Source organism: Chelon labrosus (assembly GCF_963514085.1).
Source record: "Chelon labrosus genome assembly, chromosome: 21".
In the NCBI taxonomy this organism is placed as follows: Eukaryota; Metazoa; Chordata; class Actinopteri; order Mugiliformes; family Mugilidae; genus Chelon; species Chelon labrosus.
The window spans coordinates 18,670,610-18,814,788 of record NC_140354.1 but is presented as its reverse complement, the minus strand read 5'-3'; the positions used below and the strand labels follow the sequence as shown (position 1 = coordinate 18,814,788).

The following is a 144,179-nucleotide window of genomic DNA, read 5'->3' as shown; positions in this document are numbered from 1 at the left end:
GTTAACTGGTTAATACCGTGGATGCATCAAGGCCCAAGTGCATCTGGACCAGAACCTCTGCATGGAGAGACTGATTGCGAGTGAGAACAATGAAATGCCGACAAAGGAGATCCAATCAGGCAACTTAAGACATGAAATGACGAATAAGAGACGCAGAACTACCACAAAAAAGACTCAACATGGCAGCGACGTGAAGAGAAGTTTCTTATAGCGCAAAAGTGCTCAGATTCTTACAGCGGTTCTGGTCCAGACGCTTAATGCATCCATGGTATTAACCAGTTAACTGACCACGCTTCTTCCTTTTTTTAATCTTCTAATCTATTATAAAACAATATTAGTAAAAAACAAAACTTGCACCATCTTTTTGCATCTCTTCATATCCATGACACTGACAAGTTAACTAAGTGAGCTCAGTTTTATTCCATTTTAGCGTTAAATAACACCGATATACAATCAGAAGTTTCTAACTCTTCATAAAATACACGTTTGACCACGACACAAAATTATTTCCACAAATGAACGACTGGATTAGGGAAACACGCGCATATGGTGACACGTCAAGGGTCTCCGGTCCCGGGCAGCTGCTTCATATTCTCCCCATGCTCGGCGTAGCGCTGACCCCTAACAGTCAGAGGGCCCCCGCTCCTCTCCGCTCCTCTCCTCTCCGGGGCCTGACTGATGGGCTGTGAAGGGAGCTGTGGGAAACCCCTGCTTGCCAAGTGGGTTTCGAGGCGAGATGGAAATGGTAGCCTCGGCCGCTCACACGTGTAATTTTGCACTTGTTCGGCTCCGGCTTTTGTTTTCGCTGTCACTCTGCCGTGAGATGTTCTGTTTGGTAGCGGCCGCGGGTCGGCCGGAGGCGCGGTCGGCCTCGTTTCCACGCGCTTTTGATGTGCCGCAACCCCCAGATGTGTGTTTTTACAGGCTTGGCAGGCTTGTGTGTGGCTTTAGGTGTGAGATGTACACCGATCAGCCACAACATTAAAACCACTGACAGGAGAATAACATTGACCATCTTGTGACAGTTCAATGTTCTGCTGGGAAACTTCTGGACCTGGCATTCATTCACAGATATGTAGCACCCACGTAGACCAGACCAGACACCCCCACCCCATAGCAATGACACTCCTTGATGGCAACAGCACAAGGTGTTGACCTGGCCTCCAAATTCACTAGATCCCAAACTGATCAAATGTCTGTGGGATGATCCACAGAGACCCCTCCCCTCAGAGGTCCCCCCACTAACAACATTCTGTTACTAGAGACCGTAGGACACCCTCAGAAGTCCATTCTCTGATGAGTCACAACAGTTTTGGAGGCGCAAGGGAGACCTACACAATATCAGGAAGTTGGTTTACGGCTTTCTGGTGAGGTGACAGTAAGGCGATGCTTTCTGGTTTCACTTACAACCCGACCCGTGATGATTTGAGGTACGGACCGGCCTCTGTCCATGTGGCTGCCCGGGACCCCTGACACTGTTTCTGCTGACGGTGCCACCCGCCTCCCCGTGGGGTTGCCAGGTTAGGTCCGGGGCCCGGGCCAGCTCGCCATCTGGGTCTCATTTCAGCTCCGGCCCTTGTGATGGGAGAGAAGAAATTTCTGCAAAGCATGAGGTCATAGATTTTCTTGTAATAGAAGCAGCTCTCCTCGTCTCCCTGCCGTTTCTCGGTGTCCATCGCCGCGTGCCAACGCCAGCGCGACGGAGTCAGCCATTTCTGTTCAGTCTGCAAGCTGAGACACATTTGTGGGTTTTGTGCTGCTTCTTATTTTTTCTTTAAAGTATGAATTTATACAGCAGTAACCAGAGGACACGGTTAGTTCTGGAGTTTTTTTTCTGTTGTTGCGTTGACTTCTGTTTTCATGGGTTTCATGTTTAAATGCATTACAGACTGCATAAAACAGTAATGAAAGCAGGCTGTATTTGCAAATTATGATTTTGTCTAACAATGGAACTTCAGTTCAGTCATTGAGAAATTTCTCCTTTTGCAGATAATAATAACATTAGGTCCCCCATGAAATCAAATTCAGAGATTTTAGCATGTCCTGCACTATAGTTGCCCTATGCTTCTGTATCAGGTCCATCTAAAGGATGCAAACATCCTCTGGACAGTATAATCTGCCTGTATCTCAGGAAATTCACTTATTTACAATCTTATCATTTCATCCTGTTTAATAATATTGGTCTTTTTTGAAAGTGCAGTGCATAAAAATCAGGTATTTTTCATACCCATCATGTCATTTGTAAGAGCTTGGTACCTTTAATATATTCATTTTTATTTATTTGTTTTTTACCTTATTCTACTTTTTATTTAACTTCAAAAAACGTGTAGTTTATCTTATATAATCTAACAATTACAAACAAAAGTTGTTTCCAAGTTATCCTTAACTGTATATTAAAGCCTTTCATGTCCTGAAATACAACCCAAAAATATTGATGACTCGTCCTGCACTTGGGGGGTGTGTACTAAGTTTGCATCCAATGAAATGCTTTCTCAACTTTTAATACCCCGCCCCTTTCTATACAAATCTCTCTTTCACCAGTAGCTCTTGCTCTCAGCTCAATGTGTGCGTGTGTGCGGAGCCTAATCAGGCCATCGTAGCTGACCAATAAGACAGGACTAGGCTTTTTGGGAGGCGTTCCTTAAGCTTGGTACACCAACTGTAAATAGTTTTTGTATCCTTAATATATTAAAATGTATTCATTTGTTTATTACCTTATTCTATTTTTTATCTAACTTGTATTTTTGCAATTTCTTGCCCTTTAATTCAACTAATTTCCTCCCTCTGGGATCAATTAAGTTATAATTTATCTTATATAATCTAACAATTACAAAAAAAAAATTGTTTTTCCTAGTTATCCTTGTTCTGAAATACAACCCAAAAATATTGATGACTCATCCTGCACTTCAATGTGTATGTGGGCGGAGCCTAACCAGGCCGTCGGAGCTGACCAATAAGAGAAGACTAGGATTTTTGGGAGGTGGGGCATACAACCCGTAGCTCTCCATAGCAAAAGGAAGAGCTAGAGCAAGTTTCGTGGTGGATTAAACGAAGAAGAAAAATTAAAACGAAAAAGTGTGGATTGTTTTTTGAAGTTCCAGTCAACGATTAAAGGATCAACAACCTGATCATTAGATGTGGTGTCCAAGTAGTTTAAATAAGACTAGAAGACTGAGCTACAAACTGTATTCACAGAGATGAAAAGAAAATACAAGTAGAACAAGAAGAAAAGCATGTGGGAAAAAAAAGGAGTAGGTAATAGAAAACAGGTGTGTTGCAGGTTAGCAAAAACATTCACAACATTCGTGGCATAACAGCCTAATGGAAAGTCAGACACCCTTGACCGAGATCCCACCAGGAGTCGACCACCGCTTAGACGGACTGACGACTCTCAGTCATCTAGAACATGTCAGCGAGCACAGCTCAGAGCCACTCGGGACCAAATTTCAAACGGTCTGAGGAGAAAGGCTGCAGTGACCCTGAAGCAAAGAAATTTCCATTTTCAATCAGCAAAATCAAATAAGAAGCAGACCCTCATGTGCTTTCCTTATGAAAAATGAAAAGACCATCTAACTTTATCAGCAGCCTCCTCTGGACTCAAAACAGACGAAATTCATCAACGGCAAACTGGTGGACGCACTTTATGGGAAGGATTTATCAGCTCTCTAAAAGAACTGAATTAATCTACCGTATGTAGTTGCTTACCCCCTTTTATGAAGCTCCCAAACTAAGTCATCCAAGATAAGTCATCAGCATTTAAAAAAATATTTTTTAGGTAATGACAAAGTCTAATAAAAAATTGATAAAGGGTTTTGTTTGGACCCCAAATTAGGGCATGCCCCCGAGTGCAAGATGAGTCATCAGCATTTGTAATGTAAAAACTGAATTAGCGAGTTTATGTTTCATAAAATGCCAACTAAAATCTGTAGGACTGAAATATTGTTACTTGTACATCTCTGGTTCTTTTGTCCAATCATTTTAAAAAAAAAAAAATGTCCCACAGACCTGGGTGATTTGTAATTTACGGCGGACAAACAGGCAAACAGTCACTGATTCACTTTTGAGAGATTGTTGTTATGCTGAATGGTTTCCATGGGAACACAAAACTAATAAATTAGTTCAGCTCTTATCATTAGTGATGTAAACTAAGACATCCAAGACGAGCCATCAACGTGTTCAAACCTTTTATCGTTTTAGGAAATTACAAAGAAAGCCACTGTTTTGACGCAGAATTAGGACACGCCCCCGAGTGCAAGATGAGTCATCAGCATTTTGTGGAGTAAAATCAGTAGAACTAAAAAAATAATAAATAATAAAGTAATTATTTGTACATCTCTGGTTCTTTTGACCAATAATTAAACAAAAAATAAAAATGTCTCACAGACTTGGGTTATAATTTTTATTTTATGGCTATTCAGGAAATTGAAATGGTTTCCACGACAACTTTAAATTATTCCAGTATTCCTCTTGTTTAGACAAAATAATAAATGCATTTTTACAGACTTTTTAACTCAAAAACTAAATATAATTTCATGTAAATCAGGTAATTTCACCAAAAATTCCCAAAAGAAGTGCAAAATATGTGAAAACGAATTGTGATATTGACTAAAAAGGTGATAATTTATACTTTATGCTTCATAAAGAGTAAAATTACACAGTTATGTGATGTTCCACATATTTTAAAATAAAAGCAGTCCTTTAAAAAAAAACTCCTTTAACTCCATCAATTCTACAGATGGAGAACAATACTTCTGATTTTTGCCCTTGCTCCGGTGCCTCCAGGGGTTCTCGCAGCATAAACCCATGTGACCGTGCTAAGAGGTTTCTCTGTATACAACCGGACCATAAAACAAAGAGATGTATTTGGGAGATCTCAAAAAAAAAAATCATCCACGCTTCGCTACAATCCAGTGTCCTCTGGGTAAAGACTGCATGTTTTGAGGGATTTTGTTTTGTTGAGCTCATAATTCAAGACAGACACGATGTTCTCAAGCCAGAGATGCTTCACTCGAGCTTTTAAGAGCACTCTGAAAAACTCCTGTCCCCGGCAAAGCTGCGGATGGCGGTTTGGAGAAGGAAATATGTTCACTTTGATTTAATGCATGTATCCCTCCAGGTTTATCTGAAACACATTGTTGTGTTTTACACTTGACTAAAAAGGTGGTGACTCCAGCCAATCAAACGGCTTGAGACACGAACGCGTCATGACACATTTTAGTGGCTGACGTTCATACAAACAGTAGCACTGAGGTTTTACCCGGCAGCTTTCACCGCACGGGCTGTGCAGTGTAGAATGAACTTTGTCTAACTTAAGCTTCTGATTAGACAGTGGATTTTGATTCTTTGCAAACTTCTCCAGCTTCACTGTTTACAAATCTGCAAACCACAAACGCACTTTAATTCAACATGGTCCTCCTCCCCAGATCATAAAATGTGAATATATCCCGATCAGCCGCGACCTTTAAACCACTGACAGGGGAAGTAAACAACATTGACCATCTTGTGACAATACAATGTTCTGCTGGGAAACTTTTCGACCTCAGAAATGCACCACCCACCTAGACCAGACCAGACCAGGCACCCCCACCCCATAGCAATGACACTCCTTGAAGGCAGGATGCAACCACAAAAACAGCTTAGGAACAACTGAAAAAAAAACAACAAAAAAAACAAAAACATGAAAAACAGCACAAGGTGTTGACCTGGCCTCCAAATTCACTAGATCCCAAACTGATCAAGTATCTGTGGGATGATCCACAGACGCCGCTCCCCTCAAAGGCCCCCCCCCAACTAACAACATCCTGTTACCAGACACCACAGGACACCCTCAGAAGACCCATGTCCATTCTCTGATGAGTCACCACAAGGGAGACCTACACAATATTAGGAAGGTGGTCATAATGTTATGCCTGATTGCTGTAATAGCTGGGTTTTGTTTTTGTAAGTAGGATTATCACTTCTCAATCATTCTGGTCCTGGATTATATCCAGATAAGACAAGCTCTAGATGTTAAACATGAATCAGTTTGCTGCGGGGCTGGCTGCGCTTTTAGATGTTTCTTGGCTTCATATCACATCACGTCCAGATCACCATTAACATGACGACACTCAACATTTTACGGTGCACTAAGTGAGCGGCTTGGGCAGCTCCAACTGTTTGTTTTCCCGCTTGTTTACTTGTGTTTGTTCGCCGTTGTCCACCGAGGCCAGGATGAAATGGATGCGCATGTTGGATGCTCAGCTCTCTGTGTCCACCGTCTGTCTGCACGGAGCCGCCCGGCGCTTCCAGGGTGGCATCAGGACCACCTAGTGCGTGGCGCATCGAGCCCCTCGCCCCTCACCCCTCGCCACTCGCCCCCCCTCCCGTCCACCAACCCCCTCCGCCCTTTGAGGCGCTGAAGCGGGGCAGGCTGGGAATGATTAATGGGCCAGCGGAGGGACACGCTCCGCAGCTCAGCTTCAGACCCCCGGCCAGCTCCCCTGCTGCGCTGCCACCCGACACAGCCAGCTCAGTGACAACGCCGCTTGTAGGCCCACACACTTCTTCAGTGTCACTTACCCGACTTACCACCCCCAGTGCCACGTCCCCCCGCCCCCCAAAAAAAGAAGCATTAAGGAACTCCGCAGTGGAGGCAAAGCTAAGCTCATTTGGCTGGTGCCATCCTTCCTGCTGCGCTGTCGACACAGGGGTCTTTTAACGGGAACACAAAGGGAACAACGGACAACTGGATCAGTTATAGATGAATTAAGTCTTCATCTTTATTAGATTAACAATTGTTTGGAGCATCACGTGTCCCATCCCTCCCCACCTCAGTAATATTACGTAAATTCAGTTAACTGTGCAGTTTTAATCCTCCATCTATTAACGTCTCTAGAATACTTTTAGTAGCAGAAGTAGTAGATGTAATAAGTCAGCTATGAAGAGGAAATGGAGTTGTTGGTTCCCGTTTCGTATTTATTCTTCCACATGATCCGAGTGTTGCTCAATAATGGATTTCTATATCCTCCCTCGCTTTGCCGCCATCCCTCACATACCCCAGTGACCAATTCTCCTCCTAGAGAGAGAGAATGAGGAACCACTTATTGGATTTGAGGTGGGGGGGGGCGATATACATCCAGCGGGATGAGAACTCACCGGCTACCAGAAGACAGCGTTCCCCAAATTGCTATAAATATCCCAGGGTTCCACATGTGCTCAAAGGTGGGGAAACCTGGTGATCTATCAAACTGCAAACCTCCCTCTGCTCGCGACTGAGGCCGATCTCTTGGTCAGACTGGGAGTAAGGGGGGAGTAGTGGGGGAGGATTAAGTCACCTTCCAGTCTGCTGTAAGTCTTCCAGTCTGAGCGGGCACGTCGGCCGTTCCCGTCCTCCTCTTTTCTTCGTCTTTTGTCCAGGTCACCCCGGCTAACGTGAGCGGCTTCCTTCCCGTCCCGATTGGCTGCGATCGGAGACGTTCCCCGGTTCACGGCACGTGCACATCTGCCCGCCTGTTGGTTTATTTACACAGACAATGAGGCTCAATATCTCACGATAGGGAGTCGGAGATAAGGCGGCGGCGGCGGCGTATCTGGTTCCCACTTAGGCGGGCAGCTTGGAAAAAGAATGACCTCAGAGCAGTAGAGGCGATGTTGGATTACACCGTGATGTGCAAAAGAAACCAAAAAAACACTAGGCCCTGTAATAGAAGGGCGGCCTGTCCAGGGTATACCCCGCTTCTCACAACCCTTTACAGGACAAGCAGTTACAGAAGTTGAATGAATGAATGAATGAGACCCACTAAATGGAGATTAACAGCAAATTATGCAAATTAAAAAGGTTGCATTGTGCACATTTCCTTGCACATTGATGGTGTATCCGTTCAAAGTGCAGCCAAACATATAATAGATGCTAGTAGTTGAACTGAGCATACCAGGTTGGGGCCTACAGTACTTCATCTAACAGCTCACTGCAGCTGCTCATGTTTGGATCATGTTTGGTAATCTGCTCCGTTAAGAACCGCTTTAAATCTTCCGTCGCCGGCCGGTAAGATCGTGCCGTCCCGGTCTCTTTGCACAGACGCTGCTGCCTCCCTTTTCTGGATGGCGAGCTCGAGCGGCGGGGTTTCAGCGCTGGCAAGGGCTAGCTGTTCCGTCTCTATGTTTGTCAGGTTGTTTCTCCCGATGGCAGACTCTGTGGGTGTGACGAGACCTCTACCAGGTCTGGAATTTGTTTTTGGGGTTATGGCGCGGTTCGGTTCCTCGGCCAAGACATCTATCCAGCAGTGTCTGCTGGATGTCAAGCTGTGTGGCGTAATCTTGCCACGTCTCCTTACCATTATTATCCCTGCATGAGGCTAGCAGCTCAAGGGTAATTAGCCTCAGCGACACATTGACATGGAGAGCTAGCCCCTTCCATACACTAGCAATATTATTATGTCCTGCTTGTTTAACTCTGAAACATTTGGTGTGGGTTTCCTTGGCTTTAAAGTTCATGCTGCATAGCGTGTAATGCAGGCAAACAGCAACTCTTGATTACGCACAGCATTGTTTCCCGTGAATCCCCCGTGCTTGTAAAATGAGTTGAATGCTCCTTTAAACGGCTCATCGATAAGGCTGACACCGTGTCTGTTGTAAACACTTAATTAATTAAAGTTTGGCTTAGCCGAGGCTGCTCGTGCTAGATTCCTCAGATTAATCTCGTAGCAGTGTTTGTTTTACACATTACTTAAGCAAGTAGTTTATGACTGAGTTCCTGCCCGGTGTTGGTCGTACTTCAGGAAGAAACCGAACCTTTTCCTCTTCAGCTCAGTACCAAGTCCTGGGAGCCGCCTAGCAACCAGAACAAACTTTGGATTCAAAATGAACACAGTAGTAACAAAACCTCAACAATTGCCTCTCAATGTTTCCATAAAAACAAGTTTTAACCATTAATTTCCTGACTTTTTCCTTCCTATCTGCAGAAAATGTGACAGCAGAGCACAAGCTGAGCTGCTGGTGCTCGGATTTCCTTCGTTAATTTATAATATGAATTAAACACCTGCTTTGGCTGGTTTGTGAGCTAAACTGAATTAAACAGCTGCACCGAAACTGATTTTTTAATGGCTGGCAAAGAGTTAAATGTGTTGATACGATCTGAAAACGCACAGGAGAGATATTTTTTTGAGATGGGAATGTGGCCAGTTATAAATAGGCCTTTGGAGAAAAGTGGGGAAAAGCACAATAAACATGCCACAAGGAGGATGGATTGTCACCTCAGCTTTCTGATTTAGAGCCTAGCGGCTTCCTGCCTCCCTTATTCCCTCTGCAGGGAAGAAAACGGTGGAGCAGCCGCGTGCCGGAGTGTTAAAATAACCTCCCGACTCTGTGGGGAGGATTTGGACCTCGGCCAAACACCGGAGTCCCGCAGCAACCTGGCCACGTTTAGACGCTTAGGACAGGTTTAGTCTGGAAAATGTCCCTTTTGACCACAAGCTCAATTAGGCTGCATTCATGCAATGTAAGGTTTACTGTAAATACAATCTGCCCACTGGAGAAAACTATTTGATTTGCAGTGAGGATAAGTGGGTGATTTTCAGACGTCTACCGAACGTATCAACGCTTAAACTGAAACTTCCAATTTTCCAAAATTACTCATAAGACACAACAAGCAAGAAATATACAGTGTTAAAGACAAAATGTAGAAAGAGTACAGAAATAATATTTTGCCATGATGACTGCGCTACACACAAATCCCATGCTTTGCCACAAATTTCGATTTCAGGACATGAACTCTACACTTACAAGGTTGAAAAATGCAAATAAATGTGGGTGCGTGAAACATTGTGCATCCTAAGAAGGCACTTTAAAAGAGTGTACTCCCACCCACCTGCAGTCCTTTGAGTAATTGTGCAGCTTAAAAATGCATATCAGATATTGAACTGTGGCCCCTGAACACCACATATTTATGATAAAGACAGTGTCGTTAGCAAGCAAATGCTAAAAGTAAAGGGTTAACATGAGAAATAAAACGTAAAAGTATTGGATATTTGCAATGGTCAACTAAAACAAATAGATGACATGTGTAATTAGTTGACTAAAATGGATTGTCAAAATAGTTAGCTAAGGGCCTGTCCACACGGAAATGCGTTTTGGTCTAAACGCAGATGTTTTGCATCATTTTGGCCGTCGTCCACACGAATATTGTAAACGCATTTCCCTAAAACGCACTTTTCTGAAACCGGGTCCCAGGGTGGAAAAATTCGCAAACGCACCTCTTGCGTTTTAGTGTGGACAGCGAAAATGGAGAAAACGAAGATGTCATCGCCACACCCCTCGAGCAGCCTTCCACCTCTTATATCCCGCGAGACGTCTCATAACAACATCAACAACAACGGCGGACTACATGCTCGTGTTCCTGCTGGAGAAGATATTGAGCCTATTAGGGTTACCAGGGCAAAATATCATTTCTCCTTGAGTTTGGTTTCTTCTAAAGCCGATTTGTAAACAGCGCTCAAGCTTTATGCGCATGCTCCGCCTCTTCCTCTCCGTTTTTGGTGAATTTCTGAAACTGAAACAGCGCCACCTATAGGCCTAGAATATGAAGTAGCGCTTTCAGTCGTGTTGAAACGGATCCGTGTGGACGCAGATATTCTTGAAACGATGCCAGGGAAAACGGAGAGGGAAAAGATCGTTTTCGTACGTGGGGACGGGGCCTAAATATAGTGATTCACAGGTGTGAATTCTTAGCTTAAAATGTGGGTAAATAGTCAAAATAGTTAGCTAAAAGTTAGCTAGAAAAGTGGAAATACTTATCTCATTGTCAAAATAGGTTAGCAAAATATATGGATAAAGAGTTTGAATTGTAAGTTTGAATGTTTTGTCAATTGTCAAAGTAGTTAGCTAAAATTAATGACTAATGGTCTAAATAGCTATCTTAAAATGTGAGCAAACTGTCTAAACAGTTAGCTAAATGGATAAAAAGTTGAAATCGTTATCTTACCATAAATTGCCAAAATGGTTGGTTAGCAAAAAATATGGATAAAAGGTTGAAATTGTTAGCTTAAATGCTTTTGGTCAGTTAGCAGTTAGCTAAAAAGAATGGATAACAGTTCTAAATAGTTATCTTGAAATTTGTAAGTCTCTAATAAGTTAGCAAAAAGTAATGGATAGTTAGCTTACAATAAATTGCCAAAATGTATGGGTTTAAAGTGCTAACCTGAATGTTTTGTCAGTTGTCAAAGTAGTTAGTTAAAATGAGATTAAATAGTTATCTTAAAATTTGTGTAAGCTGTCTAAACAGTTTAAAAATAAAAAGCTAAAAGTAACGGATAAAGTTTAAGTTGAAATACAGTAGTTAATCTGCAATAAACTGTCAAAATAGTTGGCAACACAGTTACAGAAAAATGAACTTAAAGCTATAGTTAGCTAAAAGTAATGGATAGAAAGTTTAAACAGTTAGCTTACAATTAACTTGTCAATACAGTTAGCTAAACATGATGCACTGAGCTTAAAGCTATAGTTAGCTAAAAGTAATGTATAAACTGTATGAACTGAGAGTTTCTTTGAAAAATAAAATTAAACCTTAGCTTTACAACATGTCTGTACACATATCGTAAGAGTTTCCTTTAGAAACAGAAAGGAGGCTCCAGAATTTGCTTATCGAGCTTAATGACAGAGGACCTTTCCGTCACCTCTCCCATAAACTTGAGGAAGGAAAGGAGCAGCACCACACCTACAATGTAGAAGCACAAGTGAAAATGTACAGGGCGACTAACAAAAACATACAGAAATATCGGAAACTAATAAGCTTTTATGGGATTATTACTCAAGAGAATATATCAACAGTCGACGCCCCGCAGTCCTAAAGAAACGGTGACAGGACGTGAGATTTATGCTTTAATTGGTCATTTTAAGTCCAATCTTGTTTCCTCCTGCAGTCGGCCAGGAAGCAAACCTCAGTGACTCCGCTCAAGATTTGTCTACATGCTAAATTTAAAAGCATGACCTCCCATGGTGGGAGGATCAGGTGAGAGAGAGGACCCGAGAACAGGTCTGGACATCGGAGGAAAACGCTCTCCGTTTTTTCCCCCTCCCCTGCGTCTTTGTCCGCGATGTTGCTGCTTTAATTAGCAAGTTTACAGTATCAAAAGGCGAGAACAAAAGTGGGACACGCAACAAAGATCCCAGGCGAGATTGGTGCAATTACACGGCGTACGTTCCAGCAAACTGAACCGGCGGTACGCCCCTCTCCCGCCTTTCCTGGATCGCTCCCAATCCTGCAACAAGAGGATAAATGGGGCTGAGATATGCTGGCCATCATGCATTATTATTCATAAGAGAGGGTGTGTTATCGTTGGCACCCACTAGCAGTGTCTGTTTAGAAAAGGGGAGTGAATAACTTTGGTTATTACTGATTGCACAATTACAAATGTGGCAGCTACATGATGTCAGGGCTTTTATTTTTTTGGGTCACGGGTCAGATTGGAAAGCATTCACATATTGCATAGAGAATGGAAACGTTTCACTGTGCTCGTACACATGCACGGCATTGAAGTGCGCTGTATAGAGTATATTACAGCCAGCATAAAGTTTCCAGAGAGAACTACTGTTCTTGTCGGAGTCACCTCCAACAGGTCGTTACTTGACCCTCACAAATTATTAGCAGCTAATCTTAAATTGCACTTGCTAATGGTGCATTGCGTGAGCTGATGTCACTTTGCATTACCTAATGACTTAGCCTGCACTACGAAGGGAGCCTGGAGTGATACTTTGCCCAGGCTGACTTTGGGTGGCTGTTTATGTTGAGGCAGTGCATTCCCTGTTCGCCAGGCAACCGGACGGTTTACGAGCAGTTACTCACACAAAAGCGCGGGGCGGGCTGATTGCTCAACTAATTGATCTCCACCAGAGATCACAGGGCTGCGCTCGTAAAGAAAGGGAACGCCTCCCATGACATCAGCGCAATGCTGCACGCCGAGACGGGGCCTGCAAACTCAAGGGGAGAGAGTCGTTCCCACACTGAGAGAGGAAAGTAAGTGTCAGGTGGAAAGGACATGTATGCACACTTTTTGCAGCCAGTAATCAGCAGGAGACTCTGCTACTGGACCCGACAGCCTTAAATAGTGCCCACATGGGATGGGAAACTTGTACACCGAATTAAGAGGAGAGGTAGCAGTGACTTCTTAAAGTTTCCAGCCGCAATCTGGATCATTCCCACGGAGAAAATTCCTTTGAGGTCAGATGTCAACCTTAAATACCTGCTGAAGTTCCCTCGGAGCTGAAGGACACAGTATTTATTGATGTGACCCAGCATAACAGCTTAAACCTAAGGTTGTTCAGAGGTTTCCCCCATTTTTTTAAATTAGTGACATCATCAGAGACTAGTCAGTGATGAACAGTCAACTTTAAAAAATCCGAAGTCGTGCAACCACTACTTAAGAACCCAGCCTTCTTGCAAAATTAAGAGTTTTTGCTTTATTTTTGTTTCCGTCTACATTAAAAAACAAGAATAAAATAAAATTTAAAATGATTTAAAGGAACTGCATCTTTACGCAACAACGACCTTCATCTGCAACTCATTTGTGGACGTTTCATGCCTTGCAGTAAATTCTATATGTATGCATGTTGTTTGTTTCCTCTTTAACTGTGAAGCTTTGGGCTAGCTTGGCTAAAAGATGAAACAAGTCAGCATCACGACACTGAGGGCTGTTTATGTTTTTCTTTTGTTGTTGGCACACAGTTGCCTGTTCTGGACCATAGACTGTATAAATATGGACGGCGTGTCTCCACTTCCTTGCATTGAGCCAAACTGACGCTATTTTCCTGGGGATAAGGGCAGCGCCATCTTGTGACTTTGGAGCCAGAGTCTGAGATTATACAGAGTACTTATTTAAAAAAATTGTTTTTACCACTCTCACGGTCTCACGGGACTTGGCATGTCAACTGGTGGTCGCCAACTAAAACGAAACAAACATTTTTATACAAAAAATTGTCATTTGAACATACATCAACGTTATATTAACTACCTAAAATGACAGAAAACATCCTTGAAAAACATTTATTTGATGTGTATTTTAGTGTTTTAGTTTGGCCCAAGTCCCACCCACTAACATGGAGAGGGCGGAGCTTATGACCTATACTGCAGCCAGCCACCAGAGGGAGCTCTACTTGCTTTGGCTTCACTTTTGAGTAATTGTTCCATAGTCCATCTTTATACAGTCTATGTTTTGGGCAAACACTGAAGAAATCTTGAGTAGGCTAGAGAAACGTCACAAAGCTCGGACGTCCGCTCCGTTTGCCGTTAAACCTAAGGTTGTTCAGAGGCTTCCCCCAAACACTGTAGCTGTATTTGCATAGACAATAATGTTCCACTAATAATCACAGTAGAAATGGCATCTCAGTCAGAACAGACTGGTCCAAGCAAGGAATTATCAATCAAACTGGGAGGGGTGGTGCAAACCTAGGAAAGTTTCCAGGAGGGACAGAAAGATGGAGTTAGCAAAGCAACCAGTTGTTCAAAGAAGCGTTTTAAAAAGATGAACAAAGGCGGAACCCATGTTGGCAGCAACGTTGAAAACGTGTCTCCCTCTTTGTCATCTTCTTTTCCTGAATGAATTCAGCATTGTCAACAAAGTTGGGGGGGAAATACTACGAGACTAATATTTCCATAGTGGGCAGTAACTGTGATTGATGTTTTGGGACAATGCAAACACATCTATATCTTATCAGATCATTTTAACCACATTCCATCTACATTACCTTTTGCATATGCATTTAAAAAGATATAAGATAACATAAAAAGGGTTTAAATGTAATATTATCTTAAATTAATTACCATTCCCCTTAGGTAATGCAGACATATAAGGACTGGAACTGATTTTTTTAAAGGTTACAGAACCATATCCCGGTTAAATGCTGCTTCAGTTTTCCCATCTCTTTCATGTTTCTTCTCTGGTGTACACATGCACGGCATTGAAGTGCGCTTCTAGCTCTACACATGGCCAGAGCAATGATAAGATCAGTTTATGACCGCACTAAGGCGAACACAGCGATGCAGCAGATTTTAACACAGACACGGGAACAAGCTGGGGCCTGGGCCAAGCAAAAGTGGCCTTTCATCGCGAGGAACAGCCCAATTCATTAGCTCAGCTTATACCTTTTCATGTCTAATCAGGTCTCAGGGCACAAAGTGCACTCTCGTGTGGTCCGACAGCTCCTCAGAGGTGAAAGGTGAGCTGAGTGATGGGTCATTACGTTCCTGGGTGCGCTGTTATGGTAGCAGAGCAGACGCAACTCCCCACGGGGAAGAGAGGTGTTACAGCCAAATTGGCCATGATGGCATCATTAGACTGATAGCATCTGTCCTCATACAGCCAGGCAGATGCAGCTGAACTGCTGTGTTAACCTCTGAGCTTCATCTGAAGTAGACAGAGATAATGGTTACTAGGGTTTTGGGGTTAACGCTTGCTGCATCTGGACAATGCTTCCCCCCCCAAAAAAAGCCACCATACTTCCTTGATAGCCAAACTAATGCGTGTGAAGGATATTGGCCGACACCTTCAATTAGCTTTCAGATTGTGAGCCCAAGTTTGGACTTCCACAACAAATCTGGCAGCCACACTTGGTGGTTCTCACGTTTGGTCCTCCAGCGGCAAAACACAGCTGACAGCACTGATATCCGATCGACCTGAGTGGGTAAGCTGCCTGGGTGGGCAATGTGGTGGAACTTGGGAGACAAAATAAATCTGATAGGCCGAGATTCTTTCAAAGAAACCAACATATCTTTAGTGTTTGTTTTGAGATTACTTTCGACCATCTGGTTATTTGCAGACACCACAGCTGGAGCCATGGAAGACAAACAGCTAACACTAGCTTTTGTATAATTTAGGACGAACCTTGAATGTGTGGGGGATGTGGAAAAATATATTTACATGGACAAATCCATAGGGATTGTTGTTGAGCAACTTTTGAAGCTCAATGTGGCCGTCACCACCTCTGCGGTGCCTGACTCCCGACAAATTCCCAGCTCAGTCAAATGTGGGCAAAGAGGTGGAGTGTGAGTGGAGCAGAAGTAGACGACTAACAAACTGTAAAGACACCCATTTGTCACTCAAATTGGCCATGTCCTTTATTATGCAAGACAGCCTCTAGTGGCCATTTGGGGAACTGTAGTTTGTGGCATTTCCGCTTTGGCTTACTTTTTTAAGCCCCAAAAGTTCTACTTGATGAAGACATATAATAATCTCTTAAAACTAGGGACGCTTTAATCACCCTGATCACGTGACAATAACAACATGGACGCCCCAGAAAAGGAGGAGGAGCTCAGTGGGTCACTGGAGAAAGCTAGCAAAGGTTCATCAAGTGTGTGGAAATATTTCACTAAAGATGAAGCTCATGTGACTGTGACATGTCAGCCCTGAAATACAACAAAAGTACTGCGGCAATGCATCTTAAAACATCCGCTAACGCTAGCAGAGGAACGGGCTAAATCCTGTGAAGGAAGTGAAGGAAGCTAAACATTTGCTCGTGAATTTCATTGTCAAGTTATTAGACCTTTAGCTGCAGTACACGGAGAAGGCTTTGGAGAAATACACCTATGGAGTACTATTAAATACTATTGATGGAGCTGAGTCGCTGCATGTTTTTATACAGGCTATACATATCTGCAGCTCACGGTATGTAGCACATGAGCTGTCTGTTCTCAGCATATGTATTCAGGTCAAGAATATAGATTTCATTGTTGCGAAACATTACTCTCTACTGAGTTTTTATTAGTGACTAGCCAGAAATCAGAGACTAGTCGTGCAACCCCTAATTAAGACCCAAACTTCTTGCGAAATTAAGTGTTTTTAAAGGAGCTGCATCTGCAAGTCGTTTGTGGACCTTTCATGCCTTGCAGTAAATTCTGTATACCGTAGATAAGTGCATGTTGTTTTTCCTCTTGTCCTCACAACAACTAACTTTAACTGCGCAGCTCTGGACAAGTTTGGCTAAAAGTCAGCATCACGCCACTGAGGGCTGTGCTTTTGGTTTATCTTGAGGAGGTGATAGAAGTGTCACAAGGCTCGGACATCCGTCCTGTTAGCACAAACCAAGGGCAGAAAAGTTCACTCGTTTTTCAAACATCCTCCTACCTCTAATATGTGCCTCATTAAAACCATGTCACATGTGCTAACCCCTCATGTTCCAGTTCAGTTGTTTGTCTCATTCGTGCCATCGCTAAACCTCATCCATGCTGTGCGAGATAGCAATCTCCCTGTCCGAGCTCCAGTTGTTCTTCTTTTATTGTTTACATTTTTATTTCCCCCAAAAAATCATCAAAAGCAGTCCGGAAACTAGTAAAAAAAAAGGATCCATCATCTGGAGACCTTGTTGCCAAAGTCCTTTGTTGTTGCGTTCGCCCTCATCAAAATCACAGCTGCTGCAGTGATGTGTGATCGAAATATTTTTACTGGGATACGTGCGTCTTGGTGGAAGTAGGCCTGGAGGCAGCTGAAGGTGACGGATCCCGGCGCCCTTGGTTTCTGTGTTTTCACATTACAGAGTCAAACATTCATAATTGTCAAAGGAAGTACAAGAATGCTGTGTGACAGAAAAGCTTCCTTTGGCTTCAATAAAGATTCGTCTCAGATCGCCATGACAGTCATGAAGTCACATTTATTACAAAGGTTTATTATTAACCTTTAAAGCAGAAATGATTTGTCTCAAGCTTTCCAGTATAGAAACTATATATTCCCATCATCTTTTTTATGCAACAGTGATGTTTTTACGATGTTGAAGAGTTACTGCATCCAGGCAGTAAAGCATAATCCATTGGTTGCGCCATTAGCGAGACAACATCATCAGTCAAAGCTCCATTCTGGTTGTCATTTTTGGTAAAACTTGTGTCTGGGTCAGGCTGCATCCTGCTGGGGATGGCTGCTGGCATCAAGGAATGTCATTGCTATGGGGTAGGGGTGCCTGGTCTGGTCTAGGTGGATGGTACACGTCTAAGTAACATCCACACTAATGAATGCCAGGTCCAAAAGTTTCCCAGCAGAACGTTGAATTGTCACAAGATGGTCAATGCTATTCACTTCTCTTGTCAGTGGTCATAATGTAGTGGTGTTGATCGGTCATATGTTCTGCAGCATGCTTGTGGTTGATAGACAGATGTCCGAAAGGAGTGAAGCATGTGACCTCCAGTTGATAATAGTATATTTGTATTGTATACTACAACGCAACACCAAATATTGGCTTGATGTGTCCGAGGCTTTAAACAGTTGTATGAAATTTTGTCATAATTTGCATTTTTATGGACGAAAAACCTGCAAAGGCACATTGACATTTGACCTCTGACCACCAAATTCAAAGCAATTCTTCCTTAAGTCCGAGTGAACATTTGCGAGAATTTTAGATATTTTACTCAAAATAAAAATAATAAGACATTCAATCTAAAAAAAAAATAAATAATCTCTTTCTAAGGCTGGTGCTGAGGGGAATCCATTACTTTCAGTAATTACAATGTAAAACCTAAAAAGATTGCCTTTTATTTTTTTATTAATATGGTTTTACATTTAAAATTTTACAGTACAGTTTTACAGCTGCTAGAGAACAAAAAAGGCTCGTAAAAATTGATGTAACTCTAGAGCTGTAGCTATAAAACAGTTCTACACATGTTTTAAAATTATGATAAAATGCCGGGGAACAGTAACGTATACGGAAATCCACTTGTGAGATTAATCCAACACTCAAAAAAAAGAAAAGAAGAAGCTTTTATGCTTTGCCATAACGGATGAAATAATGGGCGTCACTTTTAAAGGATACCACAGGGACAAATATGGGAAAAAATCTTACTTATTAATGTAAGTTTGGGGTTTGGAGGCTGTAAAGTTAAGCCAGTGTAGATTCCAGGGTGTATCCCAAAACAGTCAGTGTAGTTTTACAGCGAACGGTCTAAAATGAAAAAGTACAAATGCACTTCATGGATATTAATGACTTCTGAAACACCCACATATAGGTACGTACAGCACAGGTGTTATGCAAGCGTTGTATAAGCGGTGAAACCACTGGAATCAAGCACACACTTAAACAATCCCAGCACATACAGCTACTATCTAGTATGTGCGTCTCTTTGTGCTCACTAAATCAACTGTTGTCGTGAAAATATGGCTTTGTAATCTGCCGTCTCCTCAGATCACAGGCCGGGATGAGACGAGAACCCTGTTTGATTTGGCGCACATCATTTCTTTCTGGATTATACCCAGTGAGAGAGTAATTGGTCCTGGATAAACAACAATTGTGTCGCAATTTCGCCCTCCTCGGTCTCCAAGGAAGCGCCGCATTCTTTGCAATCCAGATCGCACACCACATATCCCCGCCTCAAGTCGCCCTCCAACAGCTTTACGTGTTGTATAGTTAAACATCTGACGCCTGTTGACAGGGCTCGGTGAATCCCCGCTGCCGCCGTGGCGCGGGGTTCTTCAAACCACCCGTAACCAACTTTCATCACAGATCATCACGCCACAGACGTTTGATTGTTCCTGAAGTGTTCTCTCCCCTGACGGCGGAGCGAGAAAGCCGCCTCCGCCGAGCCGTGGGATGCGTAATTTTCATCCAGCATGCACACCCGCCAAGAGCGCTTCCTTCGCTAAGCCTGATAGATGGCACTTGAACATAAATAGATTGGAATAGCATAGCTCTAAGTGGGTCCTTCAAACCAAATGAAAGCAGACCCAGAAAAGACACCTTGCCACTTTGGATGTCCAATCACAGCAAGCAGCTGTTTTGCATCAACCATTCCTTTAAAAAGTCAGAGCTCAGTCACTCTTATACCCATAGCCCTAATAAAATACCTTATTTACCTTACAGTGACTAAAAAATACTACCTAATGACAACCTGCTGCCACTCTATTGGCAAAATTTTACACCAATTTAGTTATGTATTTAGATGAAGACAAAATATGTCTTTAAAGAACATGGCCCACGCATGAAACTTCCACTTGGTTGAATAGTACTGTTTAGTTTTAGCTATAGGTGGGCACTAGGGTTTCCACAAAGCAAGATTAATCAAAGAAGACTATTGCCACAGGTGACCAAAGATGGCAGAACCAAGGAAACGCAGGACAGGAAGTAAGCGCAGAAAATTTCAGACAGGGCTGGGAAACTAATATTTCTTCACAGAAAACCCAGGGGAAGTGTGTCTGACTGATATGCAAAGAAGCTGTTGCTGTGTTGAAACAGTGTAATATACAACGTTATTATGAAAGTGAAAGTAAGACCTGCACCGGTGCAGAACAAGGCCAAACGAACGAACAAAAGTTAAGCAAATGTTAGTCTGCAAATTCAAACGAAACCTAAACCTACTAAAACGTCACTGTTGCCAGTTCTGAAAAAGGTGTGAAAAAAGTCCAATTACTTATATCCATAACAAGCTTGAAATAGACCATTTTTTCCCTTTAGAGCTGTCATCTCTTCTTGTAACAAAATAAATGGAAAGCTGTGATGTATGATGTATCATATACAGCACAAGTTACCTACATTTATTTGCCAATACACCTCATCTGAGTGGCCCAGCCCTTTATATATTTTTCCGTATGTGGCCCTCAGTGAAACGTCTTTTTAACTCTCCTGGGTTAAAGAATCCAACGTTTTCAACTTTACCAACAACAATTCATTCAATAGAAGATGAATGTGTGTCTTCAGCCTCGAGGCCGTCATCAATTCTGGTTTCGTTCATCTCATCACTGCAAATGTGTGAACAAAGAATGGCTTTATATCCATCAGTGATAAAAGATCACTGACCACGGGTCAGATTTTTACATAGCTTAAAACCTTCCATCAGTCTGTTCTGATTGTTCTGTTCTGGTTACATGAGCCACTCGTGTTCTCATTGGGCTTTTATTTTGCTTATTATAGTTAGTGTTAGGGCTAGGGCTAGGGTTAGGCTTGGGAACAAAGAAGTAACCTTACTCCTGAAGAGAAAGTTACTTATGCGCAGGCACAGGTTGTATCTTCTATAAGTTAGAGCAGTGTTGTTGAATTAGCTCCTTTTTCTCTAAATAAATAAAATACGGGGGTTTTAAAGTTAAAAGAATTTGGACGATATTGATCAAAATGATAAAAACAAATCCCAAATTATATTCAATATAGGGACCCTCGGGACGAGTCAACCACAACAGCAAACACAATGTAAATTTTCACCACTCCATTAGAGGGTTATTTTAAATCAGTCACGGTCAGGCATGGGGTTCCAACTATCGGTTGTGGTCAGGCATAGGGTTCCCTGCGTCGGTTAAGGTTAGGCGTAAGGTTCAAAGTGTCGGTTAGGGTTAGGCATAGGGTTCCAAATGGTTAGGGTTAGAGAAAATGGAAACAGGATAAGGAGGTCAAAATGTGCACAAAATAAAATAAATAAAAATTAAATAAAAATTAAATAAATAAAATAGGCTAGGGTTAGGGTTAGAGCTAGGGCTAGGGCTAGGGTTAGAATACAAATGTCCATGTTAGATTAGTGTGTATGACTTGCCTGAGATTCACCTGAGAATATATTTACTTGGTTATTTGTGTGACAGATATTTTTTCCAAAAGGCATTCGGAGCCTGCTGCGGACGACTCAGCTTATCGGTTCTCCAGCTATTGTCACTGCGGGACAACCACTGCTGGGACTGTGTGAGCAGAGTGTGGATGTGTGCATGAGATAGCACAGCGCTCATTAGAAGGGCCTGGAGACAGCTGCGGAGATAGCCCTCATTAATCTCATGACGCTTTCACGCACACAGAAGAAGAAGTTCATTCTTTATTGTTTGTCCCGTTTTATATCAATCACAAAAAAAGGACTGAAGTCATAATGCCTGCTTATTGTCTTTTACAACGTAATTGCGTGCTATGAATTGACGGCCGCCTGAATATTTAAGGAAGATGAAAGTACACCACCAGCATCGGCTTACGAAAACTAAAAGCATTCCATTTCCTATTCATGAAAAAAAAGCCCTGTTGCATTTTCCCTCACACTTCCCTTAAGTGGAGATAACATCTGGGATAAGAAAGCCGCAAAGAGTAAGAGGGAAAGGGAGGAGGGAGCATGTGTGTGTGTGTGTGTGGTAGAGGGAGTTAGTTCTTCAAAGCATGGTGTAGTTCGTGTTGGTTCAGCCTTGGGTAGGGAAGTGTGGAAGATAAGCCCGTGACAGCTGCCAAACACCTCTGTGTTGTACTCTGTGTGTGTGCGTCTGGGCCCCCCATTCAGAAGGAGTGTTTCTGAATCCCGGCCACCTGCCAGCTCCGGTCTTTTATGGCAGGTGTGAGTCAGTTTGTACGTGATTCAGCCCGCTGGTGAACACAGAGCATATGCGACAGTCTTATCGCCTGCATCTCCCTGTAATAACATTAAGACGGGTGCACTGATGGAGAGATTACCGAAATGTGAGGAACGGCGGCGGCTGCTCATGAACAGTACGTGCTTGATACAACTAAAGGAAAAGGAAAAAGGTGAAATTTCCCTGGCGAGGCTGCACATGCTACCGAGCAAGCAAGCTGGCTAAGTAGCTCGGCGATTAATATACAGAGGTTTATGCTACGTTCACACTAGCATTAAAGCTAGTGGATATAGACGCCTTAACCTATGCACATGGCCTACGGCGTTCGAGCCATTTATACTTTGAATTTCATCAACAGTGATGGAAACTTTCGCCTGAATTTCACCCAAGACGAGTCATGCAAATGTTTGTAGCTGCTAACCTCTTCTGTTAACCTTTCCTTTCACAATGTGTTCCATCTTTATTGATCCAAAACAATCTATTTGAAAATTCGGAGATGGAGAAGCAGCCGAAAATACCAAACCGTAAATACGTTATTACCAAGCGGACCGATCACAGCTCTTACGCTCTGCGTCGCCGCAGCATGTAGTTACATTTCTGGGGAGGTGCATGTCAGCTAGGGCCTGCGTAGGGATCTGCGTTGTTGCTGTAGCCTCTGTGCAAACTTAAGGCAGAATTATGAACCCCCTATAAGAGTGCTACAAGCTACAAGTGAGTGCTGCTTCACGCGTTGCCATGATAAATAAGCAATCAATGCCCGTTCCAAACCCCCGACCAATTGCTTGGGTGATAATGTCACTGGCATGGCTGACCTAATTGTAGATTCTGTGAATCTCTATTGTCATATGCTAGCATTGCAACAATTACTCAGCAGAGGCAATGCTAATGGCAGTAGCTTATTTGTTCATTGTCAGCGTAGATGTTCAATATTACAAAGTCTCTCTCCATTGTTGCTCTGCTAATGGAAGCTAGCTAACAATGCTATTATCCCAGCTTAGCTAGCTTGGTAGACGATGAGTCAACTGGAGTTGCCTTTTTAAACGCTTTTTGGATATACCATGACCTGGATGACTAAGAACCTTCACAGACACAATGTCTTGAGTTATATTTCACTTGTACTCCAGTCAAAACTCATTGTTATTTTAGAGTTTGTAATTTCCTGCTTAATCGTTTAAAACCACTTGGGAGGTATAACTTTCTGTACAATGAAACGTTTCCTTGAATTTTGAGTCATCAGCTTGCCTACTCAAACTGATGGAGGTGCATTTTCAGCAGCTTGTACTTGTTTTATCATAGCTGCCTTGATATCTTTGTTGTTCTAGCACACAAGAGCTAACTTGCTAAGAAAGTAACACAGTGACAATATCATTGTTTATTCTTTATTTAGTGCACCCTTGCATAAAGAGATATGAACTTTGGGATCATTACTAACGGGGCAGAGTAGTTCAGTGGTAACATTAAATCACAGAATACGAGTCTCTCAGATGTGTGGGAGAGCGGAAGAAAGTTTTCCTTCCTGACGTTTCCAGGGTTCAGAGGTTAAATTCACAAGCAGGTGGCCAAGCGATAGAGAGCCACGGACCAGGACTTTCCTTTTTAGAGGCTTCATTATTGCTCGAGCTAAACCAAAGCAGGCCAAGCCACGGCATCTGTTTCAATAATCTGTTGTCTTCATTTGACCAACTTGTACCAGGAAATTGAAACTTTGTGATGGTGTTTTTCAACTGAATGTATTTTCTCAGGATCTCATGCTGGTTTTGCACCACAGCTGTAAATTGGACGGTCTATAAATTTGTTGTACTGATTCCTTGGATGTCAGATAAGGAAACAGCGCTGTGTTATAGCTAGATGATACTGCGTTGGTTTTGTGACAATAAGGGTGGGAAGTTTCTCAAATGACAAGGGACTGCATAACCATACAGGTGACATGAAAATGCAAATATCAACTAAACTAAACAGTTTGTACGTGGTAGTCCCTCATATGATTGAATAAAAGTCAGTATACTGAGCAGCAAACATAGCTGAGCTGCAGACTGTCAAGGTAGGACTTCTTGCATGAGTGTTGAGCATTTCTCTCTCTCTTTTTCTGTCCAGCCTGCCACTGCAACCTACATGCCCGTCGCTGTCGTTTCAACATGGAGCTGTACAAACTGTCAGGCCGAAGGAGTGGTGGGGTTTGTCTCAACTGTCGTCACAACACAGCGGGACGCCACTGTCACTACTGCAAGGAGGGTTACTACAGGGATCTGACCAAGTCCATCTCTCACCGAAGGGCTTGCAAAGGTAACAGGATCTAACAAAGGTTGGGTGCTTTAACCTCCGTCATGACACCAAAAATTCCAGGTAGAAGTCCAACAAAACATACTGTATAAGCACACTTGGGGTATTGCTCAGGTATGACAGGAATTCATTGCAAAAGTTTAGAGAAGAGCACCCGACTGTCTTGGTGCAAGGGAACTGACCCGTGCAACTTGCAGCCTAGCTGAGCTCCTCCTTGTGAATCCCTGACAAGACAAACATAGCAAACATAACAGAGGTGCGAGCTGATCCGCTGAACAGAGCAGTGGAAACAACTCGCTAATCGTCGCTCGCTTCTATTCATGCCTGCGACGCACGTACACATGTGCATGCGCTGAAGAAACAACAACACATACACAGGTGCGAGCACCTACTTCAGGTTTGGAGACAAAGCTGCCGAGGATTACGGCAAAAGCTGAGCTCCTTCTGTCTCGCTGTACCTTGGGGAGTAAAGACAGACCCCATGGCAAACAAACTACTGTCACTCAGTTGCTCACTCTTAAAAAAAAAAATCTCACCGTTGTACATGCTCGTACACGAGGTATGTGCAGTAAAAGAGTCTTCCATGTCTTTGTTTTTATAATCAGTACAACAAAATTCCACTGATTTCTTATAAGAGGAGATGTTTGAGGAATATTTCTGGAGTGAAAAATGGCTGCCATTGTGCATTAACACTCCAATTTCACTTCCACTCCAATAACACATACTAAGACAAATAAATTACTTTGGGCAGATGCAGATCTTGTGGTGTAAAACCACATCCACAACTGAGCTGTCATTGGCGGGTGACAGGGTTTCGGGATGCCTATCCTCCGGTGCCCCTATCCACAGTACACCACTGACTTTTTAAACACAGGAAGAGCAACATGATATTTCCTACTGCATGCGGCAACAGCCAACCCCTCTTAATCCACTCTGACGTCTTCCACTCACATGAAACGAAGGCTAAGGCACGAAGGCCTACCAATGCGTTTCCAGAGGTGTTTTATATCAGAGGCAGTCGGAGATCTCTCTCAAACAGAGGATTGATTTATGGTTTGTTGCTGAACACGAGCTTGATAGATCATCTGCACTTAAAGCTTAAAACTTGACAGATGGTTCTTCGCAGCGCTGTTTCACCCTGCCAGCCTAAACATTTTCACAAGCTATATTTGGGCAGTAGCTCAGTTCCGGGGGATTGGGGCAAAGACCAGGTCAGTTTGACAGAGGTTCTCACTTCCCTAATGGTGTAGCAACATCCATACATCTCTCCAAAGCCTTTCCAAACAGCTGTTCCAGTATCCTGAATGCTTAAAGCACTGCTCATTGCTCTGGGATCAAACCCAAACAGCCTGATTGCTGCCTCTCTCCTCTGGTGACAAAAACATTGTGATGTGACATCAGTTAAAAACTGCTATATTTATTGTTCAAATCAGCCAACCATCCCACTTTGCTGTTGTTGGACAGGAAACACTGCACTGCGCCAACACAGCCAGGAGGAAGTCTGCTTTCATTCCCCATTCCTTAGCCCCCCCACCCCCACCACCCACCACCCGACATCTCAACAAAATGTCCTCTGAAGTATTTGCTTAATAGTTGGGGGTTTATTGAAAAAAATGGCTCTTCTGCTCTATACAGTGCCTATGTCTCCAGTGGCAATGTGGAATGCCTCATGCTTTATTTCCCAGATTAACAACTTCACCCCTCATCAAGCGCAGTGTAAACATGGCTCTTGGAGAACCTCGCCCCCCACTCCTAACTGTTTGCTTTTTTCTCCAATCCTCTCGTACGTTTGGCAGTGTAAGCCTTTAACTAGGCACTAGACGTCCACAGAGGTGAGGCTTGTACACTATACTCCCCAAACTCCTGAGCAACCATTCAGCTGAACAACCCCACCACCCACCACCCTCCACCCTATATACACCCGTGCTGCTGGTTGAAATGAATTAACGTTTCAAATTTGTGAAGCTGAGTTGAACTCAAGATCGCATTGGTTGGAAATATAGTCAGTCGACTTGCCGCAGGAGCCTCACCCTTTCATTAAACCTTTGCATGATGATATGAGCTTCTTAGCTTCATTAACTGTGAGCCTTGATTGCTTCTAGACACTGACAGATGCCTAGTGGTTCTGTTCTCACTACTTACTGCTGATGTTACTGCTTGAACTCCAGGAAATCTGTGCATAACTTCACCACGTCATTTTGAAATCGGCCTACATATAGCATTGCCGCTGAAACATTTCCATACATTGAGTATGCACTATGCTAAGCTAACCCAACTAGCTCCTCACTTTTAGAAATCCAACAGCTTAGCCACGATAATTGCATTTCTTGTCTGAAACTGCAAACCAAAGCATAAAGAATTACACGTAGCTAACATTGCGTGTGTCATTTTTGACTTTGCTACTAGCAGCATGCTAAGCTAACACAACTAACTGCTCACTTTTAGAAAGACAAGGTTTATCTACCTATAGCTGGCAGCGAATTAGCTTAGCTTTACAAAAAGACAAGGAACAGTGGGAAACAGCTAGCCTAGTACTGCTAAGCTAGCAAAACTAGCTGCTCACTCTTAGAAAGTCTGGCTTTCCAAGAGTGAGCTCTCTCTTCTGCTAATTTGGTTCAACATGTCAGTGAAAAAATTAGGCATGTTTGAGGAGTTTACTTTCTGTTGAGGTACTTTACACTGTTAACAATTTTAAGATAATAAAGCATCCATTACAGGACTTACTATTGTTAGCTATCGCTATTAAAAGCTGGCTAGCATACAAGAACAAGCTAGTATTATGTACACCGACTGATGTAGTTTAACCTATATTTTAACTAGGGAAATTTTGATCATTAAAGACTGCTCAGACTCTGAAATTTACAACAGTGTTATTCTTTAAAATTACAATCCTTATCAAGATATATGAAGCAAGACCCTGTTGACAAAGGATTTGTTCCAAGCCCCGATTTTAATTAGCGTCATTAGAAAAGTCAATGGGATTTTAAATGAGGCTTTATTACTCCTGGAACAGTTTCGCTCGTCTGACGGTGGTATCAATCTTCTAACAGATAGATTTGTATTATATGCGTTGAACTTTATTGTTCTGGTTGAAATATTGCCCGCAGTATAAACGTGTTCAAGCAGACAGTTCATATTATCTATATATACATACATGTAGTAAAAGAAAACTGTGGTGGTTGAAATGTTTAGACTGAAACCAAACATCTCTCCATGTTATTGTTAACTTTTTATTGTAAGCTGCGTCATGTGATGATTATTTTATTTTGTTTATTTTCCATTAAACAGCCCTCCATCATATTTATGCACAGAACATACCCGTGGCAATGAATCCCTAAAAATGTCACCATTAGGTTTTATTTCTACAGATATATCTGGCAGAAGCTTTTATAGTGACAAAAACAAAGTTCTTAAAGACAGATTTAATAAGCATCTCAGTATGTTCATAAAGCTCCATAAATTCCGCCTAAAAGCAACACCGCCGTCCACTGGACCACTTCAAGCAAATTTCGAATGACTCTGCTGGTACATATAACACATGCAGCACTAATAGGGACGCTGGGCTTCCACTTCAAACACAGGCTTTATGGTAAACGTTTGGCACACTCACACAGAACAAATTTCTCGCATTTAACGTACGATTCTCCTAACTAACAGCTAAAACAGACTTTGAACTGCGTTCCACTCATCCGTTAATAGAAAACATTATTCAGGCGGTATGTGCAAGGAAGTCTTTGCCAAACAGCCCTACATTGGAAACTCAATCTAAAGAGCACACAGCCTGCTCACAAAACCCATCCGTTACACACACATACATGTTGTGCTGTACGTACACGTTGCGGTAAAAGTTAAATCCTGTAATTAATCAAGTTATTTACTCTTCTGTAAGCCTTCCAGAGCAGACCTAATGAAGAATCTTATGGTCAGAATGGGTGGAGGGAAAGAGTGTAATTTGATTGAGGTTTTTTACTGGTGCAAGGCCCAGTTCCCCATCTGTGATGGTCTGGAAGGCAAACATGGCATGCTCTAAAGTGAATGATTTCAGACAAGTGTGAAGGTTTTTTATCCTATGGAATATGTAGAGTCGTCAGAGGACGGGCCACAGACACACTGCGGTCATTTCTAAGCCGACATTTGTTTATGATGGTTTTCATTTTTCTAACCATAAGTCGTTTTTTTTTTACACATGCACATGTCCTTTTCCTTCCTAGCTTGTGATTGCCATCCGGTTGGAGCAGCAGGGAAGACATGCAACCAGACAACAGGGCAATGCCCCTGCAAGGACGGAGTGACCGGGATCACCTGCAACCGCTGTGCTAAGGGTTACCAGCAGAGCCGCTCTCCCATTGCGCCCTGCATCAGTAAGGACTGCTTTCACCACCTTCCCACTCAATGGATAATCCACACAGATGTATTTTTTATTCCGTTGTGATGATTCCAATTGGATGAACTGATTTCATCCAGATTTGGCCATTTTAAAAGTTGAAGAGAGCAGCAAACATTAGGACAGGATCTGAGCAGGCTCCAGCAACCAGCCTGTGGAGCTGGCAGGGAAGCAAAAGTTACGGATGTAACCAATGTTCTCTGGCGGTCACAAAGAATAATATAAACTCCAGGAAGCATCCAAAAAGATTTTTGATGCTCCAAATAAATAAAAAGAACAGAATTCAGTGGAAGGTTTCCTCTGTAAAAAAAAGACTGTACTTCCTACAAATTCTGGGAAAAACAAAGCTAATTCTGTCTCAAGGTACCTCACGGACAAGACCTGAAAAGGACAGAACATATTTGTTATACGTGAATCCATGGCTCAGACTCATCTTGGGTTATTTTTAAACCCCTGTTCCAATACTTTGGATAGATATTTGGCCGTTTAAACCCGAGTCTGGATAAACAGACCATTACAGCTCGACTAACATGGCCTTGTTTGCCTTCGACGCTGTTAACGGCCAGTCCCACTATAAATCCCCAGAATGCGTCCAAGGGAATGATGGCTGATATGTTTATTGGCTGTATCTACCGCCGGCAGATTCCAGGCCCTCGGCAATAAACGCCTCGCAGAAGCAGAGATGGGTCACTGGTAGCTGCTTTAGCTGTAGCATCAGGTAGCTGGCGTGAACAGATAAGATGATAGCGAAGCCTGGGAGGACGTGTGCGCACCAACAATCGTCCACTATGGATACCAGGGCTGACATTTCCGATAAAGCCGCGTGTAAAAATTGAGGTCTCTGGACTAAGAATCAGGGCGATAATCTTTGGCCAGAAACCACACAGATAATTCAAACCTGCAAACCTGCTGGAACAAGATTTCTTTAATTTAGTTTGGAAGGTAATAAATGTGGTGTAATGTTTGGAATGCATTTGCTTTCTCGTATACATTTTGAGATAATGTCTTTTGGTTTTTAATGGTGTGATATTAAATTTTTTGTGATATCCAACTCCCTGCCAGCTCTGCACTTAACGAGACCAGCGTCCTTGGCTCGCTCTATCGACAACCTACAAATTAGTATTTTTCACAATGCCCAAGGGTGAAATTCTGCTTTTCGAAGAGGAAATTGAGACCGTATATTTCCTCATAGATGTTTCTTTTCATTCAGTGTTGAATAAATATTCCTCTCTTTGTCACAGAGATTCCAGTTGCATCTCCCACGGCAACTTACAGTAGCTACAACGAGCCGTCAGGTGAGTAACAAGGCAACACCAGACATCTCGGAAATTTTCTAAAGCTGACACAAAGGCGACGGGACTTGTTTGAGTTTTCTTGAACAGGTTTCATCCAAGTAGCTCCTTCACATTAACTTTGGTAGTGTCCTATTTTTTCACCATTAGTGATTTTCAGACAACGTGAGTTAAGGTTAGGGTTAAGGGGTTACCCTAACCCTAGGGTTAAGGGGTTACCCTAACCCTAGGGCCAGTGCTCCCTGTGGCCCCTAACCCTAGGGTTAAATGGTAACCTTAACCCTAAGCCATCAACAGCCAGGGAAGTCTCCAGTCTCAAAGTGTGAATGGGACTAAAACACTTTGGGGAAATAAGTTGCCTTTGTTTTAGCTCTTGTTTTTTGGTATACCATGATCCGGACAACGACAATCTTTCCTTTTTCTTCGGGTTGAAGTTTGAATTTCTTTGAGGCTGTTTTCTTGCCACTTTGCAATTTAGTAGTGTCACCCTTTAATTTTTATTTCTGTCCGTCATTGCGGGTGATTTTTTATGCTTTTATTAATCGTCGTGCAACCCGAACTAAACCAACTGTTCCGTCATGCGTGTAATTATAAGTGCACTTCGAGCACATGCATGTTTTTCCACCCTCCCCCTCCCCCTCCCCCGACTAAACACACGTCAGTGAGGTCAGACTGTCGCTGATGTAAACTCCAGATATTTTTGCCAGTGCTCCCTGTGGCCTCGTTGCCTGTATTCCCAGCCTGCCCGGCAGCCTCCCCAGGGTTTCGGCCCTAATCTGATTACATGCTTCATTTGCACCAGTTTGTATTTCAATCAAGGCTGCCTGTGCCGGCAGTGAAGCCCAGGCTGACGCTATTGTTCATGAGCTCTGACAAGAGTTTCCATGTCGGACCGCTGACATTAGATGAACGCCACACCATCATTTACCTGTATGTTTAATCTGCAGTCGTTTCTGTGTCTGTGCCAGGGTGACTTACATTAAACGTATTGACAAGAAACTATTTCCAAACCTTTTCCCTCAAATATTTAGCATATTAAATAGTTTTCACCACGGTCCAGGTTTGTTTGAATAGCCTGAGTCACCTCTAATCATCGATCAGCGTCTGACGAGAGTGGCGCCACTGACTTCATTGAGCTTTGCAGCGAGTCCCGCTTCCTGCTGTAGTGACTGCCGAGGCTGTGTGGAGTTTGGATTCCTGTCAGCAACTCCAAACAGACACCACCCTCCAAATTAGGAGCAGCGTGGTCCCCGGGGACCCCGCAGAAAGAACGTGGCAGCGCCGCAGAGACACACAAAGGGGGCGTTTGTCCTCACAGCGGGAGATTGGACCTTAATGAGAGCCGTGGGTTTGATGGCCCACTGCGCCGATTGCGCTAGGGGGCTAATGGGCAACGTCGGCTATCAAAGAGAGGTATGATGAAGGCCCCCAGGGGCCAGCAGTAGATAAAGAGCCCCCTCCCTTCCCCCCGCCCTCGCCACTTCATTTACATGGAAATCAGGCATGCTCGATATGGACTCGTCAAATTCATTTACTTTGGGATTTCCTCTTTTCTTGTTTTTTTTTGTTTTTTTTCCCGCCACCGCAGAAAGCAGCCAGGCATTCCACCAGAAATGCTTTCTCTACATACATGAATTCGATCCTCATCCCACATCCCAAACCGCTTTTTTTTTTTTTTTTTTGGAGAGGGAGGAGAGGGGCGTTTTTTTCTTTCTCCATCATTACCCAGGCAACCTCATTCACACAGAGCATAATGGGGAAGAAAGGGGAAGACTGGACAGAGGGCTGGAAGAAATAATGAAGTTTGTCCATATTCAGGCAAGCTGAAAGGTCCCCTCTCTCTCTCAACTGCCCCCTCCTTTCTCTTCAGACTGCCCAGCCCAGCTTTCCCACCCCCCCAAAGAAAAAAGCACAAGGCTTATTGCTCTGGGAGAGGCAGAGTGGGAGCGGGGAGGTGGGGGGGGTGGGTGGCTGGTGGGGGGCTACACTAGGTGATGGTCTGGTTCCAATTTGTGTCAGTCAGTGGAAAGTGGAAGGAACAAATGATTTCAATTTTCAGTTTGGCCTCCGGTTCCACCATCAGTTTCCTCATTACAAAAGGTACCTGGCAAAGTGACAGCGGGACACTCCGGCCATCGATAAAGTCCTTCGGCACACCAACCCTGGTTCACGTTCAGTGGCGTAAAAGGGATGCTGCTGAGACATTAATCATAACTATGAGCTTCTCTTCTCTTTGGTATGTCTTGGTGGCTAATTTCCCCCCCACCGTGACCTTCTTTTGTGCAGGGGTGACCTCGGTAGCGCCTTTGCAGCTCACACAATGCATGCCAGGACACTGACGAGGGAACGGGCTGGAATGGGAAACACGGGGAGGCGTATAGTAGGAGTGTGTTGACAGACACAGGAGGATCTGTGTAAGCTTTAATCTGTTTCACAGTGGCACTTTAAAGGCATCTTTTAAGACCCCGGGGGCAACAAACAGTGCAACATAAGGGAGCACATGTAAAGTCCATCCAGCTGGACCCCTGCCTGATGACACTGAAACATCTTCTTCTTGTTTTTGGGAGTCATTTTTACACTTACAAACTTTCTCTCTTCTCATTTTCAGATTGTGAATCTCACTGTAAAGCATCCAAGGGGAAAATGAAGATCACCATGAAGAAGTACTGCAAAAAAGACTACGGTGAGTGAGTCCAATACAGCGGTTATGTTTGCTGCCAGATGTCGGCCAGCAGTCACGAGGTCGAATGTCTCAATTAATCAGACCCCGGGCTCGGCCAGTCCACGCCCCCTATCAGATCTTCATTTTTCACTTGTGGCTCACTTAAACAGCCGCAGGTCGTGTCCACTAATACAGATAAATCCGAAACCATCTCTCTGATGTGGGTCAACATGCGCACTAAGCCGACATTTCCTACCCCTAAGAAAGCAAAACCAGGGTTTCCAAAATGTTCTCCTGAGTGGATCATTTTCCAAGTGTGGGCAGGGAAGATTGAGCTTTTCAAGATGTGGGAGTGTCAGCCAACATCCCGTCACTTCTAATTGCTCATCTAATATGCTGATGCAGCTGATCTGATCGCATCACACAGCGTTTTCACACCCACTTCTTTCTCTTCTCTTTTCAAGGTCTTAAAGCTAATTTAGAGAAATTATGAGTCATCAGAAAGTGTTTACGACTGATCAGATCACTAGCTTAATGCTGTTTGTGCAGTTGAACTACTGAATAGAACTATGGAAAGCTCCATTCCTTACCAGATATGTTTGTTAAAGAACGTGGTTGTTCCTGAATTCCTGAATGCCAAGTGTGGCTAAAACTTTCTAAACAGCATTAATGCTTGTATAAATGAAACAGAGTTAGAAGAGAACATTAATAACACTCTCATTTCTGTGCAAGAAATATGTAGCTGAAACCAGCAGCTGGTTGAATTAGCTTAACACGTTTTTTTTGGGAGTAGCCAGAGTGGCTCTGGTAACCAAAAGTGCAGCTCATCAGAAATTTTGAAACTCAGCAGCACATTATGCCTCACAGAAATTTTCATTGAGGGGTCATACGTAGGACCATAACCCGGTGAGAAGTGACTTGATTGAAAACAACAGCAGAGAATTGGAGCTATAGTGCACCACATGTCTGGCAAGGGTATATCTTGTAGGATAAATCTGTTGTCTGTGGTAACATTACCACATTTGTGCATAATTAGCAACGTGTTTTAAGTCAGTTAGCAAGGATTGATTTGCTAGAGCTGAAGAAGGACGCAGTCGTAGTGACGGAAACTAAGTAGGCAACACCAACTAGGCAGTGGAAAAATGATAGTTACTCATGTAACCAAGGTTCTCTGAAATACAACTTCAGAGAAAAGCGATAGTTACACATGTAACCAAGGTTCTCTGAAATACAACTTCAGAGAAAAGCGATAGTTACACATGTAACCAAGGTTCTCTGAAATAAAACTTCAGAGAGAAACGATAGTTACACATGTAACCAAGGTTCTCTGAAGTAAAACTTCAGAGAGAAATGATAGTTACACATGTAACCGAGGTTCTCTGAAATATAATGTCAGAGAAAAGCGATAGTTACACATGTAACTGAATTTCACTGAAATATAACTTCAGAGAGAAACGATAGTTACACATGTAACCAACATTCACTGAATTAAAACTTATTAGAAACTATTTTGATGAAAAAGAAAGAAAAAAAAATGCTTTGTTCAGAGGAAGTAGTCTGCAGGTTAAAAACTTTACACATACCTTATACATACAAATGAACAGTGTTTGTGTAATTGAGACTGAAGTGACAGACGGCAGCTTTCAAACTAGACATATACATGAGCAATGATTCTTTATGCAGGGGCAGGTATGTGGATTACCATAGGACTGGCTAGGTGTTACGCCCGTGATTCCAGTTTTTATGCTAGCATTAGCTAACTGACTGTTTTGGTAACTTTAAACTGGTGCGGCAATTGATACTAAACAGCCACCTAAAGGTCATGTTCAGGCTTAACCTGAGCTGAAAGAGCTATAATGTACAAATGCAAGTAGAATTTAGGCCTACATCTAGGGATCGTGAACTCTTAAAGATGCTTCACCTATGTATTTTACTTGCACAGCATAGACCTCTGACTTTCTGACCAGTCAGAAGAGAGTCACAACACAGATTTTTTGAATAATGTTGAAATTATGATAGATTTGAACCCCACCCCCCAAGAGCCTTGTTGTGGATGCTCTGCCCAGTACATGCAGCCTAAAGCAAAACTTTAATAGCGAATCCCAAACTGATAAGAGTAGCCAAAAAACACAGACATTATGTCGTCAGTGGATCCACAGAACACGAGAGGCAGAAGAAACACGTCTAATAAGGGAGATAAATGAAATGTTGAAACTTCGGTACCAACTCGGAACAAGAAAGAAATTTGAGGTTTTGATGATTAATGACGCGATTCCATTGTCCGCCAAACAAAGAGCACAATCACTGGAAAATACACGGGGGAAAAAAAATCTAATAAAAAATTATATGTTTATTTTTATTTACATTCATCCAAATGGTAAATGATCTCCTCATTTTGGATTTTCTACATTATTGATCAGCGCGACATAATCAGCGGATCCACATCTGTAAACCATAGACAATGAAATACATTTTTCTTTCTTTAAAGAGTTTTGATTCGGGTTTCACCGGGAACCTTTCAGCTTCGCTCATTCTGATCTGTTTCAGAGCTGATTAAGTTGTCTCTCATTTAAAAAGCTCATCGGTAAAACTTAAACTTTTCTGACAGAGAAGCAGCGCTGAGCACTTTAAACGGCATCCAGCTGAAAATGGGCCATATGTATTTTATTCCCACTTACAGTTTAGTAGACAATAATTCAGGCCATTTGTAGCATTTTGCTACGAAGCCAAACACAGCCGTTATTCATATTTCCATTGACTTAAATCTTAATCATCAGAGTTGAGACGAGGCCAGCCACTATAAATCAGTCAGGCTGATTTGAGAGAAGCGAGCGGTTCCTGTTGCTTTCCTCTGAAGTTCCCCTAAAACCTCTGGAAGCAGATGATCCTGCGCTGAGGCAGCATGGCAGACACCGTCGCTTAGCATGCCCGTGGTCTAATTCATTTCTCAGGCCTGTCGTCGGGCCTTTGTGGAGCGTCAGAGCCTCTGTTCTCTGGAGGGGCCACAACCCCCATGTGTGAGTGGTGATGCAGGCCCCCGGGGGTCACGGGAAGGGGCCCTCTGTTTAAACACAGTTGTGCGCTCTGCCGGCACGGCGCATTCCTCAGGGCGCAAACAGGTGGTAAATTAAGCAGACGGTGACGGATTGCCACCCCATGAGAAAAAGAAATATGTTTTGTTTATTCAATTTTTGTTTTTCATCACCGGCGTAGCTACGGAGACGGCGGACACAAAGGGATTATATCCTCGCCTGACACCCTCCTCTGCACACGTACCCTCCCTCTCCCTGTCGCGACGATGACAATGAATCAAAGCGCCGCGTGTTTGCCGACGCTCCGGGATGGTGCTCAAAGCCGGGGCCTCCCCGCCTCCGCGGCCACCTCTCTGCGCTCACCCAAGGGTAGCAGGTCCCCGATCATTCACTCGGATGATAACCGGAGGGGACGGGGGGCCTCTGCTCGGTAATTAAGCGAGCTCTAATTTCATTAGCCTTTGCCTGTTGGTGGCATGATGTGTCAAGTCGCAGCACACCCGAAGAAGATAAACCCAGCTGGAAGTTTGGCGGGTGAGGGAGGCTCGGTTGGCGTCCATTGTGCGAGGATCGTCTCACACTTCCTCTCACAGTCGGTCTCACCAAACAGTGTGCACCATTTTGTAATAGATTGCTTGACCTCGTGCTCCCGTTCTCTCTCCGGTGTCTATTTAGCTCAAACCAAGTGGCAGAAGGTGTGTGCGGTATTTGTGTGTGTTTAAATACGCCGCATAGACTGAAAACATACTTGAGGGAGAATGAAAGAGGGCCAGACACTGACAGAAAGGCCGAGCCGGGACGCCGTAACCGAGTACTCCGGCCTCGGGGAGCTCGGGGGAGGAGAGCGCCGTCTCCACCGGATTCTCACGCTGCGGAGTTGGACGGGGCTCTGGGAGCAGAACCCCGGACAGCTCATGAGGTCGGAAACACATCCCGATTCTCCTGGAACTTTTTCTGTGGCTGTGAAGACAAATAGTGGCCCCTCCTTCCTCCCCCTCCTCACGCACCCTTTATGTGTCTGGATGAAGGAGAGGGCTGCGATGAATGGCGGGGCTGTGAGAGCTCGCTCTACTCAGCCCAACAAACCTTCTTTCTTCTGAAATTGTGTGCAATTTGCTCACACCATGCATTGACACACATACTTAAACACCCCACTCCTCCAGTTCTCATTCTTGGCAGTGATAGGGGACGGCCGATGAACACCGAAAGTGATCACGTTAAGCCGCAAAGGCAAAGAAAAGGCTAACTAGTTTCAGAATAATTATAAAAAATACAGTTTTATTACAGAAGATAGGGCCAGAGTGTTTCCCATCATGTGATCCAGTCTTCTCCAGAACGAGCCGATTCTCACACCCCTGCATACACTTAACTGGTAATGGTGCATTCCTAGCTAAACCCACGGGATAAAGCACTTCACTTCAAGCACAGATTAGCTCAGAAGCCGTTGTGATGTTTGCTGCTCCTTGTTGCAATCACGGCAATGAGGTAATAGCCGCTCGGTTGGAGCACGGAGAATCCACGCAGGGGGGAGCTCCTCGCGAAGGAATCTTTACCCATTTCCTGGTATGAAAATATCTGTCCCAATAGTTACCAGGTCCAGCTCGATTTAGCCTCGAGGTCCTCGGCGTTCAGATGTTCAGACGTTCGGCTTCACACCTGACAGGACAATTGGAAGGAATTAGTTTCAGAAGTTGTATTGGTTGCAGATGTGGCGTATTTTTTTCCATAAAAGCTGATTCGTATATGCTCTTGGATGTCTTCCGTTGGAGACCATTGTGTTTGCACAGGGACACGGGAAGTGCTATGGAAACTGCTTCTGTAAAAGGGAGTATGCGAGGGAAAGGTCATAGGTGAAGACAGGGGCCAGTAACATGCAGCAGACGGTTTTATTGGATCTTTTATACAATGTTGTATGAATGTTTTTAAGAAGGTTGTCAGTGAAATCTCAACTTTTCCTTCTGATGGAGTTCCCATGGATCAACGATCCTTCATCCAACATGTTCATTTGACACTATTTGTTATAAAAAAGTAGACAATACATTTTTATACCATTGATCTGGTGGCTATTAGGATTCATGAAGAACAGTTTTGAAGCTCAGTGTCGTAGCCCAAGGAGTCGCCATCTTGGAAGAACCTGACTCCACTCCTGGATAATTCAAAAATGGTCAAAGTGGAAAAAAAAGGGTAGCAACTTCTGAAACCTTCTGCCACTCAAACCAGCCAAGCCATAAATTTGCCATAACTGTACGCCTTGGTACAAATGGGTGAGTCCAAAACTGTTTCTGTAAAAGGGAGTACGCTAGGAAAAAGGTCAGTGACATGAAGCGAACGGTTTTATTGGACCTTTTATACAATGTTTTTAAGAAGACAAAGGATGTCAGGCAATTCCCAACTTTTTCTTCTGAAGGGGTTCCCACGGATCAAGGATCCTTCGTCTAACATGTTCATTTGACACTATTTGTTATAAAAAAGTAGACAATACGTTTTTATACCAGTGATCTGCCGGCTTTTAAGATTCATGAAGAACAGTTTTGAAGCGCAGTGTCATGGCCCAAGGAGTCGTCATCTTGGAAGGGCCTGACTCCACCTAACTCCTGGATAATTCAAAAGTGGTCAATGAAGTTTTAGGCAAAAAGGGGTAGCAACTTCTGAAACCTTCTGCCACTCAAACCAGTCATGCCATAAATTTGCCATAACTGTACGCCTTGGTACAAATGGATGAGTCCAAAACTGTTTCTGTAAAAGGGAGTATGCTAGGAAAAAGGTCATAGGTGAAGACAGGGGCCAGTAATAGGCAGCAGATGGGTATATTGGATCTTTTCTACAATGGCGTATCAATGTTTTTAAGAAGGTTGTCAGGCAATCCCCAACTTTTTCTTCCGAAGGGGTTCCCACAGATTAAGGATCCTTCGTCCAAATTATCTGCCGGCTGTTAGCGTTGACTGTTTGGGATTCATGAAGAGTGGTTTTGTGATGGCCCTGGGTGTTGCCGTCTTGGCAGCACCTGACTCCACCTACGTCTGGGCATTTTAACATGGAGGCCTATGAGGATTGACTGGTGCCAGCCCCAAGTGGACATTTGAGGAGTCTTTGGCACTTCCGCTTTGGTTTTAGCTTTCTGCAGTGGAGTTTGCAGCTTTTTTAGGTGGAATTCTCTGCTCACAAGCTAATGTACGCATTTGCAACATATCGTGTTACAACTAGCAAGAAATCAGCATTATATGTTGTTAGTCGCTGCTTCCTGTACCTCATTTAACCTCTTCTGTTTCCTTTTCCCAGCTGTCCAAGTGCATGTGCTAAAGGGAGACAAGACGGGCGAGTGGTGGAAGTTCACCGTCAACATCATTTCCGTCTACAAGCAAGGCGAGCACCGCATCCGACGCGGGGACCAGCTGCTGTGGGTCCGCGCCAAGGACGTGGCCTGTAGATGCCCCAAGATCAAGCCCGGGAGGAAATACCTGCTCCTGGGCACCGACGACGACTCCCCCGGGCAGAGCGGCGTCGTCGCCGACAAGGGAAGCCTGCTCATCCCTTGGAAGGACCTGTGGGGCCGCCGGCTGAGGAAGTTCCAACAGCGTGACAAGAGGGGAAAGTGCTAAAAGTGGTTGGAGAGATAGAGAGATGGAGGAGGAGGAGGAGGAGTAAGAGGCGTAAACAGAATGACACCTCCACTGGGATGAAATCGAGGAAGAGGAAAAGGATGGATGAAAAAAAAAATAAACTGGAAGAATTAAAAATAGAGAGACACAGGTGATAAGTAGGGGGAATGGGGGGAGGGAAGGACTGAGTGCTGCTGCTCTAACCAGAGCGAAGAGATTAGTGTTCTTTTAGGAACTTTTGTGAAGGAGCTCATTCCAGATTTTTTCTGTTCGTCTTTCAAGGTGTTTTGTCGTATAATTGCAGAGTTTGCACCTAATGTTACAGATACGTCTCAGCCTGACTATTTTACCCACAATGCCGCTGTCTATTAAAGTCCCCCGTTGTGCATTTACCCTTTTGTGTCTTCAGAGGATCTATTCCCATTGTGCTGTGAAAATCATTGCCAAGTGAGGAGTTATGGCGTGGCCCGATAAGTCGCCGAAAACGTTGGAGAATCTTTTGCAACAGCTAAAAAAAATTCCCCCCGCTCATACGTGCACGTTACCTCAGTGAAAACAACTTATTGTTGTGGGAACAAAACGCCACGACGCTCCTCTCCTCATCCTGCACAATGCTCTCGTTACGTTCAAGCCTTTGCTTCGTGCTTCTAGATGTATCGACGCCACGTTGTGGTTGTGACCTCTGCAATATAAAGTAACCATACGTGCATACATAGACGTTATGTTTAGTAGATGATGCCGTAGACATAGAGTAGACTTGTCAACCATGCACTTATTTTTACTAGAAGTGTTAGAGCATATGAGATATGTTCATTTTTCTTTCTTTTTTTTTTTTTCTTTTTTTAGAGTGGCATCCAAAAACAAAAATAAATATCCCATATTGTACCATTTAAAGCAAAAAAAAAAAAGCTGTAAAGCTCACTGATGCCTGTATGGACTGATGTTTCTGACTTTAACAACAATGTTCAGAAAAGGTAGGTTGTTTTTTTTTGTCTAATAAAAGGACTAAATGTAAGTTCCCAGACATTTGCATTTGCAAGTGACCTATCAAGCGAAACCTCATACTGCATGCTCACTATTTACTGAAGCCGACTGGCTAATTGTGAATTATTATACAGTATTCAGTGTTGTGGTAAAATAACCTGTGGAGTGATAAATATCACAGATGTTTAATGTGCGTCCGGCGCACCGTGTCAAACGTTCGTCAACCTCAAAGCCACTTTCGGAGGACTGGAAGACTTGGTACTCGACAAGAAAAAAAATTAAAATAAAAAAAGGCATGACGGATTGTCTACGTGTTCTATAGCTGTATAATATTACTGTTTTTTGTTATTTTCTTTTGTTACTGTTGTTAAAATATTAACTAGATTTATCTCCATGTGAACTTAACCAGAGTTTTTAAATACTTAATAAATGGAAAGACAAATAAATGAATGTCAAGACGAATTTCTCACATTTACCTGAGTTATACATAAAAGTACATAAAATACACACCTAAATACAGGAGTACACGTCAGTACTCTGTGCATCATACTGTATTTTTCTGACGTGCTAATAAATTCTCTGCCAACTTGATTCTTTCGACACATTTCGACTGCAGAAAAGGTACCCGACTTTTGTTCTCCACAAGTATCGTATCTCAGTAATTATCTGCTCATGTTTATACACTCGGCTTGTAAATGTTGTTTAGCGGTGTCCACTACAAATGGTTGTGTAATGTCTTGTAATACTAATATATTATGTTTATCACAAATGAATATATTTAATGACACATGAAACAGTTCTGTGGTGTTTTACTGTTGATCTTTTGTTTTCTTTCTTTTTTTTTTTTTTTACTTTTGCATATTTGGATTGTAGACGGCTGTAATGACAAGTGTTGGTAAGTGTTTGGCTATTGAGCAGCCGGATAGAAGTGAAAATTAATTAATTTGAAATAAAGCTGTGTGAAAATGCAACGTGAGGACGATCCCAGCTCAAATCACATTTTTAAGTCATTATTTCCTCCTTTGTGATCAAAATGCTTTCTGCTTTTCATGTAGCACCAAAACGGGATGCAGATATTTGAACGCACCCACTCCAAAAATATTTAATATGAGCTCAGTTTTAATTGTTAGCTTCTTTACAGGTACATCAAATATTATGTTAGATCCACTCCTAATAATAACCTACAAAAAAGGCTGCAAAAACAGAAAGTTGTACAAGATTTTATTACACTTTGGATATATTCTATGGATGCCCATTAGTGCCAACGTATATATAAAAAAAAACTCCAAATTTTGCATTGAAAGACAAAGAGAAATTTTGTTTGTAACGCCTAATTTTTTAAACAGTGGCTCTTGTTCTCTTACATATACTGCTTTATGTGTAATTATTTACCACTGATTTATGTGGACCCGCTAAAAACAAAAATACTTTAAAACAAGTTCAGCTTTAATTGTTAGATGCATTGTTAGGTTTTCTGTTTTACAGAAAAACCTGCAAATCAAAAAGTTGTACAAGATTTTATTATCTTGGTAACAATTTAGATATCCTATGGAGGCACATTAATGCCAACATATAAAAAAAAATAAATGAAAAGAGAGTTTGTTTTTCTCCAAATTTCGCATTGAAATACAAAGAGAATTCTTGTTTGTAAACCCTAATTTTTTTAACAGTGGCTCTTATTCTCTTACATATACCGCCCTTTATGTGTAATTATTTTGTGCGCCTGATTTCTGTGCACATATTCAAAAAAAATATACGTTAATACAAGTTCAGTTTTAATTGTTAGCTACTCTATAGGTTACAGGTTTTCTGTTTTGCAGGAAGTTGTACAAGATTTTTACTGTCTTAGCAAAACATCAATAGACAGTAGTGCCAATATGTCAAAAAAAATATTTTTTTTCCTCAAAATTTTGCTCCTGAGAAAGAAATTATACTGCCTGTACACACCTGACTATTTTCTATACAACAGATTTCAGTGCACTGACTTAAAAAATCTGATTTAATACAACTTCAGCTTTAATTGTTGGCTACTTTACATGTACATAATGTATTATGTTAGATTCACTTAAAATAATGACCTACAGAAAATACTGCAGAATATAATAGACTTTATTATCTGGGTAAGACTTAAGATTGATATGGAAGAACAGTAGTGCCAATGTATAAAAAACAAATATATAGAGAAATATTTTTCTCAACATTTTGCAAAAACATATTGTAAAACCCTAAATTATTCTCTTCTTGCACAGATTTCAGTGCACCTAATCAAAAAAGAAAAAAAAAAGATTTAATAAACGTTCACATTTAATTATTAGCTACTTTACATGTACATGAAATACTATGTTAGATCCACCATGTAATATAATTTTGTACAAGGCTTTATTATCTTGGTAACACTTTAGATGTTAACAATTGTGTAAGAATAAATATGAACTTGTTCCACAAGAACAGGATGTGAAAAATGCCATATTTCTGTTTTTAAAATAATGATTAAAAACACTTGAGGGAAGCAATGTCAGGCAAGGTCCAGCAATCAGCACTGATATTAGAGAGGAAATTACGGATTGTTGAGGTTTTATATGAGAACATCAGCTCATAAACAGTTTTATTGAGGTTTATTGCATATAAACGGTGCGCAGTGTTATTTTTAAATTGTGTAAATTACATGGCAGCTTTCTTTTTGTTACTTTTTTTTTATTCTTCTGAAAAGCATGAATCATAAACGGCATCTGGGGAAACTTCTTTCAGATGGCGGGAAACATAAAGATATCAAATACTAAGAAACCTTAATTGTTTTAGACATATACTCTGATGTGCTGCACTTATTCAATATTTTCTGGGTGCTTTAAAAAAAATACCTTTATTCCAGGCCAAAAAACACATTTATTTTCCAGAGGTTAAATAAGTAAATATTCAGAGTGCACAGAAACAAGATGAGGAGGACAAGTGTTTTACAAGAGAAAACTGGAAAGCAGGAAAGAAAAGCAACACAAAGAAGCAAAATAAAATATTGCACAATAAAAAGAAAGTATTTTATTAATTGCATGTGTAAAAAGTTCAGAGGTGTTTTCTTTGCAGAAAAGCAACATGCAGGAGCGGTGTGCAGTATAACTCTTAAGTTTAACAGGGTAAAGGAACACTTTGGTTGTAAAGTACAACAATAAGTAAGGATTTTTAACTTTTATTGGACTATTATCCCGTTGGAATGCGACTCAAGTAAAGAACTTGAGACCTTTCTTTAAAAAAAAAAAAAGTGTGAACTCTCTAAAGGGAAGTTGTCGACGTGACATAAAAAATGTGACGCTAATTGCGAAGCATTAGCATCAAATGAATTAAAACATTCTCCTCTGCCAAGGAACTTCGGCAGAGTCCTGCGGCGCTGATCATCATTTGTGTTGGATCCCGCGCCTCCATAAACTTCACCGACAATAAGCGCTGGCTGTGAGATTGCTAGAACGCAGGCTTATTACTGAGAGGGTGATATCACCGACGTGTCTAATCCAAACCGCAGATGTTATTGTTGTAGCTGGGAGGTTTTGGAATCAGTGGAAACCCTTAAGTGATTCCTGTGGGAGTTTTACACGAAAAACACACAATTCTGAACCGGCTCCAAGCGAGAGTCCATCTGTCTTGGCTCATGGACGGGGTATTGATATACTGCTCTTGCAATGCCCAGTGCAAAACACTCCAAAGGGGCCAACCAATTATAACAGTCGGTGCTGAAAGTTTAAGCCTAGTTCTCCATTAATATGAGGCCACCAGGATCACGGGTGCAAAACCTCTTTAACTATTGGTAAGAGGAGACGAGAAAGCTAGGGACGAAGAGGCTTAAGGCGCCCTTTTCCTCGGGTGGATCACAAGAGCCTGCAGGACAATCTCACTATGAGCTCCTGCACAAGATCACTATGGGACTGTGATTTCTCTCATGATTTGGGTGGGATGGGAGAGTAGAAAAGAGATCTGGGCGTTTGCGAACTTCCCTCTCAGCATGCGCAAAGATGAAGCTGGAACAACAAACACACACACAATTTTGGCTTTAAGTGGACTTCATGTTAGGGTTGGGTTTCCAGCGACAACTTGGAACTTTCCACCCAGACAAGTCCCTCCGTGGCAAACCTGCCATCGTCCTCCTCGGAAAACAAAGCCAGGCAGGGTGGCCCGGATACTGCGACATGCTGGGGTCGCACCCGGCTTTGGTGGCAGGGTGCCTTTCAATTGTGCGTTGACAGCTGCCGGGAAATGGAAAGGTTGAGTGAAATGGCTTAAATATCCCATAACGTGTACTCTGTACTGTACATCTGCTGACGGCAACAGGATGGAAATTGTTAGGTTGAGCCAATTGTCTCTCAATAAGGATTGAAAGAGAGTATTCTTCACCTGAAAGGTAACCAGTTGGCATTATGAGTAGGGATGTCCTGATCATGATTTTTTTGCTCCCCGATCCAATACCGATCATTTAATATCAAATATCCCAATACTGATCTGATCTTAAATAAACAAAATATCCTCCCTTGTATTCTTCTAGATCGATCACATGTGCACCATCTGACTAGATTAAGTCCAATAAATATTTTGTCAAAGTTAATGTAGTGTGGAGAGGGTAGCTCATACCTTGGCTCCAGAAAACCTGTGTTCTCTGCTCCAGAAATGTTCTGGTCGCCCAACGCCAAAAACTCCCTAACCCTCTCTGGAAGATTTTTAACTTTGATGCCGTCTCCAGGAAACTTCTTAAGCCCAGCATTTAGTGTTTGGATGCAACCTTTGCCAAATGAGTGCATTTGGCGTATTGAGATTTTTTTGTGGCGAATCCAGTTGTTCGTATTGAATAACTATCTCTTACTAACACCTTGTGAAATATCCACGTTGCATAATTTACAAATTGCTCTCTAAGTGAAAGTTCTTCCACAAAACAACGTTTAGTGACATAATTCTACCAACCATCTTAAAACAAAGAGGAAGAAGAAATTTTGACGCTACAGGGACTTGGTTTTGGTTTATGGCAGAGCTAAAACAGATAACTACAAAAAAAATCTGGTTTGGTTGGCATTGCCTGGATTGGCCTTGATATCAATCAGGCCATCCCTAGTTAGGAGTCTTCCACATGTAGAGTTTCATATTAAAACTTTTCTAGGGACAGTTAAGTATTCTCCAAAACCCTAAAGGCCATGAGTCTGTAAGCATCTAGCTTTCGCGGGCTTTCCTGCACCGTTGGCACTAGTTGGACCCCTATCTGCGTGTTGGAACAACTGCAAAACAAGTTGGTAAAAGGAATCACTCATATGAACATTCAACTACACAAATACTACAAACAAACTGTGGACCATATAAGAGTTTAGGGGTTTCAGTAAGGCTAGTTGAAGAGTGCAGCAAAAAACTCACAGCTACACCAATGCTGTGGTTTCTATCAAGCTCGTTGTGGATTCCTACAAAAGTACTTAAACTAACCAAGTGCATGAACAAGGGTACTCCACATGCACCTGTTTAGCAGATAGTAATGGAGGTTCTTAGCCTTCCAGCATTTTAGTTTAATGAACACTCACAAGTGAGGCAATAGAAAAAACAAAAAGGCACATGAACAAGCAGGCAACTAAACAGACAAACTGACAGAGGACGAAGGGAAAGGCAGGACTATATATACACTGAGACTAATGAGGCACAGGTGAGATCGAGGGTGGAATCAATCGAACAATCAATGGAGGGAAAACACAGGAAGTCAAGCAAGAAACAAAACACCAGGGAGGAGATTTTCAAAACAGAGACAGGAAATGCGAAGAAAACCAAACAGGATAAAAAAAGTCAATGATACAATGCTTGATTTCTGTACCGTTAGACCCAAGTGGACTCCAATGGGTCCAATGTCCAGAAACACTGAAGAAAGGCAACTGGACTCGTAGAGTTTCTTAAAGACGTTTAATCCAAGTAGCTTCTTTAGTTTTAATGGACTTGTGGGGAGTTGGGGTCTTTTAGAACTGAAGAAGCTACTTGGATTTAACAGTTTTAGATAAAGCACAAAGGGTTTGTTCTGCAAATATTCTGCAGAGAGTCAACTATATGAGGTTAATTTTCTCTGTCTCAAACGAAAAAGAAAAAAACAACAACATGAATTTAGAAAATACGTGGTCATCCTTAAAGCTCCTAACAATCCGAATAAAATGACCACCATGGTGGTAGAGGTAGCACCGCGGGGCAGCCCTAATCCCTTTCACACACCATTCAACAGGAAAGGAAAAGAGAAAAGAGGGTATTTGTCGAATAACAATCTAATTAGCAAGTAATTACAATGTATTGACAGGGCGTTCATTAACTCCAGTGTAAATGTTTTAATGACTCCGATTGGTGTTTCATTACACGGCGCGGGGAGAATTATCGTGATCTACCCAAACGAGTTTGGGCAGCGAGCTGAGAGGCCTGTGATACTTAAGTGGATTAGTTGTCGGGGATGGAGAAGGAACACCAGAGAGGATCACAGAGGCTGATTTGCATCGTCCGGCAGCTACAAACATTTAGCGCCGTCATTTCTAATCTCTATTCACGGGGGTGAGCTCGCTAAACCTCTCGGGGGGGAAAGTCGCCGTCGCATTTCACATTTCGTTTCAGCCTGGGAGGCTCAATCATTTCAATCAAAGTCTGATTTTATGCATGAGATCTCGACGCGTCCACTCTGAGCGGGAAAACTATAAGCAATCACAGGCTTTTGTTTTGCACTTGGCCTCGCGCTCCTTCTCCTTAACTCTCTGTAAAAACCCGAGCTACGTCGCAGATGCTGTTTTGTTTTGCTCGTAGGCGCCCAGCGGAGCGGGGGACAATGTAACGCTGTGTTTTCTCTGCTGACTAGATGTGTTTTTCGAGGCTTCATTTACGTTTCTTCTCACCACGATGGGAAAGAGATCATGAAATTCACAAACATGGAGCGAAATCAGACTCATAATTATGCAAACAACGAGAAGATATCATTCATTTGTTCATCTTCTGTAGCCGATTGACCTGTGATGGGTCGCTGGGGGCTGGAGCCTATCCCAGCTGTCATGGGACAGGTCTCCAGTCTCCAGTCTATCACACCTACGGCCAATTTAGAATCACCAATGAACCTAAGGAGCATGTTTTTGGACGGTGGGAGGAAGCTGGAGTACCTGGAGAGAACCCACGCAGACACAGGGAGAACATACAAACTCCACACAGAAAGGCCCCAGTTGGCCGATGGATTCAAACCCAGAACCTTCTTGCTGTGAGGCATCACTGCTAACCACCACGCCACCAAGAAGATATCAAACAAACAATAAATACTGGGAAAATAAAACTGATTTAGAGGAATCCGACATTCGCTGACGGCCCACTCTTTTACTTCCCAGACCTCCATTCACAGTCAGACTCCAGCAGAATGAGGGACCGAGGCTCAGGGACACAAAAGCTGAAGGACCTTTGGAGATGGCAGGACTTAAAGAGGTGCTTGATATCAGGCCACTGTGTGACCAGCGCACACACATGTGCACACGCAAGCCGACGGGAAAAAAAACAAAAAACACATCATACATGTGCGCACACAAGCACAGACACCCTCCGCTTTTGACACTAACACCTTTTGAGTCCTCCCCAACCCCCCTCGCCCGTCCGTCTGCCCGTCCTTCCACTCGCTCATTCACCCTCTCCCAAACTGCCTCTCCATTTCTGTCCTTTCTTTTCAATGCACATGGTTCAAAAGCTGTATTTCTGGCTTACTAGATTGGAGCACAAAGGCTCTCCTTATGCATCCTGGAGAAGCCCCACTAGAGAGGCCTCCATCCCATCCCGGATAGGAGAATGCACACAGACAGAGTCAGTCCTTTTTTTCTTCTTTTTTCTCATTACCATTTCCATGCAGGATTAAGCCACTTGGCTTTTGGGTGGTGTATGCTATATTTTTCACCTCCCTCCACCCCCCTGCACCTCTCCTCTTGCATTCTCATGGTCCGAGTTAAATGATGGGTAAGACAGTCAGCTAATAAACCGACGCTTTTCAATGAGTGCACGCTGCCAGGTCCGGAGGATGAAAGAGAAGCGCCCCCGTCCTCCGAGTTTCAATGAGGACGCGATGATTTTAATGCACGTTTAAGGCAATTTCACTTTATTTTTTTCCAGTTTAAACCCAAATTCATGAAATTTGATTGTGAATTCTGCTTAAAGCGGCTATTTTTCTGCAGCAGCCTTTCAGTTAATTTACATTCATTCATTTTTATTTCATTTTATTCCTGCTAATTCCTTTTAAAACAGTTGTGCTGTAAGGAAACAGGAAGCGGCTGCAATCTTAAGAACTGCATCATTAAAGGTGATAAAAAAATATATATATATTAAAATTGGGGGTTATATTTAGGATTTATTGTTGGCACTCAAGTTAGTAATTAATAATCAGTTAGAGCTAGACTAATAAATCATCCAATGTGCTTGTACGTTATGCAAACATATCACTGTTAAAATTTAAGAAAATTAATAAACCGGTTAATTGGTTAAAAATTGGTTAAATATCCTGCTCAGTATGCATTATCGTCTAAAAGACAGCAAACGAACTATTTTAAAATAAGTTTTCTGGCTTATTTATTTATTTAAAGCCATCATCAAATCTCATCAGCAGCCTCAAAAATCCAGAAACCTGGGTCGATTCTTTTCTACTTAGTTCTGTTTATGAGAACATTTAAATTTTTTTTTTTTCTTTGACATAAGAAATCTGAACAAAATATTGAGAAAAGACAGAAATCTGTTTTCCCTCTTCATTGCTTGGCTCTATCCCCCATTTTCCCTTCGCTCTTCCAACCCTCCCTTCCTTCTCATGTGAATACATTAATATCTGAAAGTGTTGGCTTGGACCAAAAATACTCAAGGACCAAACAAAGTGCAGAGTGACTTTCGGGGTCTGGGATCTTCAAATAAACCCTGCCTGGGTGTCATGGGGACCAGGAAGTGGAATTAACTGCTATATTAGCTGACCTTCATCTTGTTGTTTGTCCCAACCTGCCTGGCTGGGCCCCGGTCTGGACCGTAACCACGGCCTCCGGGCCCAACAATGTGGGCATTTCCCTGAGCGAAAAAAAAATAAAAAAACACAGGCCTCGGGGGTTTACTGAGCAAACAAGATGAGCCCTGCCAAACACTTCTCGCTCCCACATTTCACAATCGCTTTCTATATCACCATTTCTCCTTCTTTGCTCTTGCACATCCATGGAGCTCTAAAAGGCTACGAGACAGTTCTGGGTCGAGTGTGAGACTGAAATGTAGGAAAACAGAGCGCTGACCTGTGTTCGGGTTTAGCGCCAGGAAAGCCCTTCATATTGACGAGGTAGACCTATAACTCTCAGGGTGTCACGATTTAGTCTCCAGAGTGGCCGTGAGGTAAATGTGAAACGTTTTCCCTTTATGGTACAGGGAAATTGAAGAACACAAGTAATGAAAATCCCTCTAAAGAATCAGTTTGGAAGATTTAGGAAAACCTCTGGAAACCTGTCGAATCCACGGCTTTGCCATTGACACAAGATGTTTCCAAACCTTCCGGACTCTCCAGTTTGCATTTGTTGTTTTTGTTGTGAACCAAACAGCTGGCGTTTCACTTATACTCACAGAACAACGAGTCCGAGTCCTGAATATCGACGACTAGTCTCTGATGACTTCACCAATAAAAACACAGTAGAAAGTAATGCTTTGCAGCAATGAAATCTATATTCTTGACCTGAATATGTATACCGAGAACAGACAGTGCTGCAGAAATGTATAGACTGTATAAAAACAGGCAGCAAGTGCAGCCAGATTTAAAAAAAAAAAATTAAAAAAAAACATACAGTATTTCTCTGAGGTCTTCTCCGTGTACTGCAGCTAAAGGTCTCATAACTTTGACAATGAAATTCATCAGCAAATAGTTGATGTGCAGCTTCATTGTTAAAGGGGAACTTTTTTACAACCTGGACCTTATTTCTGGCATAAAATACGATCGTTTACTCACCCATATAACTTTTGTGTAATTTGTATTCCTTCGGGAGATAATTAGATCGGTGTATATCCATATCCGGATGATGTCTTCTGACCTGGACGAACCATAATGCGTTATTTAGAGGTTGCATTTCGGTGCCCCAGTCACTCCCACTACATGGATATACGCTGATCTAATTATCTCCTGAAGGAATACAAATTACAGAAAAGTTATATGGGTGAGTAAACGACCTTGTTTTATGCCAGAAATAAGGTCCAGGTTGTAAAAAACAGTAGTTCCCCTTTAATTGACTGCTGTCGAGAGGATTTGGACCATTCCTGTGCTAAGCGGATGTCTTTTCACATGCACTGCAGTAGTACTTTTGTTGTATTTCAGGACTGACATGTCGCGATAGTAAGGGCTTCATCTTTAGTGAAGTATTTCCACACACTTGATGAACCGCTGCTAGTTTGCTGCAACAACCCAGTGGGCTCCTCACCTGTCGTCTCAGAGGCGTCCATGTTGTTATCGTCACGTGATCAGTGACTACTCGTGGAGTAGCAGTGAAGTCGACAAACTGGCTAGTCCGCTAGTCCGTACAACCTTCCTAGTAACTGACAGTGTTGCTGAGCCTATCATCGAGAAATAAAAGTTACAAATGTAACTTGGGTTCTATGAATTCATCGTTTCCAGAGGTCAGAAAGAAGGAAATCGATTTTTCCAAGAAGTTCCAAGGAAGGTTTCTGAATCTGAGGAAGCAGCGATCAATACCGAGGACAAACATGGATTAGCATTGGTGCAGCTTTTCCTCATGTGAAGGGAGAGAAGACACAAGTTCTGCACTGCAGCTTTAAATTAATATTTGATATTTAATTTATTTTGTCACTGATTTTGTTTTAGCGCACATACAACAGTTCTTCTTTGTTTTCTTTCTTGTAATTAGCGTGACATACACAAGAGCCCAAGAAAAGCAGCAGGGACGAACCAAGCTGTTGCGCCAAGCAAATGTATTATTATTTGATCACTGTTTATATTCGAGCTGTATCCAACTCTCCGCTGGAAAGCGCTTAAGTATGGGTCCCAACTTTTTCTTTTCACGGTAAATCATATCAAATGAAAATGTCTTCATACGCAGCGACTAGAAACTGTTGAATTTCTTCTCAACGGGCCGTGTGTCTCAGAGGTTTGAGTCTGCTTTAGCCATTAGTCAGAGCGTTGTTCCATACTACTGAACTTGACATAAAAGCAGCATAAAAGTAAAGAGGTCCTGTGCCGCCAGTAAATCAGGCTCCTCTCGCTCGCTCGGATTAATGCAGGAAGGCATCAAACGGTCAGGAAACAGAACTGTTGTATAAAAACTGGCCTTTTACTCCAAGGATTTTTCAGTATTTCCTGAGAGTACCAAAAAAAAAAAAAAAAAGGAAAAGGAAAGCACCGCATGAACTGGTCTCCGAGGAAGATAAATCAATTTCAACAGGAATAAAACAATATGAGTGGATAATAAAATCTAATATTTCTGAGGTTTGGGGGCTATAGAGCAAATTCCACATCACAGGTATTAAATGGTGGATGAAGAAAATACAAGAAATATCAGTGCTCGGGATCAAAAGAGAGAAGATATGATGCCTGATGGTGCTGTTTGGTGTGCGTGCGAATACCTGTTTCACAGAGGGTGGTTGGATTCAATCTTGTCTCGGCATCAAAGTGCAGCGGCCATCAAAAGCCCAGCATCAACACGGGGATCAAACACGTCTCAGTCACAGTAATCATCCACGGGGTCACAGGAAGAGGACCCCGGGTCAGACCGCCAGCCAGGAGGAAATCCATTTACAGATACCTGCCCATAAAACGATCACACACACATGCATCTCTTACACATTCACCTTCAGGATCGTAACCTTGGGATTCTTGGTGTATTATTTGCTTCTTATTATTTGAATATTAGAACTTTTTAGTCACCGGTGGGTATTATATTGCACTCCGGGGTCCACACCTCAAGGGGGAACCAGAGAAGAATCCTAAGAACACACTGGATAATCAGAACTATGTGTATATAGCCCTGTTCGCACAGTACTACTTTTACCTGGGTTCACCTCAAGTAAGTGGTAATATTTGCAAAGGCCTTGTGTGTTTTTATCGCCGCAATTTGCAAAGTAGCAGTAGTAGCGCAAATTACCAACCATATTTCTCTAAACACAGAATCAAACGAAATGTATTAAGAATTGTGAAGGTCGTTTTCAAGTTGTCAAAATGTTGCTTCATAGCATTAAGATCCGTTTACAGAAAAAAAGTTAGCACAAAAAGATGGATGACATGTACGGCAGGATTTTCTTTAAGTGTTGGAGGTTATTTAGTGGTGCATTAATGGTGCATTTACTCAAAAATAGCAGGTTGTAAAATCACTGTCAGTTCTGTGAGTTTAGCCAGCAGTTAGCTTAAATGCTACTGCCCAGCTAATTCATGTCAAGCTGCTTTCTAAATGAAACAAAAAAGAAAATAAGGAGTTACCTTAATTTTGGTTTTATTAAAGGGCGGGACCTGACTAGGCCAGAATGTGTATTTTTTTGTTTGTTTTTTTTTGTGGCAAGAAGTATCTAATCAAAAAAACTAGCTTGCTAGCTAGTTAGCAGACATGTTCACTCTCTACTCTCTTTTCTCGGTTAAAAATAACATAACTGCTGCGATGAGAGAATTGATAAGATTTTTTATTTTCATTGCGACACCAAACAAGTGTGGGGGAGGGGGACATGTAAGTGCACACGTGACAGACAGGGGGTGCTGTTTTAATACATTTTTTATTTGGAGGCGCCTCTCTGGGCACTCGAGGACACCGTACAACATATAAATAATAATAAAAACACTAAGAAGAAATAAGAAACAGATAAGAAGAGACAATGAAGATGCTTATTGCATTTGAATCATTTCTGCTGTTCAGCAGGTGTTTGAGATCAAAATGTCAAAACCTGTGTTCCTATTCATAAAAATAAATAAATAAATAGCATAAAGACTAAATTGTTATTCTGATTTCTTTCTAGGTTAATTGTTTTTTATTAAAATTTTCAAATTTGAATGAACATTTGAAATTTAATCGAAATCGTGCAATATCGAAATTTAAATATCAAACAGCTTTTCACATTGAGCCCTCATAGAAGTATGTGAAAATGCAAATCGGATAATTTTCAAAGTGGTAAATCGTCATATCATTTTTATTTTTTTATGATTTTAAAAGTGGTCCCTAAAAGGCTTCCATACCTTCTCTCTTTTGGGACCGTTTTCAGGATTGTCTCTTGAATGAAACAGTCAATTTTGATTGGTTTTGATCAGGTTAGGTTGATTTTTGTTAAAAAAAACGGAATCCTTAAAACTTTCATTTGTTATAGCCGTAAAGCACAGCCAGTTCTAGGGTTGCATTCTCATCCATCAAATATTAAAGTAGCTGGTTTCATTCAACCCAGTCTGGTGCACTTGTTTCTTTTGTTGCACAACATTAAATGAGCAATAAAGTGTCTCTCAAAGCAAGTCTTACAAAAACTCCTCTAGGCCTATTAAAAGGGAAGCACTGAGCTCCCCGATGACCAAACGCAGAGACCATCCAGCTCTCAGTGTTACTCGTCCTCTGCGACCAGAAAGGAAAACAGCTCAGAGCTCTTGAGTCACACTTTCTGCTCATCCAATCACGTTTCCTGAGTGATGTGTGCCGTCTGATTGCATCTGGACAATAGCTCACGTTTCCATGATGAAACCGGGCGTGGGGTTAACCTGTGTGGGAAATTGGAAAATACCAAAAAAAAGAAAAGAAAAGACTTTAAAGTACAACAGCACAGGGCAGTCGTGACTAATGCAAGGCTTGCACGTGCACGCACAAGATAACTAGCCGTGCCGGTAAATCAACAGGTCCCAGATTTGTTTTGCTTTGGGAAAACAAGCGCTCCGCGTTCAGACTAATTTGACAGCTAAGCCTTCTCCGTGTGGCTGGGCGAAGCGTTGATAAACCGAGTACTTCTAATGACACGAACCCATTAGCAGAGCCGTGTCAGCGCATCTCAACGCGCGTGCATCTCACGCAGGAGGAGGTGAGCATCTTTTCGCACCTTAACAAGCCGTGTCCAGACACATGCCTCCTGCAAATTACCCGACGCTTAATGAATTAATTCTCAATAAACGAAGGAAGCCTTTGAATATATCACTGAAACGACATAAGTGCAATCCAGATGCACCTCTGCTTGTAATCTAAAAAATACACAGATACTCATAAAAAGTTTATTTTACTCTTTTCCACAACTCCTAGAAGTAGATTTGAGTCACATCTCATTCTCTGACTCATTTCCACCTCTGTTTTTGCCATCAGGCGATCCTCACAAAGGCCACGCTGACCTCTCCTCTCACTTGGGCTCGCTTCTCCTCGTGTATGCCGAGCCTCCGCCACTTTTCCGCAGCCAAACCTTTCTCCGAGGAACGGCTCGGGGTCTAGCCTCGTCCGACACCGAGACGGCCCCCAAAAACAGCCGCCCTCTGGGGGTTTACCGAGGATGTGCGTGATCCGTCTCGGCCTTTGATGCAGACTAGAACTGGAGGATGTTACATGCGAGAAAAGGAAGAGGGTGGCGACGCCTTCCGGTTTGGACTGGCGTGAGGGCTGGTGACAGACGCGTTCCCCTTGAATTTCACATGGAGTTTTCTCACCACATCACCGCTCAAGACTGCAGCTTGTGTGTCAGGGCGAGATGGGAAACATACCCAGGCCGGCCTGTCACGATATCTTGTTTTGTAGAGCTTATTACTCATATTTTATTACGTCGGCACAGGTTCTTAGCCCTAGTAAATAAGATGTTCTATACTTTCCTCTCTTGATGCCATGTCCTGATACTCCTTATTGTAGTATTTGACGTGTTGTGGATGTTATATTAGCTTTGAGAAATGAGCTGACAGTTCTGTGAGTACTCGGTCAAAACAATGTCTCGTCCTCAACGTCTACATGAGCAATCCTTCCGCCAAGAGAGTGTGAGTGAGTGAGTGTTGGGGGGGGGGGGGGGGCAGGATTACCGGTGCGACAGCTGAAACACATTGAAAGATGGTAATCATTAACCGCTCTGAGTAAGACGTCAGATTGGAGAGGTCAAGGCAGCATCAATAATACGGCAAAAACCGCAGGCACCGGCGTCTGTACGTGACTTTTACTGGGGCAGGCAGATCATATGGAATAGATAGATGCGAGCCCCGAATCCCTTTTATTAGACAATTTCACCTTGCGTGCCGCGTCGGTGAGAGGTGGAGTGGAAACAGTCAGAGCTATGGATGTGTGTATGTGTCATACATGGTATCCGTGTGCGGGACGATTCCTGCGTCCTGCATGCGTGTGAAGCTTGACTGGGTTCCCCTCTCTTCTCTCCAGGGGAGGTGTTGTGAAAAAAAAAAAAAACTCAATGGACGTCTCTCTTTTCCCAGCATCTGGCTCTTAGAAGTGTCTGCGAACACATGGGCCCATTAGTTCCACCTCCGGGTGGACTCCTGCCCGATCCACACTGATGTGATCTCACAGGGGCCTGGGCCAGCCCTCCCTGGGGACCCATAACCACCCAGGCACCAGAACAAATAGCTCAGCTCTTACGCACACTTCTTTATGGCAGGTGATTCCTTGCCCCGTTTCCAGAGCATGCAGGGACTTCAAAGTCTCACTCTCAGACTATTGTTCTCACCCTTGGCTTCCTCATCTCTACGTGGTTAGATTCTTGGCTGTGACCAGTTAGGCATGTACAGGTGAGGTCAGTCGGTGTCTAGGTGTCCTTTGAAGCTACAGAAAGGGGAGCGTGAGTTTCCATCCAAAGTACTGGGCACCTTTAGTCCAAGGAGCTATTTTCAAAGAGCTAAAAGATTCCTTCAGACTGTTGGTGGTCCGTGTTTCCACCACTAACTAAAGACCCAGGGCGTTAAAAAACAGCATCTGTTTTTACAAGTAAACTTTATACAAGGCTAAACAACAAGGTGTTCCACTCCAGTCCAGTAGATGGCGGTAATCCAGAGCAATTCACAATGACGACACTGCAACAACAATAGGCACGGAGGAGATTCAAGACATATTGTCAATGGAACACTGGAAAAGGATGAGATCTCAAGAATACGCTACAATACCAATTAAAGGGGAACTACCGTTTTTTACAACCTGGACCTTAATTTCTGGCATAAAATACGATCGTTTTCTTACCCATATAACTTTGGTGTCATTTGGAGTCATTCAGATGATATTTACATCAGCGTATATCCATATAGTGGGAGTGAATGGGGCACCGGAACGCAGCCTCTAAATAACGCATTATCTGATGCTAAACTCATTCATTTCACCAATATTTTGTTATGATACACTAGTGCTATTTCCCGTTGGGTGAGTAAATGATCGTATTTTATGCCAGAATTAAGGTCCAGGTTGTAAAAAATGGTAGTTCCCCTTTAAGCTAAAAGCCAATCAAGGCTAAGGCTGCTTTTTGTAGGCAAAATGTAGATGACGATCCATGTATAGGACGTGGAATCACACAACTTCACCCATGTGTTGTTATCCTTCAGTACAATAGAGGAAAATATACTTGCTCATATTTTTATCTGTTTCTGATTCAATTTTATTTATATAATGTCAATAACAATACAAATTGTCTCAAGACGCTTTACAAAACCTGGCCTGAAACCCCCAGAGCAAGCCTGAAGGCGACGGTTTTAACAGGAAGAAACCTTGAGCAGAACCCAGCTCATAACTACACGCAGCAGTTAACATGCTATACAGTAGTGGCACAGAATTGCATGACTAGTAATAGTGAAGAAATTAGATATGAAATTAGAGGACAGGAGCTCAATGCCAGAGAAAAGAAAGTAGAGGACAGGAACTTGGTGCAAGAGGGAAGAGGACATGTGCTCAGTGCATCGTGGTTCAGTCCAGCCCTAACTACAAGCTTGATCAAAAAGTGTACTGGAGTGTACTGCTAGGTGTGTGGAACGAGGACTTGTGGCTCCCCAAATCAAATCAAATCAAAAAACTGGTTAGCATGACTAACTAGGTAAGCTCACATTTGAGCAAATAGACACATCCAACACTTCTGAACTCCAGCCTATTGTCTAAAGTCTTTTAATTTCTTGTTATATTGCAAGAACATGTGGGGATTTGCCCCAAAATTTGACAGGCTTGCCACATCAAATCAAATCAGCCGTGTAGATGTGTACACACATACAAGGAATTTGTGTGACCACAAATGGTCTGCCATGCAAGGCACCCTGGGAACAGTTAGGGGGGTTTAGGTACTTTCTCAAGACACCTCAGCCATGGACATAGAAGGGATGGAACGAGTGACCTCACATCTCAGTCCATAGCCCCCCCCCCCAACAGAAAACCTGTCAGAAGCAGGATTCGACCCCATGCCTCGAGGTAACCTGAGGGCAATCCTGACAATTTGCCAAGTGGTCTAAATCCTTGTAAAGGTTGCCAGGCTTTGGTTGGATAGTTGCTGTTCACGGGAGGCTGTCAGTTGTCCGTAGAAGCTAAAAAGGGTTCATTAGTTGAGAATATATTTTTCTCTCATATTTGATTTAGACTGACTTTTTATTTGACTTGAGCTCACAGCAAATACCGTGTGCCACATTTGTGTCGACTGCCCGTTCAGGCGCTGAAAGACGGCCCAGTAGGAGGCAGGGAGGAGGAAATAGATGGCCAAGGGAGAGACGTGTGAGGAGTGGAGGTTATCCACCAGCTGAGGAAACACGATGGCTGGCGGGTCGGAGCGTTTTGTGGTGAAAGTCAGTTCTGGGGCCAATGAAAATGTTTGTGCAGAAACGTTTAAAACATCCACACAGGAAATAAGAAGACTACTCTTCACACTGACAGGAAACATACATCCTCTTGCTCACACATTGCACAGACGAAGCAAAGGACAAATTCTTCCTGACACCATGGGTAGGACTGTACTGCCACCATAGGAATTAAATGTCACAACGGCAATGAGTTTGCTGTTGACGTTTTTATGCGTTGCAGTGCACTAAGTGAAATACCAGGTACATCTATGGCATTTTTTAGTCCTGCTGTGCGCCTCTGCAGCCTTTAGATAATAACTAGAATACGATTAGAGTCAAGGAGTGTTTGTACTCCATCATATCCACCATGGTTTAATGCTAATCGTCAGCATTTGCCTTAATTTTGTTGGTATTTGGTTAAAAACAAGGTCTGGACTGATGATGGCTCTAGATGAAAAGCCAACAGGTCACCAACAAGGGATTGCAAATCACGTTTGGAAGTAGAGAGCAAGCAATAATAACAGAACGTGAGATTAAATATTTTGATGGTTACACATCTCCACTTCCTTCCACTGTTCAAAATGACTCTAGCATCCGGTCAATCAACATGATGTCGCACCCTGCTTCTATTGTGTCAAATAACTAACTAAAATGACCTAAAATGAGACAAACCATCTTCGAAAAATATTTATGTGCCGTGTACTTTAGCGTAACGTTGACGGGGTGGAGCTTACGACCTATACTGCAACTAGCCACCAGGAGGAGCTCTACTTGAATTGGCTTCACTTTTGAGGAGCTGTCATGCCGTCCACTTTTTCTACAGTCTATGGTTTGACTCCTCTAGGAAGCAGCATCATAATTGAGTCCCTGGATGAACGTAGCGGATAGATACTGGACTCATCTGGAGTTTGGAGCTGATGCGGACACCCTGGATGACAACCAGGATGAGGCGGAGATGGCGTGAAAGGAGGGCTTTATCCAAAAAAGGTTGGAAAAAGGCAACTGGGCTTGTAGAGTTTTGGAAACTCTACAAGCACACCCAGGACAGATCGCCAGTCCATCAGTTTTGGAAACTCTACGAGTCCAGTTGCCTTTTTCAAACCTTTTGTGGATATACCGTGACCTGGATGACTGAGAACCTTCACAGACACAAGGAGGGCTTCACAAAAGATGGGAGAGAATCACAATGAACTGGCTGCAAGAGATCATTGGACGACAATGGTGGAACTGGCAAATGGACCACAGAAGAATCAATGCTTAATCTAATCAAGACTTTTAAAATTGCACCTTGAACTTGAGGAGCTCGTGGATACTTCAACTTCAAGGCTTTGAGATGTAGAGGGTCTCAGGAGGCTGGAGACTGTCCCAGGTGGCATTTGGCGAGAGGTGAAGCACACCCAGGACAGATGGCCAGTCCATCACAAGGCAAACACTCATTCATACTCACACAAACCTGTTGACCAATCAATATGCTTGTCGTTGGACTGTGGGAGGAAGCTGGAGCAGTCGGAGAAACCCACACAGCCACAGGGAGACGCAGAAACATGCAATAGATAAGCATAAACATTGTGATTTTTTTCCTTTCTTTTTCCAAGTTTTAAAGCCCCGGCCTGGACACCAAACAAGGGAAAATATGTCTCAGCGTAGATGCCACAACAGATTCAAGTCTGTTGAACCTTCACACATAATGGAGGTGAAACAAACAGAAACTGTGGACCTGGAGATGACATCACCCGACCAGGATCCGTTGCCAGACGCCCAGTGTAGGAAGATCTTTTTTTTTTTCTCCCCCCCAACACTTGGCAAGGGAAGCATCCCCTTTTATTGCTATTTACCTCTTTGCCAAGCTTTGTCGAAAGCACATAGTTTCACAAGATGAATGCGAGAGAGGGAAAAAAGACTGGCTTCCACAGACACCTAGCCCTCTAGCAGGTTTCGCATATTATCCGCGTGCTTCCAGTTGTCCCGAACCCAAGTCTTTTGGTGTTGATTCTTCCCACCTATAAAAGAATCCCGCACAGTGCCGTTATCTCATTAAGCAGGCCGATAGAGAGAGGCGCAGTGGCATCACAACACACAGCTCAGGCGGCCTGACCTGCAACCGAGCAGCACTCAGCCGCCCCGCACTTTTTCTAAATATGTACACGAGTGCACAGGAGAGCGTCGGTGAGGCCAGAGGAGGCCGCGCTGGCGTTCGCCGCTGCGCCCGCAGATCATAAATCCGCCGCCGGACAAGCAGGCCCGAGCCGGAACGCTTAGACGCCGCGGGCCAGGTGATTTATGGATGGATGTAACCTCTGGAGTTTAAAAATAACAAGAGCAAAAATCTCGCCTGGGATGGAATACCTCAGCACTGCGCCCGATACTGTTAAACCACTCTAAAGACATCTCATCCACTCACCAGGAAAGCGTGATGCAGAGAGTTATATATCATAAAACACCTTATATTTTTAATAGGATGCTGAAAACACCGCCGGTGTAAAGCAGGGAGCTTATGGCCAGTTTTAGCGGCTCAAAACCGAGGGTGTTTAATGAGAAGTCGTTAATGAAAATATTATTGGAACATACTGTTAACAGCCTCTTTCACCGCTCGGGCCACAGCCATTTCCTTCTGACTTCTTAATACACGCTGTTTAGGTTGAACATCGCTCAGTTCACGGCTAGAGCCTCCGCCAGCTCCCACCAGCACCAAGCCGGCACCTGCAGGACAGAGTGGAGTGCCAGTAACTCACACTGTGGCAGCTCTCTCAGCTCTCGGGCCTTTCTGGGTGAAGGCCTTCCTGCACACTTCCTCGCCGGGCCTCACATTTAATGGAGTGCAAAGTTCCCTTTAATATTTCTACAGGTGTCAGGGAAAGGGATACCGAAGCACGAGGGGTCTTGGCTTAATGGAAAACTTTGTAAAGTTTTCCAGAGAAGTCCCCTTTTAAGAGGGCAGAAGGTGTAAAATAGATGGTGCAGTAGCGAGGGTGAACTATTTGAAAAAGGTTTATGTAAAGAATTTGTGCTGTGTCATTAATTTTCAAGCTTTATCTGGGATTTATTTACACTCTTGGAACGGCTTGAATGTTAGTTATGCAATGTTGAGACGAAGACGGCCCTTTCATCATCCTACAGCAACAATTTGTCTTCATTTGTTGCCCGAAACCGCAGGCCCTTTGATAGCAAAGACCGCAAATTCAGCTCAATAACAAGGGCATGCAGAAAGATTGTGGCTCTCCTGCTAACGCTCATTTCTGCAGCTCCCACAAGAAGCTTTTCACTGTGGTAGGTGTTGTTGTGTTTAAAGGCACGGAGGAACAATCTAGCGCTGTTTCTCCAAACCGCACACAGCTGTCATCGTCCCCATTCGCGAGGCCCAGATGAGTAGGAAAACACTAATCATGTCATCACTGCTCCGCGTCGGAGCGAGAGCCCTATTTAGCAAGATAGCAGCTTGTAATTTCACTGTCCTCCGGGGGCTGTGGCATTGTGGCGGGCCCGGCTTGAGCCAAGAAAAGCAGTGGAGGAGCTGATTAACTTGGACTTACATCTTGCATTCTTTTGCGATGTCCTGCTGCACCGAGCTGCTGGTGCGCCATAAACGCGAGTCGCTAATGGCGGTGTTCATTAATGACAAGTTTATGTTCCCGAAATACCTCAAAGCCCTCTGCGCGCACACGGCGTAAACACAGAAACGGTAACATGGTGCCATATATACATTTTTATGTCCGCAGTTAGCTAGTGCAGCACATAACACAGCTAGCATGTTAAATACGGCCTTCACTGGACGCTGTCGTAACTTTTTTACACAAATACGTCTGCAGCTTTTCAAGTACACTGACGTTGGCTAAATGCTAATATTAATACGCCGACGTGATGTGAATGGCAATGCTTACATGTAGGAAGGTTTTGTGTTTGCCATGTTCACATCTTAGTTTAGCAGTAGCATGCTAACGTATGCTAATTAGCACTCAACACAAAGTACGTGAGCAACCACTGCAAATGTTCGGTCATAAAAAATCAAAACGGACCTGATGACCTGAAGGGAAAAGCATCCATCAATTTTCTTTAGGTTATCCAAGGTTGGGTCGCGTTGGCAACAGGCTAGCAAGAAACTCAAGACGTCCATCTCTCGTCCTCGCTAAAGGGGGAGGGGGGGTTCATGCCAGCTTTCAAACCGGGTTTTGTGAAGAATCTTGAGACAATTTGTATTGTTATTGACGCTAAATGAATAAAATAGAAAATTTAATCCCCCCAGCAGCACTTTCCAAATATATAATCCATCCAGCAAGCTACCCTGGAGTTACCATGCCCGGTAAGCCTCCAAAGGGAAGCGCCCAGGAGGCACGATGCCCAAACCACCTCAACTAGTTTTCTTTTTGTGCTAAAGAAAAAAATAGGGGATCGTAAAAGTGCAAACCCACTTCCAAGAAAAGCTGAGTTTGATGCAATCAACAAACAATTGGACTGTTATTGTACATGTTGTAATGTATGAACAATTGTAGGATGTCAGTAGGGCATAGTCTACGCCAACTTTCTGCAGCATAAGAAAATTGTGGGTGGGGATGTTTGTCTGCCTCTGCAAGGATCGGTGACATTTACTTGCTGAAGGTGGACAATGATACACACCTCCAACACCTCCTGCTCTCTGGGACATAGAACAGTAACCACCACCCCTCCCCTCCATCCTGCCTCCCAAGCATATCCTGGTACAAGCTGTTATCACGATCCGTGCATATATTTTTTCTTCAATGCAATTTGTATACACGTTAAAATATGAATTGCAACTTCTACTGTGTGTAACAGAAAACGCATACATGGTTTTGATGGACAGAATATTTAGAGAGTGGGAGTTTAAGCGTGTAATAATAACAAAACCGCCTCTGAGAACACGCTGCACGCACAAACGCAGTTATGGATCACGGTGTTTTAACATGCATGGATTTCACTGCGTAAACATCTCTGTGTTTTATCAGTGACAGCCGGTCAGTGTTCATCTCAGGGTGGAGTGAAGCCGACGAAGTGAAACGAGGAAGAGCTCGTATTTGCGGTTTCGCAAAAACCATAACCGTGACGCGCTACTACATCATGTGAAATTCTGTGTAAACAGAGGTGATCCGAGAGCATAGCTGGGTTTTCAACAGAAACCGTATCTGTTTTATATCCACATATCCAGCCACAACAACACGAAATACTTTGATGCAACAGATTACTGTCTGAAAACACAGATTTTGGAACATGAATGCCAGGTCCAAACGTTTCCCAGAAGAACACTGAATTGTCACAAGATGGTCAACGTTGTTTACGTCTCCTGTCAGTGGTCATAATGTTGTGCCTGATCAGTATATATATTGTTTTGACTTGTGGACCACCCTGATCTAAAGGTTCCTGGTGCCCAGGAAAGTTCCTGAGGCAGATAGATGTTTAATTTCCATCCTCCACCAAGGAGCCAGCAGTTTAGCAACAGCGTGAAGATTAGCCGCTTATCCAATTAGCCCAGTGCTAAGACCGGATAAGCCAATCAGATACCATCAAAAAAGGCCACGGCCACACTGAAGTGCCGCCAGGTCGCCACAGGTCAGCAGAGCCACAGAGAATCTTTTTTTGAGCATCAAAGCAGTATTTCAAACTGTATTTTAGAGGAAGGAAAGCAGATAGCTCAAGGCTGAGCTGTGGAGAGACCACACATCACGTCTTAAAGTCACTGTGTCTTCCGGTTGTCAAACAGAGAAAAGAGTCAAATTCACAGGTGAAGAGTCTCTTGAGAACAGTTTAGATTGAACTACAGCATTTAATAATAGTCACAGCTCAGCCAACGAAACCCAGAGACAGTCGCTTCCCTCACAACTCAATCGTTACGATAAACATGGGCGAGCCTCGCCGGTCAATATCACATCCTGCAATTCAGTTCAAACCACCGTGTCTTACTGACCAGCAGCACAAATTACAATAATTCCCTCATAATTACAGGACGAAGTTGTGCCAGGACCAAACGACATAATGATTCTGGGCCACCTCTGTGGTTTTTTCACTCACGGATTCTCCACTGTGCATCATCGAAGAAGAATCTTCTGCCAAACACTGCCCTCTGCAGGACTGAAGCGGCACATGTCAACAACTGGGAACAAATCCACTTTTGAATTGATGTTGCATAAAGGGAGAGTTCTTTTAGTCATGCTACCCACTCAGACATTAATGTCAAATAACTCTAAAGGCATTCTTTTGAAACACATTTCTGAGCCTTTCATGTTCGCTATAACTCACCCTGCACAGACGCCACCCTGGAGCTCGGCTGCTAAGCGCAACTGAAGACTCTTTGATTGGCGGAGCCACCGGTCGTTCATGTCCAAAAGAGAATTATGGCTATTTTTTTCCTCATTTGTCATTATGGAAAAAGCTCGGGGTACGCAGTCGTGAATGCGCCTCTGCTCGCGCAGCTGGGTGGTCCGCTGAGCTGAATGTGACCCCAATAAAGACCTTTGTGCCGAGCGGTTCTGTGCAGCGCCTGCTCTACCATGAACCCCACTTTTGTTGAAGTGTCATGGGCCATTGATTCACGGCACATTATGCAAAACACAAAGGAATAAATGAAGGCCCTGTCTGCTATTGAAATGAACTGAAAAGGTGACTTTTATGATTTCACGTTTGGATTATCGTGCATTTTAAAACCAATTGCTAAATCATTACTATACTGTTGATAGGTCTTCTGAAACACAATTGAAAACCAACATAATTCTGACCAATGAATGTATAGAGTTGCACTTTATGTTACGACCCGGCTCGAGTGCCGCAACATAAAGTGAAGACCCATGACGGAGCAACAAAAATAAGGGTTTATTTCATTAAAAATAAAACTAAAGCAGCAGGTGGGACAAGGTGAGCTTCTGCAGCTGAGGCCTCTTCAACAAGGCCATTTATTCAGTCTTCTCAGGTGTGGCTGGTTAAGGTGATTAAGCACAAGCCAGAGACACTTGCACAGCCACTACAAGGCCAGTGGAGGTGCAGAAGGGCATAACACTTCGGATGTATTTTGATTGAATGCAACGTAAATATACTTGAATGGCTCTTCATTGTAAAATAGAGCTTTCAACTTGATTTTCTTATATGCCCACATTAAATTCACACATTCACACAAACAACGGCACCATCAGCAGGTTGTCTAACATTCATTTAAAAGCGTGCCTAGGTGCCTAGATAGCAGGAAGTGTCAGGTCAGTCAGGTGGAGTCCTGCCAAGATGGCGGCGGCCATGGGGACGCCACACTTGAGCTTCAAAACTGCACTTCAGGCAAACTGTGGCTGACGTCATGGAGCGTTCATCCACCCACCTTGGACAGGTTTGTGGACAAAACGTATTAATCCAATAAAAGATTTATACATCTGTGTTTAGAGTAGGTCTACGCTAATTTTGCACATTGAAACAATGGCGCCATTAGCACGTAGGCTAACCTTAAAGCCTAGGTGCCTACATAGCAGGAAAAACACAAGAGTCCATCTAAATTTATGTATTTCAGCATTTCTGACACAAGTCCCAGTAAACCAAGACATTGCCTTACATAAAATAGCATCATGCTAAGCTACTAGCTTTCATGAAAGGCACAAACTGGCAAACCAAGCAGCTAAATTCGGCCACTTTTCCTACTACGATGACGTCTTGAGAATAATGTCTGTTGTATTAAAAAGGAAAGTCGTTTTTTGGGCACATATCGCTTGCTAATGGCACCATTGTTTCCATGTGTTAAATTAGTTTAATTAAAAGCAGGTACCGTCAATTACTTCCAGATGACGTCTCAAAATAGCTGCTCACAAGCCAGTGCTGGAAGTTTTCCCACAGCCTGACTTCACTTCAACCTGTTGGTTAAATTAGCTCAAGTGCCACATGTTGTAGTTCACAAAGGCTTGTTACCTCTAAAACTAAGTGCTGGGTGCTTGTTAGCTGTCGTTAAATGTTTAATAACATACATTTTTATTGACTTCAAGACCAAGTTTTGGTTGTGTTTCTCAGCGACTCTTGCTGTGATGCCAGTTTTGTTCTAAAAGGAGGTTCTCCAGAGACGTACTACCACAACAACATTATAAAGAGTTCACGTTTTATACTTCCAATAAATCTGCAGCCATCCCACATGTAAAATGTTAATCGATAACCAAAAGCCACGTCGCTGCCAATTTATTAGGCACTCTAAAACGAGCCAACAAATCACACAGCACATATCATCCGCATGCAGTGATTTCAAAGTAACAGAAACACCACTGCAGACCGTGTGCTACCTAGATGACCATGGAGTTAAATTAACATTTTTCTGACACAGTGTGATTGTTTCTGCGAGATGCACAGAAACACATAAATAAGAGAATAAATACTGGTATGTCCAGCTTCGTAAAAAGGTGTTAGAGGTATTTCACTGCCAGAATGTGAGTTATGTCATAAAACTAGACAGTCAAGACAATGAAAAAGTGCAATTGTTGGTCTAAATGTCTATCACCAGAGAAAAACACACAAAAAATTATCTCTATTAGATAGATGTAACCCTGGTTTCTATGAAGGAGGATACACCAAAGACAGTGAGATGCTGTAGAGTCTGGATTGTGGGAAAATGCTCCACAGAAGAATGAATGGGACAATTTCATTACCTGGCAGCGAGAACAGTGACGTTATGATCCAACAAGCAAATACTTACCTAAATATGAAGCTGCCCAACATTGTATTTATGATGCTTTGGGTCCCAGCCTGGTGGAATCACATTTTGAAAAGCCTAAAATGCCAAAACATCTCCATCTTTTATTTAGAGTAGTCTATGACTTTGTGTTTTTATTCTGGAACAGGCTCTAAATCCGGATCTCTTGCAATTACGAGGTCAAACGCAACATTGCCGCGCCGGTCGACTCAGCAGCTCACTGCCAGATTTATAGAACACTGTAGTTTGCATTTTTGCGATTGCAGGTGTTTTCCCAAAGTAGCAGCTGGTCGTGCGTGGATGTGATGAGTCAGCTGTAGAAATCCTCTCTCCTCCGACTGTGTGCTGTTGGATCTCAGCCGAACAGGGTAAACAATAGAGCCTGGCATTAGTAACAGGTCCTCATGAGCTGTGATCACTGTGACTTATTGTCAGTCATATGTATTCAGTGACACCTTCTTGTGTTAAACATTCAGTCTCATTTTTTGCTTTAAATGGAAGCTCACCACTAGAGGGAGCCACAATGCAATTAGTTTGAAGCTTCAGCCTCCATGCAGTTCAACTTTGTGAACTCTTCATATGAGGAATGTTAGGCTTATATATTTAAGTCCTTTCTCTTAGTTATACAACAGAGTATTATAAATACACCTAAGTGTTCTGCAGAGTTTCTCACAAGCACGATTCTTTACGATCCGTTCACGGCCCAGGAACTCCAGACTCAAGGTGAAACCTTTTGGGGTCAGATGTTGACAGCATCTGACAGCAGGTTGATCCTTCACTTTTTCCATCCAGAATTCTCAATTTAATGATATGAGTATACTTCATCTACACCGATCAGCCACAACATAAAACACCTAGACCAGACCAGGCACCCCCACCCCATAGCAATGACACTCCCTGATGGCAGTAGCCACCCCCAGAGGATGCAACTACAAAAAACTCAAAAATCATGAAGAACAGCAAAAGGTGTTGACCTGTCCTCCAAATTCACTAGATTATCTGTGGGATGATCCACAGAGGCCCCTCCCTTCAACCCATTGGACCCAAATGCCCCCCCCACTAACAACATCCTGTTGCCAGACACCACAGGACACCCTCAGAAGGCCCATGTCCATTCTTTGATGAGTCACAACTGTTTCAGAGGCACAAGGGAGACCTGCTCAATATTAGGAAGGTGGTCATAATGTTATGCCTGATCAGTGTATATGCATTTTATGCACATACAAACAGATTAACACTTGTCTTTTTCCAGGCAGCAATGATGGGACATTAATTTCTTCACTGCTGGAACGAGACAGAAGATGTTGCTTGTCCTCCACTGGGCTTCCAGCCACTGCCTGAAATATAAAGTATAAACAAAAAATAAGATTTAATCATCCTGGTTGACATCTAGCGAACATTTAGTGCTCGCTGTGAGCTGATATGCTTCGATTCACGCTCTGATATGTCTCGTTTCCTGCTGTAACCGACGACGGTTCAGATACAGTGAAAATAGGACTGGTGGTGGATGAAATAGGGCATGAATAGAAATAGCTCTGCGGCCCGGGCTCCGCCGTCTCTGGAGGGAGGGGTGCTGTGTCAGTCGCCTCGTGTGCCGCCGCTAAGCCGATGGCTGTCTATTCTCCGTCCAGGTGCATGTGTTTGTGTGTGTGTATTGGGGGGGCGGCGGAGGGGATCCTGCCCAGGACTCCTGCAAGCTCCTGGACTCCACCAGAAAGCGCACGGCCTCTGCCAAATGCATTAAGATTAAAGGCATCAACAAGGAATGCGTTATAGGCTCAGATGGGGCCTGCATAATCCAGGACCACGGTGGAAGCCAGAACTCGCCCACTCATCCCCTTCTGTTTTGCTTTTTTTGCTAAAAACCAAATCACATAAACGCTTAGATGAGTTCAGTTGTGACGGCTATTTTGCTAAACCTTGAAAAAAACAAACTAAAACTTGTGTGGGTCATTCAGTCGGCGCTGTAAAAATACACAAGGCAGTATCGATTTCCTCTCCGGGCTGGGGGATGGGGGGCGTTTCTGTGTCTTCTCTGCATCTGTGTGGGCATTTTTTTTTTGTGAGGACTCGGGCGTCGGTGAATAACGGCGGTCAGCACAGCGGCAACGAGCAGGTCATTACCAGCGAAAGAAGCTCGCAAATCAAACCAAGCGTCTTGCCTCCCGGTTGTATTTTACTGTACCGAGGCAGCCGTAACAGGACGGCGTGGCAGCCAGCTTGGATGTATTCTTTATAGTTTAACAGTTTATCAGCTTTTTATTAGCAACCTGTCTTCAGGTCTCCTGAACAACTTCCTGTGTCCTGAATTTGAGGCTTTCCTTTGCTAAACTTTTCGGTCTATACTGATTCTCACACCTCTACGGCAATCATAGGGGCGTTACCTTTTATCATAACACCAAATTTATACCTTATCTAAACACTGAAGTTGACGAAAGGCAATCAATTTATTTTTGGTATGTCAGTTTCAAACAGAGAGATTGGTTGAGATGTTGAGCAGGTACGACTCGTACGTCCCTTCTGGTAAGTTGGATAAACGTGAGGCCTACTTCGAGGAAGTTCACCTCATTCAAACAACAAATGATATCAACATGATATAAGGAAACCCGTTTAAAGGCTGTGTCTTAGAGTCAAGTGCTTCGGCTTTGCTTCGATACATGGACGCCTTCAAACTCAAGCGGTGTCGTCTTCTAGATTGGTGCACTTCAGTCAGAATCACAAACATTTTATCAGTCCCTGGGGGGACATTGGCTTCATTACGCCGATAAACCACAGTATAAGTATACAAAACCAGAATTATATACACCGATCAGCCACAACATTAAAACCACTGACAGGAGAAGTCAATAACATTGACCATCTTGTGACAATTCAATCTTCTGCTGAGAAACTTCTGGACCTGGCATTTGTGCGGATGTTACTTAGACATGTAGCACCCACCTAGACCAGACCAGGCACCCCCACTCCACAGCAGTGACACTCCTTGATGGCAGCAGTCATCCAACCACAAAAAAAACACTTTAGGAACAACTCAAAAAACATGAAGAACAACAAGGTGTTGACCTGGCCTCCAAACTCACTAGATCCCAAACTGATTGGAAGTATCTGGTCCCTCCCCCCAACCCGTAGGACCCAAAGGCCCCCCACTGACAACATTCTGTTACCAGACAGCACAGGACACCCCCAGTTCTGACACTACAGCAGAAGGTCCAGCTCCATCTCCACAACTTCACCAGCCTTACGTGTTGTCGCTCTCTCAGCTTAAAGTATCTCATGAGTTTTCGCCTCTTTGGAAAACTGAACCTCCTGATGGGATTGTTGCTTTCCATCACCACATCACCACTCCACACCACAACACGTACTTCATAGCACGGATAGGAAGGCAGACCAGATCCCTCACCAAGAAATGTTTAGTGCTCTGAAGTCTCTCCATTGGGACCTGATTATCCTCCAGCAAATGACCAGCCAGGTCACTGCACTAGCTAAAGAAACCGATTTTGCCCCCTGGTTGCATGTTATGGCTACCGAGGCAGCCGTAACGTGACATTATGACAGCGGTAGCGCATTGTTCTTTCAGCCGAGGGAGTGTGTTTGTTCCCAGAGCAGGCTGCAAACATGACTCAGACGACCAGATGGTCTCTGTTGCCTACTTCATCTTTGAGGATGACAGCTCCCTCTTTGCAGCATCGCAGAGGAAAATTACGTATCCACTCAAAGGCGAAACACCAACACTGATGTAATCTAATGAGTTTCTTCCTTCTTTTGTTTCTGTTACTTTGCATGAGGCGTGCCTCTTACCAATCTTACCACACAGGCCATGCACGGAGAAAAGAAACCTATACTGTAAATATCTTTGAGTCGGTGTAGAATATTTTAGGGAAGTAGATCATAATATGGAATTGGTGCAAGTTAAATGTTGGCACCAGTCCTGGTACAGGTCAATTGTCAAATCTTCTGCAATGGTTTTTCTTGAGTCTTTGTCTCACAAACAAACCCTAGGGGCTAACCCTAACCCTAAAAATTTGCAGTTTCGTTAGGAAAAATTGTTCCACCTTCTTTCAAACTGACATATATTATCATTATATTAGGTTAAGAAGATTTTCTGTTTACTAGCGTACTGGTGGGCTTTCTGCGTGGCTTTCCTTGTTTCCTGTTTTATTTTGAAATGTCAACTTCCCGTCTTTGTCATTGTCTCCTGTGATTGTGTCTCACCTGTGTCTTATTCCCTCATTAGTTCTCAGAGTAGAGTTCGCTTACCCTGGTGTTTCTTGATATTTCTTCCCAGATATTCTTTATGGTTTAACATAACGGTTTTTATTAGAAGCCTGTCCTAATATCTCCTAAATGACTTCCTGTGTCGGGAATAAATGAATGACCTGAATTGAACCTTCTGATGGGATTGTTACCTTCCAGACACCAAAACAGGTATCACATAGCGTCATCATCTCTAGCCTGGAAACCAGACCACCTTCTTTGCCCAGAAATCTTTTGTGGCTCAAAGTTGATCTGGAGTCTCTGGGAACTGATTATCCTCCAGCAAATAAAGTGAAGTAAGTTAGTTTTACAATAAAATGGTTTGCAGGGCTATTGCACTGTATGCAGTGGCATTTTCTTCCGGCCGGCTATGCCAAGCAAGATCATCACCACTCTGAAGTGAAGCAGCGTAGGAGACTCTGTGAGCAAAGACTTGGCTCAGCCTCACACATGCCAATGCATCACACTGCCTCCATCCCGTTTTACTAATAATAAATAGGAATCGTTTTTCCTTTTATTCATCCCTCATGTGAGAACTTTTCTAAGAATGTACCAAACTGTTGATTTGGCCACTCCTAATCTTCTTTCTATCTCCTTGACGGAGTTGTTTCGTTTCCACATCTGTCCATGAACCCAATCTCTCTGGAGCCCGTGAACATGAGGGACTTAAAAACGGTTGTAATTCCCGCACCTTTCCACCAACGTGGACACGAACACCCTCAAATCACAGCCTAGAGTCTGCACTTTAACCTCAGCAACGTCAGTGTGTAGCAGCAACAGGTGCTCCATAGCATCATCAGCTTCACTCTGAATGGAAGCAGAGCAGGAGACTCTTTTTCTTGGCAAAGCCTCGGCACTGTCTTAGTGTGTTGGTCAAAATGCTCGCTGCTGCAATAAATCTGAAGTTTTTAGTGCTATTAAATACGCCAGCCTTGTGTGATTAAGCATATCTAAGCAAAAGAGATAAGCTTCCCCGTGCTTCGCAGCCCAGTGATGAATCCTGAGCATCGTAACCCGAGATAAATCCCTTCCAAGGCTTAGCTAATTAATTCTCGCTGGGGGTTGCTGGGGTCACCTGTGCACAGGTTCACACTAAATATATCCTGTTATTGGCTTTTTTTCTGTTTAGAATTGGCCACTTTTTAATTTCTGAATAGATCTCAAGTAAATACTCTATTTAATGACACAGAGAGACTGATATCAGGAGGCCTGCTAGGAGTCTGCAAGAAGCTCTTTGCCGCTAATGCCCGAGTGGCTAATGTTACCTTGACAAAACATGATGCACAGATTCAGATTTGCTGTAAGTGACATACTGATTAAGGAGGATGCCACAGAAACAATGCACTGATGTGTAGCACATGAACTGGCAGTAAGTTGAGATCACCTTTCTCTTCTACCTAGAGTTGGTAAATGTTTCTCCGGACGTTTGCATTGTTTTGCAATTCAACCAAATCTGATTTTGGCCTCCAAACTTCTCAAATGGTTTCATGAATAAACATTTGCATCCACATACATACTGTACTGTACATAATAAAGTCATAGGGATGATTTTTCTGCATAATAGATATTGATATGTTTTGTACATCATGCTTATGGCTCTTCTTAGTCATATTAATGTATGATTTTGGAAGAAAAAAGCATTTATTTGTATTAAAGGCTTCGTATAGGGGGGTCCCATGTCGTGTCCCGCATGTTTGACCTCTGCAACTGGGTGCTGGACAGCAGCAACGCCTCAAAGACCATCCCGCCGAGCGCAGGGGTCCCACAAGGGTGTGTGCTCGGCCCGCTGCTCTTTACTCTGCTGACCCACGGCTGCGCTCCAACCTACAGCACCAACCACATCGTAAAGTTTGCGGACGACACAGCTGTGGCGGAGGGCCTACTACGGATGAAGCCAACTACGGAAAGGAGGTGAGCCTATACTGGTGCAGTGTTGTAAAGACGACAATGTGATCCTCAGTGTGGAGAAAACAAAAGAGATTGTTGTTGACTTCAGGAGAGGTCACGCCCAGCATCCCAGAAGGAACTGCTCCCGGACTATAACCCACTCTACCTCACCTGCCTTCTTAAAACAAAAAAAGACACAAGGACTCCAGCCTGACAGTATTCTGCACCTTGCTGCACTGTTGCAACTTACTGGGTAAACTCAAGCTGCAACCGTACTTTGCACTTTTGTACATGGGCTGATTTTATTTATCTGCTATATTTTTCTACATCCAGAATATATTTTGTATCTGTTTTTATCTTGTTTTATTCATTTATTCCTTCACATTTAGATTTTTCTATTTTATTCTTGTGTGTGTGTGTATGCCGTGAACGTATTGGGAAATTGACAATAAGGAAATCTTGAATCTTGTAGTTCAACCAAAATATCATATTGCCTCCAAACTTATACATCTTTGCAGCCAAAACAATATTCATGAGAAATACAATATTTTCTTTTACCAAGAGTTTGAAAAACTACAGATTCAAATAATGAATCATATTTATGCAGAAATGTAGAAAATTCTAACTGCACCTTCTACTTGATGCAATTAGTAGGTGCCTGGAGTTGGTAAATGTTTTTCCCAGATGTTTGAGTTGTTTGTAGTTCAGCCAGAAAAAGAACCACATATAAGTTTCATTTTTGTGCAGAATAGATATTTGATATTTTATGTACATCAGGTTTATGGCTCTTCTTAGTGTCTGTACTGTATGTGGGGTCCCGTGTCATGTTCCAGGTGCTTGCACTTGAAGCAAAATCAGATTTTCCGGTGACATAAAGGTTTCACTTCAATATTTTAAGTATTTCACCGGATGAACAACCAGGTCCAAGTTTAATTTAAATGGATTTTTATGTTTTAAGCACATTATGATTCCTCAGTAGTCATATATTTATTCAAATATTTCCATTTGTCATCGTGTGAGTCTGATTTGACCAGGATTCTCTGTGCACGGCTCTCTTATCTCCTCCATGCGCTGGGAAGGGGGAGTGTGTGTGTGGGAGGGGGCAGCCTCACAATCACGGGCATTTTCCAAGTTGTGTGTGCGATGGGAGGGGAGCGCTCAGTGCTGCAAGTGGACGCAGCGCAGCGGCTCCGCGTTGCGCCGGCCGTGACGAGACGCTGCCTGTGACAGCGGTGTCGGAGTGATAATGAACGCCTTCAGTAAGTGCTGGGATGGATGAGGAAGGTCTCGTGTCGGAGCGGGCTGGTTTAACAGTGTGCCGTTGTGTCTCCTGGCGGCTCCGCGATGGCGGTGGCACCTCCGCGCGCTTTCCCCTCTGCGATCCGGACGAGGGACACCGGCAGAGACGTGACACACCGGCGACGAGATTCCCACAACTAGCAGCCTCGGAATAGACCGGCGAGGGAGCGCAGAGACGCCGTCATGGAGAAGCAGAGCACAGTCAAGGAGGAGACGCCGACACCGAGGGAGGAGAAGCGCAAAGAAAAGAAGCCGAAATCTGGGAAGCTGTTCCGGAAGAAATCGCTGAGGTCCGTGGGGAGCTTCATGAACAGAATCATCAAAACTTTGGGCACTTTCGCCCACTTTGGAGACGCGGACGCGCAGGAGGCGGAGGACGACGACGGGGGCTTTCGCAATGGCGCACCTTGCACCCTCAGCGCCGGCTCGGGGGTAATCAAAGAGGATGCACAAGTGCCGTGGGCGAACAAAACCTCGAGCACGTCGTCTTCTCTGTGCGCCGGCAGAGAAAAACTACTTTGCCAGTACGGGGACAAAACCCCCGGCGTGCTGGGGCTGAAGAACCACGGCAACACCTGCTTCATGAACGCCGTGGTCCAGTGCCTGAGCAACACCGACCTGCTCGCCGAGTACCTGGGGCTGGAGCGGTACAAGATGGACCTGAGTCAGACCAGGGTGAACGGGGTGCTGAGAGGCGACGAGACGCGGCTCGCTAAAGGAGAAGTCACGCAGCAGCTGGCGTCGCTTGTAAGGGCACTGTGGACTCTGGAGTACACCCCGCAGCTCTCTGTGGACTTCAAGGTAAAAGTAAAGAAAAAGAAAAAGTCTGCAGGTGCATGTGGGTTCTGCAAGGAGGGTGCGTAATAGCAGAGTAGGCACAGATCATTATTATTATTAGCGTCTTGGTACCTTAAGTGCAGAGTGTTCTGTTTAGTCAAACCTTAATCACATGTTATCCAGACTCACTAAAGCCTGAGTGCCACGAGTCTTACATGGTTTCATATAAGAGTAAAACACCCATTTGCCTGTAACAAGCGGTTGCCCCGCGACTTCAGAGTTTCCCCTGCCGCTTCAGAGTTTCCCCTGCCGCTTGATAATGAGGCTGCTGCTCGGTGTTGTAGCAGCGTGAGGTCAAGAGGTCAGCAGATGCCTCACATCCAATCTGTGCCGGCCTTATTATTATTATTATTTTTTTGTATTTCCAACCAGAAGCCTCATATCACTCCATTGGCATCATTTTCATAAATCTTGGATCGGGGGGGTTGGGCGAAGGGGAGACCCTCAAGCTTTTACCCAGAGCTCTGCCCACGCCGAAGATAGAGCAGCAGGAATGCGACTGTGCTTTATCTGCCCTCAGCTTTTTTTTTTTTTTTTTTTGCCCGGGATTTCTCTGAGCCTCAGTTCAAGGCGAGAAGTAGATAATACGAAGCGGGGGACAATGGATCTATTCTTGGAGATTGCTAATTGTTGCTGTGTGAGAATGGCAGCTGGAAGTGTTTTTCGCTAATAATCAGAATAGAAAACGCCTCATGTCATGTTGCCATCTCAATCAGAATCTCTGGATTGCTCAGAGGGAATATTTTAATCCGATTCGGAAGGGTGGTGTAAACCTTCCATAGTCTACACAATAGAGAAATAGCACCACCACCACCACCACCACGTAAACATCAGGTGAACTGATGGGTTTCCAGGAGGGACAGAAAGGGAGTGTAGATCTGTTTCATACTTCTTTATCTACTGGAGGTCACATTGTTCACTCCTTTCAGACATCTGTCTACCTCCCAGACCTTGAAAGAACAAGGATATGACATAGACCGATCAGGCATAACATTATGACCACCTTCCTAATATTGTGTAGGTCTCCCTTGTTGCCTCCAGAACAGTTGTGACTCATGAGAGTCACAACTGAATGGACATGGGCCTTCTGAGGGTGTCCTGTGGTATCTGGCGACAGAATGTTGTTAGTGGGGGCCTTTGAGGGGAGGGGCCTCTGTGGATCATCCCACAGATACTTGATCAGTTTTGGATCTAGTGAATTTGGAGGCCAGGTCAACACCTTGAGCTGTTCTTCATGTTTTCTTTAGTTGTTCCTAAAGAATTTTTGTGGTTGCATCCTGCTGGGCACGGCTGCTGCCATCAAGGTGTGGGTGTCTGATCTGGTCTGGTCTGGTCTAGGTGGGTGCTACATGTCTAAGTAACATCCACACCAATGAATGCCAGGTCCAAAAGTCTCCCAGCAGAACATTGAATTGTCACAAGATGGTTAAAGTTATTTACTTCTCCTCTCAGTGGTTTTAATGTTGTGGCTGATCAGTTTATAAGTCAATAGATATACAGGTTAAAGCAGCATTTAAATTATGTGTATTAATTGTGCAAGAAATTTCCATTACAAAATGTGGAAACATCTTGATCATCTTCGACTGACTCGATCTTGAGTCATAAAGTTGGGTGATTGGATGATCCGCTTCGGGCTAAAGAACTAGTGTCGTGACTGATGTTTTAGAACAAGTAAACATGCAAATCTTCTTAAATGATTAGTTAGTGTCCACGCAAACAGTTCAGTTGGAATCTCTGATCAGAATGATCTGAACCAGTTGAAGAAATATTGTGCAAGTGTCAAAAAAAAAACAAGGATGCTAAGAGATTCAACCTCAGAGTCCTGTGTTCTCAGAGTGTACTCTGTCACTGCCGCATTGATAGTCATTGATGCGGCGAATCAATTCAAAAGCATTTCTTTAAATATTCTCCTTCGCCACCTCGTCTGTTGTGCTCCCTTAAACCCCCCACCCTCCCTCCTGTCAACCGGCATTCACGCTGCCGGTAAATCTTCAGTCCCACACTTTCATTTCCCTCTTATCTCACGGGACTCTCGATATCGCGCAGCACAACAATCAGAGAGAACGCCGCCGAAACATCTTGCAGAGATGAAAAGAGAAACACTCCCCTTTGTGTGTGTGTGTGTGTGTGTGTGTGTGTGATGAGACGCTCCTTGCGTAAAAAAGTGCACACACACACACACACAAAACACACAAAACACCGTGCCTCTCGGCTGTGGGTTTGTGACGATAGGAGGTCTAGAGTTCGTGCAGCCTAGGCCTTCTGAAATTGCCTGTTGAGTAATACCACAGCTGCCGGGAGGGAGGCATTACAAAATGATCAGATAGCTCTGAGGCTTGTGTCTGAGAGGCTAAATTAGCTCCCAGTTGCGGGAACTCCAGACAGCACAAACCACTTATAAACAATTTTCCAAAAGGCAACCGGTCTTTGTTTAAAGGGCTCTATTAATTCAATATTAATTCTATTAATTTAACTCTGGAAGTGTTTTGTCTGAAGGGCGTTGGAAGGGTTCCCGCTAGAGCAGCAAGATTAAAAGGACTACCTGTAATACCCCCATCTTCACATCACATGAATTTTGATAAGAAATGATAAAAGGGAAGACGTTGAAAGGGATCACTTTCTTGACAATTACCCTTTCAATACCTCTTTATAGTTTAAATCGCCCCCTCTGTAAATGCAGAACCATCCTCCTTTTGACAAAAAGTTCTTAAAAGAGCAGTGGACGCCTCACTGACAACAAAGTCCTGCAGAGTACCTGGCCACGTTCCAGTACCACCTGGCGTATAGGACAATGAAGGTGGACAGAGGGAGGCTAAGACGAAGCACCGCTGTGTTTCTTAGTGTCCCGGGCCTCACAGATGTGTCTCTAAGGTTGCAGGTTTAAGGGTTGAGTTACTTCAACCTGGGAGCGGCAGATGTTGGCGTTCGTTTGATCTGGACAGTCCTGGTGTGTTTTCTGACCCCCTCCGCCCCTCCCCTCGCGTCTCTGACCGAGTGCCGTGTTTGCACTGAGAGGCCTGGACAGGGACGAAGCCTGAAACTCAAACACAGTTGCTCAACAGCCAGTGTGTTGGTCTCCATAACACGAGAGGCCTGAGAAAGAAGGGAGGGAGGCCCGATGACTGGTTAGGAATGTCATCCTCCCCGCGCCGCGCACTCATAGGCCCCGTTTAGGATGAGCGCGCCGTGACGACAGTGGGCCTCGCTCACAGGTATGTGTCAATATTTGCCGTCTCCCTGTTGATTTTAGCAGGTTATCAGTGTTTCTAAGTTGCAGTGCGTCACGTGATTCACAAAAGATATCCAGTGGATGTGGATGAGGTTGGGTGTCTTGAGAGAAGGCAGAAATCCAATATTCAGCAACGCACATCAAAACAAATCCAAACAGCAGCGCATGCATTTTTAATTTTGAGATGATCCGTCCGTTTTAGCGGGTATCCGATAATGGGTAAACGTCAGGGCCAGTGACCATTACGCCACAGACGGCAATAAAAAAACCGAAAAAAACCAAAACGCATGGCCTTTTCTACAGCCTCAATTATATCACACAGACAATTGCCACCTTCAAAGGGCTGATGGTAATTACTGTTATTGCTTTTGCCGTAATGAGTAGCTGCAGCACAGTTTTGGGTTAGCGCAGGTCACGGTTCATAGTTAATATCAAAGCATTGCTTCACAACAACCCTGGATTTAAAACGCTGCAGTGCTAGATTGAATCATCGCAAACTGGTCTCGTTCAAATACATTTCTTAAGATGAGAGGTATGATGGCGTGATCGTATTAAATTTGCACTATGTCGGATAGAGTATATGTATGGAAATGCATCACGATCATCCGGAAAATGCACATTTCTAGCTATAAATGGATTATTCTATAAAGTCTTAAGACTTTCCAGAATCAGAGGTTTGCCATTCATACAGAGAGGCAGAAAGAAAAGTGAACAGGGACTATATGATGGCAAAAGTACGGTTTAAACAGATGTCTGGATGCCTACTTAGTTCATTTAATGAAAATGCTGCTCGATTGAGGTACAGGCGAACAGTTGCGTCGGCTAAAAACAGCAGCACTCTTTGCTAACTTTTCACGCAGTTGTGGTGATGGTAGTCGTGTCTGGAGGCATTATCGGGTTGTCTGTACACTCGTAGGTCTGTCCAGCCCATTCTTGTGAACGCAACATCTCGTAAATCAAAAAACAACAATGGCGATATGACGCAAAACGTACAGTTTAGGAATTTGTCTTGGTGTCTAGGTTTCACAGTTTTCTTCTGGTGTCTTCGTGTAATAATAAATTGAGTGAGTTTCTTCAAATTTGGTTCAAAGGTTCACTTGGACTGAAGGATGAACTTTCCCTTCTCGTGATGCAGTATGTCAGGAACACCTTGACGGAACTTCTTCCAATTTGGCACAAATGTCCACTTGGACCCAAGAGTGACGTGATTGAATTATGGCATTCTAAGGTCGCTGTGACTTCTTGTCCTTTCCATTCTCGTTGACGCCATATCTGAGGAACACCTTTAAGGAATTTGGTGTAAACGTCCATTTGGACTCGAGTGTGGTGTGATTTAGTGTTCTAAGGTCTCTGTTTCCTCTCTAATTACGTTTTTGGTAATATATCAATAATTCATTTGGCGTTTGATCCAAAATACCAAAGTCTGCATGACGTAACCAACTTGATTTACTGGCGAATTAGTGATTCTAGTTATATTTTCCGACCATCTCTCACTTATTGTATCCCGTGTGATGACAATACTCATCACTTTTTCCTGGAGATCCACAAGGTAGGGGAATCTTTACTTTCAAGATCAGAAGACAAGGTTGCACCAGCAGTTCTTTAGTGTTTTTGAATTTTTATTTTCCTTTACTCTTCTCTTGTTTGAAGATGCGCTCCTGACTCCACATCCAATTAGTCTTAGCTGAGGGTCATGCGGAACGGCTCGCCTTTCAATGTTTTAAAAGCAACATGACTTTATTTTTTTCTTTCTCTGGGTCCGATCTATCCTGCGTTCATACTATTTCACATCAGCAGACACATCTGCATCTTTTAAATTCTGCAAGGAAGCAACTTTTAGTGACATGCTTTAGTACCTCATAATTCATTCTCTTTTTCCATCCTTTTCAAGAATTGAACTAGCAGCACTTCACTCTCAAGCTTCTTCAGCAAATATCCCACCCCTTACACCCAAGGGTGTAATAACTATATGCTGCCCCTGCTTCTTCAGCCTGCTAGCTGCAGTTCATGAAGTTAATTCCTTGGGCACACTAGACCGTACGTTAGCTAAAGTATTCCTTACCCCACTTTTAGGTAAAATGTGTTTCATACTTCTATCATCATTATTGACACGAAACAGTTGGGAGAAGGTAGTGCTTTTATTAACGAGCCTGTTTTTAAAGTCTTAGACAGAGGCAGCATTTGCAAATCTAAAATGACTCTGCTTCAGTCAAGGCGTGGGGCTCTTGGAGACGAGGGAAGCGTGAAGAGTGTTAGTGCAAATTTGCAATTCTAGGATTCCTCTGATCAGCGTTCTGTGGAGAAGGCCCGGGTAAAGCTGCCCATTCAGGAGCTTCGGTCGTACCAAAAGCAGTAAACAAGCAGGGCTTGGGTTTTCCAGCTTTTATGAGGGAATTCTGCACACATGATACTTTAGATAGATATTTTAATTGGGCTCCAGGTACCAACTACGGCTTTCATTCTAACATATTAAAAATAATCAATTAAATGACCACTGCAGTAAAATAAAATAAGGGATTATATGTATCAGATTATTGAATTCATGGTTTTCAGAATATCGTGTCATAGTTTATGATGAAAACTCCCGGAATGCCGAAACTGTCATGAAATACACATACATTTTGTCTGTTTTTCCCTCTTGCAGACTATAGTGTCCAAGTATGGGTCGCAGTTTCGTGGTAACTCCCAACACGACGCACTGGAATTCCTCTTGTGGCTTCTGGATCGCGTCCACGAAGATGTCGTCCTGGCCTCCCACAATAACAACAACAAGCCCAAACCTCCTGGAAAGGTAAGAATTAAGCCGTCTTTCAGGTAGCAGTCCACATGATAATTCTGCTTGGTGATGAGAAAAGCTTCCAGTGTTGCTTTACAGGAATTTCAGGGCAAGACAAAGACTAAGAAGGCGGATGGACCTGACATCCGACAAGGGTCTGGGAGTCAGGCAGTGGGCTCTGTAACTGCATGGTTTACATATTAACCATTTGGGAAACAGTGGATCAAATTGCATGCCTAATCTATCCATTACTAAAACATGACTCATGATTAAATACACGATTTAATGCATAAAATATGTATGAACTCCTGTGCCTTAATACATACTGAACGTATGATTACATGAAACCTAAGGGATCAAAATCGTTTAGTAACTGTTAACTTGCACAGTTTCCTGTTGTATAAAGCTTTTTAAAGGTAATCTGTCCTCTATGCTCTCTACATTTGGTATTATCCATTATCCGTTGAGCATTGAGCTTGACTTGAGTCGGTCTGCGTCTTGATGCTGTTACTCATCTAAACTGCAGAATATATATTTAATTTTTTTCACTAACAAAGAGACATAACGGTTTCTTGGAAAACTCAGAATTGTGATTGCTTTCATTGCTGCCATAGTAGAAAGTAATGCTTTGCAACAATGAAATCTATATTCTTGACCTGAATACATATGCTGAGAACAGACAGCTCATGTGCTACATACTGTGTGCTGCAGATATGTATAGCCTGTATAAAAACAGGCAGCAGCTCAGCGCCATCAATAGCATTTAATAGTACTCCACGGCATGTTGGAGGATGGGATATTGTATTGTATTTTTTAAAAAAGCGGTATTTCTCTGAAGCATTCTCCGTGTACTGGAGCTAAAGGTCTAATAAAGGTCTAAGAATGAAATTCACCAACAAATTGTGGATTTGCAGCCTCCTTCTCTCTGTTATTGCAGCGCGTTCGCTAAAGTTGTTAACTAACTCCTGTTGAGAAGATTTGGACTGTTCCTCTGTTAGCGTTAGCATTAGCCTTTTCAGATGCATTGCAGTAGAACTTTAGTCGTATTTCAGGACTGATGTCACGGTAGAATGGGCTTCAACTTTAGTGATTTTGCGCACACTTGATGAACCAGTGCTAGTTTGCTGCAAATACCCACTCGGCTCCTCACCTGTCTTCTAGGAGGCGTCCATGTTGTTATTGTCACGTGATCAGTGAGAAGTGAAGTCAACAAACCGACTAGTTGACTAGTCTTTACAACCTCTAGTGGGCAACTCCCACAAATGTTCCTATTTAAACCCCACGCTAGCTAGCATAACCGCGTTTCTCGAAACCATATTAAGGTTTTTCCAGGTTATTTTATCTGGGTTTCTGACATGTGTCCACATACACCTATGTTTATGTTGTTTATTATCGAGCTCACAAGTCTGACCCGACTAATAAGGGTGTCCAGAAATGCTTTGATAACTGCACAAAGTGTCGCCGCAGTTTGTCAGCTTCAGATCTCAGAATTAGCTCTGCAGAGCAGCTCCCAATCGGCAAGAACCACTGTGTTAATCTACGGTGTGCAACCTTGCTCTGTGTCTAATGCATTGCCCGTGGACAAGAAGAGTACAAGTATGGCAGTTTGGTGTATGATTTTCTCTCAGCATGTCTCCTCCTGGAGGTACGCCTGCAGCCACGGTGCATCCTGATACTCCTAGAGTGGAACTTTGAACTGCTCTGCTGTGAACCATTAAAGCAGAATTTCCATGTATTATTAAAAACATGTTTTTGAAAGAGGCATCCCGCTTTTTTTTTTTTTTGAGTGTGTGTGTAGTTTTATTAGGGCGATAACCAATTTATGAGGAGCGCTACACTTGCTGTCGGTGAGTCATTGCCGATAAATCTACTCAAACTCTGTGCCCTTTGTTTCTCAAGGCAGTGCTTCTTTAATTCTTCTAAGTCTTTTCATCATCATTATGAGACACTGAGATAAGGAAGTCTCACAATCCCAAGGCTATACATTAAATGGTTTGAAATACAATTTGCCCTTTTCTATAAATTATGTGTGTGACTCGCATACAGCCCTTTCTTGCAATGACTACTGCACTGTCAGCTCTGCACTACAAAGAATTTGGCTTATCGAAATCTAACTCCTTATCTCTGGCTTAATTATAGCATCTCCTGTCTTCAGTGACAGAGTCTGAGTGATGTTTGTGTGGTGTAACTCTGCGAATACAGCAGTTCATCCCAAGTTTAACCACCTCCCCGTACAACAAAAGTCCTTTTGTAACTCCCAGGGGCTTCACGTATGTCTATTGTTTACATAGAACAATTGATATCATTTATCAGAGTCTTTCTTCACTATAATTCAGGATGAAAGGGAAGACTGGGATGGGGCATGGGGTTGGGGTGGTTGCAGAGGACATGACAGGAGGTCGGGACTGGAAATCTTCTGATAAGGCCTGTCATGAGTCTGCAGCACCCCTAGAGAAAATGCCGCCACACCTTGTTAACACCCAGAAGAGCGGGGTGAGGTGTGGAGGACGAAACGCTTACTTGATAATGCGACCTAGAGGCTAACCGAGTACTCTTGGAATCTCTTAATACCCCAAGTAACCGTCTAAGCTAAAGCAGGGTAGCCCCGTTTCTAAATTACAAGCCATGATAATTGTTTTATTATCTGGAAGATGAGCATGTCTGTCGAATATTTCAGATTTTCAAGCTACTGAGTCGTGTCTACATCCTTTGTCTAGAAATGACAAAAGCAAATTGGTAATGCCGCAGACAAGCAAATCATTAACAGGAGTAACACCTTAGATGGAAGTGTGGATATCGAGGGCAAAAAGGTACAACATGGCGCCCCTACCACTTCTCCTCAGTGGTGTATAGATGAAGGGATCCAAATGTCGTATAGTCGGCAATATCCTTTTGGTCTTTTGAGTTTTCCAGTACCTCCCAAACTATTTTCATCAACCTCAGCTACACTTTGTGCTAATTAGCCTCCCATCACACTGAATTAAAATTATGAATACTTGATGAACATTAGCATGTTACTGTAATACTGCTGGTTTAAAAGAAGTATTGGGGCATAGAGGAGTGTGTCTGGTTTGGGGGTCATCTTTTTGTAGAGATTCAAGGGTCACACTAAGCATTTGCGTACTTTCCTTGGTCGTCATTAATTTTCTATTGATCAGATTGGATTTGTATGTTTGGACCTTGCCAACCCATCTGCATGGGTTGCTGCGGTAACGACATATGCGTCATTAACTATGTACCTACGCTGTTTTCGCATCTCTTAATGGTCTTGTTCCCACAGATTCTCTCCTACTTTGCCAACAGAGCAGACAATTTGTTTTGGAATCTGTCCACGGTCTGTTGTTCTTCATGTTGGGCTGCTATCAATCCTTTAAAACCGAATAAGTCGCGGGCGGCACGTTTGCGCAAGTGCATCTTGGACTACCGTAATTATGACACGGTTTGGGCTATTGGAAAAATTCCAGTAGTTTCTGAAAGCTGAGAAGTTGCGCTCTACAGCCAATATGGTGTCATGGTGGTAATGTCACTTGAGCCTCTCCCAGAAGGTTATTACACTCTTATAACATGAAAGGTGGGCAAAAGAACATTTTCTGATCTTTTTATAGTCAAAATAAGCAAAAAAGTCCAGGCGGACATTTTGAATCTTAGGTGCTAAAGGGTAACAGCACTTCCATCAATCTGGATTTTAAACACAGCATCATTGTGTGTTGCGAGCGATGCAAAAGATGCTCTTGCTTAAGATTGCAGCTGACTGAGACGCATCTGTAAATATCCCGTAGGTCTCATTTCAAACCATCTCCAGCAGCGGTTTGGATCCGGTTTTGCCGTCCAGAGACTCTAAAATCAATATGGCTACATGTGGATATGCTAAAAACCGGATCTTGGCAGGCAGTCCGCCTTTGTTCGCAGCCTCCACTGTGGTCACAAGGCTTGAGTTTTAATCAAAACAATGAGAGTGCAGATACAAGCCGTTAAAATGAGATGACTCACGCTGACTGTGCTGTTTCATAGGCTGGCAGAGGTTTGACCAGTCAAAACCACATTTACTCAACATGTACCTTTCTTAATTAGTCAACAGATTCCAGGAAAATCGTGAGCTGCTCAAGGTACAACCTGTAGCTGTGGCCCCCGTGTGCAGTCCCTAGGGTTAGGGTTAGGGCTAGGGTTAAGGTGTGTTAAGGCGATTTCCGTGTCAGTTTTTGTTCCATTTTATGGGATTATTAAAAACATCTGACATGTATTATAATAAGATAATTTCACAATGACGCGATGCTTTAATAGTATATCCAGCATATCCTTTGCAGTGGGAGAGAGAGGGGGAGAGATCAACACTATGGCCTCTGTCCAGAGCAGAAAATCTCTTGTGACAGTTGTCTCTTATGTTTGTCCAGGCCTTCTGCTATCAGCCAGGCTGGGCTCTTCGCAGACATCAAGGTTGTCAAGGATTTCAGTTTTATCGGTGAGGAAACACGCGGTCAGATATATACTCATGTGTCAGCAGTGAAAGGGAAATGATTCCAGTAATTCTGTCTCCCCATGAATCACGGTTTACCCCCTGCCTTATCTTTAGCTTTGTCCCTTCACAGCTCTTACGTATTATAACTCTGCAGGAATGTACAGTAAAGCTGTGGTATGCAGCCTGATATCACTGTCCCTCCCACGAATCGGCTTTGTGAAGGGCAGAGAGGGCCTCACTGAGGGTAGGAGAAGGGCAGCTGCAAGAAAAAGGGTAGAAATCACATTCCTCTAAACCGTCTCCTCTAAAGTGTCATTCAGGATCGTCTTTGGTGTGCGGTGTTTATGTGCTTGTTCACCTTATTAGCTGTGCTTACGGTTTTCGGATCGACTACTTTGCCAGTAGCACAGGATATGATTCGGTCTGCCGCTTAAATGCGCCAGTGAATTTAATCGGAAGAGCTGATTATTTTGGTACGCTCTTTGGTTCTTGAAGAGGTCGTATAAAAACAAACTCCCCGTAGCGGACCAGTTCAGCTTGGAACCTGGGTATTTTTTTATTTGTGGAAAGAAACCTAATAAACCCACTTCTGTGGCTGAATGTGGCATTTTTTTCTGTGCATGTTTGTTCCAGGTAGAGTAAACATCAGGTGATGAATACCTCAGAAACATGGAGGTAGCAAAACAACCGGTTGGTGATGGTGTTTGATACCTCATACATTCAATTGCAATCGCACTGCCAAAGGAATGTGGACAAATGCGACCCGGACCACCTCCAAATGAGGTTGTCTCTCTCAAATGCGATCTCAACTCACAAGTGCGTTGGCCACTTGCGAGTGCTTTTCCCAGATCGGATCTTAATAGCATTTGAGCATTTGTATTCAGAATCAGAATCAGCTTTATTGGCCAACTATGTGTGTATATACAAGGAATATGACTCCGGTAACTCCGGAAGAAACTGTCTTTGTGGCGGGTGGTTTTGGCGTACAGTGCTCTGTAACGCCGGCCTGAGGGGAGGAGTCTAAACAGATTGTGTCCGGGGTGTGAGGGATCTGTAGAGGTTTTACCGGCCTGCTTCCTGACCCTGGACCGGTACAGGTCCTGGATGGAGGGATGGTCAGTACCAATGGTCTTCTTTGCAGACCTGATTGTTCTCTGCAGTTTGTCCCTGTCATGTCTGGTGGCAGATCCAAACAAGACCGTGATGGACGTGGTCAGGACCGACTGGATTATTGCAGTGTAGAAAATGATCAGCAGCTCCTGAGGCAGGTTGAACTTCCTGAGCTGCTGGGCCTTCTTCCGTACAGCATCTATGTAGGAGGTCCACCTCAGGTCCCGTGAGATTGTTGGACCCCAGGAACCTGAATGAAGAACCAGTTTGGGCTTCTAAATAAGATTATAATTGGAATATTTAGCTCCATGTGACCGTACTCTGCAGCCAGCCTGCTGGAGGTGGGGTTGGCTCGTTGCTTGGCAGAGTCATCCAGGGTCACCGCCAGTTTACCAGTTTACCAGTCCACGCACGTTCCCACTCACAGCCAAAGTGTTGGCGGCCCACATCCTCTTCTGCTGATAATTCAAGAGCCTGTGCACCCATGCTGATTGATTTTAAGCATGTGATGTTTGTTACCATTTATCAGAGGAGAGAATGAATCTAAAAAAAGTGAGGCTGAGGGTAACCCCTCTCCATCCACAGTTGTCTCAGGTTGACTGTCACAATGTTGAGTGTGTGACTGGTTTGTAGTTGGAGCCATAGTGTCTTACATTTCTAATCAAGGGTGACGTTCTACACACAAAATCAGACATTCCCACATTTACTGTTTACTCCCCATGGATTTGACTCACGCACCGCACATTCTCTCTCGGTTTGTTGATCATTTATCGCTCAGGAAACACAGCGCAAGTGTGAATCTCTCTCTCTCTCTCTCTCTCTCTCTCTCTCTTTCTCTCTCTCCCTCTCTCTCACACAGCTTTATAAATGTGGGTCTTTGTAAGTGGCAGGAAGAAAGAGACACTTGTTGTGCAGCCTGAGAGACGGAGAGGTGAGTCTGAGTTCTCTCTCCAATACCGTGGCAAAGGATAAAGCAGTAGTGACAGTCGGAGACACTGGCTTTAAGGAGAGAGAGAGAAAGAGAGAAATTGCTTTGATTTTACATGACAAAAATGGCCGTGGAAACGGAAAAACTTAGCTGTTTTCAAAGTGCGCCTGGTCAAACAAAGGCAGTGGTTTGTGCAAGGGTCAGGCTTTAAAAGCTTGCAGTTTACTTTATCATCATTAGAACATCTACAGTAGACACGTGAAGGTTTTTGTCTAGGCTTTGCACAACACACGTGAGAAAGAGGATAGAACAAAGATGAGAATAATTCAAGGAACTCTGTTGTTGAACAATAAAATAAACTAATGGTTTAAATTTGCATTTCTATCTAGTTTAACAGTAACAATGAACTGTAGAAGAACTTACTTGCTTATATTTTTTCCTATTCCCACATTCCTATGGGACTGCTTCACAGAGCTGTTGTCATTGGCAATTGTCAATCATCATGATGTCATGATCGATAGATTGTATGTCCTCCGACCACCAGGAAAAAAATATTGTCCAATCACAATTTGTTTTTTTTTAATTCCCCAACCTTTATAAGGTTATTAGAATACTGATGTTTTTAAGGTGTCATATAACTGTTGGACGACATTTTCCTTAATGAGAAAGAGAGAGGTACCAAAGCCCCACCCCTTCACATTTGGTATCATTGAAAAGCCCTAAATGTCCTCCGTAGATAGCAAAAGGAGTTAATTCAGTAAAATTCAGTGAGTGGGAGATATTAAGGTTTACAAATGTCCTCCACAGAGGGCAAATTTGAACTACTGGTAGTCAGGAGGATGTAAAAGAGGTCACATTAACTTTAACAATACTTCTCAGAAGAATTAAATGGACACTTTAACATAGATCAGCATTATATCAATTACCTAAAATACCTAAAGTAAGTCAAATCATTTTTTATAGGACGTGTACCCTAGTCGCATCCACTAACATGGAGGGGGCGGAGCTTATGACCTATACTATACTACAGACAGCCACCAGGGGGAGCTCCACATGCTTGGGCTTCACTTTTGAGGAGCTGTCATGGTGTCCATTTTTTTTTACAGTCTATGGTCAAACCCCATAGATCTCCATTTTAAAAATTTAATAGCCAAAATAAAGCCTGGTACAAAAAAAATAAAAAAACATTCATAACAGCAGCAAATTTTAATATAACTCATCTGTTTTAAAATATATGTGGCCATGTAATGTTGACCAGGGATTCCATTTCTTTATATTTATAATCAGGGCCTGAAGTTAACTTTTTCGGCCACCAGCCACTGTGGCAGGTGGATTTTGAAATCCACCTCCCACAGTAGTTTTTTACCAGCCAAATTTTTTTTGTGCCTAAAATAAAGGTGAACGACTGCATAAATGCATAAGAATGGTTCTTTAACTTGTACAGAATACACATTAAAGTGCTGTCTGGTTATTAACCAACTTAACCAATCTCATTTATGACTAGACCTACATAATGATTACAACTGTATCTGACCTGGTGTCGTGGCAGGCATTTAGAATAAAAAATAACATAAATACAAACAGCCAATCATCTCACTGACGGTCTCATTTATTTAGTTAACTGCAATCCATTAGTCACTGTAGTGTATTCAGTTAAATTTTTTTTTTTTTTTACATTTTAGATTTTAATCACATTCATATCAAAAGACTATTTTTAAGAAATCGGGATATGCTCATTTCCCGATTTCAAGAAACCCGGTTTTGCTACCTGGAGTACTCCGATAGAAGCCGGGATACTGAAGCATGTATACACCTTATCCCGACTTCTGACGGCTGCCCACTGTCTGACGCACTAGATATACAAACAACATGGCGGCAACGAGAACTTCTCACTTTTGGAGCGACGAAGAGACAGAATTTTCCCTTAAAGTAATGAAAGAACTAAACATAATGACGTGTTTAGATGGCAGAAAACACAGAAATGCTTATGTATTCAAATCTGTTGCGGAAAAGCTACGTGACGCAGGTTTTCCACCTCGCTCCGTTGAACAAGATAGGTCGCGTTGGAAAACATTGAAAAAGACGTGAAACACGCATGCGCAGATAGGATGCAGTGATCGGAAAACGAGTTACTGGTATTTACGGGGATATGAATAACCGGGTTTCCCTGTGTTCCATGTAAACACCATATCCCAGATATGCTCAAAGCCGGGATAAGCCTCAAAATCGGGATACTAAAGACCATGTAAACGCAGTCATTGGCTACCCGCTAACGTGGCAGGTAGATTGACAGTTTCACCCGCCAATCACAAAAGTTACCCGCATTTGGCGGGTGGGCGGGTGCCAATTTCATGCCCTGTTTATAATACTGAATTAGCATTGTAACAAAATGAATATTTACGCACATGGGTTAATTTTATGTTTTATTGAGAGTCAACTGGTGATTAAGGAAGTAAAGGGTTGTTACCTTTGTTCGCTTAAATCTATTTTCTGTTGAGAATTGCACCTTAATAAGTCATTAAATGCTCGTCTAATTCAAATGTCACCTCCCTGGTTAAAGTGAACGAGTCTTTGACCTCAACTGCTTGATTCCTGCCAATAGAGAAGATCACCCAAACTTATCTTAGAGTCTACACATACTCTGCACTCTTCGTATTGGTCTGTGTTAGATAAGCCTCGACCTCATCCTCCCATACATACATAACAGGCTCAACAATCACAGTGTGGCCCTCCCTTGTTTAGTAGTTGTTCGCCTTTCCTTCCTGGAGATTTGATTTGTACCACATGGGTGGTTGGGTGCTGAAATTAGACACACATCCAGACAGCGGCCCAGACGTTGTAGTAAAGCTTAAAAAACTTGGTCTCTTTTCAATTATTCTGGCTGTACATGCCCATAAGTGCACCTCTAAGCCCGCAGTGGAGCCGAGCGGTTGCCTGTGTGTGGTCGGTGCTGTTCAACCCCCTTGTCGTGGTTCTGTTGTGAATCTTGCGTGTTTTCTGCTGCTGTGTATGCATGCGTGCGTGTGTGTGTGTGTGTGTGTGTGTGTGTGTGTGTGTGTGTGTGTGTGTGTGTGTGTGTGTTTCCTCTCCTCTCTGTCTTTGATTCTGCCTGCCCTGCCAAGCTGAAATGCTTCCTGTGGCTCCGAGCCAACCAGCTGGAAAAGCAGCTTGAAGGGCAGAGTGCGAATATGACCAGCCTGTGCTTGAGGTCCCTCGCTCACCTTCGACCCAGATCAGTGTTGATTGGCTTAGGCATTACATTTCCCACAGAGGTGGCAGATGTACACCGATCAGCCACAACATTAGAACCACTCACAGCAGAAGTCAATAACATTGACCATCTTGTGACAGTTCAGTGTTCTCATGGGAAACTTTTGGACCTGGCATTCATTGATGGATATGTATGTTGCTTAGACATGTAGCACCCACCTAGACCAGACAAGGCACCCCCACCCCATAGCAATGATACACTTTGATGGCAGCAGCCATCCCCAGCAGGATGCAGCCACAAAAACGCTTTAGAACAGCACAAGGTGTTGACCTGGCCTCCAAATTCACTCGATCCCAAACTGATCAAGTATCTGTGGGATGATCCACAGAGGCCCCTCCCCTCAAAGGCCCCCCACTAACAACATCCTGTTGCCAGACACCACAGGACACCCTCAGAAGGCCCATGTCCATTCTCTGATGAGTCACAACTGTTTTGGAGGCAGCAATATTAGGAAGATGGTCATAATGTTATGCCTGATGGGTGTGTACGTGTGAATATCGAGCAGCAACCTCCAAGCACGTCCAAGGTGGTGGCAACCACGGATTATGGGTGATTGTAGCTGATGATCAGAAATGAAATTTAAAAAAGACAAAAAAGAACTTTCTACTAAATATCCCAAACTTTTGGGACTGTTAAGTCAGCGTATTAGTTTTCAATATGGCATAGGGAGTACTGAATAAGTGAAGTTGGTATCTCTGTCAGCTCTGGGGGTTCTTGTTTCCTAAAAATAAATCCGAATGCTGCTCCCTACCAAATAGGGTGTCTGGTTTTGTAGGCTCGGGGTTGCTCGCTGTGGCACAGACACAATTAAGCTCCAACTGTCTAACTGCTCCAGACAGCACAATGCATCACCAGCGGTTTAAATAACACTTAAAGGACATTGCAATAAACTGCACTCACGCTCCGCAGGGAGCTCAGCCCCAGAAAGACGTTTTCTCATTAAGTTGCGGAGAACTTTTAAGTAAAAGGAAACGGGGTTAGCGTTTGCCTTTGTGCGATTTTGAGTTCTCAGAGAGGCTACGCGGGTCTAATTACTTCGAAAGTTAAATATTAACGAGCCAAAGGCGCAAATCAGCTGCGCACAAAACTTTAGTGTTTGATTCGTCTTCCAAGAATGACATACTTGTCTTGTCGAGAGCTCTGTTTAAACTAACGGCCCGATTCTTTACTTAACGTAAAGAAATTTACTCACACCAATTATTCACTATCCTGCGGGGGCTGATAGCTGTGCAGCGCCGGGCCCAACAATTTAAATGATTCAGATTTGCTGAGTGGAGGCTTTCCCAAAGAGCGTTTCAACTGAATTGCTTGAAACCAGGCAGAGTGGAGTGATTTAAACTGTTGTTGGTAGAAATAATTTAAGCAGGCAGGCGAGCCTGTCACGCCAAGTCCACTTTTAATGTGTCATCTTGAGGTAAATTGAATCTGCCAGTAAAGACAAATGGATTATTTTTTTTTTGTAATAAAAGAAAGGAACAATTATCAATCAAATCAAGAAACGTAATGTTTATTTCCACAGTATTGGACGTTTCAATCCATTTTAACACCGTTACTGTATTGGCCTTAAAAACCATACCAGATGCTACTGTATGTCTGCGCTGATGTGTGCAGTCGTTTTATCCTCATCTGTGTCACCGCAGAAGAGGGAATGTAATAATAAACCTCATCAGCTCAGGCCTGCCTTCATTAGAATTAATTTCTCCCTCAGCCTCTGCTTCTGCTGCTGCTGCGAAAGGTGGAATAAATCATCTTAAGGTTTCTGTTCCCCAGCAAAGTTTGCTGGAGAACGAGGTTTTAAAAAGTCAGCGTCTCTGCCCTCTTCAATTTTTATAGGAGGCATAAAAGTTGAGGGACATAAATATGGCACCGGTGAGCTATGACCTGATCAGCTGAAGCTAACGGGCTCGAATGATGTTTTGATGTTTAACGGCTGAAACTGAAATGTACTTCATTCATCTTTCAAAGTATAATTGTTGCTCATATTTAAATGGAAATACTTTTAAGTTTTGTATTAATTAGTGTAACTTGTTGTCCCGCAACTGTCTCAGGACATTGTCTCTGAACTGCAAACTACTTAACCATACTGTATGTGGCGACCCAAACAACATAGTATTTGAAGCTCAGTTTAGAGCCTGTGGCAGTCGCCATCTTGGTAGCGCTTGACTCCACCTAGCTCCTGGCTAATTTAACAGTGGACAAGGAGGTAAAGCACGAGTGGAGTTGAGGGCGGGTGAAGAAGAAGCAGCAATCATCACCCATATAACTTTGGTGTCATTTGTAGTCGTTCGGAAGATATTTAGCCCCAGTGGAGCGCCGCGTATATCCATATAGTGGGAGTGACTGGGGCACCGAAACGCATCCTCTAAATAACACATTATCTGCTGCAAAACTCGTTAATTTCACCAATATTGTGTTATGTTATGCTAGTGCTATTCCCCGCTGAGTCCTGAGTTAGCTGTTATCATCATACCGCATCCTCCTTTCAACAAGCTCCTCATCCATATACTCTGGCTCAAATCGGTAAGGACGTTCATCATAAACAAAGTCGTCGTCCACAACCTCAGAATCGGAAAAATATCTACAGACCCCGGATGATAATAGCAGGTAAGTCCGGACTCAACGGGGAATAGCACTAGCTTACGATAACAAAATATTGGTGAAATTAACATGTTTCGCGACAGATAATGCGTTATTTAGAGGCTGCGTTTCGGTGCCCCAGTCACTCCCACTATATGGATACACACGAGATCTAAATAAAGTCCGAATGACTCCAAATAACACCAAAGTGATATGGGTGATCGTATTTTATGCCAGAAATAAGATCCAGGTTGTAAAAAACTGTAGTTCCCCTTTAATTGTGATTGGCTGAAGGACTGTGAAGGACACCTAAACCGCATACAACTGCATGCAGAGGTATTTTTTTCTCAGTTGTCATTAATGAAGGAATTAACTAGGGAGGCTAAAATGTTGGTATGTTTTAACATAGAGGAGTATGGGGATTGACTCGTTTTTGCTGCCAGCCTCTAGTGGCCATTTACAGAACTGCAGTTCTTCTGTGCTTTAGATCCCGGCTTTATTTTTCAACCTTGGAGGTTCAATAGATGAAGTTTTTAAATTGGACCTCAATCAACGATAGAGTTCTTGAGTAGAAATTGCAGCTACAGTTGTTTGTGTGAAATACCACTTTTTGAGAAGGTCAGCACTGCTCACTACTCTAGCTAGCACAGTGGTACTACCGTCTACTGGCAATCTCTGCATTTGACCCAGAGTCTTCTTTCGCCTAACGTCCTCTAAAAAACTACAACACACGCCATTAGCGATCTTTTATCACTTCCTGAAGCTCTTTTACCGTTTCCAGACTTTGTTCTAGCATCAGATTTACCAGAGTAGTATTGACCATTTCATCTGACCCGCCGCAAGAAAACAAATAATTCCCAAAATGTCGAACAGTTGGGTCTGTATTGGCTCCAGAACATTGCCTGCATACACCCCTAAAGCTGCAGCATGTCCCTCTGCAGTCCCGATCAAATTTCCAGGCCACTACAGGCAGACAATCACTCATAGGCACATTTAGACCTGTGAGCAATTTAGAGCTTTCAGTCTGTTTCCTGGTAAGAAACAGAATAAACCCACAGGGACATTTAAACTCAGAGAAAATGCAGTGGCAGGTAATAAAGCCGGGATCATTCTTACTGCAAGCGGCAAACTGCAGAGGACAAAAATAGACGGGATAGAGGAGGCTAATTGTAGAGAAACCAGGACGTAGTTGTCGTAACGTTTCCATTTATCTGTTAGCGCTTTACTCAAACTCTGTTTTTTTTTTTAGTCGGCGTCCATTATTTATGAGTCAGTCAGTCTTCTGGTCACGTTGATTAACTACTCAGTATCACACGCTACACTCATGAGCTGCTTTTAAAACATGACTCGTTTGAAATAGTTGCTTTATTGGTGTGGTTTCTTGGACATACTTAACCATGCTGTGGGTGGGGTTGACGACGCACCAAGGCGCACCAACCATTGTCTTGGTTTCTGTCACCATGGTCTGTCTGACGCATCGTGTTTTTTCCTCTGACTCCTTCTCTTGATGAAAGCAGATCCTTTTCAATCAAGTGGTTATGAAATTTATTCTGAGGCCTCTTGCCTTGAGGTTTTTGCTCTCACAGCAGCTTCACGATGGCATTAGGGACTGGTGTAATGTGATAAACAGGATACCACTGCTGCCAATGTAGCACAGTCAAAACCACTGACACTTCAGCATTGAATATTTTTTGAGGAAGTTTGCATGTAAGGCTAAAGAGGGCTAGAGTGCATTGTCCCTGAACTGTAGAGTTGATTCCTCCAGACTGTCACGTGGGTCAGTTGAAATGTCAAAGGTGCCAAAGCTGCTTCAACACAAACTGGACGTATAATTTTGGTGTCAACATATCATTACTTTGCATTCTTTTGATGACAGCAGTTTTATCCTGCTATGGCATACAGGAGATCTAGAGTTGGAAATATCAGCACCACCATCATGCTGAAGTTAATAGCACATGTCCTCCATAAGGGCTTTTCATATCTTCTTTGTATTCTCCTAGATCACGTGTGCACCGTGTGACAGGAATAAGTCCAATAAACAAACCTGGCTCTGCGACACTTACATCAATCAGGCATAACATTATGACCAACTTCCTATTATTGTGTAGGTCTCCCTTGTGCCTCCAAAACAGCTGTGACTCATCGGAGAATGGACATGGGCCTTCTGAGGGTGTCCTCTGGTGACTGGAAACAGAATGTTGTTAGTGAGGGGCCTTTGAGGGGAGGGGTCTCTGTGGATCATCCCACAGATACTTGATCAGTTTGGGATCTAGTGAATTTGGAGGCCAGGTCAACACCTTGTGCTGTTCTTCATGTTTTTAGTTTTTCCTAAACTGTTTTTTGTACTAGAGGATACAGCGCCCTGAGTCCTAAGTCCTAAGTAAACCATATAAACACTCGCCCAAATATGACCTCCAAACAACCTTGTAGTAACTTGTTAATCAGCAGATTTTTGTAAATCAGCCAAGACAAATCAATAATTCTCAATTCTCAACAATCAATCCATGTTGCATATACTGCGCAGACACTGGCTCCAAAGTTGCAAGATGGCACCGCCCGTATCCCTGGGAAATAGCGTCAGTTTGGTCAATTCAAGGAAGTGGAGTTCATATTTATATACAGTCTATGCTGTAGGTCTGTTACTACAGCTTTATGTTTACGGCCTCTTTTAATATCAGCTGCTGTAATATTCTTAACATTTAAACATAACTGGTAAACTATTTACTCAGGTGTTACAGGTGCATTTAATCACTTTGGGAGAAATTCGTAAATTCGTTACGATGTTTGTATTTTTGCACAGGGCGGCATAAAACATATCGAAGCATCGGTGAGAAAAGCTTCCATCATCAGTATTATTAGGGCTATTTAAATAAGACTGCGCTGAGACAAACTGTCCATTACTTACTCGATATCCATCTTAACTCTATCTGCCTCCTCCTTTGACCCCCTGTGTTACGATGACCGGGGGGATTGAGGTGCTGCTGGGGCTCGTTCTCAATCACTCCGCTGTAGTGCTCTCTCCGATAGCAGCACATGTCCGTCCCCTGTGCGTCTCTACAGCTTGTTTAAATTATTCACATCAGGGCCATTACTAAGAACACTCGTCCCCCCCTTTACGATCTACCTCCCCCTCCGCCCCCAACGTCCCTGAAAACCCATCAGGATGAGACAGGTGGTCTGTAAGGACGGAGGAGGGGGGTCCGTATTTCCTGGATTTTTGCCACAGTGGATCGAGAGTGCCCGAGTTCCTTTAGTGAATCTGCTCGCGGAGATGAATCACTCTCCGGCAACATTTTTGAGGTGAATTATTGAAAGCCTCCCCCCGATGGGACAGAGTGCACCGCTAATCTGCGTGATTTCAAGCTTTCACGCTGAAGTACAGATGTCCAGGAGTCAACAGTTTTGGATTTGACGGAGGCTCGGAAGACGCTGTTTGCAGTTCTGCCAAAACCCTTTTTAAATAAGACTGAGGAGAAGCCGTCTGTGCAGAAATAAAAGTGGTTTTCACACATCTTAGTTAGCCAGTAATGTTCGATTTGATCAGATCTGTGTCTTAATCGGTTGACAATCCCTATTATTTGAAGAAAACAACCTTTTTCATGCAGCTGTCTCAAGCCAAGAAGCCAACTTGCTCTCTCCACTTTGTGAACTCTGGCCTCCTGAGAACACTGAGTCAGCGGCCAGCCTCCTTCCCACCAACCACTTGGATGCTGTATCTTTGTCATTTATCTAAATCCCAGAAATCAATTACAGCACCCTAAGGTGCCAGCCAGAGCGAGGGATTTGAGTTCTAATTTTCTCCTTGCTCCTGCGGCCGCCGGCACATGCCCCCCTCTACTTGGCATTGAGGCTTAAGGATTAAGCGGAGGTAGACAATTCTCAGGCTTTACATTATATCTTGGATATTAGCAGCCGCACATTTTTGTGTTTACGTTTCTCCCATTCTCTGAGTGGCCTCGGTTTTATTTCCATTATATTCCGAGGCATTTTCTCTGCTCGGCCACTGCCTTCCCTTTCATCAATTTTGATCAGATCGCAGCAGTGCTATAAACTGCAGTTCCTCGAACAGCCACTTGAGGCTGGCTCCAACAGTGAGTCAATGGTGAACTTAAAGGCTCATTCAAGGTACTGCGGGACATAGATGCCATAACCTACGCCGGTGCCAGTTATTTATACTTGTGCGCTCGTCAGTCTGGCTCGCTCTGTAGCAACGCCACCCAAACACTAGTCGGCGCTGTGTCTGTTTTGCCATTTGGGTTAATTTTCGTTTTTTCAACAATGGCGACTGAAACTTTCGCCTATATTTTGTTGAAGACGAGTCGTACAAATGTTTTTATCTCCGAACCTCCTCAGTGAACATTTCCTCGATGTGTTCCATCTTTATTGATCCAAAACAATCAATTCGAAAGTTGCGGCGATGAAGAAGTAGCCGGAAATACTAAAGTGGACATACGCTTACGGCTCTTGGGAGGTGCACGTTAGCTACAGCGCTAGGGTTTGCATATGCTCTGCGTTGTCGCCGTAGCTATGGCGTCAAATTGATGCAGAAGCCTAAACTGCCTACTAGCCTAACATGTTTACAACCCGGTACAAAAAAATGTTTTGATCTCCGTAGCTAATTTCTCCATTTATGACAATAGTACATGGGTGATTTTATATTAAACTCACTTGTTTAACTTATTTGAAGGCTTAAAATGCATAATTAAGGGCGTGGTTGCTGTGAATGACAAGTGTGTGCTCTCACAAGTTGCCAGCCGTTTGCATAGACATCAGCTCTACTTAATGCCACTTAAGACGAAGAGCTTCAAAGCAGCTTTTCGTGAAATGTATAGGTGACATCACGAAAGGGTTCGTCCATCTTTATAGACGATCATTTTAAAGTGTTGCATTAGAAAATTTGATGGAAAAGGAAACAATTGACTCAGCTTCTAAAGAGGAAGTTTCTCCCACGTGTCTAGCACCTATCATTGTCATTTGACTGTTGCTGCCTTTCTTTGTCGTCATCTTCAAACATCAAGAAACTAACACTAACAGATTTTTTTCTTCTTGGCCATTGGCAAACAATTTATATGTTTATTGTACCGCCAGCTTGACTTGAGAGTTACATGAAAACAGCCCAGTGCAGTTATTGCCTGAGTAATGGTTTAGCTTTTCAAAGCATCATAGTTTGTCCCTTTCAGTTGAAGCCAACCAACAAATGACACCATTTGGAAGCTGACTAAGAACCTCCCTCCAAGGCAGTGTTTGTCCTGTTTATTTATAGCATACACACACAAAAAAAGTCCCTAAATGGACAAATGGATCAAATTTCTCGAAACTTAACAGATTAGTTGGGAAACCACCCTTGGTGTCATCCTCTCTCACTGCCTTCATACCTCTTTTGTTGTTTTCAGAAGGAAGTATTGGCATTTGAACAGTTTGTCACTTAGGTTTTGATCCAGTTTGTGACAAAAAACTCCCAAAACCAGTGCAATAAATCACTGCCCAACTTTATTGACACCAGGGTTAGGTCACTATTAGCCTTATGACAGAGCCAGCTTCTAAAAGTAAGTTCCGCCGGAAAATGTCTCCATAATACCCCCATTTACTGGCATCAGAACTTGCCATTTTTATTTTCCAGAAATGTTGTTCAATAACTCCCGGGTGGCTGTGCCAAGAACAACAAACCAATCTGCAAGTCCGCTCGTCCAAGACAAACCAGACAAATCTTCCGCAGCCGCTAGCAACAGGCCAAACAGGTCAAATTATCAAAGAGGCGAAATTAGACCAACGCTAATTTACGCCTAGAGGCTTATTTTTAAACCTGGACGAGCCAGGACTTGTCACAAAGCGGCTCACAGTGGGAGTGATAATGAAATAAAAGTTAAAGCGCTAACCAAGAAATATTGACGTGATAGGGAAGGGCAAAGAAATTATTTTTAACTGAACGGAGACTGAAAATGAGAATTTAGGAGTGGAGGTGAGGTGCGTCGGTAGAGTATGTACGTGTAGAGGATGCATGCGTTTGCATCCTGCACAAGAACAAAAATAATATCTCTTCCAGAGTTCATGCCGTTTTTAGATATCGCACCGAATGTGCAGGAGAAAAAGAAAAAATACTGGAATTTCACACCCTTTCACGCGCTTTCTTCTTTTTCTCCTTTCTCTTCCCTACTCTATAAATAGCTCCTCAGATATTTCTCTCTCTCTCTCTGTGGCCGGGCTGTTTAGTAACATTTTTATCAGGTTGGAGTTGGCATATTTTTCTGACAAGCAATTTCAAAGATAGCGTCTCAGTTTCAAACATCTCTGGAGATGGCACCCTCTGTTCTGTCGGGGTCAGTTCACAACTTATAAAACCATCTCTTTGACCGGCTGCAGTCACGGATTTACTCTGTGGGAATTGATGTGTGGCTATGATCATTTAAACTTGTCAGAATCACATGTGAGCTTTTTATTTCTTTACTGCGGTTAATCGCTGCCGTAAACACTCAGCTGACACCTTGCAGTCTGTTCACTTGGCAGAGCTGGGCATGGATTTCTCGGAGGTGATAAGAACAACTGCATCTGCACTCAGGGCTGCTTTGTTATCTACATAAAGATACCAATGGAATCCATTACCAAGTATGCAGAAAGAAAAGAGGGGGTGAAATGCTGTGCCTGAGCTTGATTAAAAAAGTATGAAGGGTTGCACTCTTTACCTGTCACGTAATTTCTCACCTTAAATCGCACGTTGTAGCTGGACCCGTAACTAGAAGTTGCCTTGAACCTCTTGTTTTATTTTGGCAGACATGAGAGGAGGTGAATATGACGCAAACGTTGAAAACCCCTGACCTGATAGAAAATAGTTTGTTATTGTATTTGTCTGTTGAAGCACGGTGCAGCAGGGAGGTCAGGTTTCAGTGTCGGGCAAAGCTCAAAAAGCTCGGGATTTGAAATAGTAGCGATCTGCAAAGGACTCCTCTGTCTGTTTGCCTGTGTGCGCCTCACACTGATTTCTCAGGCTCCACTTCCCGCTCCGGTTAAGAAATTCAAAACCTCCTTTCAACTCCGTTTGTGCGCGCAGGTCATGGTCGAGCTGCCAGCCTGGGAACGGCGGCTGGAAATCTGAGGAATAGCAAAAAGAGCGAGAGCGTGTGTCAACAGACAAACATCGACGGGTGCGTTTCCGTTTGCCGAGGGCCAGCCTGCCGTAAAAGCCAAGACGATATGAGTTAATGCATTCTCAAGTACCTGACTTTCACACCGAGCTATTGTGGGATTGATTGTGTGAGAGCGGGGAAATGCTAACAAGGTGCTTGCATGCCACATGATGGCCTTTTAAGCGGAACCACTGGAAGAATGCATGTCAGGGCATTTTCTCTGACTGAAAAGGTGTAAAACGAGTCGATAGTGTTCGAAGACATAGAGCACAAGTCACGGATCATGTTAAATACGCTTATTTGCATAGATATCATTTGCACTAAAGACATATCCACGTTACTTTGTGATAAGGCATCTCCATATTTTCTTAAGAGCATAATAAAATAAATAAATGACTTTGAGAAGGGTTTATTTGAACTGCAAGAAAACGCACATTGTTTAATCAACATTAAATAATCAAATAGTCTAAAGACTGCCATTTATGGTTTTGTACGGAGGACCCAAACTGTCATAATCATCAACAAATAAATAAAATGCACAAAAATAATTCTTGCATTAATCAATTTATTAAATATGACATGAATTAATATTTCTGTTTTAAATTGCTTCCAATTTACAGTGTTTTCACAGTAAAGCTAGTCAGCAATGTCAGCTAGTCGGCGATGCTAAGCTTCATAATTACACTCTAAGTGTAGGAAAATAGCTTGACTGTCAAAAGGAGACAAAAATCCAACAGTAAGAACCTCTAATGACATAAAAATTTATGGCAGCTTCCATAGTTCATGGTTTGTAGTAGGAAACTAGGTTGACAATATCCAATATCCAAAAAAACAAAACAAACAAACAACAAAGTACAGACAAAATACAACACTAATTACTTCTAATGACATAAATTTGTAACAGCTTCGGCCCTCCATAGTCTGGGTCCAAAAAATTGGAAAGGGTAACAATGTTCTCAAAATGCAAATATTTAAACCTTGTGACAGTTGTGACTGATTGAAGCTCAGTTTCTCTAATGGAACAAATGTTTTTTTTTTTTTTTAGATTTACATGTGAAGGTGGTTTATTATCTTTTGTTTAGCTATTCTATTGGCCGCTCTCATGTTTGTAATTATGTAGCTTAGCATCGCTAACTAGCTAACATACAGGGAACTAGCTTGACTCTGCAAACGCAAGAAATTTAAACTCCTAGAACCTCTGAAACTCGCTAATTTAACATGTTATTTCCTGATTTTTCTCTAACTGTTCAATGAGAATATTAAACTAAGCCAAATGCCCAAGTGTTCCTTTAATTTGTCTGGTTGAATTCTAAACTTGACAGAAACTATTGCATTTTTAAGTCCGTCTTAAATTCTTTCTTTCTATCAAGTCTGCAGACAGCATAGCTTATGGATAGCTAAATGCTAAATCTTAAACCAGCATAAATGTGTTTCAGTAAAGAAAATCACAATTCCTCTTTAAAACTAATGCGTAACTCACGGTACAGCGTTCGTCAGGCACTCCCTGTGTATACCGTCCCACACGTTTTTTTTATGACCTTGCTAGTCTTTTAGGGATCAGACTCAGTTTTTGAACATTTCTTCCTCTTCTTTTATCCTCATCCAAGGCCTGATTCTCGTCTGTTGTAGTTGAATGGATAAAGGGATAAAGACAGGGGCTTCTCATGGGTTTATGTTTAGGTCAGGGCTTTCAACCACTTTTGAATGTGACTTTACTGCAAAAAGAAAAGTAAAAAAAATCTGCTAAAACTGCAAAACTGTTTCTCGCACAGCCTGCCTGAACAGAACAAAATTTCACTATCACGGATAACGCTTCAAAGCCTGTTGCGGTGTGTGATGGATCTTTTTAAAGAGAGCGTGACCTCTGTCTGTGTTGTTGCAGGGTCCCGGTGGAGCGGAGGAGTTGCCGTGTCCCGACTCGTTCCAGTCCCAGCTGCCTAGAGTCCAGCACAGCTTTGTCCAAGAACATTTCCAGGCACAATACAAGTGAGTTTGCTTTCTAAACGCCCAACACTTTGCCTCTGCTAGAAATGAAATCCGCATTAGCAGCGAATTACAAGCAGTGCTCTGAAGCCTTGGTGACCGCTGAGGCTTCACAGTGATTTATTTGGAACTTTTACGACTGTAATGTGAAAATGATTGACTCCACGAAAGGCCCCTGCCAAACATTGATTGTCCATATGTAGCTTCCTGTAACTTCCTCTTGGAGACTAAAATGAGGCCAGTCATTTACTGGAAAACTATGGAAAAATACTGATGACACATTCTGCACTAGGGGGCGTGTCTCTGTCTCTTCGTCTCTGGGTTCAACCATATGTGGGAGGAGCTTGATCAGATCATTGCAGCTGACCAATCAGAGCAGGCAAGGTTTTTTTTTTTGTTGGGGGGGGGGGGGGGGGGGTGGCAGCCAGCCTTAAAAGCCAGCCTTAAAAGCCAAAATAAGAGCAACTTGACTTGTAGAGTCTTGAAGACGTTTTGCAACTCATCCAAATAAGTTTCTTCAGTTCCTTAAAGACTCTCAAGGTTTTGTCTTGGGTTTCTTTCCAGACCCTAGTCATGCATTTTATGATGGGCAACAGCCCTAACCCCCACGCCACTGGGGTATGCCACCACTCTTTCTTGGGAGTGGCGTACACCAGGTCATGCCTTGCCTTTGGTTCACTCCAAGCTGGATGATGACACGGGACACGTGAACCATCCACACAATTTCATGAGCCTAACCCTAACAGTAGCTTCCCTTCGACTCCCTAGACCCCTGGGTCCATGCCGGCTTGTGCTCACAGCCCTGCCTCCTGGGCTCTAACCCTGACAGGCCTAACCCCCTAATCACCCACCCATCCATGTCTGTCCACCCACCCAACCTCCACATGGACCCTGGCACTATTTGCCACCCTCACCTCTAGCTGAGCCTGGGGGTCCCACACTTAAGCACCTGCGGCACGCCAGAGCTTTGTGCCCTTGGTACCCTCAGCACAGAGCTACGCAGCCCTGGTATCCCGCCATTGGAAGGTGTACAGTCGTACAAGAGTAAAATCTCCACGTCAGGGTTCTGTGGCGCTGGTAGACTACTCCGATGCTCTGCTGGACTACCACTGGTACTCACAGGGGTCATCTGGAGTACGTGGGCCTGGCTCCGAGGGTCTCTCCCTGTGACCTGGAAGTCGAAACCCCCAACTCCCCACCAGGTTTTTCAGAACTGAAGAATCAGCTCAGATGAAATGTCTTCAAATGTCTTCAAGGAACTCATTTTGGATACGCCTTGACCTACATGACTGAGAACCTTCACAGAAAGAAAACCAGTTTTACTCTGCTACCAGATTCATACGGCCTTCCAGGAGTTCAGAGGTCTTCAGATTTCAGACACATTCTTATCTACTAAGTAATGAAAATCAACACATACCTCGTCACTACGCGCCATGCAAGTTTTGTCTACAGTACAACATCTCTGCAGTTCTGTTGTCAGATGTTCAAAATGTCAAGTTGGCCTGCAGCACAAAGGTCAGAGCTTAAATAGCTGCTGCAAACACATCTGCCTAAACACGGTCCAGTGGATAAATATAAGTGTAATGACCGGGCCACATTATCCAATCCACCTATAGGCGTATATGTTGTGGTGCTCACTGATAAGATTAGACCGTAATGGCTAAATACAGCGGATGTAATGAAGATGTCATTATTTCTTTTACAGAGAAGTCCTCGGAGACACAGGTGCCGAGCTGGAAGGACAATAAATCTTTGCACTCTCGCACAGTAATTACCAAGCAGACAAGAGCAGTAATTCTGAAAAGGCCTGATGAAAAACTGCCCTGGTTCACTAACCTCTGTGCCTCACTGGGAAGACAGAAATCCCTTTATACAAGCACTTATTTAGAGTGCTTACCTTTTGTGCTGAAATAATTAGGGTTGTTAGCTGTGCAAATGGTTAAGTATTTTTCTCTCTGTTATGTTCTGAATCACGGTATGAGTTTTTGCTGAATTACAGAAAAGCCTTAACCGCGCTGGATTTATCAAGATTCCTCATGCAGCTGGAAGTCCTCGTGATTCACGCCGGTCAGTCATCCAGGAGATAAAGAGACGGGTCATTTTCATAATCTACACATCTGACAGCTGTAGAGTTTAGCCATCCATCCATCCAAACATCCTACTATCCAACCACAAACCAATAATAAACGCACCGATCGTCAAGTTCTTAGACTCTTTGTTTAATTAACAGAACTTCCAAAGTGCAGTCCTTCCAAACTGAGGCGCTAGTACCTCCCTCCATCTGCTAATTCCTCGGAAAATTGGCAGCTCAGTGCGAGCGCCAGTAATACATCTGTCAGAGCGCATCTCTTAATTGCTACCCTCACTGTCAAATGTTTCAGCTGTGACACCTCGGGTGTGTCTGCACAGGAAGCAGCAGTCCCAGCAGCCTGGCAGGCAAAATTTTCTTGCCTCTCTCGAACGCCTTGTCCTAGCCAGAGAGAGTGGGCGAGATGATACAGGGAGAATATATATATATGTCTGGGTTGGCTTAGCACAAACTTTACAAAAGGGACTCTAGCATATGCAGCCGGTGTACAGTCTATTTTAGCCGTGCAGACTTCATGAATCACAAGGCTGAGGTTTCTAAATGGACATGAATACTCTATGAATGTATTCTCACTGCCGGGGTTAGACTTTAAACAAATACTTCTCGACTCCTGTCCCTCCGTTCTCCTCCGAACGGGTCCCGAGGCTCCAGCGCTGCCTGTGTAACACTTTGCAGCGCAGTGTCCGATGTAATCCTGCATCTAGGGTTGACAGACCGGAGAATTATCCCTGTAATAGCCTGGTTTGTCACTATGCAATCATCACGGCCATTATCCATGTTCAAACAAGTTAAATCACTGTCCCAGCTAGCCAAGCCAAGTTGTTCTCTGATGTTAATTTATGCTATGTGTCATCACATTCTGGAGGTGATCAAAAGACGTATCTTCGAGCTTCATTTTGCGTTGAATTTAGTGTCACTTGCGCCTATGTTTCTCCCACAATTCATTCATTGATTTGTAAAATCTAGCGCCCCTTCACTCCCTCTGATGAATTTTAAATTAGCTTAGAGGTGGCAGTGTTTCACTATACGTGGCCGACTCTCTGGAGCTGGGGATGGTGGAGGCTGCAGTGAAAATGTCTTGTCTGTCAAGCACTGCAGAGAGGCCGAGTGACGGGCAGCCGAGCGTTTCAGATTACAGACGTGGTGCATTTTCGGCGGGAGGGGAGCTCGTCTTACTCAGACGCCAGTTTTCTCTGAGAGACCCTTTTTGTCTCGTCTTCAAATCGGGAGTGTGTGACCTTTATTTTGATCAGGGGAAGGTTTGTTTTGAAATGTAAAAGCCCGGCACGGGATCCGTTCAATCTGCGTCTGCACTAGCAACAGATTTATTTTGGCTTGTCCATGCATACATACGTACACCGAACAGGAATAACATTATGACCACCTGACTAATATTGTGTAGGTCTCACTTGTGATGACTCATCAGAGAATGGACATGAGCCTTCTGAGGGTGTCCTGTAGTGTCTGGCAACAGAATGTTGTTAGTGGGGTCCTATTGAGGAGAGGGGCCTCTTTGAATCATCCCACAGATACTTGATCAGTTTGGGATATCCAAAAAAGGTTCAAAAAAGGCAACTGGACTTGTACAAATCTAGTTGCCTTTTTTGAACCTTTTTTGGACATGCAATGACTTGGATGACTGAGAACCTTCACAGACATCAGTTTGGGATCTAGTGAATTTGGAGGCTAGATCAACACCTCATGCTGTTCTTCATGATTTTTTTGAATTGTTCCCAAGGCGTTTTTGAGGATGGCCGCTGCCATCAAGGAGTGTCATTGCTATGGGGTGGGGGTGCCTGGTCTGGTCTAGGTGGGTGCTACATGTCTAAGTAACATCCACACCAATGAATGCCAGGTCCCAAAGTTTCCCAGCCGAACAGTGTATTGTCACAAGATGGTCAATGTTATTGACCTCTTCTGTCAGTGGTCATAATGTTATCACTGATCGGTGTGCATACGTCTGTCTGGTCCATTTTCCTGAATGCAATATCTCTGGAACTACCAGGCAAAATTTTATGAGATTTGGTACAAAATCCGTTAGACTCAAGGAAGTATGAATCCGAATTTGGTTAGGCTTGGGGTTAGGAAAATTTGTCAAATAACAAATTTTTCTCCATAACGCAACTCAACTCAACACCTTTTGGGAATTTCTACAAATTTGACAAAGACTCGAACTGAACAGTAAGTTCACTTGGTGGTGAAAGGTCAAAATTACATCTTCAGTGGAGGAGGTCTTGAGTGGGCATTGACTTGTATAACACGGGAATGGCTGTGGCTGACTGGTGCATCATCGCCAAACCTAGCTCAAATAGCGACAAGTGTTGGACGTTCGCTTATCGCTTAATATCACGGGTTTCTGTTTTCTGGCAAGGTGGTACCAGTGTATTTCTATTTATATCTCGTTATTTTGTGATTTCAGTCAGTGAATAATGAATGCACTCATTTTAACCTGCGACTTTTGTTGTCAGGTTCTTTGTAAGTGTTCCTCAGGAAGCTTTACCAGCGCGTTGTAAAATAAAAGCATCGGGCCCGTGGTCCCTTCAGCATGGCTACACCCCAGACGGCGGGATAGATACCTCTCAACCTTTGCACGCTTCCTCCATTAGAGCATCACCAGAATATCACCTCTTCCTTTTTGCCTCCTTTTCTCTTTTTAAGTGTTTTAGAGCAGCTCCGGGCGCATCTATGTTTTAGTGGAGGCTGAGTGTGATTTGTATGCATGGAGTGCAGTTGCCCGCACTGTTTCCTGGCGAGAATAAGACATCCGTAGGGCAGCCATTCTACTCTGCCAAGAGGGAGAGATCCACTAAGAGCCTGTGTCAGCTGGGTTTGCTTGAATAGGGCTTTATTCGCTCCCCCTTCTCCTCCCCCCACTGGGTCTGTCAGGTGCCTTTCTATAAGGAAAACACATTTGAGCAGTTCATCTGTGCCTTACTTTCCCATGGTAGGTTTGGAAAGAAACAAAAACAGAACTTGATCTTTGAAACGAGTTTATTTGCTTTATTTAAACCCAATTTAACTTGATGCCTTTTTATCAAGATGAAAACTGAAAAACTTCTTCTTTCTTCATGTGAGCTTCGGGTCTTAAACTCGGCGTACTTCATTGCTGCCGGGTAACGCTTCTCACGAGTTTATTAACAATTTATGTTCAAACTCAGTGTGTTTCATACTGTCACAAATCAAAAAAGAAAAAAGTTATTTCTGCTCACATACTTTCAGATTTATGTCCGCCGAGCTGATAATAAAAGAAATGAAAAGCTAAATCAGAGCAATGACATTAGCACTGTACCCTGGTGGTTTCTCTTCTTGATACGTCCTGTCCTGTTTCAATCCTCAGAGTAAAGCTAAATCACTGTTTATACCTGAACAGAAAACCCAGCGGCATGCTCCTGTTACACGTAGTCACACCTGCAAATCTTTGATAAAATGCACTCTCGGGAATATTTTAATTCCCGTTCTCACAAAATATATTCCAGCTGGTTTGGAAATTCAATATCCGAGTTTATGAGTTGGCTTCCCAAACTTCTGGCTTCAATTATGCGCCCAGGAAGCAAATTAAAGTGGTTATAGCATCTAGATACGCAGTCAGTGTAGATATGTCAAACCACTGATGTTCAGTTCAGAGCTTTAATTTGAGTTTTGTTGAGGATTTTCACTTACACATTGGAGGAAATAGGGCTCACAAGTATACAAGTCCAACTGTCTAAATGTTAAACTGAAATATATACATATACAATGCGGATTGAACGATTTTTGCACCTCTAGGAATTTTCTATATTTCTGCTTGAAAATGACTCAAAACATCAACAGATTTTATGAAAGTAGACAAAGAGAACCCAGTTAAAGAAATAAAACAGAAATATTTATCTTGTGCATTTAATAATTCCAAAAAACTTATAATTCGTACAAATTTGTGAGATGTAGAAGTAAGTGAACCCTTGTTTCCGGTATCTGCTGTGACCTCCTTGTGCGGCAATGAGCAACTGAACTTTTCCGGTAACTGCTGATCCGTCGTCTACAGACATCTAGGACCGAACCACTTCAGTTCTGAGATGTTGGTGGGAGTACACCATAAGTTTTCTACTGATGGTGGATTCATGAACATTAACATTAGTCAATGTGACAGAGGCCTACCCTGGGTTCCTTTGTGACCTCTCAGACTACTATGGAGTGATCTTTGTCGGTGGACCACTCCTGTGGAGAGTAACAGTCGTCTTAAATCTCCTCTATTTGTTCTCAATCTGTCTGATTGTGGATTTATGGGTTCCAAACTCTTTAGAGATGGTTTTGTGACCTTTTCCAGCCTGATGAGCAACGACAACAAGTCTTTTTCTGAGCTCCTCAGGAAGCTCCTTTGTCCGTGCCGTCACACACTTCAATAAACATGTGTTGTGAAGGTCAGACTGAGACAAACCCTTTATTTTTTACCTTCCTATTGTCCTCCTGGTCAAATTGAACTCATCTTGAATGTTTAAATATCACATCATTTGATATGTTGTCTACTGCCAATGGAGTTTGAAGAGTTTAGAGTCTAATATATAGTAATTAGTTGGTTTAAGATAATCTTACATGGAATTAGGTTTGAAATGAATTACATTTGCACCTCACTGATTTGTAATATTGGCTAATTTTTCTAAATATTTTTGTTTTTTGTTTCTGTGACTGGGTTCTCTTTGTCTACTTTCAGGACTTTCTTAGACTTTCTAAAACAATTAAAATGCACTTAAACAGTATCTACAGCCTATTAGATACGCCCCCCCCCCCCCAAAAAATACCAGATGAGGTCCATACACAACTTTTAAAGAAATATCTGAAGTCCTTCTGTTTCATTCTTAACGTTTTGACAAATTATCCGAGACAACAAATAGTGTTTTACTTACTATTTTAATTCGGTTGTGTTATGGAAAGCCGTATCCAGTAAACCCTACCCAGATTAGCTGAAAATACTGAAGAAAATATTTCATTTAGTGGCAGGACAGTTTAGTAGAATCACTTCCAGCAATCGGCCCATTAACTTCAGCGGGCTCTCTGACTCATTGTTCAGACAATTAGCTCACTGGAATAAGTTACGTCCTCCGATTGAGAGGGATTAAATGGAAGAAGCGTAATCATGAACAAAAGGGAGTCACAGTTGGGGGAAAAAAAATCACCACATTACGTAATTTCTGTGCACTTGATGCACAGAATGAGAATTTAAAATAGTTCCTCCCTGTTCTTAACGTAGGATCCTTTAATGGCATCACATGAGCGGTGAGAGTGACGCAACAAGATGGAAACCCCTTCTGCTGGTTTTATAGCACCGATCACCCCGGGGCTCTTACTACCTCTACCCCCGCCCCCACCCCCTCCATCCATCCCTCGTCTCTCTCATTCTCACCAGTTACATCACTCGTCTTTTCTTTTCTCACAATCAGATCAAGCCGTCTGAATGGTACACTGTGTTTGTCCTTTTTTTTTTTGTTTTTTTACCTCGCTCTTGTCTCCTGTCAGCCTTAATCAGGAAGACTTAAGGAGGACTAATTTGAAGGTCTGTGTCAAGCACAGACTGTATATAAATATGGACAATGCATCCCCACTTCCTCTCATTGGCCAAACTGACGCTGTTTTCCAGGGGATATGGGAGGCGCCATCTTGCTTGTATTACTGTTTTTATTTTTGTTTTTACAACTCTTACAGTCCTACGGGACCGCTTCACAGAGCGCTTGGCATGGCAATTTGCAGTGATCGTGATGTCACATCCTGTTTCTGCAGCATCAAATAACTAAAACGAAACTTAGTACAAAAATGGACACTTGAGTATGCACCGGTGTTATATTAACTACCTAAAATGACTGAAACCATCCTTGAAGAATAATTATTTGTCGTGTACTTTAGTGTTTTAATTTGACCCAAGTCCCGCCTACTGACATGGATGGGGTGGAGCTTATGACTTATACTGCAGCCAGCCACCAGGGGGTGCTCTACTTGCTTTGACTTCACTTTTGAGGAGCTGTTCCACCGTCCATCTATCATGTCTATGTTGTCAAGTGATGTGACTGTGCTCTTTTCTTCTTCTTAGATCTTCGCTGACATGCCCCCACTGCCTGAAACAGAGCAACACCTTCGACCCTTTCCTCTGCATCTCACTACCCATTCCTCTGCGGCAGACCAGGTAAGCACGACCGCTTATCTTCCGGCACAAACCTGTTCAAATAAATGATTTGCGTCTGTCCTAGAATTAAGGCCTTACTGGGTCCGTTCAGCTTCATATCATAAGTTGTGAAGCAAACAAGCGTCCTGGCCAAATCGCAAAATGTCAAATTATTTCTTTAGGCAGGAACAAACGAGTGAGAAAACAAACTGGTCAACACCCAGCTTTGTTCATGCTCCACGTACAGAAGGAACACAAGTCATTGTGGAGCTGAAAGGGGGCTGGTATCAAATAGGAAAAGGTGGTGGAAAAGCCTCCCAGCATCGTGGAACAATGTCTTATTCAACTTTACATCACAATAACCACTCAGCCTCCATGTCAGGTTAACAAGGGTTCAGCCTATCCAGGAAATCCTGACATTTTCAAAACAGGGAGACCCCGTTACTCCTTTAATTTTTATCAATCAGTGCCAGCGTTTGTTTGCTTTATTCCACTGGTCTTTCTTTAAACTACACCCACACAAATGTTCCACATGTAAACATCTGGCTTTTCAACAGAGATCCAGCTTTCACTTAATTACCCACAACACCCACACACTGGCAGACTTCGTTCCTGCCAATGTGTTGACAACAAATTATTTCATCTCCCACAACAGGGCTCTTCTAATGTGATGTCTTGTTAAAAGGTGAGAGTGTTAGAGAGGTGGACCAGCACCTAAAGAGAATAAGAGTTGGATGATCAGATTGATACAACTCTAAAGTGTTTGACTGATATAAAACTAGAGTCGGTAGCCAATTTTCTCTTATTAGATTCACCTGTGAGCAATAAAGGTGCTTGTTGGTGGATTTTGTTATTTTTGAAGTTAACTAGCTGGATTTCCCGGTTTCCAGCCTTGCACTAAGCTAAACACCAAGCAGCCACAACATTAAAACCACCCACCTACCACCAGAGCAGGCGCCCCAACCCCATAGCAATGACACTCCTTGATGGCAGCAGCCATCCCCTGCAGGATGCAGACTGACACAGGAACACACACAAAAACACTTTAGGAACAACAAAAAAAAAAACATGAAGAACAGCACAAGGTGTTGACCTGGCCTCCAAATTCACTAGATCCCAAACTGATCAAGTATCTGTGGGATGATCCACAGAGGCCCCTCCCCTCAACCCATAAGACCCAAAGGCCCCCCGCTAACAATATCCTGTTACCAGACACCACAGGACACCCTCAGAAGGCCCATGTCCATTCTCTGATGAGTCACAACTGTCTTGAAGGCACAAGGGAGACCTACACAATATTAGGCAGGTGGTCATTTTGTTGTCTCTGATAGGTGTGTCTGGAAACGTAGCCCTAGTCATGGCCAGACTTTTACTGTTCTTGGGTACTTCTGCTGTAAAGTTGGACATTTAAACATGGAAGTCTAAGGGGATTGACTCGCTTTTGGAGCCAGCCTCAATTGGCCATTAGAGGAACTGCAGTTTTTAGGCACTTCCACGCTAGCTTAATTTTTTCCAGGTTGGTGTCTCTTTTTTGTTCGTAATCCTTTGTTCTTTAGACTGTGGTGAGGCCAACCTTTTAAACGATAAACATTCGGCCTTCACATAGCCTCAACATCAGCGATGTGGTGTTGGAGGCAGGCAGACTGAGACAGAGGGCAACATGGACGCCTATGGGGATCTGCAAATTGGCCTTAAACTGGACACATAACGTAAGGGTTCTGTTCTTCTCAGATCTGTCATGCTTCATCTTATCTTTCTTCAAGAAAGCCGAAATACGCATTGCCCAAACCTATTGCATAAACATAAAACTAAGTATCTGACTGGCAGATCTTTTAAGGCAGGTGTTTTTTCTTGCTAGTTATTTCCTTCCTGTTAGTATTTAGTCTTTGAAACGGTTCGTAAAAGTTCAGCCAACGTCGCCGCTAATTGGGAAAATTGTTCTTAAGCGCTTCATCCTCAAAGGTGCGCCAGATTGCGTGTGCACATTTGCCGTTCTTTCATTTTAGTCCGTTGCAGAGGGAAAAAAAAGTCTTCTGAGGGGATAAACTCTGGAGAAAACAGATGGATTGTTCGTTTTTTTTTTTAGGTATATTTCCCCGTGTGAAGAGTTGAGCTCACTCACACCCAGATCATCATGTCTTTGAGCCATAAACACACACTGTTTGTTACCAAACCAGCATTTGCGGTGCTTGGCAATCCAAACACTGGACCCTTGGCAATCATGCACTCTTTTCCTTTTAGATGATTTTGTTTGCACTATACATAGAGTCATGGGAAAAAAAAGCACATCCGATGGCAATTATTGACTTTTTCAGCGTTGAACAAGCCAGCACTTGATAAAACACTTGATAATAGTGATTAGTATAACTCAGAGAACACATTACACAGGAAGTCCACATTTGTTTCTTTCATAATTCTTTCATAATTTAAACCAGTAAACAAACAAACGGTTCTAATGGGAAATGGAAGGACACTCCTGCATTTATCACATCTTCAAATGGTTAAAGTTTTAGATTAAGGCCATGACACATAAAAGCAATACTGACGAACTTCCGGCAGCAAAGGCCGAGTGTGACATTGCTCAACGTTGCCCGTTTCTCGACCAAAAAGCTGCACATGAACACACCAAAAAGGCCACATGCGTGTCAGTAAATAACTCTTCTTACCAGCAGGTGGCAGTAGTCTGTATTCGTCGTTCTAAAGGGGAAACCGAAAGAGCTATTATTAGATGGTAGACCGGGAAGCTAGGAAGTTCTTCTATAACTTCTCAGCATAAATTATCATGTTATTGTGAAAATATTGAAGTATTTCAATGCAGGACACAAACCTCAAAAACTAGGACCCCACCAAAAGCCAGACACCGTCCAATGTCTGGCTCACAGGCTTTAGGTGCCAATGATTATAACTTCCTTTCGTAGTGACTGGTGCAAACTTCTTGTTTGAAATTTCCGGCATCTAGGGTCTTCTATCCTAAAATATCTGCTGGAACTTTTTTGCTTATTTTGACTCTAAAAAGGTCAGAAAATGATTTTTCCCATTTCTTTTCCAGAATTGCTTTCAATATCTGGCTGTTATGTCCAATTTACTGCACGTTGTAAGAGTGTCATAATCCAAAGTGCGCTTGCGCAAACGTGCCATCTGCAACACATTTGGTGTTAAAGGGTTAAGGCCATGGCACACAAAACCAACATCAAAGAACTACCGGCAACAAAGAAAGCCAGAAAGTTCTTCTATAACTTCTCAGCATAAACGATCAGGTTGTTGTGAAAATATTCAATGCACGACACTCCACAAAAACTAGGACCCCACCAAGAGCCAGAGACTGTCCAACGGCTGACTGTCGGCTTGGTAGTTCTGTCAGCTTTAGGCGCCATCCGTCCATTGTCTTCCGCTTATCCGAGGTCAAGCCTCTGTAGCAACATGCTAAGCCAGGACCTCCAGATGCCCCTATACCCAGCAAAACACATTCCAGCTCTTCCTGGGGGATCCCGAGGTGTTCCCAGGCCAGACGGGATACATAATCCCTCCAGTCAGTTCTGGGTATACCCTGAGGTCTCTTCCAGGCAGGCCATGCCTGGTAAACCTTCAAAGGGAGGTGCTCAGGAGTCATCTAAAAAAGTAGTAGAAGAAGAAGAAGACATTTTGACACTATGGGGACATGGTTTTGGTTTATGACAGATAACTCCCGAAGATCAGGCTTGTCTGAAGTCCGCTGATCTATCCGATCCTTTTAAAAATGCCTGGATCAGCCCCGATACCGACCCAGGACATCCCGAGTATTTAAACTTCTGTAATTTCTCTTGGCTCTTTCTATGATATTTCTATGCGACTAGCGACAGACTGCAGTCTGAAGACTCCCACAGGTACCTGACAGAGTTCCTCTACCTCCTCTTATCTAGAGAAGCCATTATGTCCCAGCACCCTGCTCATGTCGGTGCTGCCTCTGGAGAGGTCAGAGCCGAGCGCTCCCCCGTTTTTAAAAATGCAACAGGGATTCCATTATTTCACACGCATAAAACCAAGTCCTAATGATCCATTATTAATGTTAAAATCTGCTGGTTTATTCATGAAGGTCTTCTTTTGTCCCGTCTCGGCCGTAGAAGAGGCTGCGGCAGTAGAAATGGCACAGAAGTCAAAATGGAAATGTCTCCCGCCGTGCCTGATTGCTTGTCTTTGTCCCCGGCAGACCGCTCTGTGTGATTCTGGTGTTCAGCACCAAAGGTCAGAGGTACCTGCGGGTCGGCCTGGCCGTGCCTCTGTTTGGGTCTGTGGCCTGCCTCAGGAGGATGGTGGCCGACGAGGGGAAAATCTCCCCAGACCAGGTAACGTAAAGCAGGAATAAATACTCAGAGGAACACTTCTTGAACCGTAAACACAGCTTCCACATACACAATAGAGGCTTATTCTTTCCTTTCTTTGCATGCCTTGGATTTAGTCTTGGCACATTTTCCATTCAGCTTGATCTGAGATTAGGGGGAATGAAAGTGCAAAGGTGGAGTCAAGGTTCACCCGTTGCATTATAGGATTTACTACGGCACCGCTTTAGGGAACTAACTGGTGTTTGTGTGTCTGTCTCCAGGTGATCCTGACAGAAGTTTACTCCTCAGGCTTCCAGCGCTCCTTCTTTGATGAGGACGATCTAACTAGCATATCTGAGAATGACGTAATCTACGCCTTCCAGGCTCCGCCGCTCTACATCAGAGGAGGCTCTGCACGGATCTCAGGTAGCCGCGAGACCACAGATGGAAACTGCCGTCGGTTTTCATCTTCATTTGCTATTTTGAGTCACACGTTGTCTTTGAGAATTAGCTGAATGTATTTGCCGGCTTTTTAATGTTGGCGTGCTTGCAGAGGATCTGTGAGCAAACAAACCAATTTTTGTTCTTTTACTTTGGTTAACGAAACCTTCGGGGAATGCCCCTTTCTGAAGGGGGCCCTTAGGGATCACATTAATCAGTACATAGCTTCATAAAGAGCTCAGTGAATTACACCCTTTCTCTGATTTATGGTTTGATTTCATGTGCTTCTCAGGTAGCGGTGTAAAATATAAAATGTGTGATCAGAACCACTTCAGTGCCCCTTTGTTTCTTTGTGTTCTGTTCTGTCGTTCTCCTTCACGGGTTTGTACGTCCCGGGACTGATGAAAAATGTGACTTCTACTGTTTTAATTTAAAGTTATTGGTCAACAACCGCACAGACTTCCACCCACATGACAGTCTCTGTGGTGCTACCACCGACCGAATGCCGCCTTACTCTCATCTCGGCCCTTATCGTTTTTCTGTGTGCAGGAGATTGGCCTGTCAGTCATTGTGACATGTTTGCCTCATGAGAATACATGGAAGATGTGATCATCTTGTAAGGAAGTTGCACGATAGCATGTTTGCAACTTGCACAATGTCTTCTTGTCAGCTTTGCTAACATGAAGTAGCATGTTAGCAAAGCTGCAGCAGCTTTGTACTTCTGTATGTGTGTACACCGATCAGGCACAACATTAAAACCACTGGCAGGAGAAGTAAATAACATTGACCATCTTGTGACAATTCAGTGTTCTGCTGGGAAACTTTTGGACCTGGCATTCATTGGTGTGGATGTTACTTAGACATGTAGCACCCACCTAGACCAGACCAGGCACCCCCACCCCATAGCAATCACACTCCTTGATGACAGCAGCCATCCCCAGCAGGATGCAGCCACAAAAATACTTTAGGAACAACTCGAAAAAACATGAAGAACAGCACAAGGTGTTGACCTGGCCTCCAAATTCACTAGATCCCAAACTGATCAAGTATCTGTGGCCCCTCCCCTCAACCCATAGGACTCAAAGGCCCCTACTAACAACATCCTGTTGCCAGACACCACAGGACACCCTCAGAAGACCCACGTCCATTCTCTGATGACTCGCAACAGTTTTGGAGGCAACAAGGGAGACCTACACAATATTAGGAATATTAATGTTATGCCTGATTGGTATATATCTCTGTAGGGATCCTTTCCATGATGTTGTCAGTCCTTTATAGCAGCAACCACACAATTACATTTCAGCTGTTTTGCACTTTCACGCATTACTTAATCATTTATAGTCAGATACATGGGGAAATAAATCCTGAGTTAAAATAAATCCCAGAATTATCCGAGGACTGTGTGACCTTTGCACTCTTCAACTTCTCTGCGGAAGATTTAAACTTAATCTTTCCAGCGCTGCAGATTCTTCTGCACGCTCAAGTCGTCGCTCCTGCCTTTTTCCTTACACTTCTGTCTCACGTGACCGTGTTTTATAAAAGCCATACTGATTGGCCGCTACTTTTGTCATAACTCCCTTAGTGTGGTATTTTCTTCATGCTTTTATTCTTGCATTTGCATCCTAGTCTTTCATGTGCTAACAATGTGACAATCATGTTAACTGTGTTCACAGCAGAGAGAGAGAGAGAAACATTCCTTCCTTGTTTGGGTTTCATTAATAAGCACAATATCATTGTCAGGAAGATCCGTGCCAAGGGTGAGGCTTGAATGAGGGATCACCTGCCAAAGAATATATCTTGAAACGGATACTTGGCTTTCACGCTTAAAAATCCATTTCACATGCTCTTATCTCTGTTACAGACAGGGAACAGTATCTGCCTTCTTTTCATTTGTTGCCAGTTTTCAGCACAATGAGATTGTCCCTGATAATGTAGTTTTGTTTCTTTTTTAGGGACTATTAATTGTTTGCCGTGCTCAGTGTTTTGGCCATTTTTCTGTTTAAAAATCATATAAGTACTTTACTTTAAAAAAAAAAAAAAAAAAGACCCTAGACTACAAAGACCCTAACGCCTTAGCCTGACGTTCACCTCCCCAGAAACGTAACTACATGTTGCGGCGACGCAGACCACAAGAGCTGTGATTGGTCCACTTGGTAGTAGCGTGTTTCAGCTTTAGTATTTCCGGCTGCTTCTCCAATTCCACAATTTTCAGAATGATTGTTTTGGATCAATAAAGATCCAAAACACATTGAGGAAAAGTTAATTGAGGAGGTTCGGAGATACAAACATTTGTACGACTCGTCTTCAGTGAAACTCGGAAGTTTGAAAGTTTAATTCGCCATTGTTGAAAGTGAAGCAGGAAGTAGAATCATAAATTAACCTGACTGACAAAAAAGACACAGCGGCGGCTAGCGTTTGGGTGGCGTTTTTACGGATTGAGGAGCGCACAAGTGTAAATGGCCCGCACCGACGCAGGCTACTCCGTCGATGTCCGGCATAGGTATAAACCACACTTGAGGCTTCACAGGGTTAAGAGAATTTCTTCAAATTTGGTACAAACGTTGATTAGGACTCAGAGAGTGACTGATTAAAATTAGAAGGTCATAGGTCACAGTGGCCTTCTGTGCGACCCATTCTCGTGACCATGAATAATCAAAATGGAGGAAATTTCTTCAAATTTGGCTCAAACTTTCAAGGATGAAGTGATTACAGTTGGGGGTGAAACATCACCGTGACCTCCTGTTCCTCTTTTGGTCCACAGGCTCATTGTTTTTGTCCGTTTTTCCAACAAATTATATACATTAAGTCCCTCAAAGTCATCTCCACACACATCATAAATTGTAACTTAGCTGACGGGCGGAGGTGTACAACCTTGAGGAAATAATTCCTGTCCCGTGGTGGGAATACACCCATTGTGTTAAAAACACACACACAAGCAAATACACACATCTCATCCCCGGACTGTTATTTATCACGGAAACAGGGAAAGCAGTGGCAGGAGCCTTGAGAAATATGTCTAGAGACAGTTGAGATGACTGTCACTTGAAAGCTACCCGCAAAAGAAAAAGAAAAAATACTTTGATTTAATGAGCAGTGAGAGGTCGGCCTCCACTCAATCATCCCTGTTTAAATCTTAGCGGGACGGGGTTTCATTTTGCCGCCGTTTCATAAACATGTTTCACGGGGAATTTAGAAAAAGAAGCTTTCCGCCCATAAATCATCCCCACGATTGTCAGAGGTCGGCGCTCATGTAAATTAATGCGCATGATTGAGCAAGTTTTATCACTCTCTTGATTAGAGTGACATTAATAAATTGAAAAGGCTGCTCTCGCTCTCAGGGTCAAGACACTGCAATCAGAGGTTTAATGTCGAAGCTTTGGGGAGTTTACATGTAGACTGTGATTAGTTTTGAATAGGTCTTGCCCTTCGTGCAGCACCCGGCTTAACGCCTTTCACTCCCCAATTATTAGCGGAATAGGAGGAGGAGCAGGAAGAGGCTTGCTGCCGCTCCCAGCAATGGCAATGGCATTTGCTTTTGTCAGTGATGAATCATACCTCAGGTGTAAGCATCGGTGTCGGGGAAGGCAGAGCCACCGTGGTCAATCAATACCCTCCCATCTGAGTCCGCGAGTCTAATTTACCCCGTGATTTATCACCGACGGACTCCTGAAGGTCCGCCCTGAGCCCAGAGGCTGCCGGCTGACGCCGCATCTCGCCGGGGGATCTTATAATCTCGGCTTTTTCGCTCAGTCAGTCGCACTCCTCCGTGACGATGGCGGCGCGAGGGGAGCGAGAGAGAAGTGTCGCCACTGCTGGCACCCCACCAGGACATGATGTGAAGCAGAAGCTGCATCAGATAATGCCTCCTGCTGAGAGTGCAGGCAGCCATTGGTCCGTCTGTTCTCCCCTCTGAATCACCGTTCCCCAAATAGAAAGCTAATGCCACTTTGTACATCACAATTCCGCTCCTCACGCCTTGTTGGAGGTGTTAAGTTTAACGATTACAATTCCAGTGCAAGAAATCGGGTTCACCTTCCTTTCCAGAGTTGTTTAAAATAAGATGCCTGTTGGAAAAATGTAAAACGTGATCAGCTAGGCTTGTCAAGATTGTGTCTCAAAGGCATTTTCAGTGTTCAGTCCTCTCCTTTTTGTTTAACTCATTCTAGTATCTCATGCAGACTTTCTCCTCCATCCTCTTCCAGGGTACCACCACAGCCTGCCGTCCTCTCCGTACTCCACCGGTCCTGAGGGTCAAAGGTTACCCTCATCTGGGACCTTATCGTCAGAGTTCCTCAACCAGGGCTTCCCTGTCAAGATCCTGCTGCTGGTGTGCAACGCTGCAGGGGCAGGCCAACAGGCTGTCAGGTAATTATTTGATTCGCTGAACCCTTTCTTTACACAGCAACATTCAGTGATAACTAAGAGATAGGAACTAGGCACAGCAGACCTGTCAAGCTTTAGCTTTTAAGCAGTGAGCCTAAATCTCTGGATGTGAAGATGCAGAATCTGTTTACTTCCACTCCAGTGGGAAATTAATGTGGTCAATCAAATTGGTTGGATGGACTTTGGCAGCGACATAGTCATACGTGGTATCTGAGCTCAACAGAATGGCTCTGATTGGTTGTAGGACTATCCAGTCATATACAGAGGTATTTTTTTCTCTGTATTGGTTGAAAGCATAGACTGTATATAAATATGGACAATGCGCCCCCCTTCCTTGCATTGGCCAAACTGACGCTACTTTACCGTGGATGCAGGCGGCGCCATCTTGCGATTTTGGAGCCAGAGTCTGAGCAGTACAGTCCAAGAGTAGAGGCACGCGGAGCCGCGATACCAATGCCCCGCCCACACTTTCTCCAGACTTGCTCACGTTTTTGTTTAATTAATGCTACGCTCTGCTTTACCTCCACCAGTTACAAGGAATTTTGTTATACATTGTACTTATTTTTAAATTTTTATTTTTTTTTTACAACTCTCACGGTCCTACGGGATGCTAACTTTCTAAAATGACAGAAACCATCCTTGAAAACAATTATTTTAGTGTTTGGCCCAAGTCCCATTCACTAACATGGAAGGGGTGGAGCTTATGAACTATACTGCAGCCAGCCACCAGGGGGAGCTCTACTTGCTTTGGCTTCACTTTTGAGGGCCATTTTCCATCTTTCTGTCCATCTTTATACAGTCTACACGTCTCATAATAAAATCCAGATTGAGTCTGGTAAAGGCCGGAGGCAAGTGACTGTGTGTTTGTTTACCTGGCTTCATGTGTGAGCAGAGGTGATTCCAGCTTCTATTTGGGGCCCTAGGCAAAAGAAAGAAAGTGTTGTCCAAATTAGCTTTTTTCCCCCCTTAGGGTCCTATTAAAGGACAAAGTAAAACTGGTAATAGTGTTTTAGTGTTTTATTAATTAGGTGAACATACGCTACCTTCAAATGTGGTCGCATTTATTGTGATTTTGAGTAAAGGCCACTCTTACAACCTTAATGAACCGCTGCTAGTTTGCTGCAACGACCCACTGGGCTCCTCACCGGAATTAATCTCGGAGGCGACCATGTTGTTATCGTCATGTGACTAGCCGACTAGTCTGTACAACCCCTATTGTGCACTATATTGTATGTTTTAAATTTTTATGCATTGGTTGTATATTTTACAGACCTCTAGCGACGCTCATGGCCGGTGTTATAAATAAAAACGTTTGCCATAATTGCGAATATTTGGAGCCCGCCCACATGACTCACGTCAAGGTCGCGTTGGCGCCGCGTTACAGAAAAGCCTTTTAAACTCGGTGGGGAGAGTTTCAAATCAAATCCACGGAGGACTCTTGACATCTGGCACGATGCACAGATCCATCCCGTCTCGTCCTCTCCGGAGAGATCAATAGAGGCTGTGAGAACGTCCGATCCCATCCACGAAGGGTCGGTTTCTCCTTCAAACGCCTCTCCGCCGCGGCCCAAACCACCCACCTGTCCCGCTCCCGTCAGACGACAGCTGGAGGACTGGGCCGTGCCAAGAGGATGACATTGGAGTCGCATGCTTGTTTTTCACTTTCAGTTCTGTGCAGAATAACATCACATCGAAAGCCAGCGTTAAAACTCTCTTTTTTTGCATCACTTCTCTTTAATTTGATTTTATGATATTGCTCTTACACCTCGATGCTCATTCTTATGCCTGGAGGCAGGTGAGGACATGAATGTTGCGCTGCATAGTCCCTGACATTTCTTTGTAGAAGGGTATTGATTTGAAATGTGTTTGCAGTTTGCATTTAAATCAAGGATATTGTGAAGTTTATTTTTAGGTCATTTTCTCTCCAATTTTCTTTTCCATTGCACCTTCCCCCGCTGTAGTGTTTGCATTTGACGCCCCACAGCTTACAGTAAATCTTAATGGTTAGCTTCCAGTCTGTGGAAAGTGTGGTTTATAATATATCGGAGTATAAAAGAGTCTGAGTATCTGCAAGAATCCTGCAGCATCTGCACCGTATCGTGTTCTTACACCTTGATGCTCATTCGAATGTCTGGAGGCTGGTAAATAAATAAATGTTGCACTGCACAGTCCACAAGTTTAAGTTCATTTTTAGTTTAATTTCCAATTTTCTTCTGCATTGCACCTTCCCCTGTCGCAGTCTTTGCATTTGTCACCCCATGGCTTACAGTAAATCTTAATAGTGAGGTTCTTGAATAGAAGATCCGGCCTACAATAGTCCGATTAATAATGGAGTATAAATATCTACAAGAATCCTGCAGCTTCTCCTCCACGTCATGTTCTTACACCTTGATGCTCATTCAAATGTCTGGAGGCAGGTAAATAAATAAATGTTGCACTGCACTGGTCCACAAAGTTTCTTTGTCGAGGGGTATTTATTTGACATGCGTTCGCAGTTTCCAGTTCAATCATTTAAATTCAGCTTAAGTTGAACTAAATTTAAAGTTTTTTTCTCTCCAGTTATTTCGCATTGCACCTTCCCCCGTCGCAGTCTTTGCATTTGTCGCCCTGCAGCTTACAGTAAATCTTAATGGTTAGGTTCTTGAATAGAAGATCCGGCCTACAGTAGTGTTAATAATGGAGTATGAAAGAGTTTCTGCAAGGCTCCTTACACCTTGATGTTTGTGTTCACAGTTTCCAGTTCAATCAAGGGTCATTTAATATTCATTTTTAGGTCATTTTCTCAGGCACGTAAAAAATTAAATGTTAAAGTTAAGGTCATTTTCTCTCAAGTTTTTATGCATTGCGCCTTCCCATGTGGCAGTGTTTTCATTTAACACCCCACAGCGTACAGTAAAACGAACTAGTTAGGCTCTTGAACAGAGGATCCAGCCTTCAATAGTCTTTGGAAAATGAGGAGACTCTGCAAGAATCTAAAGCAAAGCTCATGTTTCTTTTATTATCCTTCTACTGCGGCTTTCATGCTTCTCTATTTGTGTCTCCTTGTGGACATGCATGCTCACGTGGTCCCATAATAATAAATCTCAAGCGTACAATGGAGGACTGCCCTCAGTTAATTGGACATTATATCATAATTAAGTGATCTATCGTTTCACTTATTGTCTCCATCTGTCCTTCCATACATTACGTCGTTATAGGAGTTCTGCACTATTGCTGATTATAATAATTCACATTGCAGTAGGATGAGGAGACGGGAAGGTTAGTCGGGGCAGTTGAAGTGCTTTAAACTTTTCACCTTTTTGCCTAATTTCCCTTAAGGTTCGGACCTCCGTTTCTAATGAGGGAGGACCGGTCTATCTCCTGGGACCAGCTGCAGCAGAGCATCCTCAGCAAGCTTTACTACCTGATGATCAATGGAGCGCCGTCACAGGTAACGGACACCTGCTAATAAAAACAATAAACTGTGATGGTGAAAACTAAGAAGTTCTATTCCTTTTGTCAAGTGGGAAAACATAACAAAGCAATGATGACACAGAAGAAGTAAAAGCGTGTGGGCGGGTGTGTTTTTGAGCACCGGCAGGAGAGCGGACGTGGGTCCCCCCTCCTGCCGTGCCGGCTGGCGCACCTGTTCCAAGTCAGGTTTATTGGCCCGAGACCGAGCAAAGCACGCCCACGCAATGACGGTGGGTTTTTTAGGAGAACTCGAAGGACAAACTGCAGACAAAGAGAGGAGCCGGTGTCCTCTCACTGCACCCAAAACCGTGACGGGATAGATTGTGGACAAAGCAGCTTCTTCTTTTGGAGAGGCGTTGTCGTGTTTGAGTGGTGAGAGTAAATGTTGGACTTTCTTAGAAGCTATCCAAAAAGCGTTTAAAAAGAAAAAAAGGCAGTTGGACCTGTAGAGTTTTTTGAGAAAACGTTTCACCCGTCATCCGAGTAGCTTCTTCAGTTCTAGGGGACTGGTGGGAGCACCCAGGCAGAAACAGAGTAATGTGGTGTACACTGTTCAGTGCAGTGAGGATTGTACTAACTTGTACATTGGGGAAACCCAACAACCCGTCCACAAGCACATGTCCCAACACAGAGAGCCAGCTTGCCAGGAAACGATTTCAATGGTCCACCTACGCCTGAAGGACAAAGGATTGTTATGGTCCTGGGTTTTCGAGTGCATCCGATGCTATTTTTTTTTGTTATCTCTCTCCCTGCACTCTCTCCCTTATTAGGCTCACCTGTGCAGGCTACTGGTGGAAGCACCTGACTCAGCTGCAGCCTGTTATCATCAACTCTCCTTAAAAGGCTGGCTGTGGCTTCCCTCCAGTGCCAGATAATTCCCCATGTTATGTACCTCCCAGAGAGAGCCAGATCCCTGCCCTTGCGGCCGCTTTGTGTCTACTTTTGTTTCTCCTGGAGTTTCCAGTGTCTCTTTTGTTTGCCCTTTTTGCATTTTCTTTTTCCCCCTTGGAATTAACGTTCCAGCTGAGCTTTGTTATTAAACTCAACCCTATTGACTTTTACGCGCAGTAACTGAGTCTCCTGCTTTGGGGTCGGGCAGACCTCCACAAGGACACTCCTTTGAAGATAACAACGTCCAAATCTTAGCCAGAGAAGACCAGTGGTTTGAAAGAGGAGTAAAGGAAGCCATCTATGTCAGGAAGGAAAAACTGGACTGAGATTTAATCTTCCATCAATTTACAATACAGTTTTAACGTTCCAACCCCATTCACACTTTGAGGGGAGACTCTGACTGACAAGGGTCCTTAGAGCACCACTCATAGGGGAAAAGGGCAGGGACAAACAGTCCCCCCTCAACGACGAGTAAGTCTCTAACCGTTAATGGAAATTGGCTGCACCAGTTTCTCGTTCATTACAGAATCAAGTCAAGCAAGTTTCTGATGGGTTACCATCAGAGTTTCCTATTTTAAACCTCAAACTTCCAACCAGTCCCCTAAAACTGAAGAGGATACTCGGACAAGTGGTGAAACGTCTTCTCAAAAAACTCTACAAATCCAGTTGCCTTTTTTTAAACACTTTTTGGGATATACCATGACCTGGATGACTGAGAACCTCCACAGACATTTTTTTCTTAGAAGCTGTTTAACAGACCACAGTTTTGACATATTCAAAACTCACTCCACCTTCAAATGTGGCATTGATTTGTTTCGTGAATGCACGCAGCTCGGATGTATTTGCCAATAAAATAGACACAAAAGCTGGAGCTCCAGTCTGGTTGTGTGGATTTCCCGCCTGCTGCAGCACCTACACCAGGCCTGTAATCAGATTATCACACTACGATGTCATTTAGCATGACAGAAAATTAATTCACACATGCAAATGCTTAGTATAGTAACAAGAGAGTGTTAAAAAAAATGTAATAGGTTATAAATGTAGCATTAGCCTACTGACTGCAATGCATGTGAGCAGTGGGGTTAAAGGTCAAGGTGCCATGTTGCATAATGCAATAGGCAATAGTTTGCTGTCTGCATGCAATTATTTCAGTCGTACAAATAGCAGCTTGTTGTGCCTTTATATCTACCAAACAGCGAGCGGTAACTGTCTAGGGTTAGCGTTAGCTTGAAAGCAAATATACCTCGTGCTGCTGCATATTTTCAATCGCACAAAATGGTAATTCTCCATCATTTGTCAGACGTCGTCTTCTGTGTTAATAAACTTTTAATTTATGGGGTCAGTTTAAGCGCTGCCAATTTCATCCCCTCATTGTAAATTAGAAAGTATTTGCATATATATTGCCGTGACGGGCTGCGTTGCATGTTAATGAGACTTGATTGGGTCAGCGTTGTTGGAGAAGGAACACGGTCTGCTTGTTTACTGGTGGAAACATGACGCCTGCTTAGATGCGCCCCTGCTGTGCGACGCTCGAATCCATAATTTACTTCACCGAAGCGAAATTTGTCCATGTTCTTGCTCTTTCTGTCAGCGTTCAAACTGTTGATTCGCCCGCCGCCCGTTACTTTGGGCTCTTTGAGCAAGGTTCAGGTGCAACGTCTTTGGCGGCTCTGCTGGAGATCCGTTGTCTCCTTTGTGCCCCCCGCGCTGTCAGCCGTTTAATTAAAACCAGGCTCGTACAGTATAATCAGTTTGCTGGAGCCCACCTCTGCCAAGAAACGAGCGACGCTCAGAGCAGATGTTTGCTCTAAATCTTTCATCTCAACGGGATCCGTAGTCAAATTACGCTCACAAGTGGATTTTTCCGCGTCTGTCTAATTTTAGCTTCGGCAGAGATGACGTTCAAAAACAAAAAAAAAGGACATTTTTCCTCCTGTCAACTTTTCTCAACAACTTAATTTTTTACAGTGTCTTCCTGGATGCTTTCTTAAGCAGACCTGCTGCCACGATCCAAAACAGCACCGTGATAGTTGCATACCTTCGACTTACATTAACAGAGGAGCATTTGTACTTTGACTCCAACAAAGAAACAAATATGAATTTGATTAGATTTAGTAGGAGCACTGTGGAGCATCAAGAGTCGTTACTGGGACTGATTGCTGACGGGTGTGAGACACATATCATAATAAAAATTGTGCTCTTTTCATGGGTTGTAATTTGAGATCTTTGGCATCGTCGGCGCCCAAACATTCCTCACTTCACACTACTCTCACTGATTAACTGTGTTCAAAAGCAAGAGCAGGGATTTTCCCTTCACCAGTGTCTGAGAGGACACTGGATTTAATTTAACCACAAGCCCAACCAGACTCAGATGACTCTTTTGTTCATTTTTCTTCTTGTAGCTCACACTCACTGCCTTTCACACACACCCAATAATGTTCCTGTTTCAGGTCGCCCTGTACTGGTGGGGAAATAAATATGTACACCAACACATTGTGTTTCTGACCCGAAGTTACAGTAGTTATTACCCCTTAAAATGTTAAGTAAATTAAGAAAGGATCCCTTATTTCAGACTGGAAGTGACAAGCCTCTAATTTGTGGCATTTGACCATCGATTTAGACTGCAGGTTTCATCCACTGTTGTAATCCTGCTGGCTAATTAGGCTAATGTTAGCTTTATGGGTTTGTTGAAATGCAGCCCAGCACAGTTTCATTGAAACAAGGATTCTGCAGAAAGGTTCTTAAAGCTCTAGTGCAGGATTTACACAAATAAACAAACATCTGATACGTTCAAACCCTTGCTAAACAAGTTGACGCACAGTACTAATTAAACTAATCGGCTGAAGGTCTGTGTCAACATTGCCATGGCTGCAACGGGCTTTACGTCAGCCAGAGATATAAGGCACTGTTTGCCAAAGATGAAGGAAGAGAGCAGCCATACAGACAAAGATGGAGTCGCCCACGGCAACTAGATGTATTGTGAAGAAACGGTAGTTACTAATGTAACATGGGTTCTGTGAATTCAACATTTCTGGTGACCAGGAAGATTTAAAGGTTTCTGACGAGCCAGATGAAAAGGAACTCTTCAGAGAAAGAATTATAGTCAACAAAAGAAAAAAGAAAAGATTGGTTGTGATAACAAACACAGATTCACATTGTTGTGGCAATTCCCCGCTTGAGAGCGATAGTCGTGGGAATATGTCATACGCCTGCGTTGGCTATGTTTGTGTAATTTCTCTCACAGCCAGAAGGGGGACATTAAAGTTCTATGTTGTAACTTTAAAGGTCAAAGGTCAAAGAGGTTTTTATTGTCATTTCAATCATATATAGCAGTTGCAGAACATAGTGAGATGAGAGGATGTTATTCCAGGACCATGGAGCTACATGAAGACAGAGGACTAAGTACAATACAAGAAAGCAAGAACGAGAGACCGTGCAAAACACTTAGAAGACAATGCGCCTATTAAAAAACCTTAGAGATGTAAAGATGCGCTGGATTAGAGTTGAATCTGCATCCTCAGCAGCTACTCTTCATATGTGTTGTATCTTGCGTTAAAGACCTCTACAACATGTGGAGAACCTTCAACTACGCCATGCCTGCTTTCGATTGTTAAGCTATCACTCAATTGCAGTTCAAGAAGCAATTGGCCAGTTGACAGACACGAGTCATGTGAGTTTCTAATGTGTAACTCCCAAAGATGTTCCTATTTAAACCCCAACTCCCCACTAGTCTTTTGAAACTGAAGAAGCTAATCGAAGGAAACGTCTTCAAGAAACCACTTGCCTTTCTTTAGCATTATTGGGTATTTTAACCTCAGCTATCGAATGCTTAGGTCTACAGTCTGTAGACTTTTTGAAATATGTGCAAATGCATGTATCTTATGTATCTGTAAAGGTACTTCGACCTCTTTCTTGAAACGAGAAGCTGGAGTTGGATGGTCTCCACATGTACACACAAGCCTTTCACTGCAGTAAGCCTGACAAAACGTCTGCAATGAAAATGAAACTCATTTTGGCTTTATTCTGGTCATGCACAATTTCATTTTCAGTGCAACAGATTGAAAACAAACACACACAGAATAGTTCGTACATTCTCTTTAAAAGCACCTGAGCACCTCAGGGAATCCTGATGCCTGCACCGTGTCCAAAGACATGATATAGTTCTGCATATGTACTTGCAATATTTAAATAGAACTGCATATTGAATATGTGAGACAATAATTCAGACGAGTTGTGCATTCCACTGGGTTCTTGCAGCATGAACTGTGCTCCAAAAGTTAATATTTGTGTTTGAGCTCAGCCAGCAGCTATATTCTACCTCACACAAGAACAAGAGGAAATCAGTTTCATTTTTGCAAAGCGCTCCTTCATTCCTGGAGCAACTGTAAGATCTAAGCAGATCTCAGAGTAATATATTTGCGTTTCAGAAGATGACAGAGATATTAGTAGCATATTTGTTATTTCATTTCGCTTCTCAGCTTTCCAATCCAGGTGTGGAGAATATGAAAGTACTATATTTATTCTGGCTTTTATTAATATTTCTACTGGCAACTCTTACTTTAAGTTTGCGGGACCCCAAGTTAAGGTGCTACATGTGGATTCAGTCTGAACAAGGTGCAAGGTTCGGCCTAAAGCCTAAAGGCCTAAGACCTAAGACCTAAAGAAAAATGGCCGCTGTTGTCCAAGCCAGCATTTCTAAACAGTTCTGAACATCCACTTGAGGGCTATTTCAGTATGACTGGACAAACAGGACTCCAATCTGTATGTATCAGCATCAGAAATATCAGAACTTAACAACCCTGATGTTTATCATAAAGTGTTAAAGATGGTACAGTATATCTGGAGGCCCCATTAATGGGGTCATTATTCTGCAAACCATGGAGACATATGAATATAAAAACCAAAGACAATCTGTCGTTGCTGTGTTTCATCACAGGAGCAATAAATGTGAGAGCGTTTGTGGGTAATTCCCTCAAATAATTATGCTACAGAAAGCCAGTCCCCCATCATTTTTTTTTCTTATGATAATAAAAGCAGTTGCTGGAGTCCAATCAGTCTTTACAGGTTGTGCGATGGGGAAATGGATCTCCCACTGTGTCTAGTCAGTAAAATTACTTATACAGATGTATATAGCATCTGAACAACTTTGTTTTTGAAGCATAGAAAGCTGCACATCCTCTATTTTAACCAAACTGAATAAATTAAAATAAAATCAGTACGGATTAACTTATTTTGCACAAAAGTATGAGGTCAATAAAACCAGTTCTGTCCACATTTTTATGATCTTCCAACTGATCAGACATTGTTCCTCATCACAGTAGAACTCATCAGAAAGGCTGCTGCTGCTGCTGCTGCTGCTGCTGCTGCTGCTTTTTTAATATCCTGAGTTATGTCAGCAAAACCATGTTGGATGTTTCATGACTTGTAGTAAAGTACGGATGTTATCGAGTCTGAACTAAAGACAGCTGTGATCCAAAACTTTTAAGTATGCAAGTGCGGTAGGTCTCACATGCAAAATCTTAAAGGTTTGTAGTGTTGTTGATTATAGCCTGGTTATGAAAAACTTGCCTGGAAGCAAGTCAGCAGAATTTATGCAGCAGAAAGTTGGTCTGGGGTACTTCTGATTTTTTAAAGTCGACTATTATGTGGTGAAAGTCGAGTTGAAGTTGACTCGTAGCAGATGACGCAGTAGAAAGTAATGCTTCCCAACAATGAAATCTGTATTCTTGACCTGAATACATATTGTAGCTTCTCACACAAAGCAAGTTACAGACGCTTTTCTGAAAGATTATTGAAGCCGCTTCTATATATGCGGCTCTTGCTCGGCAAACTCTCAACTCTACTGTAACTTCCATCTCTCGCGTGGTGCATTCACTGACATCAAGGACAAAAAACATGTAATGTTAACTAATAGAATACAACAGAACTGAACATAAACACTGCAGATATGCGTAGGCTGCATAAATCTCCACAGTGTGTTGTTAGATAGGATAGTGTAGCCGGACTTAAAAAACGAAGCCTTCTCTGTGTGTATAACAGCTAAAGGTCTAATAACTTCGACAATGAAATTCACCAGTATGTTGCTGATTTGCAGCCTCCATCTCTCTGTTACCACAGGACGTTTGGTGAAGTTTGACCGTTCCTCTGCTAGCGTTAGTGGATGCCTTTTCATATCAGTGTGTAATGCAGTAGTGCATTTGTTGTATTTCAGGACTGACTGACATATTCTGCATGTCACGGTAGAATGGGCTTCATCTTTAGTGAAGTATTTCCAAACACTTGATGAATCGCTGATAGTTTGCTGCAACCACCCACTGGGCCCCTCACCTGTCTTCTCCGAGGCGTCCATGTTGTTATTGTCGCGTGACTTATATTCTGCCAGGCTAATGAATCCAGATGTTGTCCGTTTCTTTACACCCTGTTCTTTAATGTCTTTTTCAGAATACCAGAGTGCTATTCAACATCCGTGTTGTGGGAGGATCGGCATTTTACAGCTACCTGTCACCTCAGGATGGACGCCCACTCTATCACCCTGCTGTGGACAGGTGAGGGGGTCAGACATACATGAAACATTAAAGGACCAGTGTTAGATTTAGCGGCCCTCTAGTGGTGACTTTGTAGATTGCAACCAATGGAATACTAGGAGGTTATTTTCAATTTTTACACATTGTATTTAGTTATAGCTTCCTTGTAAGATAGTACAATACTTTCCTTGAAGTTAGTGCTGATGGAGCACTGAGATCCCACACATGGTGAAATTATGGTCTCCAAACACGTTCAGACTAGACCTGCTGTTCTGTGCCAGATGTGTTAACTGATATTTCTCCCTCCAGAGTTTAGCACGCACTTTATATCTTTCAATTAATTAAAATTTAATTAATCCTGGGCTGTTATTTGTGCTTCCAGTTGGCTCACAGTTGCATAGCAGTAAAAAAAAAGCTGAAACGAGTGCAACCGGACTTATAGAGTTACAACAAACTTTTGTAGGTGTTGCCCATCAGAAACTCCCATTACTTGAGTCCGCTAACAACCAGATACTTAACCTTTAATTGGATGAAACCGTTTTCATCCAATTTTGCTTTCAAGTTGTAAACTTCTTGGGTTCAGATGTTCAGACTGTGTTGTAGATTGATGGCAGATTATGTCTCAGTCCACTGTCCCCTATTCAGAGAGAGGTTTTCCAATTTGACATGGATGTCTTTCTTTACTCCTCTGTCAAAACCCTCTGTCTTCTCTGACTAAAATGTGGACTTTATTGTCCTGAAAAGAGTGTCCTTTGATTCTTAGGCATAAGAAACTCTACAAGTCCTTAACACAAACCTTCACAAGGAAGTGAGACAGACACAATCTTTGTCCTTTCATATTAATGTGTGTACATTATGTTTCTATTTCATATTTACAGTAGATGTAGAGATCCTTTAGAAAGTGCTTTGAGAGCATGATGAAAACAGTTGTCTGCCATGCACACTGTAAAGTACGGTGGTGGCAGCATCATGCTGTGCGAACAAATGCAGCAAAATACAGAAGAACGTTGAAAAAAAAATGCTCTCTAGTGCAGAGACCTGATTAAATAGCTCAGACAAAACATCCAGGTTTGAACCGAACAGAACATCTTTGCAGAAACCTGACAGTGGCAGCCAGCACGAATAACAAACAGCCCAAATTAATAGATTTAAGGATTATTAGATTATTCTAGATGTGTTTTTAGTTCCTGGTATTACTGGTATTAAATGACCAAATGCTCCCACGTCATTCAAATTTGATGTAATGTTTTAAAGTAATTTAAACTGACTCTAATTCAATTCTGTGAAGTGTTGAGAAAAGGCATGTACCCTGTTACTGAAGACAATTTGACATAAAAATATTATACGCTATACGCTACGTGTGACTTAAAGTTAAGCCGGGCGTTCTTTGACGATTGACTGGAAATATTCTGAAGCCACTATTTGTAATTGTCTGGCTTGATTTTTACAGCAACGGCTAAACCATGCAGTTATTTTGTCCTCCTTCACAAATGCATGTCTGACGTCTTTCAGTTGCAGAAGTGAATTGCTGTTTCAAAGAGGCATTTGGCAAAGTCGTGAAAAGGGCTTCCATTTGTGTCGCTGCTAAGAACAGTTCATTCATTTGCTGAATGGTGCTGATGGGGGCACATGCTTTTGAAATCTTTTGAAATGCAAATGCGCAGCACGCTGTATCCTAGAAACTTGTGTAATGATAGTGTTTGAACTGTAATGATTCAGAAATATGCTCTGTCCCCAAGTCAACCCACATCAAACGGTGCAGGAATGCACAGTCCCAGTCTTTAAGTCTACTTTGTTCACCTCCGTCAGCCTCTGTAAACTGTTTATGTGTAATGTCAGGCACATATCTTTATTAAATCAGAGAACGTGCTGACGTTATCCCTTCTTTGTGTCTCGTCAGCAGCTTTTTAAGTCATGCTAGCTCGGATCTGTTAATGCTAATGTTTGGTCTGTCCAGTTGCTCCGGACTGAAATATCTCAACTACTATCACTGCTATGGATTGCTGAGACATGTTGTTCATGCATTCATGTTCCCCAGAGGATGAATCCTGCAGAATGTGGTGACTTTTACTTTAGCGCCACTAAAAGTTGGGAAAGTCTCTACAGCTGTCTGATTAATTAGCATAATTAACAGTGCAGATTCTTCTGCTAGCATGGTTGTAGATTCTTAGATTTCTTCTTAAATTGAGACATAATCCATGGGAAGACTGGTTCCTTTCTGTGTGGAGTTTGCATGTTCTCCCTGTGTCTCCGTGGGTTCCCTCCAGGTACTCCAGCTTCCTTCCACCGTCCAAACACATGCTGGTTAGGTTCACTGGTGATTCTAGATTGTCCGTAGGTGTGAGTGTGAATGGTTGTCTGTCTTTCTGTGTTAGCTCTGACATTGACTGGAGATCTGTCCAGGGTGTACCCCGCCTTTCGCCCGATGACAGCTAGGATAGATTCCATGTTTGACATTCAAGGTTTAAGTTTAACTTTGTTTCTTGGGCTTATCGTTAAGCAAACCAGTAAACAGTGACTCTCAGTGAAAGTTCTTTCTTGGCGGTGATTGCGGTTTAGCAAAATATCCTGAATTCAACATCAACTAATAAAACATCTTTTTCCTGAGACTGTAAAAAAACTGTTAAGTAGGTAATGATTATTTTGTTCTGTAAGCCTTCTTATGCTGTTAGTTAAAAAAGTAAGTATAGTGGCTTATAATATAAAAAAGAACAGACTATTATTCTCTCTCTCTGTTTTAGCAGATGCATCAACACCCTCAGGCTCTATTAATCTCTGCAACTATGACACCTAGTGGCTAAAAAACTCCAACACACATGTATTTAGACTTTTTTTTTTGTCTGGAGGTGCAGCAAATCAACTATAAATGTGTCCTAGCTTAAAAATTGCAACAATCATTGGAAAGAGGAAGTAAAAGGAGGTAATGTTGGACAAGAGAAGAAGAGTCAATGTGTCTTATTTAACGTCTTTTAGAGTTCTGAAACTCTGCGGCTCAGGAGGACCTCCACACGTGAAGCTGATCATCGAGTGGGAACACAGGATTAAAGACTGGTCAGTACATTATTGCTTAATTACTTTTCTCTTTTTCTGTATCAGTCTTGATCGTTTTATATAAACCATTTCTGTTCTGGGCCGCAGCCTCTTTGGTAACATTCAGGAGGAGGTGGTGAAGGACGCCGAGAGCGTGAGGAATCAGCAGCAGCAGCACGTCCAGCAGTACAGCTGCACCTTGGATGAGTGCTTCCAGCTCTACACCAAAGAGGAACAGGTACTGACCCGTAGCTTACGTTGAGGCTACGGTTTAATAAGTCTTTAATAAATAAAGAAGAAATTTATATGCTTGACCTGAACACATATGCTGAGAACGGACAGCTCATGGGGCTGCATACTGTGTGCTGCAGATATACACTATATTACCAAAAGTATTCGCTCACCTGCCTTTACTCATTCTATGAACTGAAGTGCCATCCCATTCCTAACTCATAGAATTCAATATGATGTCGGTCCACCTTTTGCAGCTATTACAGCTTCAACTCTTCTGGGAAGACTGTCCACAAGGTTGAGGAGAGTGTTTATAGGAATTTTTGACCATTCTTCCAAAAGCGCATTGGTGAGGTCACACACTGATGTTGGTCGAGAAGGCCTGGCTCTCAGTCTCCGCTCTAATTCATCCCAAAGGTGTTCTATCGGGTTCAGGTCAGGACTCTGTGCAGGCCAGTCAAGTTCATCCACACCAGACTCTGTCATCCACGTCTTTATGGACCTTGCTTTGTGCACTGGTGCACAGTCATGTTGGAAGAGGAAGGGGCCCGCTCCAAACTGTTCCCACAAGGTTGGGAGCATGGAATTGTCCAAAATGTTTTGGTATCCTGAAGCATTCAATGTTCCTTTCACTGGAACTAAGGGGCCAAGCCCAGCTCCTGAAAAACAACCCCATACCATAATTCCTCCTCCACCAAATTTCACAGTTGGCACAATGCAATCTGAAATGTACCGTTCTCCTGGCAACCTCCAAACCCAGACTCGTCCATCAGATTGCCAGATGGTAAAGCGTGATTCATCACTCCAGAGAACGCGTCTCCACTGCTCTAGAGGCCAGTGGCGGCGTGCTTTACACCATTGCATCCGACGCCTTGCATTGCACTTGGTGATGTGTGGCTTGGCTGCAGCTGCTCGGCCATGGAAACCCATTCCATGAAGCTCTCTGCGTACTGTACTTGGGCTAATCTGAAGGTCACATGAAGTTTGTAGCTCTGTAGCAATTGACTGTGCAGAAAGTCGGCGACCTCTTTGCACTATGCGCTTCAGCATCCGCTGACCCCTCTCCGTCACTTTACGTGGCCTACCACTTCGTGGCTGAGTTGCTGTTTTTCCCAAACGCTTCCATTTTGTTATAATAGAGCTGACAGTTGACTGTGGAATATTTAGGAGCGAGGAAATTTCACGACTGGATTTGTTGCACAAGTGGCATCCTATGACAGTTCCACGCTGGAATTCACTGAGCTCCTGAGAGCGGCCCATTCTTTCACAAATGTCTTGTTTCACAGTCTGCATGCCTGAGTGCTTGAATTTATACACCTGGGGCCAGGCCAAGTGATTAGAACACCTGATTCTGATCATTTGAATGGGTGAGCGAATACTTTTGGTAATATAGTGTATATAGTCTGTATAAAAACAGGCAGCAAGTCAGCACCGTCAATCGCATTTAATAGTTCTCCACAGTGTAGTCTTTCAGTAAAATAAAGCTAAAACAAAGGCAACTGGACCAGCCATCCTCTTCAATTTCAAATGACCCATGGAAAGTTATACACTGATCAGGCATAACATTATGACCACCTTGCTAATATTGTGTAGATCTCACTTGTTGCCTCCAAAACAGTTGTGACTCATCAGAGAATGGACATGGGCCTTCTGAGGGTGTCCTGTGGTGCCTGGCAACAGGATGTTGTTAGTGGGGGGCCTTTGGGTCCAATGGGTTGAGGGGAGGGGCCTTTGTGGATCACCCCACACACACGCAGGATGTCAGGCTGCATCCTGCTGGGGATGGCTGCTGCCATCAAGGAGTGTCATTGCTATGGGGTGAGGGTGCCTGGTCTGGTCTAGGTGGGTGCTACATGTCTAAGTAACATCCACACCAATGAATGCCAGGTCCAAAAGTTTCCCAGCAGAACACTGAATTGTCACAAGATGGTAAATGTTATTCACTTCACCTGTCAGTGGTTTTAATGTTGTGGCTGATCAGTGTAAGTTTTTATTTGGAGCATCTCTCAGTGATTGCTGCCTTAAACTCACATGACAGTCACCTGCAATTAGAGGAAGTTGTTTAGATTAACTTGGGTGGTGTCCTCTCTTTTGGTGTTTCTCTAGCAACCCATTAATGACCAGAAACTCCAGACTCGAAGTGTAAATGTAGCTGGAACTTCTTGGGGACAGATGTTAAGACTGTGGTGTCTCATTCCACCTTTCCGGTTTACGTAGGCGGCTTCTTTTACTCTCTCTTTAAACCTTTAGAGTCAAAAACGCCACTCGGATGAGGGGTGAAACTCAACAACAGTCGTCTCTGTTTTGTAATGACATTACCTTGTGTTACCACATGGTGGAGCTGCAGCCATAAAGGAGGCACCTGCCTTCAATTGGTGCTCGGCCCATTCCATTAAGTGTTGCTCTAAAGGAGCCAAATAACCAACGTTTCAACGTATTTCAAAGTGTCTGTGTTAGCTTTTCTCGCAAAGCATGTAAGCTGTCATCTTTGCTTTACAACAAGAATATATAATATTATAATTTTCATATATGTTCCACTTGGGTTTTTTTTGTTTGTTTTTTTTTGTTTTTTTTTTACAGCAGTGGAGTCCAGCAGTTTTCTGCATTCACAAAATATAACAAATGTTGCCAAGGTTTATCAAATGCAAAGTGAGGATGCTGGAAGTGTTGGGCCTGAACCTGCAGAATGATCAAATCTACACATCTATAGCGCCTCAACCATTAGCACAGTTCTGTAAATCTCATCTGTGAGTCAGTGATGATGCATCTGACATTAAAACTGATGTTCATCAGAAGCATGTGAAAATCTTCAGCGAGGGTTTAAATAAATGTCCCTTCTGGATAAAACTTTTAATCACTTCCCACTATTCAGGAAGGTGATCCAAGGGAAGTGGGTAAAGCTGAAAAATAAAAGGCTCTAACTATGGCAACAGTTTCAAAAAGGGGCACAGATCAGCAGTTACAGATTATGATTTTACAGGAAGGTGTTGTTATCTTCCTCCAGCTAGCCCCAGACGACGCCTGGAAGTGTCCCCACTGCAAGCAGCTGCAGCAGGGCATGGTGAAGATGAGCCTGTGGACGCTGCCGGACATCCTCATCCTGCACCTGAAGCGCTTCAGGCAGGTGGGCGAGCGCAGGAACAAGCTCACCACGTTCGTGCACTTCCCCCTGGCGGGCCTGGACATGGCGCCGCACATGGTGCACCGCAGCCACGGCGCCCACCAGCCCCCGCCTCCTCCGCCAGGCTGGAAGCAGCCCAGGCGGCCAGACCTGGCTCCCCCCGACTTCCTGTACGACCTGTACGCCGTGTGCAACCACCATGGAGGAATGCACGGTGGACATTACACAGGTCTGAATAACTGCTAAGAAATGTCAGGTAATGTTTTCGGGATGTGTGCAATCACTTTCTTGATATATGTCTCCTCACTCTTTTGGAATTTGTAGCCTTCTGCAGGAACTCTGTTGACGGCCAGTGGTACAGTTACGATGACAGCAGCACTGAGCCAGTTCCAGAGGCGGAGGTGTGCACACGTGGAGCCTACATCCTCTTCTACCAGAGAAGAAACACTATCCCCCCCTGGTCGGCCAGCTCCTCTGTCACTGGTTAGTCCGTTTCTAAAATGGAACCTCTTTGCATCGAGGTCATGTTCACACCCTTTGATGTGGAAATAATGACGGGGATGTGGGAGTATCATTACACCTCACGGCATTATCTGCAGTTTGTCCTTGTGAAAATGTATTTTCGGGAAAAATCACTGCATTTTCACTGCAGCTAATGGCTAATAAATGACGACCTTTGACCTCTTTGACATTTCCCGCAGTCATGGAGGCGTTCTTCTTCACGGTTCTGGCATAATAGGAGCTTTCACAGTCAGATGGAAATACTGATAATACCTTGTGACCTGTGATTTAATTTTGCAGTGTGGATCCAGGATTGCTTCTTCTCTCTCACTGTGTTGGCGTGCATGTTGTGATGTTGATGACACATTTTCTCGTCCACTTCTTTTTTTTTTTTTCTCGTAGGTTCCACCAGTTCATCCACCTCTGACCACTGGCTGGTGCGACTCACAGGGGGCAGTAAGAGGGGCAGTGTGGTGTCAGGTGGACCCATCGCTGGACCTTTGGAGCCCACACGTGCCCCAGAGTCTCCAGAGTTGCCAGTGTTTGGAGATGAACCTCATAAAGCTGTAGAAACAAGTACGTATTCTATGGAGTATTTCTTGTATATGAAATAAATGGCCACTGCTTTTCACAAATGCAGTGCTAGAATATATTTTTTACAATGCTATTAGCTTTGGTGAGCGTTAGATCAGAACTACAACTCTAAAACATACAAATACCACCGCGCCATATGAGAGTTTATGTGCAGTGTTTTTTTAAAGGCTGTTTTGCAGAATTAGCCAGACCAGCCATTACCCCAGTTTCCAGACTTTATGCTAAGCTACGCTAAGCTTACAAGATGCGGCTCATTGCTTATATGCAAATATTCCTTTTGCTGTCCTCATTCGGCCACTTTTAACACCCAAGTAAGTACATTTTTTTTTAGAAACAGCTAATGTATCCTGTTTATTCCTCTAGATGGATCTGAAAGTCGCCAGTTTGTTCGAGGGACACAAGGCAGGAGTGTAAGCATGAGGTCACCAACTAGGCCCAAGGAAACTCTGAACAAAGTTCTCCCGCTGCGGTGGTCCTTTGGGCCCAAAGACCGCATGAAGCACTCAGCCCAGACCCAGTCTGGAGAGCTGGTGGAGTATCTGGAGTCCGGACGCCGGCCACGATGTACCAAAGACCCTATCATCACACTGGTGGCCACTCCGCCACTAAGGAACGCCCAGGGACGAGTCTTTGAGGTAGGACAGGAGTGCAGTTCACCCAGTGGCAGCAGCCTTAGCTGTGCAGAAAGACTCAGCTGCGACAATTGTTACTCCCCGAAAATGCCAGAGGGCCAGAGCAGATCTTGTTTGGAGAGAAACATCAGTCATGCTGTTGCCAACGGCAACAATGTCAAAGGCAAAGATGATGAGTCCCTGAAGCAGAGATCCTCTAAGAGAGGTAGGCCGGAACAAGGCCGAACTCTGGAGTTTCAGCTGATGAGAGGGGCAATTTTAGGAGGGCAAATCAGCCACAGCGCACCCCCAAGCAGAGACTCTACACTGAGAAGATCCAAGGTCCAGACAGGGTTGCCGTCCAGGGCACAAAAAGACTTGTTCCAGATGGTCATTCAACCTGAAGACAGAAACAGCCAGACAGGACAAGAAGGTCGGAGTCAAGAAAGCCTCTTGTCTTTTTTCAAGTCTGGTTTTATAAAGAAAGACATTCCTAGGTCACCAAACAGGGGTCAAGAGAGGCGCATGAATGGACATGGGCAACTGGGAAAGCTAGCCGGCACAGATCTAGCCAAACTGTCCCTCTCCAATGGGACGTTAACTGCAGCAGCTCTAGACGAGAGAAAGAACAATGACACCCGCAGAGTGCACTTCGTCAACGGAAAAGCCGGGAGTCAGGACCCTGTGGACATCAAGCGTGCTCACAGCTCCAGCAACATCCAGACAAAGCTGGATCTGACTTTTCGCAGGTGTGCGTCCCTGCAGAGGAACGGGGAAGTCGCGCTCCCTCCGGCACACCGCGTCCTGCTGTCAGACAAGCCCGGATACGCCACTGTGCAGCGGACGCGATACAGCACCACCTCCCTGGGTAGGCACAGACCAGTCGATCGTTGAGTTGTTTTACTTTTAAGAGATATTATCCTCAATGTTGAGGCTGTTACGAACAGAATTAGAAAACCTCCTCTGAAAAACAAAGAAATAATGACAATCTAAACATGGTTTGTAAAAAAAAAATGACTTAAGCCATCAGTGGATTTGCACAGAAGTCCTGAAAGTAGACAAAGAGAACCCAATCAAACAAATGAAACTGAAATATTATACTCGCGACGCAAAGTAATTGAACCTCGAGGATTACAAGTTCATTTCAAGGCCAGATTAATGAGATTCAAAAATCCAGTGTTTATTCAAGTGAATGATGGCATGGAGCTTTCTGAGGACCTCAGAAAAACAGGTGTCACTGTTCATCAATCTGGAACAGGTTTCAAAACCATCTCAAACGAGTATTTAATCCTTAAATCCGCAGTCGGACAAATTTGTGAACAAATGGAGGAGATTTAAGACAACTGTTACCCTCCGCACGAGTGGTCGACCAACAAAGATCACTCCAAAATGTCAGGACATCTGTCCGCGAACTGTCCGCAAACTGAATGTTAAGACCCTAAACGCACAAGTCGTTCTACAAAAGGATGGGTAAAGAAGAATAAAAAGTCAAAGTCCTCACCTTAATCCAACAGAAAATTCCCAAGTCGCTATAGATGACAGATCAGCAGTTACCGGAAACATTTAGTTGCCGGTCACAGCTGATACTGAAAACAGGGATTCACTTACTTTTGCACATCACGGATATGTACAAATGACTTATTTGCTTAAATAAATAAATGCACAAGTATAATATTTCTGTTTCATTTGTTCGATTGGGTTCTCTTCGACTACTTGATTGTTTGCGTCGTTTTTATGCAGAAAATGAAGCATGTAGTGGGTGCAAATGCAGTATACAAGGACATGAAAAATACATGGCATATACAGTAGTAGACAGTATGTAAGGCTATAAAAATGGGCAAATATGATAACAGTATATACAATATATAAGAGTTTAATATATGGAATAAACATGGAAATATATCGTGTGCATTTAAATATGGAGTTATATACAAATATATAGAAAGTTATAACAAATTTCGTTGTGTTTTTCTTCCATACTAAGTGCCTCTGTGACAGCCCAGAAGATTGACTGCTGAACACTAGGACCTCTCTCCACACGGCACCCACAGAGGCATCCAGCAGGAGGCGTCGCTCGAAGCAAAGTACATCTTCTCTCCCCCCTTCGTAGTACTGTTATAAGTTCTTACCTGTGTGTGTCTTAAACTAAATCTATGCAGAGTGGAATTACTGAGGGAAAAAGAAATACTGCTGTAATCAGATTTGTCCCACCCCTCCCCCCACAAGTTGTTACAACATGGTATATGTTTGAGTTGGAAAGTGGAGGCTGATTTGGTGCATGTTTTTTAGTCCGTTTTATATAAAACCAACGTTTATTTGAAAGGTTTGAAAGTTGCCCTGAAATCACGGTGTGACGGGATGAACGCAGTTTGCAGCTAACGGGCTAAGACGTCTAAAATTGTTCTAAAACACTGCAGAACGTACTAACACCGCACTGTAAATGGGCTGAGACCATAAATCATTTGCTTTTATCATTTATTATTAGTTTTATTTTAATATATTATCGATGCACTTTCTTTGTGAGAAATGTTTCCACATTTTTGCAACATGACCAGAGCATACATGCTAATTTGGAACAATTGCATTTTACCAAAAATGAAAAAAAAAGACAAGATTTATTATTATTATTTTTATTTTTATTTTTATTTTTATTTTTTCAGATGATTAAACTGCAAACTGTAACCACCACAAACTGCTGGAGACGTTTATGGATGCACAATAGGTGAAATATGTAATGAGACAGAGCCGTGAAACCTACGGAAGCCAAGAACAGCCACGTTTAATGACATTTAAAAGTTCATTATTTCACGTTCTGACAGGGCTCGTTTTCTCATTTTAATTTACCTCGTTGTCTGAAGAATCATTAATCATTTGTGTTTTCCTCTCATATCGATTTATAAATGAGCAGAAATCAAGGAGAATCCCCACAGATTTTCTGCTCTCTAATCTCAAATGTGCGCACACTACAAGATTTCAAAATGATGGCGTAAAACTCAAGTACGGGATAATTTTTAGATTATTGTGCCAGGTTAGGGAGCAGTGAATGCACCGCTGCATGTGATCTTACAGGGAAGAAGATGTAAACGAAAGAAAGACTGCAATGAGACACTTCACTGTAAAGACACACTGGTCCAGTAGGTGGCGGTAATATACCTGAAAACTGGTTTGACAGTTGCCAATCAAGCCAAAAGAAGAGGATGAAGAAGAAGAAGAAATCCTGATTTCAGAGAGACAGTATTTCTACTGTTGCTTGTCAACACTGTCTCCAGTTTTCAAACATATATTACGGACATTTTAAATCTGTAAAATTATAAAATAAAATAATAGCAAACATGGCCGTTCTGGGCTTCCGTAAAAAAACCTCTTCCCAACACAATGAGCCTCTCCTGTGGGTTTTGATCAGATGTGTTTTGCAGAAGAAGTAACGGCGACACCAGAGAACAGCAAGTGGATATTAAAAACAATGAAAAAATGCAGTAGCTTCTCAAAGCAATAAAAAAACAAGTTTTACATTTCCTCCTCTGCTGCTCCAGTGTGTGGGTGTGTGAGAAGTGAGTATGTAAATATTTTATTCCACTGAGGTTGGATTCGAATTTTTACTAAAGTGAGAATAAAATGCCGACATTATCACGACCGGATAGAAAAGCAAATCTCTTGTTTCTTTTTTCTTTTTTTTCTTTGACGCATTTTTCTCTCATTTGGAGTTCAGTGATTCATTTTCTGCAGCAACGAGGATGTGATGAGAACAGTTCACATAAACTGTAATAAAGCAGCCGTCAGTGAATCACCAGTGTTGATGACCCTGCTGCAAATTTCATGTATATTTAATTCACAGTCATCAGTCAAAATCACCATTCCTGTATTATTTATGCCGCAGGGAGGAGGAAGCATTCACATTAAATCTTCTTTTTATTTCCCTTTAATTTCCACTTGTTTAACTTTTTGGTTGCTTGGTTGGTTTTCCTGTCACCATATCTGTCTTCACCTTTCATGTTTTTGTCATTTAACCGTTTAACAACGCACCAAAATTAAGTGATAGCATATGAAGGACGTGTCTGAGACTTTATTTGAGAAATATATGGCTAGACTATATTTTATTAACTTTTTTAAAAGCCTCTATTTTGTACCTGACGTGTAATTATATGTAATTTAAGACTGAGAGTGTATGTTTCAGGTTACTGTAAGGTCAGAGTAGTAATAAGTGGGTTTGAATTGGACACGACGCACTAAAGTTCTTGCATCGGACTGTCTGTAATGTCTGCTTAATGTACTGCAAGTTTTATGGATTGCGAATTAAACACAGCTTTTTCTCACAAATCACTGCGGTGGAGCTGAATGATTTATGGCATCTCATAATTTTTTCTTCTTTTTTTTTTTCTTCTGTGCAGCGATGGTAATTTTCTTAGAATAATTCTGAGAACAGCAGCACCCCGAGCCTCTGAAAAAAGGCAAGCGTCCGTGAAAGTGCAGCTGCTTTCTTGATTTGTTGGCAAGCGCTTTTTAAATGAAGCGAACGTTTATGCAGCGAAGAAAGGAAGCGGTCAATAACCACATTTCAGGTTTTTGCAGAGAAGAACCCAACTATCAAGTTTTTTATTTGCCTTGCCACCAATCAGGGTAAACCACCAACAGCCTTTCACTTCACAAATGACATTACGCAACACCACATCAGAGAAGTTGTGTGAACAGCTGCGAGACTTCAGTGGGTTTGGTGCCAGCATGCAGAAGACAAGTCTACTGCAAGGTTCAGAGTGCAACATCACAAAAACATTAAATAATTAAACATTGCGTCAACTGTGTTACTTTAGGTCACTTATAGGGGAATTTGCACCATTGACTGTATATAAAGATGCACAAACCCTCTGTGAAGTCAACCATAAGTTTCATGAAGAGTGGTTTTGAAGCTCAGTGTGGTGTCTACGGTCAAAACACAATGACATTCCACAAAACACAACGACATTTCAGATTATGGAAAGGGCAGGGACAACACTTCTTGTTTCTGATTGGACAGAACTGATGTGATTGGTTGTTTCGCTGCCAGTCAAGAAATTTGTGAATGGTCAGCTACGTGTAAGTGTAGACACTGTGATGTGCTTTGAAAGAAGACAACATGTACTGTCCACATTGTGGAAAGAAGTAGGAGTCGTTGCCAAATTTCTGCGCGTCTTGCGGAAGGGCATTGACATTACTTAAAGAGGCCAAGGGGACATACGATGAGGACCTAGTTCCCCCGTCTCCTCAGTCCTAATGCCTTAAACTGTGCTGTCAGGGTTTCCAAGGGACATGTCGGGTTCTGTCCAATCAGGAACACAAA

The 144,179-nt window shown here is 43.1% G+C and overlaps 2 protein-coding genes across 3 annotated transcripts in view; both read left to right on the top strand.

Annotated features, from left to right (window-relative positions):
- Positions 1-41,457, top strand: part of ddx47 (DEAD (Asp-Glu-Ala-Asp) box polypeptide 47) — a 262,281-nt gene extending 220,824 nt beyond the window's left edge. For both annotated transcript variants that reach the window (XM_084570181.1, XM_084570182.1), the window contains 5 exons: positions 24,345-24,533; positions 28,742-28,891; positions 30,156-30,209; positions 32,815-32,889; positions 39,180-41,457. In XM_084570181.1, coding sequence (XP_084426307.1) covers positions 24,345-24,533; positions 28,742-28,891; positions 30,156-30,209; positions 32,815-32,889; positions 39,180-39,499 — 788 coding nt within the window. In that variant the 3' untranslated portion in view covers positions 39,500-41,457. The remainder of the gene's footprint in view (positions 1-24,344; positions 24,534-28,741; positions 28,892-30,155; positions 30,210-32,814; positions 32,890-39,179) is intronic.
- Positions 41,458-74,302: 32,845 nt separating this feature from the next.
- usp43b (ubiquitin specific peptidase 43b) lies at positions 74,303-143,259 on the top strand. Its single transcript, XM_084570314.1, has 16 exons — positions 74,303-75,081; positions 80,991-81,137; positions 102,468-102,571; positions 110,716-110,808; positions 114,974-115,109; positions 115,367-115,511; positions 119,729-119,891; positions 123,228-123,339; positions 130,695-130,798; positions 133,751-133,828; positions 133,916-134,045; positions 137,043-137,388; positions 137,484-137,642; positions 138,063-138,236; positions 138,618-139,733; positions 140,850-143,259. Exons 1-16 carry the CDS (start codon positions 74,464-74,466, stop codon positions 140,858-140,860), a joined length of 3,636 nt encoding a protein of 1,211 aa, XP_084426440.1. The 5' UTR covers positions 74,303-74,463; the 3' UTR covers positions 140,861-143,259.
- Positions 143,260-144,179: the final 920 nt, after the last annotated feature.

Excerpts from the sequence above, each read along its gene's own strand:
- usp43b (XM_084570314.1), top strand. The coding sequence starts at position 74,464 with ATGGAGAAGCAGAGCACAGTCAAGGAGGAGACGCCGACACCGAGGGAG. Across the intron at positions 102,572-110,715 it reads CATTTCCAGGCACAATACAA|ATCTTCGCTGACATGCCCCC; the intron begins GTGAGTTTGCTT and ends TCTTCTTCTTAG. Across the intron at positions 137,389-137,483 it reads GCACGGTGGACATTACACAG|CCTTCTGCAGGAACTCTGTT; the intron begins GTCTGAATAACT and ends TGGAATTTGTAG.